This window comes from Narcine bancroftii, chromosome 4 (assembly GCF_036971445.1).
Source record: "Narcine bancroftii isolate sNarBan1 chromosome 4, sNarBan1.hap1, whole genome shotgun sequence".
NCBI classification, from domain to species: domain Eukaryota; kingdom Metazoa; phylum Chordata; class Chondrichthyes; order Torpediniformes; family Narcinidae; genus Narcine; species Narcine bancroftii.
Window position 1 is genome coordinate 50,096,250 of NC_091472.1, and position 114,951 is coordinate 50,211,200.

A 114,951-nucleotide genomic window follows, 5' to 3' on the forward strand; every position below is an offset into this window, starting at 1 on the left:
CTATTGTTGCATTTTCTTCAAGATGTTGTGCTCAAGGAATGTAAGAATGTTTCGATGATTCCAAACTTTAGTTTTCAAAGGACCAGCAAGAAACATGGATTTACATCAGTGAAATAAAAGAACTTTCACCATGAGGGCCACATTGTGTTTTCAAGAGAGATGTTGACAGATATTGGGATTTGAAAAAAACGAGGGATGCTGAGGCAAAAAAAAATCTCATGTGATCTTATTGAATCAGCAAGCAGACAGGAGATGTGTGGTCAACTCCTGCTTCTATTTCTTTTATATTCATATCATCAGCTTCTCACTTTTCTAAGGGCAATTAGTGAGTATAGAGTAATGTACTCTTAAGGAAAACACAAAGATTTGTAGATACCATGGTTAAAGTAAAAACACAATGCTGGAAAAAACTCCACAGGCCAAAGAGTGACCTTTATATTCTTTTTTTTTCCTTTGGCTTGGCTTCGCGGATGAAGATTTATGGAGGGGTAAATGTCCACGTCAGCTGCAGGCTCGTTTGTGGCTGACAAGTCCAATGCGGGACAGGCAGACATGGTTGCAGCGGTTGCAAGGGAAAATTTGTTGGTTGGGGTTGGGTGTTGGGTTTTTCCTCCTTTGTCTTTTGTCAGTGAGGTGGGCTCTGCGGTCTTCTTCAAAGGAGGTTGCTGCTCGCCGAACTGTGAGGCGCCAAGATGCACGGTTTGAGGCAATATCAGCCCACTGGCGGTGGTCAATGTGGCAGGCACCAAGAGATTTCTTTAGGCAAACCTTGTACCTCTTCCTTGGTGCACCTCTGACACGATGGCCAGTGGAGAGCTCACCATGAAAAAACATTTCAGGCTTGATCCCTTCATCAAGGCATTTTAAAATGTTGGCATGCGTCCAAGCAAAAGAGTGAGGGGAGGAGGGTGGTACAAAGGCAGGAGGTGATTGGTGGAGGGGGAGGGAGGGGACAGTTTCAGTTCTGTGTTACACTTCCATACTCACGTGTCTATCCATGGCCTCATACGCTATCCCACCAAGAACACTTGCAAATTGGAGAAACAATACCTGATTTACCATCTGGGCACTCACCAACCAGATGGAATTAACATTGACTTTTCCAGTTTCTCCTAACCTGCTCTCCTCTTTCCCCTCCCTCCTTCCTTTCACCTTTTCAATTCTCCTTGCTCCATTCCCCTCCCTTTATCTATCCATCTTCCTTCCTTGCTTGCTGCTATCCCCCCTTCCCTTCTCCACCTATCACCTCCTGCCTTTGCAACCACCCCTTCCCCTCCTATTCTTTTGTTCGGACGCCTGTCAACATTTTCCCACACCTTGATGAAAGGCTCAAGCCCAAAACATCAGTTATTCATTTTTACTTTTGCTATATAAAAGGCAGTTTGGCCAGTGGCAAGGTAAGACTACTGTAATGTATGGTCCCCAAATCCCATAAATGCATAACAAAAATCAAAGCCTTGATTTCATTAGGTTCTTTTTGCTAATGTTTATACCAGTTTCTCTGGTCTGTAATCAATCCATGAGATTTTTGGGGAAATCTAGTAAAAAATTGCCATCAACAAGATTCATTGCCTTTGCTGTGAATCAAGTTAGTTTCTGGCCTATTCTTTCAAAGTAACCAACTGGAGTTCTCTTGAATGTAATAATTGCCAATTAAAGTAGACAATATCAAGCTGAGTTCTGAAGGCAGTTCCAAGTGGTAAGCAAGAACAAAGCATTAACATTAGCAGTTTTTAACTGCCCCATTATACACTCAATTCAAGATAATTGGCCCAGAACTTCCAAGAAATTTGCCCCAATAGAATGACACATCATCGCCATCTGACATTATTTACACTGCACTAACTTTTTCTGAGCATTATGTGGCCATTAATTATTGTGCTTAACTTGTTTACCATAGCTATTCCCCCTATTCCATCTTTCTCAGCCCCACCATACCTTCCAGTAAACACTGGCACTTTAATTTCCTTTCTTCTCTCTTTCTTTATTCTCAGGTTCTCAAAAAGGCCTGCATTTATTGCTCTGTCTGAATTTACCTTGGTGGGCAGAGGTGGTGACTCAGCTTTTCAAACTGGCTAAAGTGGTTCCAGTGGAGATACCATCCATTACTGTCAGGTGAGGAGTGGCAGAATTTGGACCTTGAAACAATGAAAGAGGAGCAACAATATATGTCCATACAATATATGGCGTGTGGCCAGAGTGAAACCTGAAGGTAAGGTGCCCCATGCTATTACTCATGATAAAAGTCACATGTTTGGGTAGTGCTCATAGCTAAAGAGTTGTAGAGCTCATAATTGGGTCTTTCAGTTAGCACAAAGCTATTGCAGCGCCAAGAACCCAGGTTGAAATCCAGTGCTCACTTTAAGGAGATTGTGCTTTCTCCCTATGTCTGTATGGGTTTTCTTCATGTGCTGCAGTATCCTCCCTCTGTTCAAAAACAAGTGGGATTTTTAGGATAATTGGTGTATTTGTGGCAGGAGGGGCCTGTTACTGAACTGTGTATCTAAATTTAAATTTAACATTCATGCAGAGCCTTTTTTGCCCTTGAACACTAATCCTGGTTGTTCACACCATGACCATATCCTTCGATGTTTTGCCTACTTAAAGGTCTGTTCATTACTGGATTCCACCACATCCTGTTGTTGCATATTCCACATATCATAATGAAAGCTTACCACTCAAATACCCTTTGAAACATATTTCTATCTCCTTAAACTAATGAACTTGTGGGCTGAAATGGCCTGTTACTGTGCTGTATGTCTAAAAAAAGTCATTTTGAAAGTATGATGTCCACAGTGGTTGGTGGTTGAGGAGGTTAAAGTTGAAAAGAAAGGCTTCAAAGATAGCCAAGGAAATTATAAGGTGCTGATCCTGACATCAGTAGTAGGTAATGTGTTCTAAGATATACAAATACTTAGATAGTCAGGTCCTGATTCTGGAGAGTCAAGATAGTTTTGAGTGTGATATGTCATCTTTAGCAAATCTTATAGAGTTTTTCAAGGAAGTTACCAGAAATGTTGATGAGGGAAAGGCTATGGATGTTGTCTACATGGAATTTAGTAAAGCCTTTGACAAGGTCCCATATGGGACATTAGTCAGGAAGGTTTCATCACTCGGTATTCATATTGAGGAGTAAACTGGATTCGACATTGGCTTTATGGGAGAAGCCAGATAGTGATAGTGGATGATTGCCTCTCTAACTGAAGACAAGTGGAGTGCTCAAGGATTAGTGGTGTTGTTGTTTATCATCTATATCAATGATCTAGGTGATAAATCAAATCAACTAGTTGGAGACAACATGAAGTTTGGAGATGTGGTGAACATGAGGAAGGCTTTCAAAGCTTGGAGCTAGATCTGAACCAGATGGAAAAATGGGCAGAATTTAATACAGACAAGTGTGAGGTGTTGCATTTGGAAGGACAAACCAATGTAGGTCATAAATGGTAAATGGAAGGTCACTGAAGAGTGTGGTAGGTCAGATGTATCTGGGAATTCATATTCATAATTTTCAGAAAGCGGTGTCATAGGTCTATAGTGTTGGAAAGAGACCTTTTGGCACATGGCCTTCATGAAATTGGTGTGGCCAAATTTGGAGTCTTGTGTGCAGTTTTGGTCAACTAGCTACAGGAATGATATTAATAAAACTGAAAGTGTGCAGAGAAGATTTACTAGGCTGTTGCTGGAATTTGAGGAACTGAGTGACTGGGAAAGGTTAGGGCTTTATAAGAATGAGGCGAGATTTGAAGGAGGTATACAAAATTATGATGGGTAAATGCAAGTAGGCTTTTTTCCATTGAGGTTAGGTGAGATGCCATAAGACAAAGGAGCAGAAAATAGACTATTCAGCCCATCAAGTGTGTCCTGCCATTTAATCATGAGCTGATACATTTTCCCACTCAGTCCTACTGCCCGGCCTTCTCCCCAAAATCTTTGATATCTTGGCTAATCAAGAACCTATCAATCTCTGCCTTAATCTCTGCCCAATGACCTAGCCTCCTCAACCACCTGTGGCAATAAATTTCACATATTTACCACTCTGTGGTGTGGCTGAAGAAATTCCTCCACTTTTCCGTTCTCAGCCAATGCCCTTCAATCCTGAAGTTCTGCCCTCTTGACCTAGGCTCTCCCACCATGGGAAATAATCTTTCTACATTTACTCTGTCCACCCCTTTCAACATTCAAAATGTTTCAATGAAATCCCCCCTCATTGTCCCCTGTCCCCTCCTTCTGCTAAATTCCAGTGAGATACAAAGCAGAGGACATGGGTTAAGGGTGAAAGGTGAAAAGTTTAAGGAGAACATTAGGGGGAATTTCTTTTCACAGAGTGGTGGGAGTATAGAAAGGGTTTCTAGCTGAAGTAGAAAATGGGGGAATAGATGACAAATAACAATGGTCCCAGCACCAATCCCTGAGGTGCACCACTAGTAACAGATCCCCAGTCTGTGAAGCAATCATCCACCACGACTCTCTGGCTTGTCCTGTCCAGCCATTGTTGAAACCAATTCGTTACTTCACCTTGCATCTGAACCTTCCTGACTAACCTCCCATGTCGGAGCTTGTCAAAGGCCTTACTAAAGACAATATCCACAACCTTTCCTTCATCAACTTTTCTGGTAACCTCCTCAAAAAATGATTGTTCAAACATGACCTAACATGCACAAAGCCATGTTGACTATCCTTAATCAGTTTCTGGCTATCCAAATAATTGGATATCCAATCTCTTAGAACACCTTCCAATAATTTACCTACTACTGACGTCAGACTCACCGGCCTACAATTTCCAGGGTTAATATAGAAGCCTTTTTTAAACAACATAACAATGTGAGCTACCCTCTGGCACCACACACGAGGCTAAGGATATTTTAAATATTTCTGCCAGAGCTTCTGCAATTTCTACACTAGTATCCTTCAAGGTCTGAGGGAATATCTTGACAGGCTCTGGGGCTTTATCCATCCTTATTTGCTTCAAGGAGGCAAATTGTATTGTGTAACAGTACTGATTTACCACAGCTTACAAACAAATAAAGAATAAACTCACTCGGTTCTTTCAGCACACCATGAAATCGACTTTCTTTATTATTCTCTAGACACAATTTTGCATTCTTCAATTTCCCAAACATCACCCACCTGAACTCCTCTGACATCACTGGTTCACTGCCACAAGGGTGATCCTGATGCTCTCACTCTCCTCCTCCTGCATCTGTGATACATCACCTGTATACTAACGGTTAACTTACCCATGCATGCACGTTATTACTCACGCATTTCACATTGCTTACATCATCAGCAAAGACTGCCACCACTCCCGACAAAGGTAAGTACGTAACTGTGACAGCAACCCCACCCCTCCCCACAGCCACTAAGCCATGCATGGAGGAAACTGATTGGAATTGTCCTGCTCTGTAATGATCCAGAGGGCTGACAGTTCGGCCCAAACTCATACGAGATAGTGCAAGCCAGGCAGTACACGGTACAACTGGCAAAGATGCAACTGGTCCTTTGATGCTGTGCCTGGCTCCATACAAAGCCAACCACTCTGATCTTCAAGGTGACAAATTTTGTCCCTTACTAACCTTTTGCTCTTAATATACCTGTAGAAACCCTTAGATTTTCCTTCACATTGTCTGCAAAAGCAACCTCGTGTCATATTTTAGCCTTCCTGATTTTGTTCTTAAAGTTTTTCCTGCATTTTTATACTCCTCAAATACCTAATTTTCTCTATGTTGCCTATACCTGTTATACACCTCTCTCTTTTTCTGAACCAGATCCCCAATATCCCTCGAAAACCAAGGCTAACCTTGCCTGGAATCCTGAGAGGAACATACAAACTCTGTACTCTCAAAATTTCACCTTTGAAGGTCCTCCACCTGACTTGCAAATCCTTGCCCGTAAACAACTTATCCCAATCAATGAATTCTAGATCCTTTCTCATTTCCTCAAAATTGCCCTTTCTCCAATTTAGAATCTCAACCTGAGGCCCAGAACTATCCTTCTCCATAATTAAATTGAAACTAATGGCATTATGATCACTGAACCCAAAATGTTCCCCTACACATATTTCTTTTACCTGTACTGTCTCGTTCCCTAATAGTAGATACAAATATTGCACTCTTTCTAGTTAGTTCCTCTATCTATTGATTTAGAAAACTTTCATGAACAGGTCAATTTGGCCCATGAGTCCATGATGTCCATTAACCTACATCCCAGGCATGTTTTTTAATGGTGGGGAGGAAACCAGAGCCCCCGGAGAAAACCCACACAGACGCAGGGAGACTTACAAACTCCGTACAGACAGCGTGGGATTCGATCCCATTCGCTGGCAGTGTAAAAGCATTGCACCAACTGTGCCACTCATAAATGTAAAAGAATTTGATTGTGGAGTGAGTAAATCTTAATTAATTATATAAAACTGATAAACACTGCACTTAGTGTATTACATGCAGTTTTAGGCAGCTTTGCTGAAAAGGACACATTCACCAGAGAGTGGGTGCATGGAAGATCCTCTAACCTGGTTCCTGAGATGAATGGTTTGCTGTATGAGTTTTCAGCAGACCTCATAAGAATGGGAGATACTTTCATTCCAGCTTACAAAATTCTTAATATGCACTACAGTCTGCAATGCTGTTGTTGACCCTGGATGCGAGGCTGGAACCAGGGGTCAGAATTGGGGAGGAACTTAGAACTGGAATAAGATGTTTCTGCATTTAGAGGCTGGTGAACATTTGGAGTTCTCTACCCAGTTCTACCTCTCTACGTATATCTGTAGGTCTGGGAACAGACAGATTGTCACTTTTCATTGAATTATTGTAAAATTTGGATATGCACCTGTTACTTAATTGTGCACAATAGATGTATTGAACAGTTACCAAAGGGAAATGGAAGTTTGGGAAAAATCAAGAGGTTTTTTTGAGATTAGATGTATACTTAATGAAGAAAACTTATTTTGGATAAAACCATTGATTGGATGTAAATTTGCCACTTCAAATCTCAATATAATCTCCCAAGGAAGTCAGACAGTGGAAATATTTGGATAATGGGTGGAGACTGAATGTCTATGAACATGTGCGTCTTGCAAAATCAAAGAAAGATCAGTTTAACTAAAGCCTAATAAAATGTTTAGACAAAATCGTCTGAATTCCTCTCTCAGTAGATTTAAGCCCATCCCACGAAATTGCCATCATTTTTCAAAGTTCTTCACCTGATTGAAACATGGGAGAACAGCCCAGTGTCAATAGGCAATGTCATCCTGTCTTTCATGTATTTTGAGTTAGCAATATTTTTCTTACACCTATTTGTTATGTAAACTTTATAATTCTTTTTAAGCAAAGCAAGGGCAAAATATTTGAGATTTGTTTGATCCTATGAACCATTTAATGGCAAATTACTCTACTATCAAATCTAGGTCACCAAAGAAGTTATTTGTTAATGGGTGGTCTGCTCTGTTTATTGATTGTTGGTGGGAACTAAGAGTTTCATGTTGGAAACCTTGACCCATGCACATACATCCAGTCCGGCATGGAACACTGGGCCAGATACCCCTTCTGAAAATGAAACCAAATAAAGTGTCTCCTACCTTAGGGAAAATAAACAGCTGGACTTCAGGCACGCAAATCTTCAACTGCTTGTGGGATTTTAGTTTCCGACTAAAAAAAATTGTGAATGCTTCATTTAGCTTTAACCCTATACTTGCAGCAGCTGGTGAAGCTAAGTGAAAAGATTAGGAGTGAATAATAAATATTTTTGGATCACGCTAAATTTCAATAAAATAATTAAATAAGAGTTTAACAGTAAATGACCTAGCAAGAATATACATCTGGTTAATGTATTGTTTCTATTTGACAAAAATAGCTGGAAAGGTCATTCTCTGTCTCTGAAGCCACTGAAAATTCACAATCATTGCCTTGAGTGAAAATTGATACACTATATAGATACTGGAACTCTGAAATAAAACAGAAATTGTTCAAAGCCTTCAGCTGATCAGGCAGCATCTGTACAAAGTGAAACTGATTTAACATTTCAGCTAAAAAGGCCCTTTGTCCAAACTAAGCAAAAGAAAAAAAAACACATTAGGTTTCATTTGGAGAGAGGGTATGAATGCCATGGACAGAACAAAGGAAATATCTCTGACAGGATGAGACCAGGAGTATAATTGAGATAATGGTGTAGATGAAGTCAAATAGTTGATAGCTTCATGACAGAATTTGGAGAGCAAATTCCCTCAACTTTCTTCCCTCAATAAAGGAAGATAATCAGAATCAGAATTTATTGTCATGAGCAAGTCATGACATTTGGTGTTTTGCAGCAGCTCGATAATGCAAACATACATATAATAACCATCTTATGACATCACTATAAATTTAAAAAAATAACAATAGTGAACGAAAAGTAAGGAATCTGATGGCAGTGGGGAAGAAGCTGTCCATGTGCCACTAAGTGCTCGTCTTTAGGTTCCTGTACCTTCATTCTGCTACCATTGGGAAAAGAGAGAGAGGCCTAGGTGGTGGGGGTCTTTGAGGATAGAGGCTACGTTTTGAGACACCGCCTCATGTAGATGTCCTCGATGGAGTGAAGTCTGGTGCCAGTGATGTCACAGGCAGAGTTTATTCTTGTCCTGACAGTTGACACCTCCATACCAGGCAGCGATGCAACCAGCCAGAATGTTCTCCACGGTACACCTGCAGAAGTTTATGAGAATCTTCGATGACATACCGAATCTCCTCCTCAAACACCTTGAAGTATAGCCACTGGTGAGCTTTCTTTGTGATTGCATCAATGTGGAAGCTCCAGGACAGATCCTCAGAGATATTGACACCCAGGTATTTAAAGTTCTTGACCATCTCCACTACTGAGCCCTTGATGAGGACTGGGTCATTTTCCCTTGACTTCCTCATGAAGTCCACAATCACTTCCTTGGATTTGCTGACACTGAGCGCAAGTTTGTTGTAATTACACCATTCAACAAGCTGATCTATCTCCCTTCTGTTTGCTTCCTCATTGCCATTTGTGATTCTGCTGACAACTGTGGTGTCATCAGCAAATTTGTAGATGGCATTAGAAATGTGCCTGGCCACACAGTCGTGAGTGTATAATGAGTAGAGCCGTGGGCTAAGCACGCATCCTTGGGTTGCATTTGTATTGATAATCAGTGAGGAGGAGGCATTGTTTCCCATTCATACTGACTGTAGTCTTCCAATGAGAAATTCAAGAATCCAGTTGCAGAGAGGGGTACAGAAACCTCAAGTTTGTAGCTTCTTGACCAGCACTGAGGGAATAATAGGTATTGAAGGCTGAGCTGTAGTTGATGAAGAGCAGCCGTATGTATGAATTGCTGTTTTCGAGGTGAACCAGAGCTGAATGGAGAGCCAGCAATATTACATCTGCTCTGGAGCGATTGTGACGATAGGCGAATTGCAGTGGGTCCAGATCTTTACTTTGGTTCATATTCATTCTGGCCATGACCAGCCTCTGAAGCATTTCATCACAGTAGAAATTAGTGCTACTGGGCAGTAGTCATCGAGGCAGCTCACACTGCAAAATGAGAGCATCTACAGAGGAGAATAGGAAAGTGACTCGTCTTTATACAACACATTAATGACTGTATTGGTGTTGCCTGCACATATAAATATTGAAAATGCAATTACTTTTGCTGCCAGTTTTCACCCTCCTATCTCTACCTTATAGGCTATTTCTGACATGGCTCTTCCTTTCTCAATCCCTTCATCTCCAGCTCAGTGGATAGGTTAGTAGCAAACATGTACTCTTTCTTTGGCTTGGCTTCGCGGACGAAGATTTATGGAGGGGGTAAAAGTCCACGTCAGCTGCAGGCTCGATTGTGGCTGACAAGTCCGATGCGGGACAGGCAGACACGGTTGCAGCGGTTGCAGGGGAAAATTGGTGGGTTGGGGTTGGGTGTTGGGTTTTTCCTCCTTTGCCTTTTGTTAGTGAGGTGGGCTCTGCGGTCTTCTTCAAAGGAGGTTGCTGCCCATCGAACTGTGAGGCGCCAAGATGCACGGTTTGAGGTGATATCAGCCCACTGGCGGTGGTCAATGTGGCAGGCACCAAGAGATTTCTTTAGGCAGTCCTTGTACCTCTTCTTTGGTGCACCTCTGTCACGTGGCCAGTGGAGAGCTCGCCATATAACACGATCTTGGGAAGGCGATGGTCCTCCATTCTGGAGACGTGACCCACCCAGCGCAGCTCGGTCTTCAGCAGCGTGGACTCGATGCTGTCAGCCTCTGCCATCTCGAGTACTTCGATGTTAGGGATGAAGTCGCTCCAATGAATTTTGAGGATGGATCAGAGACAATGCTGGTGCAAACATGTATTACAAACCCATAGATTCTCATAGCTAAATTGACTATGCTTCCTCCCACACTGCCTTCTGTAAGTACTTCATTCTTTCTCCCTGTTTTTCTTTCTGTTTTTATTTACTCGGATGTGAGACATTCAGCACAGGGTGTCTCTGAAATGTCTTCTTCCTTCCTGAATTGTGGTTTCCCCTCTCATGTGACCTCGACCACATCTCATCTGGCCTCACACATCTGTTGTCACTCGCAATCTCCTGCTTCTCACCTTCAGCTCCACCAGTCCCCACCTTCAACAGATGATCCCTCACCATTTCTGTCACCTACATTGCAACTCCATCATCAAACTGATTCCTCTCCTCTCTTTTCACTCTCCTCGAGGGAGCACATTCCCTTTGAAACTCCCTGATCTGCTCTTTCATCTTCACCAAGTATTCCCAAGTTAAATGGTGATTCACTTGCAATTCTTAAAATCTAATGTACCCTGCATTCTGTGTTCACAAAATAGTCAGTCAAGAAAAGTAGATCGGGTGACCTCTTTGCAGAGCATCTGTGCTCAGTCTGTAGGGGTGACCCTGAGATTTCTGTTGCTTGCCGCTTCATTCCTCTACTTCACCCTGACCTATCTGTCTCTGGCCTTCTAAGGTGTTATAACAAGATCCAATTTAAGCTTTGAGGGACAGCGTCATTTTGAGCATGTTGCAGCCTGTCAGACTCAATAATGAATTCCACAATTTAAGATAAAACACCTTTTCAGTGACATCAGAATTGCCCAAGTTCTGCTCTAGGTCATCCATCTGTAATGATGGCTCAGTTTTTCTCTCTTCATTGGCACTCACTTACCTGCTAGGCATTCACGTTTAAGTTCAAACTTAAAGCTGTCTACTATCTCCATTCAAGAACTGTTAATGCAAACAGGGGACTGAGCTCCATCCCTCATCCAGAAGTCTATGACGGGGTCTTACCGACATCGAGTGGGAGGTTGAGTCAGGCACCAAACCACAAGTCTCTCTATCTCCTTTCTATGTTCTGATTTATCATTGTTTTAAATCCAGCCCATGTCATCTGTTAATCTGAAGATGGAGACAGAGCAGTCTTTGGGCACACTGTCATGGTAACAGAGAGGATCTGCAATTGAGGATGATGATGTCAACAAGTCTCACGAATTGTAGCCTGCATGATAAGAAGTCAGGATCCACTTGTAGTGGGGGGGATGCTGCAGCTGAGGACTTGAAGTTTGAGGATGAGTTTATTTGGCACTATTGTATTAAAAGTGGGGTGTAGTCAATTAATTTTCTATGGCCCTTCATTTTGCAGCTTATATATTTCTTTGACTTACAGAGTATTTTCGTTCTGCAATATTTATGTTTTTATATTCTTGTTCACTCTTTTAAAATTCTCTCAATAACCTATCAATTGTTTGATTACATTGTTACCTTATCTCCATGGCAACCATGGAGACGTTCCCGTAGTCCTATCTGTGTCTCCCACACCCACTCTACAACTTAAAATAGAAATGTTAATTCCGTTTCTCCTTCCATTTGTGCTTGCTGACCTCCTGAGTGCATCCAGCATTTCTGCTAATATTTTATTAACCATAATGCTGGTTTATGAAAAAAATAATGTCGTTCATTTGCTTGTATTGGTGGCCAATTTCAATAATGAATGTATGTAAGAAAATGTTCCAGGTCATCAGCCTTCAGTAGCTTGTCTATTAGTTTATGCTGTTTAAACATCTACATATCCATTCCAGTCAGAAGTTCACCAAGGTCCATCCTCTTCCCACTGAGAGAACTGCAGACTTCACACAATCTCCTTGAATGTCATGCAATAATGTTTTGCTGTAAAGTATTTCCTTATATCAAAACATGGTCTCTTATTGCATAAATGAGATATGTGGTAATACCTAATTTGCATCAGCAAAAATAACAAGAAAAGTCACTCTAAACTAGGAGTAATGTTTAGGTGTTAGGTGCTTATCCTTTAAAATAAATTATTATTTTTAATATCCACTATATATCAGCTCCACATAAAGGATATATTACAGCTACCAATCTTGATGTGGGAGAATGCATTGCATTCTCCTAAGAAAAATTTGGGAGGTGACACGTATCAGAAAATATGAATCTAAATGGGGGAGAAGAGCAAAAGGATTTGGCAGTACAAATACACAAATCACTGAGAGTTCTAGTGGAGGTCAGTAGTATCATAACGAGAGCAAACTAAACTGTGGGGTTTATTTCCAGAGAGTTAGAACTGAGAAGAAGAAAAGATATCATCAATTTGAGTTGAATTTTGGTTCAGCCATTCTTGGCTTGTGGTGTATATCAAACAATTAAAAGATTAGAGGCACCAGACAGAGAATAAAATGGATTTATAGGGTTGGCATTTGAACTACGATCTTGTAATGATGAGAAACAAATAAATAAGCTAGGTTTATTTTAACGTTAATGTAGCAAAGACAAATGGTAGAGTTTGCCATGAAAACTCATGATACAATGAATAACAAGAGAACATGATCATTTTTTTTTCCCCAGAATGAATAGAAATCCAGACTGTTGATAGGTTTTAGCTACTGAGATACCAAATCATGAATTCAGAGACATTTTCTCTACCCTGAGGTGTGAGAGTGGGACTTGTTGCCTTAGGGAGTGATTGACATAAATAGAATAGATGCAGGTTATAAAGTTTTGAAGTTAGAAAGTTATTCTGATGGAGTTGGTAAAAGAAGTTGAGTAGAGGTTAAAGTGGAGAATAAATCCCCTGATGACTTTTATCAAAATTATATTTTTTCTCTGCTGTGCAATGAATTTGTTCCAAGGTTCTATTTTCTTGTGAAATAGAATACCTTATACTCCTATCAAGAGGTCCAGTGGAGCAGAGATAGAACTCACTGAGCTAAGAACACGAACTTGCCACCACTCCTTTCCCATGGCTCTTACCTTCTTTCCCAACCCACTGCCCCTACCTTTCAACTTCAGGAAGGATTGGTTGGATGGAATCTGAAACTCATCCTGAGAGTAGGTCTGGTATAGAGACAACTACATCGGGGCTGCCTCATACACCCGCGATGAGCTTGTCAGCTTCACATCCAACTTCCATCCTGATCTCAAACTCACCTGGTCCATATCTGATAACACTCTCCCCTTCTTGGATCTCTCTGTCTCCATCTCAGGAGATATGCTTTCCATTGATATATACTCCAAACCCTCCAACTATCTGGACTACCTTACCACTCACCCTGCAAGGATTCCATCCCCTTCTCTCAATTTCTCCATCTCCACCACATCTGTTCCTAAGATGAGGTGTTCCAGCCCAGATCTTCTGAAATGTCTGTCTTCTTTCACAAACATGGCTTCCCCTCCACCAACATCAACCCAGCCCTCACATGCTTCTCCTCCATTTCCCACTCATCTGCCCTGGCCCCCTCTGCCCAAAATGCAATAAATGCAAAATCCCCCTCATCCTCACCCACTACCCCACCAGCCTCCACATCCAACACATTATCCGCTGGAATTTCCAGCCCATAATACAGGATCCCACCACCAGACACATTTTACCTTTTCCACCCCTCGGCCTTCTGCAGGGACCACTCCCTCCACAATTCCTTCATGCACTCATCCCTCCCCACCCATCTCACCCCCAGCACCTTCCCCTGTGCCCGCAGGAAGTACAACACTTGCGCCCACATCTCCTCCCTCACTAGGACATCAAACAGGCCTTTCAAATGAAGCAACACTTCACATGTACATCCAGAGGACTTATCTATTACAGCTGATGCACCCTTTGTGGCATTCTCTGCATCAGAGAGGCCAGTCATAGACTGGGAGATCGCTTCGCTCTGCACCTCCACTCCATTTGCAACCACGATGGCCTCCCCGTGGCCAACCATTTAATTTCTGGTTCACACTCCCATGCTCACGTGTCTGTCCATGGCCTTGCGTACTGACTACCTGCAGATTATTTTCCATCTGGACATCCTCCAGCCACATGACATGAACATTGACTTTACTGCTTTCATTAAACCTGCTTGTCTTTGCTTCCCCCTCCCCCTTTCCTGTCCTTCCAGTTCTTTCACCCTCACAGCCCTGCCATCCCCCCTCCCTTTCACTGCTGCTGTCCCCTCCCTCCTTTCTTCACCTATCATCTCCTGCCTTGCCACCGGATGCTCCCTGGCATTTTCTCATACTTTGATGAAGGGCACAAGCCTGAAACATCAGTTATGTATCTTTCCCTTTGCTACATGTTTGACCTGCTGAGCTTCTCCAGCATTGTGTGATTTTACTTCAACCACTGTGTCTGCAGAAATTTGTGATCTACTTCTGGATTTGACAGCACACTAACCTGAAGCAATAATTGATGGCAAGACAATAAAGGTAGATTTTTCAAAGCCTTTCTGGATAATTGTGGTAATGGGAAATGAGTGCAGAGAGCAGAATTTGTTTTACACCCAGAGGCAGAAGAAATTAATGCAGTAGAGTCATGAAGGGAAATCCAGAGAGTGGATCCAAAACAGGAAAAAGCAGCACAATCACGAAAAGTTGACTGCAGCTCTTCACTGACAAGGGAAGATTGTAGCAGATCTTTACTCAGCAATACCCATCTCAACCAGATTATACCATGTCACTTCATTGTCTAACTGCAACCAAAGACCTCTTATTGATTGCTATGTCTCATCATGGCAGCCACCACATATTCTCTCACTGCAATATCACCATCTTCTCTTATGGCCTTTGCATCTTGATTAGTAATTGCCTCTTCTTGTGAAGGATGTGACAGGCTATTAGCCAGCACCTCAGTAGCTGGAGGTGACAGGAATTTACAAGGTGTCTGCACTGAGCTTTAGTGTCTCCCTCTGCATGTACTTGTGCACCTGGGAAGATGCCAGTGGGCAACATTTGTTTGCAGATGTCTCTCTTCAATGGAAGACCCATAAGTTTGGTGCTGACCAAAGTGCATCCGAGTCATGTTAGTTTGTAAATATCTTTCCCCCCCCCCCCCCACCCCCCTCAGGGTTTTGAATGACTAGCTGGACTTTCTAACCCACCCAGTCAAAATCATGGAGGAGCACAAATGACTCCATTGATGATCAGTTTTTGAAGTTACTGAATGTACTGTGCTCAGGCTGATAAATAATTTGCCACAAATTTTATTGTACTAATTAGTTAATTTTTGTCATTTGAATTGGTCACCTATTGAAATTAGGTCCAAGGGTTGGAATTTACGTGCAAGTCAACCTTGCAGGAACTGACTCCCAATGAACCTTGGTTGAAATATTACATGCTCCTCCCAAGGACACGAGTTGTATCTGTTATGTTATTGATAATTGTTACGAGACCTGAAGACCCCAAAACTCAGCAACAATAGATATTCACCAAAACAAATAGTTACTTAAACAAAAGTAGCTTTTAATTATATTTAAGCATGAAAATAGAATCAAACTTTAACATCACTAACTTACTTAACCTAACTTAACCCCTTTCTAATTCTAAGTGCATGTGTATGTAATGTGTGTGTAAGTTCAGAAATGTTCTTTGGTTCACAGTCCAATCTCACTTCTCATTCCTTCAAGTTCACTGGTTGCAGGCAATTCTTATACTGTGCACAGAATTTAACATGTATAAAGTCCACCAGGCTTTGGTGCTCGAAAGGTAAATGGTTACCACTCAGGAAATGGTTACCGCTCTTGTCAGTTTTCAGAGAGAGATTTTTTGTTCCAGGACATTCACAACTGATGTATTTCCATCAGTCACATCAGTGTCTTGCTGATGAAACTTGCCCCGCCAGGGTTCTCCAGATGATAACCTCTTTCTTTCAGGTCACCACAGAGTTCCATTTTGTTTCACTTATTCCAAGTGAAACATTAGACAGCCAGTCATCTCCTCTTGCATGAACCACAAGGGCTTTGTCTAGGCCATCTTCCAATTTGGCTTGCCAGCTTGTCCTGTTCCAGTCCTAGCTACGTCTGCTGGCTGTAACACTGTCAAGTGATCTCTGTGTGTATCTCTCTCTCCTCTCTCTCTCTCTCTTTCTCTCTCTCTCTCTCTCTCTCTCTCTCTCTCTCTCACACACACACACACACACACACACACACACACACACACACTGACAGAAAGCCTTTTTGACTCTCTGCTTGAAAAACCACATGACCCTCTTACAACTGCAAGCTCTCCTTCAGACAATAGCAGCACCAACATGCTCTTTCATCTGTTGCCTTTGGTAAACAACAATCCACTAGTGAAGTCTCATGACCTCTCTTCAAAGCTCTTGCAAAAGCCGTTGAGGCCCCGATATGTATAGCATTAGCAGAGCTCCAGTATTTCAAATAAGATCTGTTTTAAAGTGTTTGTATGTGAACTACACTAATAAACCTTTCCCAACTTACCATCCAAAAACATATCTATTTACTCTGTCACAATATGGGTACTATTTTGCAACAAAGAGCTGCAGAATTTCCAGTTTAACTCTTAAATCATAATATGCACATTCTCTAACTTCTTTTCATTTAGTTGATTAAAAATGCCAAATGGCAGAAACTCCTGGCTCTAATTCCAAAGAAGGACTTCCTGTGCTGAAATAGTTCCACATAAGAAATAACCTGCAGAATTTGATTGGATCCTGTTTCGATAACCTGGATTTGTTGTTATTGGCTGTGTTCATGTTTCCTGCAGTCATTCAGACATTCAGAATTCATGCAGTATGAACCCTGGCACAGGAAGGAGTCAGGCTCATTATTTACTGATTCTGACAATGTCTGTCTTTGAAAAGTTAGTTTGAAAGAGGAATGCAGGATTGGTTGACACTGGCAAAGGCAAATCTCCCTGAGTCCTAATTTTCACAGACAACAATGCTGAGATCAAAAATGTGCTCCATTTGAAAAACCTGAAATGCTGCAATATTCATAAAAGTTTGCACCTAAATCTTTGTTTCAGCATAATGGCCACTTAAAGCTTCACTACAGAATTTAAAATTAGTTCTCTTTTAGAACCGCTGTTTTTTACTAAACTGGTTTTTAGTAAATTATTCACTGGCACAGTAAGTGTTAAATGACAGTAACAAAGTCAAGGAGTTCAAATGGCATAATGAAATATGACAGCTAATTGATCCCATGTCCATAGTTGTTCCTGTTGAGTCAACAAAGGAGTTGAGCTGTGAATTTCACTGGTACTTAGGGGGCTATCCATCTAAGACATCCATTTCCTTGGCAATCCAGAAAGCATTTCCTCACTGAATCTTTGTATCTGATCAAAATTGTTTTATAAAACTTGCTGTTTGAGCTCTCCAAATTCTAGATGGGGAAGAAATATGGATTAAGCTGCTTATTAATGTAACAATATGCTTTTCCATAAATGCATTTGTTCCTACAATACAATATTTTCAAATCATCTAATGTATACAGATCTCTACCGATTACATGAACATCAAGGTTAACTTACCAGGGCTAGTAATCACTGCATATTTTTGTTTTGTTCTATTAGGTGATACTGACATTTTCATTATTAATATGGATCATTTTTGTTTTGCTGATTTACTGTTGCACACAAAGATTTGAGGTCTCAAGTGGCAAAAAAACACTAAATAGTCATAGAACTACAATATTATCCCTCTCTATTCATCATTGCACTTACAACTCCTTACTTGTCAGGAAGGTTCCACAGTGTCTGCAAAGTGGAGCGTGCAGCATTCTGAGAACTTTCTGTAGGAGTTCTCTCAAGAACGTCCTGGCCAGCTGCATCACTTTGTGGCATGATTGCTGCAATCCACAGATCCATAAAAGCAGAAGAGAGGACCACTGGGGTCTCGTTCCTCCCCCCCACCCCCCCACCACATCAAAGTGGTTTACCAGGATCATTGTTTAAATTAAGGAGGACCCCTATCACCCACACTCAGCATCTTCCAACTGCTTCCATTGGCAAAACTATACAAAAGTACCAGACCCAGAACCATGAGGCTGAGGAACAGCTTCTTCCCACAGGCAGTTAGTCTGCTGAAGGACTGCTAAAACAACTCTCCGTAACTCGATTATTTATTAATAATATTTACATCAAATATACACACACGTCTGTAGATATATCTATCTATCTATAGATAGATATATAATCCATTATATCTATCTATAGTGTGTGTGTGTGTGTGTGTGTGTGTGTGTGTGTGTGTGTGTGTGTGTGCGCGCGCTTGTGTGTGCGCGCGCTTGTGTGTGCGCGCGTGTGTGTATGTGTGTGTGTGCACATGTGTGTGTGCGTGTGTGTGTGTGTGTGTGTGTGTGTGTGTGTTTTATGTCATTATGTGTGTTTTCACTATTCTGCACTGTGGACTGGAGAATGCTGTTTTGTTGGGTTGTACTTGTACAAATCAGATGACAAATAATCTTGAACATTCACAATTTAAGGAAGTAAGGACAGAAAATCATTACCATGCTTGTTTTAGTCAGAAAAAAAATGGTGAAACTACACATCTCCATGTGCCTTAATTTTATGGACCAACCTATACTGGTCTTGGATTACAGGCTGGTCCTGAAAGTTAAGGCACACGGGAGCCAAGGCTAGCTGGCTAACTAGATCCAAAACTGGCTTGGATGTGGTTGTGGTGGAAGGATTTTTTTCCCTCTCTGAGTAGCAATCTGGACTAATGAAACTCTGAGAGGAATCAATGCCGGGACATTAACAATTTGGATGTGAATATTGGGGGTATGATTAGTTAGTTTGCTGATGACACAAAACCTGGTGCTGGTGTAGATAATGAGCAAGTATATCTAAGTATATATAAGCAGAGCAGAGTCTTAAAGTAGGCAAAAGAGATTAGGGTCAATGGGCCAAAAGGTTGGCATGGATGCAGAGAGCCAAATGGACTATTTCTGTGCTGTACAATTCCAAATCTTGACCTGAGATGTTGACCATTCTCTTACCTCCATGGAGGCTGCTTGTCCACTGAATTCCTCCAGAAAATTTGCTTTTTTCTTGATTCCAAATCCCTACATCTCAACTTAATGGGTGCATTTTGAGGCAAATAAAATTTAGGCACATTTGTTCAGCAAGCAGAAAAATAATGTTTTAATGAAATATCATACTGCAATTTCTACACAATTTAAACAACTTTATGATGAAAAAAGGCAGTTAGTAGCAGACAAGTGGAAATGGATTGAAGGGACTTTGCCATTGAGATGCCAAAGACCCACAGGAATTTTGACCAGGTCTCTACATGCGTTAACAATGCAGGCAGGATCGGTGCTTGTGTTTATATAATATTATATTATTTTTTACCAGATGGTGAGCAGTATTGAGCTTCAATTCTGATAGATTCAATCAAATCCTTGTTAAAACAATAAAATTGCAGATGTTGGATTCTGGAGCACACACTTAGATATTGGAGTGCCAGGCAGCATCCATGGGTAGAAATACCCATTTTAGGTCGGGAACCTTCATTGGACCTCAAGTAGAAAGAGGTAATCTTAAGTATATCAAGGAAGGAAGGAGATGAAAAAAAATGGGGGTGGGGGAAATGAGAAAGAGCTGTTGAAGGGCTAAGATACAATAGGGTATTATACAGAAGGTTTGAAGGATGGAGAGATGGCAGAGGGAGAGGTTGGTGTGCGAGAGTAATATCAGAATGGAAGTAGGTAATGAAGAGATGGAAATGGTGGAATCAGGTAGAAGATATTGCTTTATCCTGAACTCTTTTGGGTGTATTTTACAACTTTTGGGCCGTTGATCATGAAAATCGCCTTAAAATGTTCCTATCACATTCTGTTTTTTTTTAATATATAATCTGTTTTTGTGATTTCCTGTCATATTTTAAGATAGAAGTGGGGTTACACAAGATTAGGAAAATTAATTTTCATGTCATTGGGTTTAAGGCTGTCCAGGAAGAATATTGTATGTTATTCCTCAAATGTACATGTGTCTTTCCCTGGCAATGGGCCAAGGACAGACATGTCTGTTGGAATGGACTCTCACCACCAGGTTCAGCAATAGCTGCTACCTCACCACCATCAGACTCCTCAATAACAAACTCATTCAGAGACTCATTTAATTATGCTTTTTACATGGAAATACCGCGATATTGCTGTAAGGAAGACTTAGCGTTAAGCCAGCATTCCAGGGCCAAAAGAGGTTGGACGTGTAACACAACAGCATCGGTGTCAGCCCTCAGCCATATAACATGATGATGGTGAGTAACAGTGATCATTGTCATTGGATGGCTCACTAGCATCACCGCTGTCTCTCATTGAGTGCTGGTGATGGGCTGTGGGGAGCCTCTCGCAGTGGCCTGCTGTTGGTCTTCACACTGTTGTGTTGAAAAAGTGTCTGGTTCAAGAGCAACAAGTCTGGACACAAGAATTTACAATCAAAATTAACATTCATTAACACACAACAATTAATAGAAGAGCGTGGAAAATTATAATAAAACACACACATGTAAATTTATAAAAGCATGGGAAAATATGTCCACAATACATGCACAATTTATAAAAGAGCATGGGAAAATCTAATGCAAGTATTGATCTATAGCAGTGGATTTCAAACTTTTTCTTTCCACTCACATACCACTTTAAGTAATCCCTATGCTATAAATGCTCTGTGATTAGCAAAGGATTGCTTAAGGTGGTATGAGTGAGAAATAAAAGGTTGAGAATCACTGCTCTAGACCCAATTGTTCCTGTAATATTTTTCTTGAGAAAAAATGTCATTGGCCCATTTCCTTTGAGGGTTATGAAACAGTGCACATAGCATATCAACTAGGTACAATTAAAACAGTGGTTTTCAAACTTTTTCTTTCCACCCACATACCACCTTAAGGAATCCCTTACTAATCACGACTATCTATCATTGGGGGCTGGTGGCAGGCTGTCAGGGTTGTGGGGGGGAGTAGAGCAATGGGCTTCACACTGTACAAATTGAGGAAAAATCCACAGACCAGCTTGCTCACAGCACCAGCCACACCTAGGGACAGCTGAGAGAGGGGGAGAGGGATCAGTCTGGGGGCTGGTCTTTTATCACAATGCCATTCCCTAACACTAATCTCCTCTCCCTTAAATATCTGAAGGTCTGTCAGTGACTGTCTTGAATACATTCAGTAACTGAGCATTCACACCTTCCTCTGTAGCGTTCCAGATTCAGTACCCTTTGATGCATACTTTTTATCTTATTCATGAATGATCAAGTCTTATTTTGAAAGACCAACAGCCACCCCACATCTGTCCTGTCAAAACCATGAACTGTACACTTATGAATTAAATCATCTCTCATTCTCATTCTCAATAACACATCAGTGCTTCACTCACCTAACGAAGCCATCCTATTTAGTCAAATTTTTCAATCATCAAACTGAAGAACGTCAGAGTTGGGAAGTTTTCCAGTGTCACCATCAAGTACTTCAAGGTCAAATACCTGTATATTATCGAGTTCCCTCTATTTCATCCAGGAATGCTCCGTCTCGGAAATCATCCAGGCTCACCACTGTGAATAATTCAATTTCTCTCAATGGCCATATTTCATTGCCAATTTATAGTGATAATGAAACATTCTGTGATAATGCATTACATTGACCAAATACTGAGATCTACTTCAATTTTGATCCAAGAGCCAGAAATTAGAATCTTTTATTTACGGACCCCAAAGTAAAAGAAAACAGGCATTAGACCAAAGACCATTAAATCCATTCCCTCCATATTAATCTTTTAACATGATAAACTCACAATTCTAATTTTAGTGTACTGGTAAAGCCTTCAAATTTTAACCAGAGTGTGAGGGCAAAATAACGTGAAATTAAAGGAAAAGGTAAAGGTTCCATTATTGTCATGTAGTAATATATTTAGAATGTAACATACATAAAATTCTTAAATTTTTATCTACTGTCAGGCAGACAGAGTCATCACTTTGTCCAGCACCCCTCACAGAAACCAACAGCACCTGGTGTTCCTAGGCAGACTCCCCTCCAAGTAATGACCAGACCTCTGCCTGCTTAGCTTCCAAGATCAGATAATCCAAAGCATATTCAGGCTATTAGGTGTCTTCTGCAGAATATTGTGATTTATTTTATAATCACAGCCATTTTTTTTAGTGTAAGGGGGGGTGTTAGTGAATCTTCTACCTATTTCATCACAACACAAGAAGACATAGGAGGCTACTTTGAGATTTTTCTGTTTTATTGCTGATTCATACTTTGGCAGAGGTTAATCCCTGAGAGTTTGGAGACAAAATAGCTTATTATGAAGCAAAAGATAAAATAAAATTTAAGTCCTGAAGGACTGTAGGGCGAATTAGAATCATCATTAAGGTTTTGCAATTGTTGACAGCTTTCTCCACCATGACACCACCCCCCCCCCACCCCCCCAGCCATAAACTTCAGCCATCTTTATGAAGAAATAGTTTCTTTGACATACCAGTTGTTCCTACAGAACTTCAATCCAGAGAATACAAGTTGATACATTCAATTCAAAGCAATGGGTTTGGCCAGAGTTCAAGGAGAAGTGTCAGGACTATTTTGTTTTGGAAAGAACTGTACTGGAATATAAATACAGGACCAAATATGCATATGGAGTGAGGTTTGGTGCACGGCTACCACTGAAGCAATTTTTGAAGAATAGGCACAATAGCTCTGTTGAACAGTCATGAATCTGAAACTGGTTCTCTCTCTTCCCACTGATGTTGCCTGACTGATTGGATGCTTCCAACTATTACTGCTTCTTTAATAATGCATGAAGTGATCAATTATGCTATCTCAGTGAGCAAAAACTTTGATAGACCATACAAATAAACTCACGTACATCAATTCAACTTTAGTTTAGTTCCTGAACCACTCTTTCAGGGATGTGCTTAACAATTTAAACCCAACTCCATTTAGAGGAACAGTATATATTTAGTAGGCATGCCATTCATGTGTGCACATACTTAACATATGTAACATATGTTACATATGTAACATATGTGGTTTCATTGCATGTTGAATGATTACTGGGTGGGGATGAGAGTATTCCCTACTATCCCTTTCCTGCTTACATCACTTTGCCGTCATAATTACCACCCTCTGACCAGATGACATTGACATTTGACATGACGACCTGTGGCAACTCCAAGCTGCATCAGAGGTGAGAAAAATGAAGGCCCAGAGTTAAACGCATTTCTACATGGACAGATAAATCAAGTAGATGATGCAGGCTGGAATATATATCTTGCACACATGTGGTAATGCTTATGTATATTATGTTTTTCTATGGCTCACAGATGATTGTACAACTCATGGATTGCTTTGTGTTGCTGTGAGTTGATCTTGTGTGTAATTCAGTAGTACCCTTCACCAACATAGTGGTTAAGTGGAATCAAAAGCCTGCTTTCCTTTAAATAACTGCATAATGGCTTGAAATGTTGCTTGATTCCCTTTATTCCATTGACTGAAATGATAATGAAAACCAAACTTACATCCACGCAAGAAAGATTTTGATAAAATTCTTGAATTAATATATAATTAATGACCAGGAACCACAGTGAAAGCATGCATGGCAATGCTGTTGTTAGTGACCTCAGAAGTTCCCTTACACCTTTGAATTTGGCCTGGATCTACTGGGTGGAGTAAAATGACTCCAGGCTCATTGCCCTGAGAACTCTGAAAAATATATTAAAACTGAACAAACACTACAAATTAAATATTATAAAAATGAGAACTACAAGTAACATAACATCTTAACAGAAGCTACCAAAGAATTTATGATAGAAAATATTTCAAATTGTTGAGCACTGATATGACTACTGTGGAGAAACCAATAGGCTTTAATTCACTTGAGAACATAGCATATCCTTATTGTTCGTGTGGCGATACATCACTAGCCTATTGCAGGGGGCAATCTCTGTACCTGCAGGAAGATCACTGGAGGGCAGACCACACCTGGCTGGCTGTCATTCAGCTGACCTGAATGGACCCAACTCCATCCGGCCGTCTTTCAATCAACCGCCCTGGATATTATCCTGAGCCGGCCCCTCCCAAGCAGTCACTTGGGAGACACCAATACAGCTACCACTGTAGCAGAGACTTTTAATTGAATAAAGCCTGTTGGACAGTCTTTCTCGAGTTTTGTGTCTGCTTACTGCTGCAGCAGTCAACACAGTTCGGCAGTCCTGCACTGAGTTGCAGGAGGGTGTGGAACAGCCATCTTTATACAGGGAGGAGGGGCCACAGGTGCAACCGGCCAATAGGCATGCTTCGCCAGATAATTATACATTACAGTGGTTTGCCACACTTTCCTTGTAATCTGCCATTAAATTTTAAATTTTATTGCTTTCTCTAACTCTGGATGATATTGACCAGAACTAATACAGGTTATAATTCAGGGACATGTATTCCCAAGTGCATATGGGGATCAGACCTTAACTCAACTTCCTGCAAGTTGCCAGTTTGGCCAATCTATCCTTCTATTATTTTTCATAAATTATACCAGTGACAATTTGATTTATGCAATCTCATCTTCAACTGTACCATCTTTATGAAATTTGTTCAGGTCCATGAAATTTGTTCTCCCACTTTTTATCCTGTAACCTATTCTCTTTCAAATGCACATAACTCCCTTTGATTTTGCAACCACACACCTCCATCATGAGTGATTTGCCACAGCCCATTAACCATCCAATCCAACCATGGGATGGTCATGATTTAAGGGCATACTTGTTGAAGACTGATATTATTTAATTTCTTCACTTTTGGAATTATTTGGCTATTGGGGAAGGGGTTTAAACTCAGCCACATTCTGTAAAGTTGTTGGGTTTTTTCTCTCTAGCAACAGTGCTGATGTTTCTCACTTTCATAGATTGTTGGGATAGAACAAAACAGACTTGTTGGAAGCACAGTTTTACCTGTAAATTCAGAAATCAGTTCACACCACAGGGGTTCAGGGAAGAACAGAAAATCTAAGACCCGCTGCATCGTGTCTGAGTTTGTATGTTCTGCATCTTCATCTCATTTCCCCCTCTGCTCAGATTGTTTTAAACATCAATCACAGAGTCTGCTTTTTCTTCACAGTATGACAAAAAAGATACTGTACTTTGCTCTATTTTAGTCCATGATGGGTTATCCTATTTATAATTCATTACAACATAGAGGAGTGCCTGTTGTTGCGCTATGAAATCCATGCAGGTCTTAAAACAATCCCATTCTCTCACTTGTTCCCCTGCTGCCTATTTGCTTGTTAACTTGTGCTGCTTCTACAACTACCCATTGACCTACAATAGTCAATTAAGCCACCAGCCAACAGGTTAGACACACTTAATTTTAATTGATCTAGATTCTTCAATGGGTTTCTTCTTAAAGAAGAGTCTAGTAATTGTTTTGAAAAAAGAATGCAAATCACAACATTGCAAGGCTGAAGTGGTTCTTTTTTTTAAATTTTTTTATTTTTCACACCATAAACCATATTGACCAAAAGGGGGAGAAAACAAGGCTGAAGTGGTTCTTGAGAAAGAGTTATGGCTTTTCTTAACTGGAAGCTAGTGCTGCTCATTGAATATAATGAAGGATGAACAGGATTATCCAAACTTATTAGGGCTGCAAGGAATGCAAGGCCAATCAGGAGTAATTAGATCTAAAAGTAGCTCCATCTTGAAGAAACAGATCACCTCCTTGTGACACGGAAGCTCATCAGGGACAGGCACTGCCTCCCAGTGGCAGAAGCCCAGGTACAGTCCTGACCTTGTGTGCTGGGTCTTCATGAAGTCCTTGTGTCCCACTGTCCTAAATTCCTCAAATACAGGCTGACGGGTGGCCATTGTGAATTGCTCTGATTGCACCGGATAACAAAGATTTTACAGATTTTGAGCTGCTGGCCATCAAAATCACCTTAAAATTCACCCATCACCTACCATTTATTAGATTTAAACTTTTTTGTGTGATTTCCTGTCATATTTTAAGTATTACCCACAAAAAATAAGCTGTTTTGGTCAGTCCAAGCATGCCTGGACGTACACTCAGTGCAGGTGGCATGCAAATGTTGTCTTAGGCCTGGGAATATTTGAAAGGCATTTAAAGATGTTGTTGAGAGTTTTCTTGACAACTACAGAGCACCAAACTACAGCCAGCTGATTGACAACATGCTTTGAGCATACAAAATCATGAAGTGCAAGATGTAATTGAAAATTCATTTTTTTGCATTCGAACTTGAACTTATTCCCTGCTGATCTTGGTGCAGTCAGTGATGAACATGGTGAAAGGTTTCACTGGGATATTGCGACCATGGAAGGCATCTGGAATCCATCAATGCTGGCAGACTATTGTTGGACACTGACATGAGTTGCATAAGATTCTGAGTACAAACGAAAATTAGCAGCAAAACATTTTTAGGTTAGTTGAACTAATGCAATGCAATTGAACATGCTAAATTCAATAAAAGTTAATATGCTGAACCACGCCACCCCAATATCAAACTGGCATCCGTAATTGCAGGCTCCAGCAGGATGAGGAGTTCCCGATGGCCGGGAGGCACAAAGAACTCAGGGAGGTACGTGACTACAGAGAATTATTTAAACTTTTGCGAAGATTCCATTAAACAGTTCTATTAGTTCAGCTCACAAACAACTTCTGTTGTGCTTTATTCACAGCACTGGTGACCCCATTGGTCCAAACAACATTTTGGACCTCACTATGGATGCTCAGAATGCCACTGTGCTCAAACGTCCAGTATTTTGGACCTCACAGCCACCGGTTTTGTTTGTGCAGGCTGAAGCCCAGTTCCATCTACACCAAATTAGCGCTGATGCAACAAAGTACGACTACGTCATTGCATTGCTGGACCAAGACACTGCGGAGTGTTTTGTAGATTTCTTACACCAGCCTCCAGCCAATGACAGGTATTAAGCCATCAAAGTCCTGCTTAAACGTATTTTCGGCCTTTCCCGACGCAACAGGACTTCTTCATATGGACGGCTTGGGTGACTGCACTCCTTCCAAACTAATGAATGAGATGCTGGCACTCATGGACAGACACAAGACCCGTCTGCCTTTTGAGCAACCTTTTCTCAAGCAAATACCAGAAGACATCCATTTGCTGCTTGCAGATTAAGACTTTAATGACCCCCATTGTTTAGCAACCCTGGCTGATGAGTTGTGACATGCTAAGCAGCATGGTGGACTTTTGGTTGGGTGCGTAAAGGTGCTTCGGCAAAGGGCACAAACCATGCCCACTTCAGATAGCAGTGCGGTGTCAGACTTGACCAGATGCAGCACAGACAGAGAGCAGCGATGCTGTTATCATTGGAGATGGGGAGCTGCAGCCCACTGCTGCCATCCCCCCTGCACACATCCAAGAAATGTCAAGGCCAGCCATCAGTAGTGGCCACAATGACCGGCCACAAGAACAACCTCCTTTTCCTCAGGGATCAACACTCAGGCTGTCAATTCTTGGTCAACAAAGGAGTGGAGGTGAGCGTGTTTCCCTCCTCTGGCTCAGACACACATTCAAGAAAGAAGGCCCTCCTCCCATGACTGCCAACAACAGCAGCAGCATCCAGACGTACGTGTCACAGTTAATTCTACTCAATTTCAGCTCGCCGCATTTCAGCTGGTCTTTCACCATTGGTGATGTATCACAGCCACTCCTGGAAGCTGATTTTTCTGCGAGCACACTCCCTTCTTAGTAGATCTCAAAAGTTGACACCTAATTAATTCGAAGACTTTCAAGTCCCTCATCTTGCACTCCGCAGCGTAGCACACATCACCATCACTTCTCTCCATTCGCCTATTCCCAGTATTGATTATGCACTTTGGTAGCAGCTCAGCAGAAAGATGAAGAGATGGCCATGTATAGCACTGCCATATCAGGACTGAAAGTGGAGGACATACATTTTGGTTCAACAAGTGCCTCGCTATTTTGTGGCACATCCACCACCCAACCGAGGCCCATTGTACCTGGTGTGTGGTGATGTTAGGTTTTTGACACCATACACGGTTTGACGACAACTAGGCTCGTGGTGGGCAAATTCTTGTGGCACAGTCTGAGCAAGCAAGTCAACACTTGGGCAAGGACATGCATCCAGTGCCAGACCTCAAAAGTTCAGTGCCACACCAAAGCCCCACAACAAGTTTCAGCCCACGCAGCGCAGGCTTGATCACATCCATGTGGATATCATCAGCCAGTTGCCCCCGTCCAAGGGGACTACTCACCTCTTCACAATAGTAGACAGGTTCACGAGATGGCCAGAGATGGTCCCGCTCTCCACCTCAGCTTGTGCGAGAACCCTCATCACCAATTGGATAGCTCATTTTGGATTACCCATGCATATCTCCTCTTGTGGAGGAGCTCAGTTTACGTCCAGGTTATGGTCCACAATTACACAATTGCTGATCACATAACTCCATCGGTCAACGGCCTATCATCCCCAGTCCAATGGCTTAGTGGAACGTTTTCACTGTCTTATGAAAATGGCTCTCATGGCACATGTTAAGGTATACATGCTGCACCAAAGGAAGATCTAGCTATGTCCTCTGCAGAATTGATTTATGGAGCCCCCCCCCCCCAACCATCCCAGGGGATTTCATTCCAGCAGCATGTGGGCAACAGGAATCTCCCACTTCTCTCCACACATGCTTAAGGGAGAAGGTGGGTGCACTGTCACCTATCCCGGCCACCCGCCATGAGTTTACGACTTCATATATTCCGCCTGATCTCGAGGACTGCCTTTATGTATTCCTGTGCAGGGATGCGCACAGGATGCCATTGCAACAGTCATATGAAGGTCCTTTCAAGGTGGTACAGAATGATGGCTCCACGTTTGTTGTAGATGCTGGCAGCAGTAGATCACCTTACGCCGACACATATGGTCCTAGATCAGGTGGTATAGGTGGCATGCCCCCAGCACAGGGGGCATCTGCCGGCCTGTTCTAGCCGTTTAGCGAGATTGCGGTGTCACCTCTGAATTCTGGTCCTGGAAGGGGGGAGTTATGTGGCGAACTGTGCCACTCCATTAACAAACCAGCATCTGAGATTGCAGGCCCCCGTAGGATCAGGAGTTCCCGGTGACTGGGAGGCACAAAGAACTCTGGGAGGCACGTGACTTCAGAGGTCGGGTGATTATGATAGCACCAACTCTAATTATTTACACTCCTGTGAAGATTCCATTAAAAAATTCTGTTGGTTCAGCTCACAGACAACTTCTGCTATGCTTTATTCACTGCACCACTCGCTACAATGCAATGTCTTTCCAACTTCCCACATGATACAGAAAATATGAAATTATTTTTGTGTTCAGCTTGAAGTCGTCTATCATAATCCCCAATTTATTTTTTAGGAAGCAAACCTTTTGAAAAACAAAAATTCTTGTCCAGTGTTGTTTTGTGTGTGGTAGAAATTTGAGGAGAATGTGGATTTCACCCTTTGGACTCTGTTTTCAGGGACTACCAACAAAATCATCCACTCCCTGTCCCTGATTTCTGTGACTTGTTTTATACCCAACCAAAGGCTGGTTCATACTGATTTTTAACCTATCAATACTGTAGTTTACCCATCGGCCCAGTCTGGAGTACAGTATATATTATGAAAGGTTAAAAATGGCCAGAGTCCAAAGGGTTAATATAAGATTAGTGCAAGTGGGCTGGTGATAGTCCGTGTGGATTCAGTAGGTGAGGCATCTGTTTCCATGCTTTTTGACAATTAATCTAAATATCTAACACAGGGATGGAACCTTTGGCAGGAAATGTGGTGAGGTAAAGGCAAAGTAAGGAAATATTGCAGAAAATTGACAAAGTGGTGATTTCGAACATCATCAAGGGGCAATGGGATACAGATTGTGACCCCTCTGGTTCAGCCTCAAACACTTGGCCAGGGCAGTGGTTTCAGTTAATAGATGCAAAATAGAGTTCATGGCCGATGTTCCATTTCTGATCATCCAGGAGCAGAAATCAAGCACACAGTACTACTCCAAGTGCTCATCACTTAATTTAATAAAGCAAATGTAAGGTTGCACCTTGCTCTCCCTAGGAACTTACCCCAACTGCACTACACTTCACTCTAAATGAAGATTCAAGGGTCACCCTGGAAAATGTGCACCATTTCGCATTTTGTCAGAAAACACATCTGCAATAAGTCAGACATCAATAATAAAATTTACTTCTGCCTTCAATGCGCCAACAAAACTTTTGCTTAATCAAGGAAAAGACCAGGTCACCAAACTTGGCACAAAACTTGGAGTCAATTATTCTTGCCCTCCCATATGTTTCTAAAATACAGATTATCTGCAGCTGACACCTCAAGGGACTGGACAGATAGGTGAACCATCTTCTCTTAGGCTGATCCCTAAAATTGTGGCTCTTTTTACACTTAGTCTCTTCCCTTGGTCTTGGATAGTATGGTTGGCATAGTGGATATGTTACAGCACCAGTGATTGGGATTCGAATCTGGCACTGTCCAAAAGAAGTTTGTATGTTCTCCCCATGTCTGTATGGGTTTCCTCTGGGTGTTCCGGTTTCCTCCTATATTGCAAAAAACATATGGGGTTGTAGGTCATTTGGGTGCAATTGGGCTGGAATGGCTTGTCACTGTGCTGTCCGTCCAAATATAAAAATTTAAACATTTAAATTAAAAATTAAATTTAAAGGTCACAACACCAGACTTCTGCAATGGTCAGGAAGAGATTAACAAGTGGACAATGAAAAAGATCCAATGGGGGTTCTCAAGATTGTCACAGACACAAAATGCACTAAATTTGCTATCTTTTGTATGCCCTGTAAAAGCACTTAAAGAGGTGCTAATAGTCCAACCGAAGCAAAAGTGAGTTCCTTCAGCGACATCAATCTCTCTAGTGGTGAACTGGAGCTCAAGGCATCCAAGTCACCTTCCAGCCCCTGGTTCCAAAGCCCTGAAAGCCTTCCTGAAACAAAGTGCAACACCTTCACGGACTCCAAGGAATCTCTGGTCCATCTTTATCCTGTGACACTTTCCCATGTAACTGAAGGATGTGCAATACTTATCCCTTTGTTTTCCACAAGAGAGAGGCCCTAACAGTAGGGTTTTTTTTTCAATATACACAAAAGTTGTGTAATCACCTGCTCAAGTTTAGAAAAAGGCAAATTTACCTTTTATGCTGATGACCAAAAATGAAGATCGTGCGGTGCTTTTATACAGGGTGAATTGTGAGCTGGCTTCCTAAACTGAAGGAGGTGGGGGGAAGTGCAGTCGTGCTACCTCCCACGGTGACATCAAACATATACATCGGGAAGGGAAAGGAGCCCATGCTGAAAATGGTAACTGAAGAGTAGATAAGAGGGCTAGTGGAGATCTGAGCAAGCAGTCTTAGGAATCAGGCAGATCTGCGCAACGTAATCACCATTTTTTGACCATATGGTTTCATTAAAATTCGCGCTCTTGGATCACGGGCTGATGGCATCAGCAAAACATCCTCAGCCCTCCTCTCTGGAACTGCATTCAGTGGCAATCCTTTTACAGAGGAGATGGAACAACTTCACTCCACCTCTGAGTCTACTCCTCTTGGCCGATGGAAGATGGAAAGAGTTCGACAATTCAATCCTCCTTTGGACCTTTTATGGAGGTAAATAAAGTGATGTAAAGAGAGAATATCTGTCTTTACAATTGTTTTTTTTTTACACTCTAAAATGGCCTAGTCTTTCCAAAGTAGTGTCTTCAATCTGAGACATTACCTCTTCCCATTTCTACAGATACAAAGTGATCTGCAAAATTTTTCCAGCTTTTTCTGTTTTTAATCCCTGGTGCATGATTGTTCAAAGTCAAAAAAAAGCATAGATGATGGCGGTGAAAAACTGAGATGTTCTGGGATTACATGGCATTACATAGAAGTGCGGTGCAAATGCTCCACCTCACAAACTCACCCATCTTGTGAGAAACCTTCTGTCCTCTCTATCATGAGCCTGCATGACTGGGTCTTATCAGTCACCTCAGATCCCACCAAGCCAGAGCGGAAGCAAATCTTCCTCAACTCTGAGATCCCATTAAGACATCAAATTACAACAAATGACCAGTTGGGAGAAGTAGCCATGCTGAGTTGCATGGCATCATCCTGCTGTGATTAGTGAGACTTCATTTGGATTACAGTGTCATGGTCTCTACAAGTAGGATACGTTGATTCCTGGAATGAAGGGATTTCCTCAGTGGAGAGATCTGAGTAGAATTGGCCAATACTCAATGGAGTTGAGAGAAATGGAAAATATTTTCATGGAGTCAGAGAAAATTCTTGATGGATGCTGAATTACTGGAGAGTCATGAAACAGTGAGCACGACCCTTGGCCTGCTCCAGATATTTTAAATGAAAAAAAATTATGACAAAATAAAATACAATGGGATAAAATATAAATCATGAAGGATTAAAAAATGTATGTAAACAAAAGAAACTAAAATAATGCTTTAAAGTACCTTTACATTAATGTACTGTTAAACACATGTTAACAAATTAATTAAAAATAATGTAAATTACCTACCATCCTCTCCATTGAAGTGAAGATAACACCTTGTACTGGTGGATCGGGCAGAATGAAATTGGTCCTGTGATGTAGGCCTATGTGAGGAGTCCAACATCAGAGCACAGTCAGTAAAACAGAGGTGATGACCTCTCAGGATATTCAAGAAATCAACATTTGTTTGAGGAGCTCACCTGTCTCAAAGCTGAAGGACATTGGCTTCGAGTTCAGGGGTTAGCCATTTGGGACTGAGTTATAGAGAAATATATGCATGTGTTCATTTAGTTGATGTTTTATTTTTGGATGATATTGCACTCCAAGATCAGAGCCAAAAACTTACTGATCAATTTCATTCAGTTAACCAATTGATCTCCTTTCCAACTCAAAACATAATTAGAATCATTTATTGCACTGAGATTGCAATCAGATGGTCCTGTTCCAAGTTAAGACCTTTTTGGTTGGAATTAGCAAAAGTTTTGAACAAGTCAGGTATCATATTTCTGCAAAACCCAGATTTGTTTTTATTAGGAAATATTGAAGGAACAAGATCTAAATTAAAATTGTCAATATACCAATTAGAGTTTGTTAAAATTTCATTAGAAGTGGCAAGAAAATGTATTGCATTTACTTGGAAATCAGATATCCATTTGACTATGGCACAATGGAATGTATAAATTCAAAGAAAAAAATTAACATATATGCTGTGTTTCTACAAATTTGGTGCCCGTATACACAAACATTAGGTTTAAACTTATAATGTTAGGCTTCCTGTACCTCTGAACCCACGAGAAATCTTCTCTAGAATGTATTAAAAGATTTTCATAAAGTAGGTATGTTGGAATCCTGAAAGTTTCTTTTTTGTTCTTCTACATAACTATATTTTATTCTCATACTGATTATTCTGAGGATGGGGAGATTTGGGGGAGGTGGGTTTTCAGGTGGGGGAGTTATATCCCATCATGTACGTAGTTTTAGATTGTTATTTGCTTGTATTTTATGTTGAATTTGATCTTGTATGTTTGAAAATTTTTAAAATAAAATATTTTTAAAAATTGCCTTCACGTGACATTAAAAACAAACATTCTGCTCCAATATTTATCAAATTCTCATGGCCACAAAAACTGGTCAAGAAGTGATGGTTGCAGCAACCAACACTAATACAGAATTTTACATATAGGAAATCATTAAGTAGCCCTAACCTAAATGAGAACAAAATAGAGCAACATCAAGATTATGCTATAAAGGCAACTTTCAAAGTTCAAATATCAATAGCATTTCACTAAGATTGGCAGTTAGGTTGTTTACCACATGTTCTATAGTGTTCAGCACCATCCATTTTTTCTCCAATAATGAAGCACCCTTGTCACCCCATAATCTGGATAAACACCTCACCTTCCAACTGGGCACTCTCCAACCAAATGGCATTAACATTAACTTCTCAGGTGTCTGTTTAGAAACACCGACCCCCCCCCCCCCAATCTACTCACATCCACTTCTTCTTCATTCCCCTCCTTCTAGTTCTCTCTCTCTCTTCCCTTTCTTCCCCCTTAATCTCGTCTTTAATTAAGATACCTGTCTGATTTTTGTTTAAACCTTGGAGAAAAGCTTGGGCCACAAACATCAGTAATACATCTTTACCTCCTATGGATGCTATGAGACTAGCTGAGTACCTCCAACATTTCTGTATGTGTATTAACTATAATCTCAGCATCTGCAGATGTTTGTGTCTCTCTTTGGACAACATCCAGGCAAAGATAGGAAAACAGTAAGTTCTTCATGCGACATTTGAAGGATTGGAGAGTTGTGGCTTCTGTAATTTTATGTCAAAACCAACTACACTCAACTTAAACATGGCTCCATGATCAGTCAAAAGATTGGTATCTTCAAGCTTTTCTTTGATCCATTATTAATTTTAACTTTAATTTCACTGTGCCTAACCAATAGAATTTATTCTGCTTATTCAAACATTTTCTTTGCCCTGATTCTCACCAAATTGAAATAAACAGCTGCTTGATTTTTCTATAATGAAGTGACAATTATTTCCAAATTTGTATAAATACATATTCAGGCCAATATCTTACTTGTTTCTCAGGCCCCACATCTCAAGCATATGGGTTAGTTCTCCCAACAGAAGAACACATTCATTTGTAGTATGTTAAAATTGAAGCAGAAAACATTGTTGATTCCAATTGTATGCAATTGAGACCATATTCTTACTTTGGTCACCACCAACATTTGCACATCTGTCGCTTACTCGTCTTTCTTATCTTGGCATTATTATCTTGGTAGATGCCACCTGTTACATACCCATCTGTCAATTGTACTGCAGTGAAAAATCTGAACCACTTCTCAGACTAGTCAAGCTTTTACCAAAAGAAATATAATTAGCCTGGCAAGCACCAGCAATTGAAAAGACACAAATGTTTGTATGCTTGACTCATTTTAAAATTTGTATTAACTATTATTTCTCAGACATTCTGGGAAGTTACTGCAGATATTTCTCAAAATTTGCAAAGTATCTTCTCAATTTCTCAAGTGAATGTCTATTGTCAATGGTTTTTAGACATTCAACCAATTTAATGCAAATTGGAGGATATTTCATTTAAATGATGATGTTTATATTCTGCTCCAAAAATATTTGACTAAATTACAGTACATTTGTAAATTTAGCCTTTTCCAACAATAACAGTGTTTAAGAGCAGCAGTAAAATGGATTTTAATTGTGTACTTTAGCCCAGTTTTCAGCCAACAGATACCTGAATTATGATCTCCCTCGTAATCTGAGTAAGAACATTTTGGATTCTACGCTGCGGTAAATCTGTAAAATACTTTCTACAATAAGTCAAGGACTGCCAAAAAGTTAAAACTGAAATAATTTATTTAACCACTAGAGCACCACAAGATTTGTAGGCTTCACAGACATACCATGTGTTAAAATACATAGTAATTAGCCAACAAATATGTATGTTTGACCAAAATGTACGTTTGTAAGATAAAACAAGGAAAAAGCTCCACCCTCCCACCCAAGTGATAAGATCATAAAATGTCCAACATTTACTAAGGATCAAGAATAAGTGTACAATTTAAAAAAAACAATAGATTCAAAGACCAGCATTACAAGAGAGAGCTTTATAATAGTATCAGTGCAATCCTTAGGAAAAGAAACTTCATTCTAATGGGGCAAAAAAAAACAACAGAAAGAAGTACTAAGCAAAATACAGAGATAGGTCTTATTTAAAAAAATGCTTTCAACATTTGGCTGCGTCCAGCGCAGTCAAGTAGAGTTTGATATTCTGGCATCCACGTCTCCCTCTATTAGAGTTAAAAGATGCCATCGTACCCAACCACAATGAATGACACTCAGAGAGTTAAAGGTAGGTTATCCATGACAAAAGTGTTTAAATTGGCATCTCCAATGTCAGAAGCTATTTCCATGCATTTCTTCACAACGCAGATTTTTGAGAATTTCAACTGCAGTTTTAAAAGTGTTAGATGAGAACTAAGTTAAGCCCACTGTCTTCATGAAAAAGGTATTTGGCAAATAATTTTTCATTTGTTTGAAACACATGATACAATTACCTCATAGATGTAAATCCAGCCAAAATGTATCATTGCCGACAATATTACAATAATGAAGCTGTTGCATGTCTTCACACATGCCAAATAAAAGACATATTGCCAACTACAAATTTTTGAAGGCACAGATCCTTAAAAACGATTTACTCTTTATATCTCAATGAACAAAGTAAATCATATGGGAAAAGATCGAAAATGAATAGCATGGTTTTATCATCTAGTATAATGATCATCACAGGTATAAAGATTTTTAAATGCTTTAAGTGAATGCCCTATCCACACCAATGAGTCATAACAAGCAATGAGGAGAATCTGGATATTTATTTTATTTATACAACTACATCAGCATATTTTCCATTGTATATCTTAAGGAAGATGTCAAAGGTCACTGTTATTTCCATGAGTTAACTTGTGAAATTTTAGCACAGAATTTCTTGCATATTTTTCCAGTGATCTCACATTTACTTTGTACTTACGATATAAATGGAAATAGTCATATTTCATAGGATATTCCAATGTATTTTTGAAATTAATATTTAAAATCACAATTAAAATAGCTTTGCTCAATTAAAAACATTGGAATTAATAAAGGCCTATATTTTAATGAAACGGATTTTTTTTAAACAATTTTAGCTATGTCATCCCTGGATCTTGAATATTTCTGCTGTCCTTCTCAGATGTGTGATGCTACCATAGAGATGATACATGCTATTTTGCAGCTATACCTTAACTGTGCCACTATAGTAACCACCAAGGATTTTAGTGGAGCAATATGGAAAGGTACTCCTCCCCTGGTAGTCAGACTGCCCATTTTGCCTGCATTAGTTTTTGATCCCCTCCTTGCTATTTTACTAAAAAAAAGAATGACTTGTCTGCATTAGTCAAAGCCATCATTTGAGTTAGCAAGCCATAGCTAGTCTGCTGGCCATTCTGATGTCTCCAGACTTAAGTAACACCTTGTTGAGGAGTTAATATCCAGAAGTCTTGGTTACTGCTTTTAAGAAAGTCAAGAAATTCATAAATCCTGGTTAAAATAAATGGACCACTTTGTAGTTCTGTATTAAAACTTTGGCCTCCTGATCCGGAAGCAGCATTTTAAGGTGAAGGTGAGATGAAATGTGCAATTTGCTACCTTTCAACTGAAGCCCTGAGGAGATATGCTTCATGCCTTATCCACCAGCAGAACATAACCAAAGGATTCTGCGTGACTCTTTCACCTTCTGAGGCCATGCAATAAGCTCTCTTGGGAAAGCAAACTCATCCCAGTGTTCATAAAGTACATGAACAAACTTTTCAATGATGTTAAGACATAGGGGGTTTCGTGGATCAGTTAATCCAAATGATTTGTTTTTCTCTGTGTGAAAAAAATACTTGGTTTCCACTTAAAATGGGAATAACACCATTTGAAGAACTGGATACCCATATTCTCTTACTCCATGCAACAGCATCTTACAGGATCCTTTTTATCATTAAAAAGGCAAACCATCCAAGCATTATTACTATTGACAAGTTCCAGCCTCAAACAGAACGGGTGCCTGGTTAAAGAAGTATTAGAGCTGCTAGGCTGCCCTTACAGATAAAATGTTTTCACTTTAGTGTAAACAAAAGCATCACTTTCATATTGTTGTTCTATTTCCTTTATTTTTAACAATACTGTACACATTTCAGTTTTGTGTTTGCTAATTGTTCAATCATAAGTAACTGGCAACAATAAAGCATCACATTAATAGATTTAAAAACAGAAATTATAGCAGAGTTGGAGTTGAAATTTTGTATATAGGTTGATCAATTTGGAGAATGGAGAAAAGCTAATGTTAATTAGCACACCTTCTCTTTGATAAGCAGAAGCAAGGGGCATTTCCTTAATTCTGTTAAAGATTAAGTACAGACCCCCCAAAATCATTGAAAACAAGTCCCAAATACTTTGTTCTCTGCATTTGTTCTTGCAAATACATTTACCCTGGATTTGGAGGAATCTGCTCCTGTTGTGCAGTCTTGCTCAACAGGAGTACAGATCGAAGAGATGGTAGAAAAATCACTGCACCTGAGTTAATGCTTAGCCAGTTTTTCAGATCTTAAAAATTGAGGCCATAATATTACGTCCCACAAATTGTGAATGCTGACCTCTGCACTTCTGAGCTGCACTGGTGTAGAAGCATCACATTTTGCACAAAGATCTGTAAACACAATGACAGATTTGCAACAACTGTGGAATTATATTGGCAAAGTAATATATAACAATTATCATTATTATTTCATGAGTCCAATTTCTGTCAGCCCTGATATTGACTTTAATGGTTGGAAAATTGGGTGCATTCTCCATCAATTATTGCTGCAGCTATTTACCTACATAGCATTCTTATTGAGTAAGTCTCTGCACCACTAAATTTTTGAAATCATTATGTATACAGATGTTACAACTAATGCAAACTGGGAAGAAAATGCATTGTCTGAATTGTTTCTTTGAAAATTAACTCCAAGTTTTAGCCTTCTCACCAAATTCAATTCTTTCTCTTGCCAGAAATTCTTTACCATGAAGACACTTCTCCAATAAGTGTTTGGATTTTGTGTTCCACTGGCATTCCTTCTTTCTCCCATCACTCTCATTTTTAGGCCCAAATGCTCTCTGCCAGCATTCCACACCAACATGATTTTTGACCATTCAATTGATTCAAATGTCCTTGTCATTTCCTCCCACACTGACCCAATAGCACATCCTCTTAATGAACATTATCGGCAATACATTTGATTATACTTGTGTCCTAAGAAAGGAGTATATAGGATGGCAACTGCATGACAATACACAAGAGATCAAGTAAGGCACGGGACCTGTACAGCATTTCCACTAAGTGGGACTCCTTTTATTTTCACATATTAACACTTACAATTCTTCCAGTGTTTTATTTAAAAAAAATTAAAGATTCTGTGTCTCATCTATCACACTAAAATGGTAGGTGAAGGATAGAAATAAGGCCTTCAATGTACATTTTTGTTCCTTTTCTTTCTGTTGGTAGTTAAATGAAAAAAAAAAGTTTCCAAATAGTTCAAACTAGTACCGTGTATTGTTCTTTTGTTTAACACTGATGAACCTGGGATTTTCAAGGGGTGTATTCGTTCTTAGCTGCATTTACAAGACTTAACAATCATATTTGAAAGGTGTTCAATTTTGGGATTTTTGCCGATGAAGTAGAGGATCGTCAGCGGCTCCAGGTCTTGAGAAACACAGCAAGGGGAGGCGGAAGCTTCAGGGTTTATGTTGTTGTACAGGCCAAGTATCTGAAATAAAGAAAACATCATTTAGTCTGCCAAGTAATCTTTAGAAAAAAGTCCATAGTCATATGGCCTGTGGTCATTCTGGTAGGGTTTATGCATGACTGAAGAAATAAATGGACACTTGAGAGATGTTTTAAACAAACAGTACTTTACTGGGAGAAAGGTACTGTTGTTTGAACTTCGCTTGATTGAATAGGCAAAAAAAGAATAGTTTTCTGCTTTTTAATTTAATTTTTAAAAAATCACAGAAGAATTTTACATAAAAAAGGGGCATTTGATTTTAAAAGAACATTCATTAATCGATGCAGATGGCAGTGAAAGTATTTCATACAAATCCATGGCAATGTGCAAAATGTTGCCACCACAACAGCTTGCCACTTTTTGGCAAGGGCCCTGATATATCTTGCTATATTTTTTCACAACCAGATTTCATTTTAAAAAGGTTTGCATAAAGTGTTGACTGACTAAAATACTCCATTATTCAGACTGCAATGTGCTCAAACTGACTACCTAATTACTCTAAATATTTGACTGCTACCATTCAAACCACTAATGAGCTGTTATTGGACAGTTTAATTGACCAGGATTCTTGCTTTTTAAGCTTCAAAAAAGTTTCAGGTGGACCAGTGAGGGTGGCATGGTGAACCTTGGGGGTGTTTATTGAGAGTCCACAGAAACCAAGAGTAGCCAAGTAGCAGCAGCAACTCACATCCAAACTATTCACACCCTGCTCCTGTTAAACACTGCTTGCTCAACTTGTAAGCTAAGTCAACAGCTTCCACATTGGGCATCATCAGATTTTCTGCTCTGTGTTCTCACTCAGCTTAGAACCTAGAACAGAAAACACTTCAGCACAGTACAGGCCCCTCAGCCCTCGATGCTGTGCCCACCCATTTATTCCTAAAAATAAGTACTAAACCCTCACTATCCTGTAACCCTCTATTTTCATTCCATCCATGAGCCTGTCTAAGAGTCTCCTGTGCCCCTAATGTTTCAATCTCCACCACTATCCTTGGCAAAGCATTCCAGGCATCCAAACTTACCTCTGATGTCTCCCCTTGTGACAGTATATAGATATGTTTTTGGGAGATAAATTGGGGAAGGTTTGTTAGTGTAGGTCACAAACAAACACTTTAAAATAGATCTTATTTAAAATACTGGAGCTACGCTAATGCTAGACATGTCAACCCCACAGCCTTTGCAAAAGCTTTGGAGAGTGCCCAAAGAGACTTCACTATTGGATTGTTGTTTACAAAAGGCAACAGATGAAAGAACTTGTCGGTGACATAGATTGTCTGAAGTGGAACTTGCTGTTCTAAGAAGGTCATGTGGTTTTGCAAGCAGAGAGAGAGAACGGGCTTTCAGAGAGAGAGAGAGAGAGATCAGTTTTGCAGCGCTACAGTTAGCAGCAACATGTGGGATGGAACAGGACAAGCTGGCAAGCTTGTGGAAAACCCCATTTTGAAGATGGGTTGTGAGTGCTTAGTTCAGCCTGGCCAAAGCCATTGTGGTTTATACCAAGATGAGAGGACTAGCTGTCTAATGTTTCACTTGAAATTAGAGAATCGAAAAGGAACTCTGTGGTGACCAGAAAGAAAGAGGCTATCATCTGGAGTACCCTGAGGGGGCAGGTTTCTTCAGCAAGACACTGAAGTGGCTGATTAAAAATGAATCAGTTGTGGATGTCCATCATATAATAAATCTCTCTCTGAAAACCGACATGAACCTTCCTGAGTGATAACCATTTACCTTTCAAGCACCAAAGCCTGGTGAACTTTATAAATGTTAAATTCTGTGCACAGTATAAGAATTGCCTGCAACCAGTGAACTTGGAGAAATAAGTCGTGAGATTGGACTGTGAATCAAATAACTTTTCTGAACTTGCACACACATTATATACACGTGCGCTTAGAATTAGAAGGGTTAAGTTAGGTTAGTTAAATTAATAATGATAAATTAAAGTGTGATTCTGTGTTCATGTTTAAAGATAATTAAAAGCAACTTTTGTTTCAGTAACCATTTGTCTTGGTGAATATCTATTGCTGCTGGGTTTTGGGGTCTTCTGGGCTCATAATAGCCTAAACTTCCTTCCCTTCACTTTGTACACATGTCCTCTGGTGTTTGCTATTCCTGCCCTGTCCACCCTACCTGTGCCTCTCATAATCTTGTAGATCTCTATCAAGTCTCCTCTCATCCTTCTATGCTCCAAAGAAAAAAGTCTCAACTCTGCTAACCTTGCCTCATAGGAATTATTTTCCAATCCACGTAACATCCTGGTAAATCTCCCTTCACCCTCACCATAGCTTCCTCATCTTTCCTGTAATAAGATGACCAGAACTGAATGGAATACTTTAAGTGTGGTCTCACCAGAAATGTGTAGAGCTGTAATTAATATGACTTCTTTACTCTTGAACTCAGTCCCTCTATTACTGAAATCCAGCATCTTGTAAGCCTTCCTAACTATCTTATCAACCTGTGTGATGACCTTGAGGGATGTATGGATTTGGAACCCAAAGTGCCTCTGTTCATCCATACTCTATTGTAACCAACCATTAACCCTGTAGTCAGCCTTCTTATTTGTTCTTCCAAAATGCATCATTTCACACTTATCCAGATTGAACTTCATCTGCACTTTTGCACCCAACTCTGCATTCTGTCTCTATCCTCTTGTAACCTGCGCCAATCTTCAGCTCCATCCATAACTCCTCCAACCTTTGTATCATGTGCAAACTTACTGACCCATCCTTCCACCTCTTCATCCAGGTCATTTATGAAAAAAAATCACAAAGAGCAGGGATCCCAGAATAGACTCCACTAATCTCCAGACCTCCAGGCAGAATACTTTCCTTCCACTACTACTCTCTGCTTTCTACCTGCAAGCCAATTTTTTTTGTCCACACAGCCAAAGTTCCACTGATCCCATGCCTCATAACTTTCTGAACAAGTCTCTCATGGAGTACCTTGTCAAATGCCTAAAACCCAGGTAGACCACATCTACCGCCCTACCCTCATAAATTTCTTCTGTTACTTCCTCAAAAAACTCAATTAGACTCGTGAGGCACAACCTTCCCTTCACAAGTCCATGCTGACTGTCCTTGAGTAGACTGGACTTCTCCAAATGCTCATAGATCCTATCCCTAATAATCCTCTCCATTAGTTTGCACACCACTTACTTAAGACCCATCAGTCTATAATTCCCAGGATTCTCTCTATTCCTTTCTTTAAAAAAAAGCAAGGGGACTACATTTACTGTTCTCCAATCCTCCAGCACCCTCCTCTGCTGCCAAACAGGACACAAAAATCATAGATATTGCCCCAGCTATCTCTTCCCTCACTTCCCACAGCAACCTGGGGTATATCATGTATGGGCCCAGGGACTTATCAGTCCTGATATTTTTAAAAAGATCCAACGCTTCCTTTCTGTTCTATTCTGATCTCACCCTGATCAAGGTCCTTTTCTCTTGTGAATATTGAAGCAAACTATACATTTAGAACCTCCCCAACCTCCTCCATCTCCAAGCATATGTTGCCTCCCTTATCCTTTAGCAGCCTCACTTTCACTACATTTATTAATGTAGTGTTGTGGATTGTCAAAGCAACTCAGTATTCCTCTTCATTAAGATTTTCTCATTAGAGTCCATAGAACACTACAGCACAGAAAACAGGCCATCCAGCCCTTTTAGTCTAGGCCAAAACATCATTCCACTAGCCCCATTGACCTGCTCCCATTCCATTAACCTTCAGTCATCTCCCATCCATGCATTTATCTTAAAACTTAAGAGTGAGCCTGCATTTATCACATCAGATGACAGCTTGTTCCACATCCCCACCACTCTTTGAGTGAAGAAGTTCCTCCAAGCCTTTCTGCTTTCACCCTAAACCCATATCCTCTTGTATTTATCTTCCCTAATCTAAATGGAAAGAGTCTAATTGCATTTACAGTATTGGAGCCCCAGTCAATATGTGGAAAGTTAAAATCTCCTACTATCACAACTTTCTGTTTCTTACATCGATCAGTCTGCTATCTCTCTGCACATTTGCTCCTCCAATTCTCTCTGACCATTGGGTGGTCTACAAAACACTTCTCCCACTTTCATCCCTCCCCCTCTAGCACATCTGAAACAACAAAACCCTGGAACATTGAGCTGCCAGTCCTACCGCTCCTGTAATAAAGTCTCACTAATAGCAATAATGTCGAGATCCCATGTACAATCCAAGCCCCAAGATTGTCTGCCTTACCGACAGTACTCCTTGCATTGAAATAAATGCACCCAAGAACATTTCTATCATGTACAAATTTTTGATTTCTGTCTATAAATGCAATCCACTTGTGACCTTTATCCTCCTCCACCTCCTTCACTGACGGCTCTCCACTGGCCGCTCCCCCACTGGCCGCTCCCCCACTGGCCGCTCCCCCACTGGCCGCTCCCCCACTGGCCGCTCCCCCACTGGCCGCTCCCCCACTGGCCGCTCCCCCACTGGCCGCTCCCCCACTGGCCGCTCCCCCACTGGCCGCTCCCCCACTGGCCGCTCCCCCACTGGCCGCTCCCCCACTGGCCGCTCCCCCACTGGCCGCTCCCCCACTGGCCGCTCCCCCACTGGCCGCTCCCCCACTGGTAACTCTTCCACTGGCCACTCTCCACTGGCTACTCCATTCCTCTTGAGCTACCCCTCTTTTGATTTGTCCCTGCCAATTATCTCAAATACTCACTCTCTCAAATCAACACTCTGTTTAACCCTTCAGTTGCCTTTCTTACTCTTTTTAAACTGCTTCCCTTCCACTCACCTCTCTGCCAAGACAATCGCTCCTCCTCTCGATGTAATTAAATGTATGCAAAAATAATAGCATTCACAGCCATAGAAAGGCACCCAATTCCGGAAAGTTTATAATCAGGCAAAGATAGCTTGGACCAAATTTTATTCTTTTTTCCACATCATTCACCAACTAATGTGCAGATGTTAGTTGGTAAATATGCTTTAGTATGACTCGACCATCATTTATATATTTCTATTGAGTAGGGCAGCACAGTTAACATAGTCATTAGTGCAACTCTGATACAATTCCAGCAACTGCAACCAGGTGCAAATCCTGAACTGTCTGTACGTTCTCCTTGTGTTTGCTTGGGTTTACTCCAGATGCTCCTGTTTCTTCCCACCATTGAAAAGCGTACTGGGAGTTTGTTAGTCATTTGAGTGGAATTGGGTAACACGAGCTTGTGTGCCAAAAGAGCCTATTACTGTACTGTATGTCTAAATTAAATATATATATATACATTTAAATAATAGTCCAATTTTTGATGTTTTTCAATAAGAAAGTAACACATGCCTGATTTCCAGCACATTAAATAGATCAAACTACATGGTAAACCGGAGGACTCAGAGGAGAGAAATTCACAATCAGGGTTTCAGGTTGAAACACTTCATTGAGACAAACTATCTGATAGGAGCAGTTAAGAATATTGTAAAATATCAGAATATGAGAAATGCTCACTGTAATGGTGTCAATATGAACATGCTTCCCCAGATAGTTCCTACCTGACTGTGTTGAGTATCTGAGCTCCACAAGTATGGACAGGCCCCAGCACAGAAGTTGGCATTGTAGCCTTTGGGTTCATGAATCCACTTCCACCCTAGGTCTCTTCGGAAGTCAATGTACAGTGGGCGTAAACAGCAATTGTCCTGTACATTTCTGTTTAATGAAAAAAAAATGTCTAATTTAAAAGCATAAGAATATATTAATTTTTTCTGACTTATTCTTTAATTTCTATTCTATTCTCATGGAATTTCTGGCGTGCAAGAATAAAGCTGCAGCAGGATGCATTTTGTACTTGGGATATATGGGTGTGATCATGAATGATGGCAATCTGCCAGGAACTGATAACATTGAGTTTCTTATTAAGCCACTTCAGGTGCTCTCAGATAATGAGAATTTTTACATCAAATAAAAACAGTTTTAAAATATATATATTTGCCTATATCTACTTAAACACAATGAAAAATATTCAGTTGCTGTGGGAATTTAAAAAAAAACTATCAACTCAGTGCTCAACTACAATTAAACAAGGGCAAACAAGATTGGGTTTTGTACTAACAGAGAGAGAGTTAACTGACATGGGATGGTACCACTCCTGTGCAAGGTGTTGTCTGGGACCACCTTGATTACTTTTGCACGACCTTATTGAGGACAGCAGCAACCACATTCAGGAGACAACTTCCATCTGCTCAGTCAGAAGTGCGATTGAAGTTCAGATGTTTACCAAATCTAGTGTTAAATGCTGCACTTTGTGTGTTTGGCACACTCACATTCAGAGTTCCCAGATGGATTCAACTACTGATAATAATAATAAAAACACACCATAAGGCTGGAGGAACTTAGCTGGACTTTTCAAGGAAGAAGGGCTCAGGCCTGAAACATCAGCAATATTTCTTTGTCCCTTATAGATCTAAAAAGACTGGCTAAGTTCCTCCAGCATTTTGGAGTGTTTTTACTACCATCATAGCATCTGCAGACTTTCATGGTTCACTCAACCAATGATAACAACTATTGGGAAATTGGATCACATCACATAATGGCTCGATGTGATAAATTCAGTGTTTGAAAAGTGCATGGTGAAGCCTGAGAGTTTTGGCCTGAAGCTACATGGCCTGATTTCTCCTACACCAACCACAGGCCTTGAGTGTAGGAACATGCATTCATAGAACCTGTGAAAGTGACCTAAAGCACTCGTGCCTGAGCAGGTACCGAGCAGACACCAGGAATCTGACACGAGCAGGCTTCCCCTCAGTAGTTCTGGCACTCCTTCAGTACCACTGCACCAGTGACAGTACCTAAACTTTCCCTAGCTCATAATAAACCTTACCTGACCCCACCCCCATCCACCAATTTGCCAACCTAATCAAACTCAACTATCCTCCACATTTGATACTCCTCTGCCATCTATTGTATCCAGTGTTCCCATCATGGTCTCCTCTACATCTGAGAGACTGGATGCAGGCAGGGAGATTGTTTCATTGAGTACCTTCACTCTGTCCGCTGCAACCGCAGGGATCGCCCAGGGGCAAACCATTTCAATTTCCTGCCCCTTTCCCATGCCAATATGTCTGTTAATGGCTTAATGCACTGCCACACTGAAACCACATGAAAAGTGGAGGAACAGCACAACATATTCCAAATGGGCACCCTCCAACTAGATGGTATTAACATCGACTTCTCTGGTTTCCACTAACATCCATCCCCACCACCTTCTCTCCCCTTCCCCATTTGCTACCTAGCTCTCTCTTTTCCTTTCCTTCTGTCTCCTTTCCTCTAGCTCTGCATTCACAGAGCCAGCCCTCCCCAGGTCAATTCTAACCTTTCCTTTCCTGTCCTATTCATATCCAATTATCACCTTTCATCTGTTGGCCTTTGCTTGCCTGCTTTTTGCTCATACCTTGAAGAAGGGCTCAGGCCCAAAACATTAGTTATATATCTTTACCTTCCATGGACACTGCAAGGCAGTGTTGAGGTCCTCCAGCACTTTTGTGTTTATACAACCACAGTGTCTGCAGACTTTCATGTTTTACTTTAACCACCAGCCCAAATGCCTGAGAATTGACCCTATCCCCAACCATCTATTCAACATGCTTCACTGCCAACCACCTCTCCTGACTGCCCATCCCATCCTAAACTACTGATCCTAATTTATGGGCTGACTTTATCGAACGCCTAGATCACCAACACCTACACCAAAGGTTATGGATCTTAACCACAGAAAATGAACCTAGTCCTAGACAACCAAACCCATCTATTACCATCAACTTACCCCTTGATTACTTATCCCTACTCTGGAATCTAACAACCCCAAATGGATGAAATTGAGAGTGAATAAAAAGATTACCAGAAAAATGGGATAATGGAATTTGGCATTTACATGGAGGGGAATTTAATTTACACAAAATGATGAATGCTTCAAAGTGGAGTGTCCTGCACAGGCTTGTCTTAACTGAAGACGTAATAAAGCACTATATTTAAGGGGAAGGGTAGAAAAGCAAGGGCAGCAAGGAGAAAACTTGAGTCTTAGCAACACAATTTTACTATTTTGGGGTTCATTCAGAAATTTCATAATGTCGGGAAAGAAGCTGTCTTTGAATCTGTTGGAGCTATAATCAGGGGTAAACATTAAATCGAACAAGAGTACACAGTTTAGGAAACGTGCGTGAGAACTTTAGAGAATGTGAAATGCCTTACAGTAAATGGCGATCAATAATATTTTTTATACTGCTTTCACAGAGTTTGCCAATGGGGAAATGAAACAAAAGGAGCAGTAAGGTGCAGACTAAAAACAGAATGATGGAGTTCCAGGTGAAAGCCAATGTAGAGGTTTTGGAGAAGGTTAGAGAGGATGAAGGGGTTTCTAATGATTTACAAACAAAATGATTACAAACGAAATGATTTACAAATGAAATGATTACAAACGAAATGATTTACAAATGAAATTATTACAAACATTTGTAATGATTTACAAACGAAACCATTCAATGCTTGAGGCTCATTTTCACAAATGGCATTTGATGTGAGGTCAATTCCAATTTTGAAATCTATTGATAGTTACTTTTTGGCTTAAAGGAGACAGGCGTACAGAATTAAGATTGCATTTTGATGAGTTAAGCGATTGATGGAATAGATTCAAAGACTCAATGTTCCTGTAAAAAAGTGATTTTCAGCTTTTTTAGTGAAGATTCAAGTAATGTTTGAAGAGAAGGGTATGGAATAAAACCACAAAGAATATGATCAGGAGGAAGCCACATAAAAAACCTTTAAAAAAGATTGTATTTACACAGTTGCAGCTCCGCTTGTCCTCCATAACCATAATCTTATATATTCCACAAACTCTGTCAATCCAAAACTTGAAGATATATTCAATGACTGTCTCCACAACCCTCTATTGTAAAGAAATATGATTTCTCTTTGACCTCTTAAATGCCCCAAAGTTCCAGATAACATAACCCCACATCTCTCTTTAAGTGGAAACATCCTCTCAGAATTTGATTTGTTAACCTACCTTGGAATCTTATGTTTCAATAAATAACATTTTATCCAAATTTCAATAAACATCAGCTCAAACTGCTCAATCTTTCCTCATAAGACAATCTCCTAGGGGCCAACCAAGAACATCTCTCTGAATTGTTTCCAATGTAAGTATATCTTGTGATGTCAAGAGATCAAAATTAAAGGCAACACCTCAGGCATGATCTTGTCTTTGCCTTGTGTAGATGCAAAAAACTTCCTGCTTTTATACTTCACCATAAACCCATTTGCCTTTCTTATCACGTTGCACCTACATGTTCGCTCTCTATGGTTCATATGAGGGGACCCAGTTCCTTGTTTCCTAGGATTCTACAATCTCCTTTTATTAAGGTAACATTTCTCCTTTACCACTCTTTATATCAAATTGGTTAACTTTCCATTTTCTTACATAATACTCCATACTGGTCCTACATTTCTTTGTATTCTCCTCACAGTTTGCTTTCCTACTTGTAGCATGGTCAGCAAATATTTCCACATTGCACTTAATCCTTTCATCTAAGTCATTAATATAGATTGTAAATATATAGAGGCTCCAGCATTACTTTAGCTTACAAGCTACACAAAATACCCGTAACTTATTTATTCTGATTCCATTTTCTGCTGATTAGCCAATCCCCTATCCCGGCTGAAATATTACTGCATTGACATGAACCTTAGTAAGTAAGCAGCTGAAATTTGCTCAAGATTAAATTTTTGGAGAAGGCAATAACACCCAGAGCACTGAAGGAACTCAGCGTAAGGTGGAATAGGTATATCGCTGACAGAGCGATGGAGGGAGGTGCTGTTATCTTGATGTAGTATAGTGCTAAAGAAAATATGAATTTGAGATCAAGCAGAACACCAGATTTGGGAAAATGGAAAGATCCATATCTGATTCAGTAGGTGCGGAGGAAGCAGAAGAGTTGCAGGGGCAAGGGGTGAGGGCCATCGCATCAGTGACCAGAAAGCAGTTCATACTTTGCGACTAAGATAATACCTTTAATTTTCCCTATGTTTAGATCATATTCATAAATGCAAAATACACCCCCATACCTTTGTAAAAAAGCTAGCATTGAAACAGAAATTTTAACAACGGAGTTGCTTGAGAAAACAATGTTTCATCATTCTTTTGCTTGTGAAATGGTGAAAATCTTAAAAGGCATTTATGTTTGCAAACACACATGGTACAGAGTGCTGTGTATGGGTCCACATTACCTAAAACAAAATGCGGCATCCAGTGCACGCTTCTTCCGCCGGCTGGACTGCTGAGACTCAAGTCTGTAGGTTGGTAATAGCATGAGGAGGAGATGTGCTGTTTTTCCATTATAGTGTTTACTTTTTAGTTTTCCCTTATCAATGCCAGAATAATCTCCTGGATAGTCATTGGAAATTCCTTTAAAACAAGAGATCGTTAAAAAAGGTTGAAATTAAAGTTGCTAGGTTTGACTTATTTCTAAAATAGCTTAAAAAAATCCTGTTCATAGATACCATTCACTTCTACCATGGGTACAAATGAGAAAATATAGAAATCGGTATTTTTTGAAGCGTCCTGTACTAACCCTGAACATGCCTTTGACATTAAGTGATTTCTGGTTGGTCTCATTAAAGCATAAGGAAATAGATGAAAGTCTCTGGAGATAAGTGGCGGTTGTTCCATTCGCACAGTTCAATGTTCCTCTATACTGATATAATGCAACCTGATCCGACTGTCATCCAGTCAAGATAATTTCTTGGATACATTGAATTCTATCTGCTTGTTTCTTTAAGTAACAAGCAACTACAGAAGAACATATGAAATAGGAGCAGGAGTAGGCCAGCTGGCCTATCAAGCCTGCTCTGCTATTCAATTAGATCATCTCATCTCCCTTAATTCCACAACTATGTAAAAAAATCTATCCAACCTTGTCTTAAATATATTTACTGAGGTAGCCTCCACTGCTTCAATAGGCAGTGAATTCCATAGATTCACCACCCTCTGGGAAAAGCAATTCCTCCTCATCTCTGTTCTAAATCTACTGTACATAAGAAGAGCATCATGGAGGGCAAAGTGAGATCTCAGCTCAATCTGGGCAGGTCAATGAAAAAGGTAAGTGTGTGGCGGCACACTTTCTCATGGCGAGAGAGTGGTGGGGCAGCCTTGAGTAGATGACGCCATCAGGGTTTCTCCCTGCCTCAAGTCTCCTGCCCAGCGTGCACCTGGGGCAGCGATTATGATGTCACCGCGCACGCTGTGACTCAGCTCATGGTGCCTTTAAAGGGGCGTGCACTGAATTTGAATAAAACAGTCATTATCGACTTTCAACGTGGTGGCTGAGTCTTTCTTAAATACACCTCTGCAAGGTGTATTTAATCAATGGAAAGCTTTTATCAATCAACTGAAAGGAACACTGACTATCACATCGACAAATGAGATGGCTTATTGCTATAGGACAATGCTTTCATCAACCCACCCACCAGTAGGTTTACAATGGCCAATGTTATTATCTCAAGGATTGAATCATCTAGCACCTTGGTCTGTATGATTCAAGATACTCTGTAGTTTTAGATTCAGTACTTTGAAATATCTCTTTCAGATCAGTATTTATCTTAGACTGTCTACAACAACTCCTTAGGGGAGTGTGCATTTTCAACCGTTATTATTTGTTGTTTTTTAATTGTAACCAAATAAAATGGATCATGGTTGAAAGGATATATTTCTTATTTGTTCTGATAATGCACAGAAAAAAAAACTATCATATTAATGAAATGAGGAGTCTATTCAAGAGGTTGTTGGTTCTCTCCTATTTAAATTTATTATGCTTTTATATAATTCCTGATTCCCATCCAGTGGGTATGCATACCAGTGAGAGGTGTAGACTCTGCATGTAAATGACAATGAACTAGAAATGAAACTTAAGCTCCTCAGTAATTGATGGTAGCATCCTAGAGGTTCCATTTACACCAGCATTCCAAGACAACAAACCTGACACCCTCTCAGATTAATGACTCTGAGGAACCAGGCAATAAGAGATAGATAAAACTTAAATGTCTACTTTTTTACTGTACCACTAATTTGGTTTTTATGTCTAGGGATTTTTTTTTTAGCAGTTACTCACAAACAGAAGTACCCCAAACTGGCAGGCCATTTTCAACCATCATCCTGTTTCTATCAATTCCTGGTATGTCATGTTGCTGTCTGATGCACCTAACTTCCATGCACTCAAGCAGAGGGAGGCCAGGAAAAGCAGCCCATTGTCCCTGGTACTAGTCTTTCTTTCAAGATAACTCATCACCCCAAATTTAGGATGACCTGAAATGGGTAAAATCCACCATTGATGAGGTAACACAATATGTGCTCAGAATTCTCAAGGGGAGTGCCATAGCAACACCTCAAACATAAGTAAACCAGAGCTCATACATCTATGGGTTTTCAATTCTATTGCTGCCTCAATGATTCTCACTGCTTCAGTTCTCATTTCACAAATTGATTACATGAATGAAAAGCCACAGTTCAAAGGGCTTAGATTTTTTTAAAATTGGATTTTGGTATCACACTGATAACTAAAATAATAAAAATCTAAAGATTCAATGTAACATTACTGTGAAATTCCATAAATATGACCTAATCAAGGTCTGTTAACTTAAGGAATCTCTGGAATGCTTACTGTTTTCAGTAGCAAGATCCATTTTTCCAGCAACTGTAAGGAACTTTACTGAAGTGGTGTGCTAAGTGCAGTTACTTCTGCTCAAAGTCCTGAAATCCAATGGTGGTCCAGCAATGATAGCAGAAGGTCAGGTGAATACAATGGAGATTTAAGAAGGAACAAACAAACATAAGTTTTGAAGCATTGTTCAGCTGTAGTTTGGGTATGAATGCAGTAACGTTTTTAGTGTTTTTATTACTGGTACTGGGTCCTCTTAAACACAAGATCAGTGCAATCTTTATGGATATTACTTGGGTACTGGACCACTTTCTCATGACTGTGAAGTGAAATAATTAATTCATTAGCTTAGCATTAGTGGAATTGTAATGCCACGAAGAGCTAAACAATTAGTATGTATCAAAGAAACAGACATTGTAAGAGGAATGATAACCAATCAGAAAAAATATTTTCATTAGCTTAACTTTTGATCTCACAGTCACCAAACCAAAAACATTTTTAAAATAATTATCCATTTCATTTTTAAGAAGTTATAGCTGCTGACATTGGAAAATGAATGTCCTCTTCCCAAAATGGTTACAAAATCAATATTTGGAGAACTTCATGAAACTTCTAAGCTACACAAATGATATGTTTTAAAAATGCATGTAAATGTCAAGAATATTTTGGTATCAAGAGAATTCCCTCTGTGGTTTCATTCTGCCTGATCAGAATGTGATAAGGAACATTTTGAAGTCATTATTCTTAAATGTTGCTTTTTCTATAAGAAATTCAAAGTATTTTAATGAATGCCCATAAAGGAGGTAGCTCATTTCAGTTACAAGTAGCACCAACGAGAGAACTTTCATGATCTGGGTCTTTTGTTATTGCCCTAATCCTTCATCGTTAGTTAGATTCAAACTGAAAAAAACACACACACACACATCCACATTTGTCTTCCTGTCTCAATCCAAGTACTCTTGAGTAACAATTGTATCAATGTCTCCCTATACTCATCATTGACATTTTTGATCCATGTTAAATTCAAAGTTTTAATTACCATAGAATATGGTTGTGCCATTTGATCTTCTAATTCTGCAATCTTAACTGACTACAGTAGTTCAACAGCAAAATAAATGGCAAAACCTGAGGCAAAACACAATGGCCCAAAGATACGCTATCCAGAGAATCATGAGGTGGCAAGGGCTTTGACAGGCAAAACTGTTTAAAAAAAAACATTTATTTACCTGCAAATTTGGCTTCCAGCTCTTCACTCTTATTTGGTATAATGTAATTATTTGAAGGCACAAATGTGCAACAAGGACAATGTAGACTTATTTTAAACCCAAGGTTTTTTTCTGCAAAAGATGAAATATTGAACTCTTTAATGTACTTCACTGCACACCTTTTAAAGATACTCTAAAAAGTACATCATCTTGGAGAATATTAACATTTAAATTGAAATAAATCACAAAACTTTACCTCGATCGTGTAACCATTCATTTACTGTCTTTGTAACATCAAAGGACAACCATTCCCCTTCAGTTCTCGTTCGCACTACTTTACTGTCAATATACCGATGACTTGGAGATGAAACTTCTTTATGCTTTAGAATCTGAGAACAAAAATGCAGCAAAGATAAATTAAAAACTGGTCTGCCTTCAGCCAACCTCATCTTGCCTTGAAAATCAAATGCCATGATCATAAATATGAATAGAGGAAAGTGAGATTCTCAGCCAATAGTTGAAATGTTGTATAAAGTATAGTTTGAATAAAATATGCAGTAGAATTATGGAGTTATTGTGATCACAGGTTGTGAATATGGGAAGACAACTATGAAGAACTATTTTTGAAAGGACAAATGTAAAAAAGTGATATTTGTGACTTGTTGAAGTATGTTTGAAACTGTGGGAAACATAAGGTGAATATTGGCACCGCAGTTGGCATAGGGGTTAGTGTAACAACTTTACAGCTCCAGCGACTGGGACCAGGGTACAAATCCTGTGCTGTCTGTAAGGAGTTTGTACATTCTCCCCGTGTCTGCATGGGTTTTCCCCAGGAACTCTGGTCTTCTCCCACTGCTCGAAATGTACTGGGGTGTAGGTTTATTGGATATAAATTGGGCAGCACAGACTCGTGGGCTAAAATGGGCTTTTACCGTGAGGATATCTAAATTTAAATTAAAAAAAAAGAACTGGGATGCAGATCAGTCATAAAATTGCTAATTACATGTGTTACTCTGTCTTCCATTCACTTCTACATTTTGTGTTGAAATACAATTTAACCTGAGTAGTTCTGACCTTGATGGATTTATTTATTCCTCTTTGTAAAGTTTCCCACTTTCCTCAGGATGGCTCATTCCTTTTTTACATTTTGGGCTTCGGAGAGAAATGACTCTCTTCATCCTACTTGCTAGATAGTGCTAAAGAGACTGAATAGGACTTCTGTATTCTGCCATCACATTAAAGCATTATACGTCTTTGGCCTAGTATGTTCCTTACCTGTTAACTCAAATTGTTCATTAAATGCTCAAGGGAAACTAGCTCAAGATATCACTTCTCATATACCTCTCCCCTCCATCAAATTAATTTATACCTCCCACTGACTGGGAAAAAACAGTCAACATATTAAAGGACTCATCCCACCCGAACAACACTCTCTCCCCTCTCCCCCCTCCCCCAACCGCCAACCCCCCATCCCCCCTACCCTCCCACGGCTGGGAACAGGATTCACGAATAAGAGATCGTGCAGATTAGTAAATATGCAGACGATACTAAGATAGGTGGAATAGTGGATAATGAAGAAGGTTTTCAAGGATTGCAGAGGGATTTGGGCTGCTTAGAAAAGTGGGCTGAAAAATGGCAGATGGAATTTAATGCTGATAAGTGTGAGGTGCTTCATTTTGGTAAGAAGAATCAGAATAGGACATACGTGGTAAATGGGAGAGCATTGAGGAATACAGAAGAGCAGAAAGATTTAGGAGTGACGGTACATCGTTCCCTGAAGGTAGAAACTCACATGAATAGGGTGGTGAAGAAGGCTTTTAGTATGCTGGCCTTTATCAATCATTGCATGGAATATAGGAGTTGGGAGGTGATGTTGAGATTGTATAAGACGTTGGTGTGGCCTAATTTGGAGTTCTGTGTGCAGTTCTGGTCGCCTAATTAGGAAGGATATAAACAGAGTGGAGAGAGTGCAGAGAAGGTTTACCAGAATGTTACCTGGGTTTAAGCATCTAGAGTATAGGGAGAGATTGGACAGATTGGGTCTTTATTCTTTGGAGCGTAGAAGGTTGAGAGGGGATTTGATAGAAGTATTTAAGATTATGAAAGGGTTAACTCAAGATTCAAGGACAGTTTCTTTATTGCTAATTTCTAAATTTACCTCACAAATGTAAAACTATGTTGTCTTTGCCCTGCACTAACAGATCTCTCTATGTAGCTCTGCACTTGCTCTACTGAATATGAAATAGACTGATTGCAAAACAATCTCTATCATTGCATATTGGTAAATATGACAATGAATTCGAACGGTGCATGCCACAGATTTCAGATTTATTGTCAGAACATACATGACATCACATACAATCCTGAGATTTCTTTTTCCTGTCGGAACAGCAGAATTACCACTAATTGGTAGTGCAAAAAATAAACTGCACACAGCATAAAAATGTAAACCAATAAAATAACTGTAAACACATAACAAATGTAAACAGCTAACTGTACTATACAGAAAGAACAAAGAAAATCAATAAAGTTCACAAGTAAAAGTCCTTAAATGAGTCTCTGATTGACTTTGTCGTTGAGGAGTTGGATGGTGGAGGGGTAGCAGCTGTTCCTGAATAAGGTGGTGTGAGTCTTGTGCCACCTATACCTCTTTCCTGATGGCAGCAGCGAGAACAGCTGGGTGGTGTGGGTCTTTGACAATTGCTGCTGCCCTCCAACGGCAGCATTCTCAATAGTGGGGAGGGTTTTGCCTGTAATGTCCTGGGCTGTGTCCACTTCCTTTTAGAAGGCTTAACACTCAGGGTTATTGGTGTACCCATCCAGACCGCCATTCAGCACACATTTCCACCACACCTCTGTAGAAATTTGCCAGGGTTTCTGGTGTCATACAAAACCTCCACAAACTCCTGAGGAAGTAGAGTCACTGATGTGCTTTCTTCACGAACCTGTAGGTGTGTTGGGTCCAGGAAAGATCCTTCGAGATAGTGACTCCCAAGAACCTAAAGTTGCTCACCCTCTCCACCTCTGATCCCCCAATAATCACTGGATTGTCTACCTCTGGCTTTCCTTTACTGAAGTCAAACAATCTGCTCCTTAGTTTTGGGGACATTGAGTGCGAGGTTGTTGCTGGTGCATCATTCAGCCAAGTTTTTAATCTCCCTCCTGAATGCTGAATCAACACATATAACGCTAATGAGTTTATTGTCATCTATTGTACATTGTTCAATGTCGATGTGCTGCAGCAGAACAGGAATTGTGTAAAAAAATACTGAATTAAAAAGAGACAGTAAATACAAAAGAGTAGATCTAGATAAAAAAACAAATATTCACAGTAAATATATTCTCAGGATCCTCCTACTGTCCATCTCCAAATTGGGTGATGATATGGCCTGGAAAATGAATAAAACCTGATGCTGGAATATGAAACAAAAGTAGTTATGCTGGAAGAACTCAGCTAGTCAAAAACCATCTATGGAAAGAGGTTAACCACACTCTGCTGTTGAACCTCAGTGGTCAAGCAACATCAGGATCAGTGGGAGAAAAAGAATAGTTAATTTTCAGCTAAAACCCTTTATCGAGACACTGGGACAAAGTTTGATCCACAAAGTTTTGTTCAACACAGTACGTTGAGATTCCAGCATTTGCAATCTCCTGTGTGTGTGGGTCAATGGAAAAGGGAACCAGGAATATGGGTCTGACTAGAGCAAAGAAGGAGGCTGCAGACAGACACATCAAAATGGGAATGGGATTGAGCATTAAAGTAGCAAGCAACAGGAAGGTCAAAATCACCCCTGAAGACTGAGCTCGTCACATGTACATTTAAGCTTAATGGAGAATACATATTATATCCCTGCTTTCTTCACTATACTATTTTGAAAACCTGCCAAGATGTTGCAACATCTTTGGAGAGACTCATTGTGAAAATCTTTGGATGTCAATTACAGTGGGGGATTTGCATAAAATTTTCTCTTTGAGTTGCGCATAATAAGAAATGTAATTACGCCTCATTGCAAGATGGTATTTTCACATGAGTAGGATTTTATCAAATTCTGTATATTTCCACTATTTGCATCACGACTTTAAACATATAAATAAGGAATACATTCATAAAACAATATTAACAGTAATATTCTACTAATCTGCCTATTGCTTGGAGTGAAAATGGTTCATACATCATTTGAAGGACTCTGAAAACAGGAGAAAATCCCTCTGTTGGTTACACTTCAAGGCAGAGAGCTCACTCTGGGTTTCTTTTATTTCAGATATCTTTACTGCAGCCTTTCCTTTCATCAATCAGCAAGAGTCCATCTAACACATTTCAAGGATTCAGCTTGCCATCATTAACTCTAACTTGTTTGGTTGATTCTGAACTGGTCAATGATTCTGCTCTCTACTTCCTTGTCTGACAAGGAAAATTTGTATGGTAAGTGCTTTTTGTTTTATGTTTGCACACAATATTTTGAAACATGGACATGGGGTCTTCAAATAATGGTGCAACACTTATTGCTGATTATAGTTTGTAATACAAAATGACACTCTACCTAAAACTACAGGAAAATGAGCAGAACGTCCAAGTTAGGGATTTGAACTTGCAAGGAGGGGAAAATACATCTTGTTGGAATACTTCTCATTTGAATGTGATAAAGAACATTATTAATGATTCAGGAACTTTCTTTGCAAAGTTATTACTAGGTGTCCCTTCTGACGGTAAGAATTTCCCAAGTTAAAAATGGTTTTACAGTATAGTGAAGTTATAGTTAATTATTTCAAAGCTAATTGTCAATTATGTGCATTGAAGTCCTGCAGCCTATTGCAGGAATTAGTGTGAGAATTGCATTTCTTCATGAATTAGAGCAATAAAACTCTATAAAGGCTCTTTGTCTTCTGTTACACGTCAATGGGATATGAACAGAAGCCAGAGGAGAATTGGCAGCAATTTGTCTCAGGGCTTTTCTGGCAAAGTCTGCACCAAGTGGAACATCCACCTCTATGATGCAAGGTAAAAGGGGAAGAGCTGGAGATGAGATAGAGTTACCTTAACAACATGTGTTTTGGCTTTGCCAGTTCCTTCAGTTTCTGGTTCTTAGCCCAGCTGTACCACCCCATCCATAATGCTTTAGCTAGTGTGAATCTCCAGTCCATCCCACTTTAACTGTTGTACCTCTGGCAGCTCCTCGCTTTTAGATTTTGAACAAACAGTGACAAGAAGTTGGTGATGGCAATGTTTTAAATAAACAGTTTCAGATAAAAACATAGAATATTACAGCACTGAAAACAGGTCCTTTGGCCTTTCTAGTCCACGCCGATCCATTATTCTGCCTAGTCACACTGACCTGCACCCAAACCATAGCCCTCTATATCCCTCCCAACCACGTACATGTCTAAATTCTTCTTAAAAGTTAAAATTGAGCCTGCATTTACCATTTCAGCTGGCAGCTCATTCCATACTCCCACCACTCTGTGTGAAGAAGTTCCCTCTCATATTCACTCCTAAACTTTTCCCCTTTCACCCATAACCCATATCTGGTTTGCATCTCACCTAACCTCAGTGAAAAAAAGTCTACTTGCATTTACTCAGTCTATACCCCTCATAATTTAGTTTACTTCTATTAAATCTCTCTTCATTCTTCTATGCTCCAGGGAATAAATCCCTAACCTGTTGAACCTTTCCCTGTAACTCAGTTCATGAAGTCCAGGCAACATCCTAGTAAATCTTCTCTGCACTTACCATATAACCATAACCATATAACCGTTTACAGCATGGAAACAGGCCATGTCGGCCCTTCAAGTCCGTACCGGTTCTGATATCTTTCCTGTAGTTAGGTGACCAAATCTGCACACAATACTCCAACTTTGGCTCACCAATGACTTGGCAAACTTAGAGCAGGAAGTAGTTGGTTGCAGACAGGTAAGCATCTGCAAGTATGAAGTGAAGTTAGTGTTAGGAAAAAGAAAGAGAAAGAAGAGGCAAGAGAATAAGGATGTGAAGAGTCAATGAAAGGGGAATACTGTGTCACTCATGCTGGCTGTGAAAAGGAAAATAAAATCTGCTCAAATGGTGATAAAACAAAGCAAATCACATATCACACAGACCAGTGCTGCAATCTGAATGATTGCGACATATATCAACAACTTAGATAACTGGAAAAACAACCAACTGAAAAACCTCACAAAGATAAGCGTATACAGAGCCATTGTCATACCCACACTCCTGTTCGGCTCCGAATCATGGGTCCTCTACCGGCACCACCTACGGCTCCTAGAACACTTCCACCAGCGTTGTCTCCGCTCCATCCTCAACATCCATTGGAGCGCTTTCATCCCTAACGTCGAAGTACTCGAGATAGCAGAGGTCGACAGCATCGAGTCCACGCTGCTGAAGATCCAGCTGCGCTGGATGGGTCACGTCTCCAGAATGGAGGACCATCGCCTTCCCAAGATCGTGGCTCTCCACTGGCCACCGTGACAGAGGTGCACCAAAGAAAAGGTACAAGGACTGCCTAAAGAAATCTCTTGGTGCCTGCCACATTGACCACCGCCAGTGGGCTGATAACGCCTCAAACCGTGCATCTTGGCGCCTCACAGTTTGGCGGGCAGCAACCTCCTTTGAAGAAGACCGCAGAGCCCACCTCACTGACAAAAGGCAAAGGAGGAAAAACCCAACACCCAACCCCAACCAACCAATTTTCCCCTGCAACTGCTGCAACCATGTCTGCCTGTCCCGCATCGGACTTGTCAGCCACAAACGAGCCTGCAGCTGACGTGGACTTTTTTACCCCCTCCATAAATCTTCGTCCGCGAAGCCAAGCCAAAGAAAGAAAAAAAAAGAAGATATAATGTGGGAGGCATGATCAGTACGTTGGCAGATGATATAAAAAGTTGCGATGTTGTAGATAGTTTGGACAATTGTCTTATGTATGGCATGATAAAGGTCAGTTTAAAAATTGGGCAAAGCGATGGCAGATGGAATTTGGTCCTGACAAATGCAAAGTGATGCATTTTGGATGATCAATTAAGGATTGATGTATGTTATAGATGATACAGGTGATGAGAATGAACTTCGGATACAAGTCCATTGATTCTTGAAAGTGACTGCACAATTAGATAGGGTGGTGAAGGATTCCTATGGGATGTTAGCTTTTATCAGCTGTAGCACAGAACATAAGAGTTAAGACATCACGTTAAAAAGACTGGTTCAGCCAGACCTGCAATGCTGTGTGCAGCTCTCCTTGCCAGTCTATAGGAAGTATGAGATTGTGTTGGTGAGGGTGCAGTGGAAGTTCACCAGGATGTTGCCTTGGATTGGAATGTTTCAGTTAGGAAAAGAGATTGGATGGGGTGGATGTCTCTTCCCTGGAGTGAAGGAGGCTGAGGGGATATGTGATAAGATGTTCACAAAATTATGACGGAATAGATTTGATAAATTGTAATAATCCTTTTCTCTTGGTGGGAGAATATCTAAAACAAGAGACCATAGGTATAAAGAGAGAGACAATTGGTTGAGAGAGTCTCTGAGTCGGGGGGGATTTTGTTACACAGATGATGCTTGGAATTTGTTTGGAATGTACTTCCTAAGCTGTTGGCAGAGGCATGCATTCTCACAACATGGAAGAAGCATCTAAACATGCACCTCAGTTGCCAAGGCAGAGAAAACTCTGGATCAAATGTGGGAAACTGGAAGTTATAGATAAGAACAAAGTGATTGACTTCACAAAAAATTGAAAGCTGACATAGCTGAATTCAATGGCTGTTAAGGAAGGAGGGCACATAAAGTACAATCATGGCTTCATTCACTTGTCGCGTCAAATAAAGTCAACCAGATTCCCACCAATGGGCACAGGACTAACATGTTGGAATTGGGTGTAAAATATTAGCAGTTCTGTAAGTGTCTGTAAATCTGGGATTCCTGTGAAATCAGTGAAGTACCAAAATTTCTTGTTACTCTTCACCAGGGAATGTGCTCACAGAACCTGCCTCAGGTTAGAACAATGGCTATTCATTTGAAGATATTTGAGAACATATAATTCCATTAATGTTTTTTGAAAAAAAAACTTAAAAGTTTTTATTTGGTTAAAATTGTTTAAGATATTATAACTTTATTATTATTAACATTTGAAAGTTAAAATGTTGAATATCATATTCTAAATTATTTCATTTTGTTTCATGGTCTTGGAATGTGTATGAATATCCCTGGGAGAGAAAATTAACCAACTGTCAATATTTTTTCTGCTATTTTGCAGGGGCTTACGTGACATAATTGAATTAGAAAGAAATCCCTGATTGCAATCATGAACTTCCCCAATAGTATTTTTTTCTGGATTTAACACATGAACAAACTGACCGTCCACATCATTCCGCTGTTTCTGGTAATCCATCAACTGTATGGCTAATTTTGTTTAACCATTGGCACGGGAATAAAAAAAAAATAAAAACAAAACAGCAGATGCTGGAAAACAGTAAAATCTCAAAATGCTGGAAACACTCAGCAGGACCATCAGCATCTGCAGAAAGAGAAACTGAGCTAACAGTTCAAGTCCAAGTTCCTTAGTAAGAATCTGGAATGACTTCAAATTGGCGTAAATCTTTACTGAAATTCAGAAAGACCATTTAAGACCCATAAAATGGATGGACAAAGAAAACAAACAGTGAAAGAGTTAATTCAGTACATGAGATCTCTCAATAGAAGAAAAATACGACTTCAATGTAAGCCTGGTTTCTATTTCAGCAAGCATGGGATTTGCTATATATGGGTAAACAGTGTAAGTGCTGGTGTAGCAAGATTTATGTTACTCGTACCTCCCAACACTCGCATCGCTTATCCATATTCTTAATGTTTCACCACCCAGAGTTATCTTCAGTTGCTGAAGAAAAATAGTATTCTATTTAAAGATTTTTCATTTTTATCTTTCACACACACACACACACACACACACACACACACACACACACACACACACACACACACACACACACACACACACACACACACACACACACACACACACACACACACCCCCTCTCTCTCTCTCTCTCTCTCTCTCACTCTGTTCTGATTCTGTACCCTTTTTTTCCTCTCATGACAACGCGGAGAACCATATTGAAGAACACTTAAAGTACAAGTCAAATAATGAAATGTCCAACTAACAACTGATTCGGCATTTCTTTTTGGATATTAGGCAAAACATCTGGTCGGCAGACAGTGTCTGTAACAGCAGTAGTCCAAGAAACCAGGGTTCATTTTCTTATTCAAGAATGGCAAACAGAATTTGTACATGCAGCTGACGACTAAAGCAACAATTTTAAGGGAAGTGTAGCATTATTTTCTTGTTCCAGCTTTTCTTCCAGTCATTTTTCTATTTTCCATTTCCTCTCCCACAGTCTGTTCCAGTTAAGCAAAGTGGGCAAGTCCACACACATGCACATGGTCAAATATTTTTTTTTAAATTGTTTCCCTCTATTTTTAAAATAGCTTTGTTCAGGAAGCTTATGAAAAGGGGAAAGCAAATAGAAGAAATATCTTACAACTTTACAAAATATAGAAGTTCTTGGAAAGAATAAAATAATGGTGTTGGCATTGTGATAGGCTGGAGCTCTCCCGTTTATTTTTCTCATAAATATTGTACTTCCTATTGCTGAAATTGTTCTCTGATCTAGAAAATATTCTGCCTCCAGGGGACAAGGGAGCAATGGACTGAGAATGTACTTGTAAAAACAATTTTTGGTTTATCTCAAACACACAGGTGTTTGGATTGCAAGTCTGGCTTTGGCCCTTATCCTGCTTGCTTTTTGGCCAATGGTCCCACTAGGAACCTTAGATGATCTTCTCCTCACTGGACAGCTTGTTAACCTGTACATTGAAAGGTATATCTCAGAAATAAGCTGCAGGTCAGCTCCACTACCAAACTCACCACCAAGAAGTGCTGCAGGGCACTGATTTACTTCACTTCAACTTGACTCCAGGGTAGAGTATGACCACCCCTGACTGAAAAGCCAAGTGATTTATTTAAAGAGAACCTGGAAGGACTTAATGAGCCAGGGAGCATTCAGTCAACATTTTGGGTCAGGACCCTTTCTCAAGACTGAGGTGAGGAATAGTAAGTGTGAAATGGAGGGGTGGAAGAGGCTGGAGAGAGGCCAAGACGTAATAGGATACTGGAGAGTTGGGAGAGCTGGCCCTCTTGATAAATGGAGAGCAGGAAGTTAAATAAACTTTCTGCCCCTCATGATAATTTAATTTTAAAAGCAATACAGCTTGGTAACAGTCTCTTCCACCCCACGAGACCGTGCCCCCATAAAATCAAGGATAAATAGTAATTTAGTAAATTTGAACATTAAATAAACTAGATGATTGTCCACGCCTGAGCATAAATGACATCACTTGTGGCTATATCAGCAGCTTCTTGAATATGGCGAAAATAGTAACTGCACAAGCTTTTCAGTTTTACACACTGAAGCTTTCATCTTCCAGATTGTGAAGAGGTGCAGCAGTGTCTCGGTCTGTTGGGTGGAACGATGGAAGACTGAAAATGGGAGGAACAGGAAGGTGAAACACCATAAAAACATCTTGAAAAAGATGAGGACATGCTCAGGTTAGAGAACATGGAGTGGATTTCATTCATTTGCAAAAAAAGGGGATGAGAGATTTTATAATGTAATTTCAGTCAAATAGAAAAGACACATATTGTATTGAATCATTGGGTATCGAGCAGAAATTCAGATATCCAGAGACAAAGAAAGAGACCACAAATTATTATCTTAATTCATTATCACTGTGTTTAATATTTTTCCTTTAAATATTCATTTCTGTATTTAAAGGTCACATGTTTTTGCATTTACTAACTGCAAAAATGTTATTATTGGCCTCTGTATCTATTACTTTTGGCATTGTTAGAATATGGGAACAGGAAAGTGCTATTACAGTATTAGAAGGGCTTGATGGTTGGTATTAACACAAAGCCTGTGCCGTGCTTTCCATGAAAGTCAACAGATACTCAGGAACTGCTCCAATGAAAAGACCAGCTCAATAATTAGAAGACAAGAAGGAGTAAAAGAACTCGGTTATGCAGTTGGGAGTACAGGAGGGAGATGGAAAACTTGGCTAAATGGTGTACCAACAATAACCTCGCACTCAATGTCACCAAAACCAAAGGAGCTGATCATTGACTTCAGGAAAGGAAAACCAGAGATATACAATCCATTGATCATTGGGGAATCAGAAGTGGAGAGGGTGAGCAAATTTAAGTTCTTGCAAGTTGCTATCTCGGAGGATATTTCCTGGTCCCAGCACACTAATGGCATCGTGAAGAAGCACATCAGCACCTCTACTTCCTCAGAAGTTTGTGGAGGTTTAGTATGACACCAGAAACCCAGGCAAATTTCTACCAATGTGTGGTGGAAAATGTGGTGCCTCTCTGCATCATGGTCTGATGAGGGGACATCAATAACCCTGAATGTAAAGCCCCCCAAAAGGTAGTAGACACAGCCCAGGACATCACTGACAAACACTCCCCACTGTCAAGAACATTTACAGGGAATGCTGCTTTTGAACAGTAGCAACAATCATCAAGGATCCACAGCATCTCCCAGCACATGCTCCGTTCTCACTGTTACCATCAGGAAATAGGTATAGGTATAGGTGCTGAATTTTGAGCATGGGAAGATTCTAGCTGTAATCTAATTGATGTTTGTAGGGAGAGAGGGGGAACAGACATAGTGGTGGATCCAAGCTCTCAGTGCTTAAGAGGATCATTCATAGTCATCCTGCAGCCATGTAGTGCAGAAATCAAGACTCACACCACCAAGTTCAGGAACAGCTGGTACACCTCCACTACCAGACTCCTCAACAACAAACTCAATCAGGGTCTCATTTAAGGACTCTTACTTTTGCACTTTATTGATTTTCTCCTCTCTCTCTCTGTATTGCACAGTTAGTTTGTTTATATTTCTTTATTTACATGTGATGTTAAGTACAGTTTATTTTTGCTCTACCAATAAGTGGTAATCCTGCCTCGTCTGCAGGAAAAAGAATCACAGGGTTGTAGGTGATGTCATAGATATACTCTGACAAGAAATCTGAAATCTGAAGTGTTGTGGCCTGCAGGGCCAGGGGCTTGAGAGTGGAAGGTGGGATTATTTGAGGAGTTCTTTCTCAACTGGTACAGACACAGTAGGCCACTTGATTTCCTTCTGCATCATGAATGCATTTCAATTTCTGTGATTCTTTGCAAGTACAAAATCAATAACACACACGTCAAGCACCATATGTAGAAAACAACTCAGAGGGTACGTCTTAAAATCACAAAGAACTTAAAGAACCACATTCCTCCCCCATTATACAAAATTGCCTAGTCTAATCGCTTAGTAGTTAAACTGACATGGTGCTGGGAGGGCTATGTGGTCTATCAGTAAGAAGACATACATTAGGCTAGGTCCAGAACTGTTTACAAATAGTTTTGATGTATGTGCTCTTTTTAAATATTACTGCTTGTGCTTCCCCATTTTAAAAAAATGCAACTTATTTACAACTTACTTGTGTTTAGCGGTGGAATTTTGAGCATGGGAAGATTCTAGCTGTAATCTAATTGATGTTTGTAGGGAGAGAGGGGGAACAGACATAGTGGTGGATCCAAGCTCTCAGAGCTTAAGAGGATCATTCATAGTCATCCTGCAGCCATGTAGTGCAGAAATCAAGACCACACACATAACCTAAACAGAACACTATCTGTGCCTGAGTATGTCATTTGTTATAAGATAATATATACCTGCTGGTGAATTATGAAGTATTCCTGTACTTCTTAAGCTCCAGGTTCAGCATTCTACACACTCTTTCTTTCTATGCCTCATGGTGTTGAAATCAACTCATCACACTTTCTCCCTGTCTAACTCATGTTTTTCCAAGGTATCTGATTGTCTGATTGGATCTGTCAATTGTCTTTCATCCCTTAATCTTCATTCCTCTTTCATCCACATACTTTTAAAATCTAATCTTTAAGATATTTACAAACTTGACTTATTTTGTGTTCTCTCCTATGCAGCTTAATCTTCGTGGTTGATTGTTTCTCAGGTTTTATGATAATTTTTTTTAAAAATCCAATTTAGAAATTTGATTTGTTTTAATCTTTTTTTTTCTTTTCTTCTTTTCTTTGGCTTGGCTTCGCAGACAAAGATTTATGGAGGGGGTAAATGTCCACGTCAGCTGCAGGCTCGTTTGTGGCTGACAAGTCCGATGCGGGACAGGCAGACACGGTTGCAGCGGTTGCAGGGGAAAATTGGTTGGTTGGGGTTGGGTGTTGGGTTTTTCCTCCTTTGCCTTTTGTCAGTGAGGTGGGCTCTGCGGTCTTCTTCAAAGGAGGTTGCTGCCCGCCAAACTGTGAGGCGCCAAGATGCACGGTTTGAGGCGATGTCAGCCCACTGGCAGTGGTCAATGTGGCAGGCACCAAGAGATTTCTTTAGGCAGTCCTTGTACCTTTTCTTTGGTGCACCTCTGTCACGGTGGCCAGTGGAGAGCTCGCCATATAACAGGATCTTGGGAAGGCGATGGTCCTCCATTCTGGAGACGTGACCTACCCAGCGCAGCTGGATCTTCAGCAGTGTGGACTCGATGCTGTCGACCTCTGCCATCTCGAGTACTTCGACGTTAGGGATGAAGTCGCTCCAATGAATGTTGAGGATGGAGCGGAGACAACGCTGGTGGAAGCGTTCTAGGAGCCGTAGGTGATGCCGGTAGAGGACCCATGATTCGGAGCCGAACAGGAGTGTGGGTATGACAACGGCTCTGTAAACGCTAATCTTTGTGAGGTTTTTCAGTTGGTTGTTTTTACAGACTCTTTTGTGTAGTCTTCCAAAGGCGCTATTTGCCTTGGCGAGTCTGTTGTCTATCTCATTGTCGATCCTTGCATCCGATGAAATGGTGCTTGAATGGAGCCTCTGAACCTTGGGATTTATCAGCAGCCTTAACAAATATTGGCTATTTTCAATGCACTATTAGCTCTTTCTTCTTTCGAGTACTGATTCTATAGTATCAACCAGCATTCCTCATGTCTGTATCAAGCAAGTGAAAATTGATGAAAGAGACTGATCAAATCTTGAGAACTCACAGCTGAGCCCAGTCATATTCATTCATATGTATTCCCAGCAGGAATCTCTAAGAAATTATGGAAGCTTCACCAAAATTGCCTTAATTCAACTTCAAGTTTATTGTCACATGTACTGAGGTGCAGTGAGAAAGTATGTTATGAGAGCAGTCCATGTAGACAACCCATACAGAGTAAATTAAAATACAGAGTACAGAGCTCTATAGAGATATCAGAGAGTATAAAACAAAAGAAACATTACTGGTGTGAAGTTCATTCAAGGAGCCTGATAATAACAGGAAAGAAACTGTCCTTGAACATGCTGCTACGTGATCTCGTGCTCATGAATCATCTTCCTAGAGGGAGGAGTGCTGAAGAGTGTGAAGCCAGGGTGGGGCGAGTCTTTTAATATGTTGGCTACTTTTCCAGGGCAATGGGAAGTAAAGATAGAGTAGATGGATGGAGCAGGATTTCTGTAATAGTCTGAGCTGCATTCACAACCCTCTGCAGTTTCTTGTGATCTTAGACAGAGCAGTTCCTGTTCAATGCAGTGATGTACCCTGATTGGATAATTTCAACAATGCATCTGAAGTTGTGGGATGCAGGTAACATGCCAAGTGTGCTCATGCTTCTGAGAAAGTAGAGGTGCTGATGTGCTTTCTCAGTCATTGCGCTGATGTGGCTGGACCAGGACGGGTCACTGGAGATGTTTAGTTCTCGGAAATTAAATCTGCCTATTATCTCCACCTCAGCACCATTGATGCAGACAGGAAAGTGAACCCCATCCCTCTCCAGAAGTCTATGACTGGCTCCGTATTTTGCTAATGTTGAGAGAGAGGTTGTTATTTTGACTCCATACCATTAATTCCTCTATCTCCCTTTACAGGGAGTACAGTAGGAAACTGAGAATGTAACACTGTGGAGCCCAAATGCCAAGGGCAATCATGGAGGAGGTGCTGTCACCAATCCTCACTAATTGCGGCCTGCAGGACAGGAAGTCATGGATCTAATTGCAGAGGAGATGCTGAGACTCATCTGATAGAGTTTGGGGATGAAATTAATTGGCATTATTGTGTTGAAGGAAGAGCTGTAGGCAATGAATGACATGGGTGCCTTTGTTGTTCCAGTGTTCCAAGGTTACGTGTAGGGCCATGGAGATGGTGTTTGCCATGGATCTGTTGTGGCAGTCACCAAATTCAAATGAGTTGGGGTTGGTTGTATGTCTGGAGTTAATATAGCCATGACCAGCATCTCAAAGCACTTCCTGGTGGTGGATGGTAGTCAAATGTGGCTGATCTGTCTTTATTTGATTAATATCTGCTTACTCATCTTATGGGAGGATTTTAACCTGTGAACAACTTGGTTAGTTTGATTTAGTAACACTGCAAACAATGAATTGAACTACCAAGCAATCAGAAAGTTATAATGCCATCATTCAGTATTTAAAAATCACTGACTACCAAAATGAATGTTGTTGGCCCATCCTGCATGTTTGCAGATTTGCATGTTTTTAAACATATGGATCAGAGCCCTGGAATATCTCACCAACACCACTATGGAAATTTTTTCACCAGAAGGACTGCATTGTTTTGAAAAGACAGATCACCGCCATCTTCTCAAGGTCTCAAGGAGGCCAATAAATGCTGGTTTACTAAAGCAGTTTAATCGATGTAAAAGGTCAATAAAGTCGAATGAATTAAAAGTGGATGTGGAGGAGCAAGAATGTCAACATTTCAATGAATCCTTCCCATAATCCAGTTCATTGACTTGCTTTATTTTTTGGTCACATTGCTTAAATCTTCTCATCTTATTCCTCCCTTTATGAAGTTTCTCAGGAAATGTTGTTGCATTACATTTGTCACATAACAATTAATGCTGTTTCAAAAGAAGAAGACAATATGTGGAGCAAATTCTTATTCTATGTTTTGGCACACACAGATATTCATGTGTTGGACCATCTGTCTTAAAAATATTTATCTATTTGTAAAAAATGTTTCCATTGCAGGGTCCTAAGATATACATAGATTTCCTGATATATAATATCCAGAAAGAAAATAAATTCCTGTTATTTCTAAGTGAATGATTCCACTGACGGCCAAGTCTGTGGCAGTAGGATGGTTATGGGAAGTGGGTTAGCTATCTGCATTCTCAAATAGGGAGGGGAGAGTCAGGAACATTATACTTTGAAAATTCGTTCTCCCTGTGTCTCCCTTTTGATGTGGTTATGTATTTTTTTTCAACCAAACCACACACTGAGAAATGAAATCTAAGTTCATTTACTGTCATTGCAGTGACAATAAGTACATTTATTCAGACTTATCTCTGCAACCTTCCTACTTATAGAACACCCAATGTGGTCTGGGATCTGAATAATACTCTTCTGCCAAAAAAAAGAATGTCTCCATTTGTTTGATCAATGCTGTGAGCTGAGATTTTTCATAAGCTCTAAATGGTTTTTAAATTGGGAAATATTTAGCTTTAGGAATTAAAGTTTTATATTCTCTTCCTGTTCTCACACATCCACATGTTATTATTGAATGTTACATAATTCAGTTTTACAACGGTTAAATCTCTGGCAAATTCACTTACACACCATAGCCACGTATGAATATTTGTGGCCGCTTGAGAATACAAAAGTTTGCCTTCCGAGAGCACAACAGAGCCAATTTTTTTCCCCCGATATGAATGGCGTTCCTGGCATTTCATTCTTACAACGCATGAGGACTAGGTCTCACAAGAACTGGAATGCAGTTCAGAAAACAAACGTGGAGCTGTTGAGCTGAAACTCGCATCAAGAATGAACCACTTTTTCCCTCATGAAAAGCCATCTAATATTAGCAAAGAATGAAATGCACAGTTAAGAAATTCTTATGGTTGACCTTCATCTAATCTGTTCCGTTAAATTTAAACATGCAAGTGATCAAAACGTTTTAACCTTGCACTTGAGATTCTTCATGGCAACGTTTCCTCAAGGAGAATTTCAAATAATTCTTTTATTTTGAAGTGAGAACATTTTATGAATCTGGTGAAAATTTTTGTTCAGATTTTCATTCTCGGTGTTTGGATTTACAGTCAACTACCAGTTAATTATGCACAGGAACAGGAATATATATGACTACATATTGCAGTTCTCTTACTGGATCTAAGAAATGCATGGGAGTAGGGAGTGGGTGGGGGGATGGGGGAGAGCACACGCTATTACATTAAAATTAAATCCAACTCCTACATCAGGGAGTCAGGCTTATTGGACAAAAAGATAGGGGCACAGCTTAGTTGAAGGATTATCTGTGGTATCTCTTTATTTCAGTGAAATAGATATGGGCAGACGAATGCATATGGTGCAGCATAGGGATACAAATGTACAAAGTAGACTACAGAAATAGTAAATTATTTTAATATATTTTGCTTACTTTCTTAAATAGAAACAGGATCCCAACATGTGTCAAATATCTCCTTTGGCTCAAGATGATCATCTGCATGGGTTTGGCTGGCATTGGGTAGCAATTATTTCATAGAAGCATTATTTTATCTGGACATGAGCAAAAGACGTCATGTTCAATAGCAACATTATTTTTTTAATGGGCTGCATTTAGAGTTGCTTTCAAGGGGCTCTTGAGTTCCTTATCTTCCTTTCCTGAACATATTGGATTTCAACCAGCTATTTGCATCCCCGTCAAAATAGCCAATCTTAATGTGCAACTTTTAGCAAGGTCCCAAAGACATGCAAAATAATTCACTCATATACACAATTTAGACTACAAATGAACTCACACCAATATCTCTTCATCTATATGGCTATAAAGGATTCGCAGAGTAGAGTCAGAGAAATTGTTTTGAACCTTTTTAGACAAAATTGAAACTTGGCTAGAATTTCTCAACTGAGGGGCTTCATATCGACTGTCGAATCAAAAGTAATACATTCCATAGGTTTTGAGTTTGTGATTAAAGTTTCTTTTATTAATGCCTCCTTTTTGACCACATCACAGTAATCCACTGAAAACTTGGACTTTAATTCAAATATTTGGTGCTGACTCTTCAAAATGTTTATGTTCTTGTTTCCCTTAGCTATGGAAAAGAAAACTATATCCCCTGTTATTAGTGCACGTGTCTAAGCCTGGAAATTTATTTCCACAGATGATCATTTGGTGTCACTGAAGAGGAAGCTAAAAACCACAGCAGAAACCTGAAAATTCTAAGATTGGGAACCATATGAGAACTACTGTACCCCATTGAGTTCATGCAATCTAAAAATAGACTTTAGATTAAACCCACTTCCCAGGTCTTGGATCACATCCTTGGAGTTCTCATCCAAGTAGTTTTCAAATGTGGTAAAGATTTTTGCTCCACCCTCACACCCTTTCATACCCATTATTCATTGGAGATTTCTCCTCCACCCCTTAAACCTCTTCATGGAGAAGATTTCATACCCTGTTATTCATTGAGAGATTTCTGATTCACCTCTCACACCCTTTCAGAGACTAGATTTCATACCCTGTTATTCATTGGGAGATTTCTGATTCACCCCTCACACCCTTTCAGAGACTAGATTTCATGCCCCATTATTCATTGGGAGATTTCTGATTCACCCCTCACACCCTTTCAGAGACTAGATTTCATACCCCTTTATTCGTTGAGCATTTTTTTTCTCCTTTCTGCCAAATAAACTAAATTCCTGCTCACAACAACTCCTCTTTCCCTATCTGTGTTGCCAGTCTCTGATTTTGTTTGAGGGTTCTTTGTTCTTTCTGTTTACTGTTTCATTGTCATAGATTATAGCATTTCATGGTATGGAAAATATAAGTTATAATAATGAGCTGCCAACTTGCATATTTCCTAAAAAGGAGGGTGCCACTTATTCCATTGCGTCTATGCCAGGCCTCGGTTCCCCATCAGTCCCGTGCCCCACCTGTAACCTATTATCTCAGCTGATACCCCCATATCTCTCCTACTGGCCACCTGCACAAAGGGTAGCTTACAAGCAGTTATTTAATATTTGAACTTGCACATCTTTGGGAAAAGGGCAGGGGAGGGGGGAACTGGAGCACAAGAAGAAACCCATGTGAGCACAGGAAGAATACACAAGTTGGAGATAAGAAGCAAACCCAGACAGGTCATTGCACCACCCGCAGCAGCGTCACGCCACCCAAACTTATGTTTAGCTGAACCATATCCCCACAAATAAGGCACTCCTGTATGTCATTTAGATCCAGCAGGCAGTTGCTGTACTGTAACTCAATAATACTCAACAGCTGCTGGCCTTGTATATGTAAAATTATCACATAGAATCCAAATAGTAAAAAGGCCATGGCTCCAGATCCTAGTAGGCAAAGTCAATAATGGTTGGAAAGAGGAAGTTCAGTACCTAGAAAGCTATCAGCTTCTCTGTTTATTTAGTATATGAATGATATTTGCTTCCTTCCACATAAGAAACTAATGGTCCAAAGAAGCAGACTTTCATTATGCATTTTAGACAAATGAAATAGATTAGGTCATCCCTTGCCAAATCCAAAGCCAGACAGCGGGTGGATTTGGGGCAGGAGAGAGCGTGGGATCATGGCTTGAATAATGAGACTCAATGTGTTACTGATGAAAAAAGCTTAATAAACTTAACAATTAATGGCTCCATATTATAAAATGCAGAAAGTACGGAAAATAAATGAAGCATATTTTTAAAATCAGACTTTTGATGTCTGGTTTATGTCTTAGAACTTTCTGGATAGCCCTCTCAAAAACAAGACCGTCTAATCTAAAACTATATGGGTGGCAACCCCAGCTTTAGAAACTGGGAAGCTCCACAAAAGGACAGCTGAGGGCATTTGAGAGAGGGGAACAAAAATATTTTAATACTGCAGTACATTCCACAAAGACAGCTGGGACAATGAAAAAAGATCTCGACAAAAAGAAGAATACACAGAATACGAACAATGAAATGGTCTGCAAAGAAGATGGGAATGGGCTTGCTGTGTGATCTGTACTCCTGGCCCTTCTTTAATTCAGGGACAACTGGCAGTCTGAAGAGCTGCGAGTCTGGTCTTGCAATTATTCAGCCAAGTGTCAGAGTGGCGAGACAGGACACACATGCCTCTGTTATATTTCTTCAGTGCTGGAATCAGTTCATGCCAATGTGGTGTGCACATGGAATACCTTTTCCACTATGGGTTGGAATTGTGTGCCAGAACGGACTGTCTGAGCCATTTTATAATCTTGATAAATGGTTGGCAAATCAATGGAAAGGCCTGGAAAACTGAACACAAGTGATGATGTGTTCTTTTGGTGACAATAACTGCCACATTCACTCCAAACACCTTTCTGCCTACTCCCCAATGTGAGCTTTAAAAGTTATTTAAATTTTGAAAGAACAATATGCCAGTGTGAACATCTCTATGATCTCCCAGCAAATGTGACTATAGAAACAGCAAACATAAAAAGAAAGGATTTTTGTCAAGTTAATACTATTTCTTCCAGGATATAGGTGTTGCTGGCAAGCCTAACATTTATTGCCCATCTCTAATTTCCTTTGAGAAAGTGGTGGTGAGCCACATTCTTGAAATGCTACACAGCACTCCTGTTGAGAGGGATTTCCAGGATTTATACCCAGCAATGAAGGACTGCTGATGTATTTCCAAGATAGGATGGTGTATAACTTGGAAGGGAACCTGCAGGCTATGGTGTTCTCATACACCTGAAATCTACAGTAGCAGAGGTCACAGGATTGGGAGGTAGCCAAGTAACATTTTGTTTGCAGTATATAGTGCAGCCTTTGTTGGTGGTGTTAGAGGAGATGAATGTGCAGGTGGGTGGTGATAGGGTCTTGATGGGATCAAGCTGTTGAGCTTCTCAAGTGCTGTAAGAGCTGCCCTCGTCTAGATAAATAGAGCATACTCCATCACATTCCTGTGCTGTACTTTATGGGTGGTGGAAAGAAGGACAGAAGTGTTATTTGATGTAGGATACCCAGTTACCGACCAGCTCTTGCAGCCAAAATATTTATGATCCAACTGAGATGTCAACCAAATGAGACCTCCCACCAAGAATTTAAGCAGGGGAAGTCTCAGCAATAATAATCGAGAATATTTGATTTGACTCCTGATACACGTGTTATTTGCTGTTTATCATCTTTTGCCTAACTAATGCCAGCAGGAATGGTCGCCATCATTTGCTCCAAAGTTGCAAATGGGCCTGAATCATCAGGCAAACATACTCACTTCCGTCATAATAAAAGGAAAGTCATTAATAAAACAGCTGAAGATGTTTGGAACTAGGGCACTAGTTGAAGAAACTCATGCAGTAAAGCCCTGGGACTATAATTTGTTACAATTGTAACCTTTGTGCAAGGTATAATTCCTACTCCTGGAATGGTTTCCCTTTAATGCCCATTGACTACAATTCTCCTCAATGTCTCAATAGGTCAAATGCTGCCTTGATATCAGGATGAATAAATCTCACCTTACCTCTAGAATTAAACTCTTGTGTCCATTATTTGAACAAAAAATGTATAAGATTTGGAAATGAATTGCTCTGGTAAAACCTAAACTGGGTACTGATAAGTAACCATCACTTGACTCCACTGTTGATGGACACTCATTTCCTCCATCATTTCTTCCACCTACTAGACTTCTCTCCACCTTCCACAAAAACTGCTTCCTCAGTGACTCCCTCTTCCACTCTTCTCTTCCCACTAATCTCTTCCTTGGCACTTACCCCTCAACCGGGAAGAGACATATAAGGCAATTGAACAACCTGAAAAGTGGCAAAGCAGCAGGTATGGATGGAATCCCCCCCAGAGGTCTGGAAGGCTGGCGGCAAAACTCTGCATGCCAAACTGCATGCGTTTTTCAAGCTCTGCTGGGACCAAGGAAAGATGCCTCAGGACCTTCGTGATGCCATCATCATCACCCTGTACAAAAACAAAGGCGAGAAATCAGACTGTTCAAACTACAGGGGAATCACGCTGCTCTCCATTGCAGGCAAAATCTTCGCTAGGATTCTCCTAAATAAAATAATACCTAGCGTCGCCGAGAATGTTCTCCCAGAATCACAGTGCGGCTTTCGCGCAAACAGAGGAACTACTGACATGGTCTTTGCCCTCAGACAGCTCCAAGAAAAGCGCAGAGAACAAAACAAAGGACTCTACATCACCCCTGTGACCACAGGAGATGCTACACTTGCGCCCGCAACACCTCCCTCACCACCATTTGGGGCCAATAATTAGTCCTTCCAAGTGAAGCAATACTTCGCTTATGAATCTGCAGGGGTCATCTAAGTATCCAATGCTCCTGTTGTGGTCTCCTCCACATTGGACCGGCTGCTTTCAGACTGGGAGATCATTTCGTTAAGCACCATGGCTCTGCCTGCTGCAATAGTGGCCACCCATTTCAATTTCCTGCTCCATTCCCTTACCGACATGTCTGTCCACTACTCAACTGAGACCATCCACAAACTGGAGGAACAATACCTCATATTCTGATTGGGCACCCTCCAACCGGATGGCATTAACATTGACTTCTCCAGTTTCAGTTAGCTTCCTCCCATCTCCCATCTATCCCTATGTCTCAAGATACTCTCTCTCTCTCTCTCTCTCCCCTTTTCCTTCTATCTCCTTTCCCTTAGCTCTTATCCATATAGTCAACACCCCCACTCCTCTATTTAATTCTCACCTTTCTTCTCTACTGTCCTCCTATCCATATCAAATTAACACCTATTGTCCATTGGTTTGTACACCTCCCTTGTCTTTTATTTCCTTCTCCCAAGCCTTTTAATTCAAACACCTGCTTCCTTTTCACTCACAAATTAAAGAAGGGCTCAGGCCCGAAAAATGTATTACCTCCTGCGGACACTGTGAGACCTGCTGAGCTCCTCCAGCACTTTTGTGTTTTTAATGCTATCACAGCATCCTTAGACTTTTGTGTTTCACTTGATGGACACTGTTAAACGGGAAAGCCTGCAGATGCTGTGATTGTAGTGGAAAATACTAAAATGCTGGAGAAAATCAGCAAGTCGCGCAGCATCCACAGGAAGCAAAGGAATAAAAGTAACATTTCTGGCCTGAGCCCTTCATCAAGGTATGAACAAAAATCAGGCAGATAACTGATTAAAAAGGTGGGAAAAGGAGGGAGGAAAGGGCAGGGGGAGGAGGTAAAGGTAAAGGTTCCATTATTGCCATCTAATCTTCTTTCTTTGGCTTGGCTTCGCGGACGAAGATTTATGGAGGGGGTAAAAAGTCCACGTCAGCTGCAGGCTCGTTTGTGGCTGACAAGTCCGATGCGGGACAGGCAGACACGATTGCAGCGGTTGCAAGGGAAAATTGGTTGGTTGGGGTTGGGTGTTGGGTTTTTCCTCCTTTGCCTTTTGTCAGTGAGGTGGGCTCTGCGGTCTTCTTCAAAGGAGGTTGCTGCCCGCCAAACTGTGAGGCGCCAAGATGCACGGTTTGAGGCGTTATCAGCCCACTGGCGGTGGTCAATGTGGCAGGCACCAAGAGATTTCTTTAGGCAGTCCTTGTACCTTTTCTTTGGTGCACCTCTGTCACGGTGGCCAGTGGAGAGCTCGCCATATAACAGGATCTTGGGAAGGCGATGGTCCTCCATTCTGGAGACGTGACCCATCCAGCGCAGCTGGATCTTCAGCAGCGTGGACTCGATGCTGTCGACCTCTGCCATCTCGAGTACTTCAACGTTAGGGGTGTAAGCGCTCCAATGGATGTTGAGGATGGAGCGGAGACAACGCTGGTGGAAGCGTTCTAGGAGCCGTAGGTGGTGCCGGTAGATGACCCATGATTCGGAGCCGAACAGGAGTGTGGGTATGACAACGGCTCTGTATATGCTTATCTTTGTGAGGTTTTTCAGTTGGTTGTTTTTCCAGACTCTTTTGTGTAGTCTTCCAAAGGCGCTATTTGCCTTGGCGAGTCTGTTGTCTATCTCATTGTCGATCCTTGCATCTGATGAAATGGTGCAGCCGAGATAGGTAAACTGGTTGACCGTTTTGAGTTTTGTGTGCCCGATGGAGATGTGGGGTGGCTGGTAGTCATGGTGGGGAGCTGGCTGATGGAGGACCTCAGTTTTCTTCAGGCTGACTTCCAGGCCAAACATTTTGGCAGTTTCCGCAAAGCAGGACGTCAAGCGCTGAAGAGCTGGCTCTGAATGGGCAACTAAAGCGGCATCATCTGCAAAGAGTAGTTCACGGACAAGTTTCTCTTGTGTCTTGGTGTGAGCTTGCAGGTGCCTCAAATTGAAGAGACTGCCATCCGTGCGGTACCGGATGTAAACAGCGTCTTCATTGTTCTAATACCATCTAATACTACATGTAGAATGTAACATACATGAAATTCTTTAACTTTGCTCCACTGTAAGGCAAATAGAGTCACCACTTTGTCCAGCACCCCACGCAGGCCAACAGGCAAGAGGTCACGGGTAGATATGGGTGGGAGGGCAGGAGAAAAAAAACTGAAAAGTGGGGGAGAGAGGGTAGCTCTCTGAATGGGGAGAGAAGGGGTGGGTGTGGTGAGCTGGAGGAAAGGAAAGGACAATTTGTTGATGCTTGTAAGTACAAGTATTCCTCAATTTATGGAAGTGATGTATTCATGAAAAATGTTGCAAAGCAAAATTTTACGAATCAATAAAACTGGGCAAGAGGCATTATGAGTATTTTAGTAAAATGTATTACTATGGGCAGAGATTGGAATGTTAATGGTGGAGAGTGATAGTGAAACACTGATAGGTGAGTAAAAGAGGTTATAACAAAAATTCCGCAATTGCACACATAAAGAGAAGAATACATGTAGACAATGGAGAGAAATTAGCTAGATTGGTTTTGTCCTGACACACCTGGGATACTTCCCACATCACTGAGTTAATGCCATTGTTTTAAATGAACTGGAAGATCTTGGCTGGGTGTGCCAATATTTTAGCAGTGCATGCCTTTAGTCTTACAGCCTGGATGTTGGAATCATGTGGAATGAATCAAATTGTCAAAGACTGTGAAGACGGAGCTCTCTGGGGGAAGTTGGGGTTATCTATTCAGCATGGATGAGAATGGTTCATTCTTGACTCTACTCACTTGTTGGGCCCACCCATCATTGAGGAAGGCAATATTCTTCGGGAGACCTTTCCTTGTTAACTGTTTAGCTAAACACCACATAAACAACCAGATATGTTAGGATTGCATGTGAATCATTGTCTATTACAGGTTGTCTCTGTCTTTTAGCATAAGTGAATGGTACCCATGAGCGCGAAGCTACACTATTCTTTTTGACCAGAGAACACCTCAACAAATGAACTTTAGAAATGTTTAATACCAGACAATCTGTTGTTGGAAAGGAAGGAAATGACTGTATCTGGGATGCCTGTAGATTTCCTGTAATAACAACAACAAAATGAAATGAAATTTTAAGACTGAAAACATTTTGATCAAGTTTGAGTTAAGATTGTTAACAACTTAAGATGTAGCTCTTACATCTTAAGTTAAAGATAGAATGAGAGAAAGAGAAGGAATTCCAAGCTTTAGGCCCTATCATCTGATGGCATGACCTCAATCATGATGTGATTAAATGTAAGCATTATTAAGAGGCCAAAATTAATCTGGATAATTCAAAGATTTATGGGATAAGGAGGTGAGAGATTTTGTTTGAAGGGAATTCAGAATTTTAGAGTCAAAATAGGTCAGGAAAAAGGGTCGTGACTGGTGAATAAGACTCCATTCAAGTTTGGATTCTTGAATCAAGTTTTGGATGACCATGTTGCTGGAGATATGAATCAGAAAAGATGGCTAGGAATGCACTGGAATAGTCAAATCTACAGGCACCAGCCATTACACAATATAATTGTGAATATTAAGTTGTATTTACTTTTCAGTAAAGTAGAATATTTGCCACTAGAACCTTTTCCATATATCAGCTATAGCATGCCATAAAGAAGAGAGTTTGAAAAAGGAAAACTTCTTCAGGGTAGGCATCATCCACTCATCCCTTCCCACGAATAGCCACCTTGGCACCTTGTCCATGACTGCAGGATGTGCCACATGCACCCACATCTCCCTCACCACCATTTGGGGCCCAAACAGTCTTTCTAAGTGAAGCAACACTTCACTTGTGAATCTGCAGGAGTCATCTACTGCATCCTGTGCTCCCATTGTGGTCTTCCCTACATTGGTGAGATTGGGCGCAGACTGGTAGATCACTTTGCTGAGTACCTTCTCTCTATCTGCATCAAAGACAGGGATCTCCCATTGGCCATCCATTTCAATTCTGCACTCCACTCCCACACTGACATGTCTGCCCATGGCCTAGTGTACTGCCAAACCAGGGACAGCTGTAAATTGGAGGAGCAACACCTAATATTCTGGCTGGGAACTCTCCAACCAATGGGATTAACACTGGCTTCTCTGGTTTCTGTTCTTCATCTCTTCCCTATTCCTCTGTTTCTTCCCCTCTCCACACCCTTTCCTCTCCATTCACAGAGCCATCCCCCTATATCTTTGTTTTCTCTTGTGCTCTCCTTCCCTTATCCACCTATTACCTCTTGCCTGTGCTTCTCCCCCTGCCCCTGCCCCTCTACCATTTTAAGCAGGCACCTGCCAACATTTGTACATACCTTGGGCTCGAGCCCAAAATGTTGGTTATGTGTCTTTATTTTTGCTACGTAAAGTATGCTGTTTGACCTACTGAATTTCTCCAGCATTATGTTTTTACTGCACTATATAAAGAATTAGGAATGTTTTAAAATATATTCCACATAGAAAAATACATCTCCGGTATTTGGAATTTGAGCATGACTTGTAGGAAGACACAGCTGCTCTGATGACACTAAATCTAAGGGAAAGATGTTGACATAGAAACAAAGGAAATAAAAATTGTCAGAAAATAAGTGAAAGGTATTGTGTGATTCTTATGGTTTGAGTCTACTGGAAATATGGTACACAAATCCTTCAGAGTTAGGTTACAATAAATAGCCAATAAACCTTTAGTCACTTTCTAAATGGAAGGCAATGTCTGTATTTTTAGTATGCCCATATGTAAAAACTAAAGATCTTCATAAACAATGAGATGTTAAGACACAATGTGCCCTTTTTAAATTGCAAAGGGAGCATGAACCAGCTTGGAATTCAGAGGAAATCAATTCAGCACCTTTGACATTTAATTCTAGCTCTCTGTGTTACAGGATCATGTCCGGAGTCCGTTGAAAGATCCCATTGGAGCAGGTGGCAATATTTGCAAGGCTTTCAAAGGAAGAATTTTTTTCATGGCTTTTTTTTCTTCAGCTTGTAGATGTTCTAGCCCACATATCCTGAAACTCTGCTAAAGTTATAGCTTCATCTTCAACTCTCAATCCCAGCAATTATGGCTGACAATTATTGTCGCATGACAATCAACCATAATGTGCTTCTTTAGTTCGGTGATATTTAGTGTGATCTCTTGGCACCCATTACGAGTTGCTAAAGGATATACACGGTTTGTTTCTGCCCTTGTTTGTGTTGCCGTTTAACATTGGCAATGTGGAAAATTATATTCTTGCGTAATTCATACCCCTAGTCTGCACAAATCCACTATTAGGAATGCTGCTCATGTAACAAATCTGTTCAGTTTTAGTTCTATCAGAGTTTATAGGTTTCAACGTGGTCTCCTCTCATTAACCTAAACTGATGAGACCAATTATTCCAATCTCCCTTGACATGACAGTGCTGCCAACCCAGGAAATAGTTCAGTGGAACTTGCTGCACTCCTTTTATAGTAAGAAGGTCCTTCCTCAGTTAAGATCAAAACTACGCATACTGCACAAGGTGTGCTCTTGCCAAGGCCAAAAATTGCAGCAAGACATACCTTTACTTATACTCAAATCCTGTCAGCATGGAGACCCATATTCTATTTGTCTCTTTAACCATTTGCTTCGCCCACATCCATACTTTAATAGATTGATGTACTTGCACCTCCCACTTCCCTAATGTATCTCTCTTCAGATAATAAGCTACCTTGCTATTTTTGCCACCAACAAGGATGACCTCATATTTGTTATAATGTATCTGCCATGCATTTATCTACTCACTCAAACCTGTCCAAATGAGACTGGACCGTGCCCATAATTCCTCATAGCTCTCATTCACGCCCAGCCTTGTTTCAGCTGCTAATGGGGAAATCATATTTAATTCTCTCATACAAATCACTTATATAATTTGTGAAGAGAAGTGCTGAAAGCCCTGATCTGTGTAGCATCCCAATAGTCTCTGCTTGCCACTTATAAATATAATGGAGGCATGTGTGTCCTGAATTACTGGACTGACACTTGGCTGAATAATTTATTCCTGCTCTCTATTTCCCATCAGCCAACAAATTTTCTCTCCAAATCAGCACGTTTTCTATCCAAATCAGCATATTACCCTCAATTATGTGCAAAAATGTTGTACTCTGATTTCTTATTTGGGACATTTTCGAAAGCATTCTGAAAGCTCTAATTCACCACATGTACACTATTAGTTACAACCACAAAAACTTCCAGTAAGGTTTTGCTTTTGTGTGTCCATGCTGACTTGACCAAACCTGATCTGGTTTTCCAAAAGCTCTGCTATTAAATCTTTAATGATGGAATCTAATATTTTTTTTACTGTTGGTGACAGGCAACTTTGTTGCCAGGGTACCTTGAATGAATCCAGAGGAGAGCTCTAAGCCAATTTGATTAGATTCCATTAGGTAACAATTGAATTTGTACTCCTGAAAGTGAGGAACATGCAGTGAATGGCTTGAGCTTTGACTATAGTGACATTGTATATAAGAGACTCTCTGTACAATGACTAGTAAATTAATTCTGCACGAATTACATTGCTTATAATTCCTTTCCCTCTATTGCGTGGTAATTCATGCACTTAAAGAATAAATCACAGTATATGTGTGCAAATTAAAAAGAAGTGCAACAATATAACTTAATTTGTTCATAAGATAAATATTTTCAAATCAAAATTATTTAATATTACTTCAACAGTGCATTCTCTAAAATATTGCTGCATTGCTAACAGCACACAGGTAGAAGACTGGATTTCTTGGTTTCATTTCCAGAAACCTGTCAGCCCCAAGCCCAGGTTCAAGATCTATTCAGTCCAAGATCCCTCTGTGATCCTCACCAGTGAGCAAGAACTAACTAGCCAACCACGAGATAGTTTAGATGGTACTACAGCAGAACACAAAGATGCAGGAAGCACTATTACATGAGTTAAAAGGCCACACTGCCTGGACTAACCCAAACAAGATTCAGGGTTTGAAGATGCAGGCGATTTGTAGGAAACAAAGCCTCTGTAGGCACTGTCTTTCTTTTCAAATTAGTTTAGGTCATCTCCAAAGCCGGTATTTATTTCATTACCCTGTCCCTACATTCATTTATATGTGGCAGGTGGAGAGGAAGTCATTCAAGGTGGGGAGTTGATGTGGTGAAATCAACTTCATAGCAGTATTACTTGTTCAATTTTCCACCTTATTTAGTTAGTGACCATGGATGCAAGTGTGACATTTCATTTAATATTTAAGGTACCTTCCATAACCACCAGAAGCCAAAAAGACTTACAAATATGTATATTCTCTAATTTTTCATTAAAAAGTATATTAATTTATATGCTTAAATTCATCATTCTCAATATTTTTCCCTGCACCCCACAGCAACATCCTTCCTTCCCCCATTCTCTAAACCTTCACACTCTTTCTACTTCCCTCTTTCTATGATAAAAAAAAACAGAAGGATTTTGGCTGCAGAGATTTCATAACAACTTTCAACAAAACAAACTGTCTAAGTATTTTCTACTTGGCTCTCATGTGAACTGAATAGACACACTTTTGTGTGGCATTTTTATCTAACAATCCCACTGACAATGAACAATGTTCTTCCAAAGAAAATCAGCTAAAAGGACTCAAAATATTTCAGCCTTTTGGTTGGGAGTCAAGAGCTTAGTTTCCTGTGATACTGGCTGGCTTCAGACATTCCATATCTAAAGAAACAGCAAGACTATCAGCTTTACTGCTTGAGCTTTGGGCAAGCATTACTTAACGCAGAAAACTAAAGCAATGCCAGGCTTACAAAACGCCACTGCCAGCAATTTAAGATAGCTATAGAATATAGCAAGCAAAGCTAATATGAATTAAAACGGTCCAACAAGCACTTTTCTGGATTATATTCCTATTTTGACTACATATGATTCATAAATCAAAATATTCCCCACAGTTAAATTCTGCTGGCTCAGAACTTGCCCGGCAGATATGGGTAGTTTCATTTGACACTGCCAAGTTCTTCTCTTCTCTCTCTCGTGTATTTAAAAGATCCTATGACATTATTTCAATGTAAAGCAGTAGAATATCCATGATGTCACAAACTATTATGCATGTTTACATTTCTGCAATTGATCACCTGTTTTTTCACACATTGATGTTAGCAGTAACTGCACCTCAGATGTATTTCATTGGATAAAAAAAGTATCTTGGGAAGTTCTGGAAAAAAAATTGTGAAAGATGCATTTTAAACATAAGACCAAGTAACCCATCCGGCTGTCGAGCCAGCTCCGCCATTCAATGAGAACATGACTGATCTGATGATAGACTCAACTCCGCCTACCTGCCTTTTCCCCATTTCCCTTAATTCCCCTACTATGTAAAAATCTATCCAGCCTTGATCCTTTCTTTCTTTATACTACCCAGTTAAGTCTGGATCCTTATGACAAAATTTTATTTTTGATCAAATTTCATATCCAAAATTACTTCTAGCATCTTCACTCTGAGAATATTTATTGGTTATCTACCACATGTATTTCCTTATATATAATTCATTATTAATTGAATGTATTGTGGCTTAAAAGTTTTAAATAAAATATTCAAAATTTTTAAAAATTGATTTTATGCGATCATTTTGCAAAGTGTGGAAAAGCAATCCAGCTTCTGGAAGATAACATTCACCATTTGTTAGCAGATGTAAATCATTTTTCAGAATGTTTCTTCAAGCCACATAAAAGACATAATGAAAAGTAAGTAATCCTACAATATCCTGGTTTGGCTGCCAGTGGTATTATTGATATAATGTGACAGCTCACCACTAGGCAGGCGAACCAGCCCCGCTTGTAAGCCACGCGGCGGGGCAGCTGGCCAAAATAGCGTTGTTGGGGGTGTTCCCTTCCTCCCAGCACGGGGCTCAGAAGCTCATGCTGGGGGACATCAGCACCCTCCAGCGAGGTTCTCAGCCAGGTCCGGGCTTGGAGTATAAGTACAGCCCAGCAGCCTGCAATAAACTAGTCTGCTCACTGAGCTCAACCCGTCTGGTTGTGTGTGTTATTGCAGGAGCAGTGTAGCCGCCACTACAATTGGTGACTCCGACTGGTTCAAACGTCTTTGAACCCATCATAGCCGTGAAACTGCCTGAATTCTGGGTTCAGGAGCCGGAGACCTGATTCGGCTACGCGGAGGCTCAGTTTCACCTCCACCAGATTTGTCTGACATGACCAAATTCTACCATGTGGTCGCTGCCCTGGACCAGGCCACCGCCAGATGTGTGCTGCACTTTGTTCAGCACCCACCAGCCGAAGACAAATACAAGACCATCAAGCAAGTGCTTACTGGATCCTTCGGACTATCCAGACACCAGCGTGCCGCTCGGATGCTGCACCTCGACGCCCTGGGGGACAGGTCCCCGATGGAGCTAATGGACGAGATGCTCCCACTCATGGGTGAGCACACCAACTGCCCACTCTTCAAGTGCATTTTCCTCGACCATATGACTGGGGACATCCAGCCGCTGCTGGTCCAGGAGACCTTCACCGATCCGAGGAAGGTCGCCCAGAAGGCCCATAGGGCTGGCACAATTCCCGAAGGGCTCAACGGTCCAGCAGGTCACGAGGCATGGGCACAACCATGCCAAGCCTGCCCCTAGCACTGCGGTAGAGCATCTGGCCCCTGCAGGGGCCCCCAAGAGCATAACCAAGGCCACAGCGACCGCTCCAGGCATCTGCTTCTACCACCAGCGCTGGGGAGCCAAGGCTCAGAAGTGTCATCAGCCCTGTTTTCGCACCTGTTGGAACTGGAGATCATTCGGTGGTCTGAGACCCCGTGGGCCTCGCCGCTCCACCTGGTCCTGAAAGCCTCTGGCGGCTGGCGTCCCTGCAGAGACTATTGACGGCTCAACGAGGTAACAGTTCCTGACCGTTACTCCATCCCTCACATCCAAGACTTTACAGCCAACCTGCAAGGTGCGAGGGTTTTCTCCAAGGTTGACCTGCCGCGTGGAATTCACCAGATTCAGGTGCACCCTGAGGACATACCCAAGATGGCCATCATCAAAAATGGCATTCTCGCGACCGGCCGTCTGCGCGCTGATGCCCGGCCTCGACTTCGACCAGCTCGCCCGGGACAAGAAGTCTGATGAGGAGACGAGGGCCTTCAAGACCGCCAACACGGGCCTGCGGTTCTGAGACCTCCTGACTCCAAGCGGTGAAGGCATCATCCTGTGCGATATCTCCATGGGCATCCCACGACCAGTGGCTCCCCGGCAGTGGCGCAGGCAGGTCTTCCATCACATCCACGACATTTCACATCAGTCTATCAGGTCCAAGGTCCGGATGGTGGCAGAATGGTTCGTATGGCTGGGCCAGAACATGGACCCCTTGCCAGACGTCCAAGGTGCACAGGCACCCAGAGCGCCTGTACAGGAGTTTGAGCACATCTGGGAATGATTCAGCCACATTCATGTGGACATCGTTGGGCCCTTATCCGTTTCCTGGGGCTCAGAAGGACATCAGCGCCCTCCAGCGCAGTTCTCACCCAGGTCCGGGCTTGAAGTATAAGTACAGCCCAGCAGCCTGCAATAAACCAGTCTGCTCACTGAGCTCAACCCGTCTGGTTGTGTGTGTTATTGGAGGAGCAGGTGTAGCTGCCGCTATAATATTTAAATTTTGATACTGCTTCTATTTGCAACATGTCTACCCTGCTTTCCAATGAAAACGACAAGGACCCTGTTGAACTTGTGCCCCTGGAAAGATACAATGATAAAATCAATGTGCCATCGTTTTTCAGATTTACAAGGAAGCAAGTCAGCCCCCAAAGAAGGAATCAGTGTAGATTAATGCAAACATTTTGTGCAAATACATTACATAAAAAGACTATAGGTAGGAACGTAGTAATAGATAAGACTGTAAAATTAATAGCACACGACTTTCACAGCTATTTGTTTGTGACTGAAGATTGGAGAAGGACCATTTAATTACTGCAGAAGCCCAATTGGCAATCAAAAATTATCTGCCTGGATCAAATTTCAATGGTTAATGATAATGGCCAAAAAAATGTTCAAAAGTTGCTCAGTAGACCTACATGGACCTCTTGCAAGGATGTATTAACTACATTTTTCTCAATGACATCAAGAAATTCTGAAGGAAGTCCACTGGCACTGACTAAAGTCAGCCTTGAAGAGAAGGTCAGTAGCGTGTCCATCCTTGGAAGCACTGAAAAGAATGGTGCCGGCCCAGGCAAAGGACTAGACTCTGATCTGTTTGTGCAGGGTTGGAGACCTTAATGGAAGAGGCAAAAAGATGCAGGAGGTTTTACATGTAAGTGAGGCCTAGAAATAATCAAGAGGAAGAAGGACCTGCAGCCAGTGTTGCTGGAATTGCACTTGCACTCTCCAATAAGATCAGATCTATAGTGAAGAATGAACGACTGGCCTGTGCAGAAGCTGAAATATGGCAGCCTTTTGCGGGGCATTGACATCTACGAGCTGGCCCAGGCCCAACAATCTGACCCGGACACAGGGTGTTTCCATACGGCCATCACGGACCTACAAATGTAGGACCTACCCTTGGACGATGGCACCACCACCAATCTGTGTGATGTTTCAACAGGAAGCCCCCAATCAGTGGTCCCAGCTAAGTGGCAGAAAATGGTCTTCGATCTCGTACATGGTTTGTCACACCCCTCCATCCATATGACAGTTTAGATGATTTTGGCCTGGTTCATCTGGCACGGCCTTCCCAAAAAGGTCAAAGAATGGTCAAGAATGTGCACGGATTGCCAGATGGCGAAGGTGCAGACGCACACACGAGCGCCTATCCAACAGTTCAAACCTACTTGACACCGATTCTAACATGTCCACGTGGACAACATGGCCCCCTGCCTGTCTCAATGGGTTATCGCCACATACTCACCATGGTGGACAGATTCACCTGGTGGCTGGAGGCAACCCTGTTCACCCCCTTCCCAACATAGCCGCCGACACTTGCGCGAGGGTTTCTTGTCCACCTGAATCTCTGAGTTGCTTTATAGGGAGCCCCTCGCTGACCCAGGTCAGTTCCTGCCCCCAGCCTCCAGGACCCAGGGAGCACCCTGAAGTACTTAAGGGAGAAGCTAGGGTCCCTGGCATCCCCTCTACACTCAAGACACTGTCAGTCTCCCTTTCATGTTCCCCGCGAATTAATGAATTGTATTTATGTCTTTATACACACGGGCGATCACAGAGCAATTTTTCAGCATCCCTATGAGCGACCCTACAGAGTGCTCTGCAGAATGGGTTCCACTTTTGCCTTGGAAATCAGAGGCAGAGAGGAGCTTCTCACTGTGGACCACCTGAAGCCCACTCACTTGGACATATCCCAGCAGGTCATAGTCCATCAGCCAGCATGCAGAGACAGAGGCAGGCCGTTGAAGCAACAACATATGCAGTCAGCGCAGCAGAACAGAAAGACACCACAGATGCTGGTTCTGGGGGTGGGGGTGTGGGGGGAGTTGTGTGGCGACGCACAGGTGTGCTGGGATGAACTGGCCCCACTTGTCACACATGGTCAATGGGGCAATCGCGGTAAACATGACGACACACATCTATCTCTTCCGGTCCGGACCGGAAGTTGGCTGCGCATTTGTGTCAGAGTGATGCAAGCAGCAGGATGTACGCACAGTCTGACTCTGGGCCGGATAAGCAAGCGCACGAGTTTTAAATATACAGTCCGTTGTGATACCCGAGCCAGCAGCCTGCATCTCCGGTCTGCGTAGTCGCTCTCTCACAACAAACTACAGGCCCAGTTCATCAATTCCAGAACCTTTGGGAAGTTTGAAATCTGGGAAAATCCTGTGATATTTGCTGCTCTTTAATCAAGAAAAAGAAAAGTAATGCTCACTCTCTTGGGCAGAAAACATTTGTGACATCACAGTTTAGAGCTGTGACATGTGGTCTATATGAGATGCTGCTTTTGCAGTGGCAATATTCCACTTTACCCACATAGGTGCATAATGGGAACATCACCCGCAGGAGATGACAGATCTCAGTTACAGATGCCTTATCATTTCCCTCAGGAGGCTTTGAGGGGATAGAACCCTGTAGTCAAAGCCTTTTGCCCCTTCTCCTTCAGCTTTCTTATGCAAGTCATTCTTGCTGCTGGAATTCATAACCACCCATAATGACCAACAAAAACTGAATCAGTTAGTGCTCTCCCAGACAAGTTCTGGTCAGCAGACAGCTCTATTATGCTTTATTCCCAAACTTCCGGAACGCAGTCTGTGTAAAAAGACCAGAAGCAATGAGGGAGGGATTCATTCCCATTCCAAAATTTTACCTCCTGGACCCCTAGTGATTTTTATTGAATGTCTGCAGTCTAAACTGAACTGCAGGTGATCTGCAACAACGGGGACGTGATGACATGCAATGCAGTAGCGCTGACTACAGATCGACAGTCCTGGGCATTAGCACAGGTCCTGAAAGCTTGCTCATCCCCATTACATGAAACAGACACTCATCTCCAACAATAGTCATTAGTCATGCAGCAAAGTTTATTGAAAGGTCTAGATGGCACTGGAGAGAGTATTCTATAACTGTAACCTGGCAGGTTATGCGTCACAGTCAATGTCGACGCAGTGGCATCCCATATCCTGCCTGCATAAATACCATACCTCTGGTATTTAGTCTAATTCATGGTGATATCGGATATCAGGAGTTTTGGTTCTTCCTGTTTGAATGGCCAGTCCAGAAGGTAAGTGTGGTGATACAGCACTGTATGCTGTTACTTGGTTACTGGAACTGTGACTCCACCCTCTGGAATCCCTTAATAAAGGCAGTTAACCCAAGTCCTTCCTTCAGTACAAGTCCTGGGATCAGGCCAGAACAGGAGCATGGTCCAAGTCTTATGGTATTAAAAGCCTGTGATCCTGAAACTCCAGTCTTTTGGTATTAGTGATGGTGTATCAATAAGTGCGACACTTCACAATGGAAAAAAAAGTTAGTTATATTAAAAAACATAAATATCTCCACCAACAATCTGCAAGAGACTGATATGATCTTCCTTTGACTCCCCCCCCCCCCCACCCACCCCCTCGCCCCCAAATATTTGTGTATTTCAAGTGACTGAAGATCCCTTTCTGCATTGCAGGGGCTATTGTTTTCCTGTATTTTCTCTGCACTAAGCACTAATTCGGTGTTGATTTGGTTCCACAGGCAAGTTCCACTGAAGCATTGTAAGTGGATTGATGTCAATTGTGTTCCTACTCCCAGGTGCACCATGAGTAAGTTATTGAGTGAAGTTTACATTGTGTGTTGTGAACATTATTAATTTGAAAGTGCCGTTCACAATTGCTTTTACACTCCACATTAATCATAAAGCAATTAAAATCATGCAACTATATGAAAGATTTTCTCAGCTATAAATATTTTTTTAATGCGGATTAATTACAGGGACATGGGAAGAGGGAATCACACAAGGAAACAATCATTATTTTCTTGAAGCAAGGAGCCATTTAAGGTAAATGTTCCACTGGTAGAATTATGGTAAAACATCACTGACATGACACCCTAACTCTCTCTCTTCACAAATGCTGCCCAACTAGCTGAGCATTTCCATCCAGGCATTCAGCATTAGCAAAATATTGATGTTTAATATCCTATGTTGCTTGTTTGTACAGATTTCTAACTACTCTCCTGGGGAGAGGAAGAGCAGGGAACTTGCTCTAAGTCACTTCAAATTGAATCGAGTCCAAACTCCAAGACTACACAACCATTCACTTTGGCTGTCCTGTGGATTTTCGGTGGTGAAATATATGTGTGGGAAAAGTTCTCTCTTTGATGTGCTCTGGAACCTGCCAAATTAAAAGCTGAAACCATTGATCAGTTACAAAGTTGAGGGGCCTAATAGCCTACTCCTGTGCCTATGCTCTGCTAAGTGTCTAACTTTCATTTTCTAGCACTGTATCCTTGGGCTTGGATGTACTATGCTATGTTACCACTCTGCGACTGTGCTATCTTTCATTTTTTTAAGTATAAAAAGATTGATGGCATTATGCCATCTGGCATTCAAACAATGATTAGATTATATTCTCAGCACCACATCAGGAGGTTTTCCGATCTCCAAAGTAAACATGGCTCTGGTGCACTTACTACTGGCAATATAGAAAGAGAGGACTTAATGCAGACTATAAAGCAGTAACCTTAAAGAAATAAACAAATCCCATCATCACTATTCACAGTCAATTTGCTTTCTATAAAAACAAGATGAACAACCCACGATAAAATACCAAGACATTAGTTTTAAAATTAAAATCCCCTAAGGATTTTTGAGAGCCATTTCAATAAAAGTTGCCAAAATTACTCAGCCCAACATATGAAATATCCTATAACTTAATCTGAGAGATTCTGTAAATAAATGATACAAAAGATTTCCTTCTACAGCATGTCTCTTTCCACAATATAAAACATACATTTACACACACACTTTTATGTGTGTGTGTATGTGTGCATACTCTGGCTCTCCATCCCAAAGGATGATGATGGTTCCTTTCAGTCAGTTTGTGGGATTTGATATGAGGATACCCCACTTCATAGAAAGGAACAAAAGGAACGGCAAATGCATGAATGGATTTAGGTGAGTAGGGGTTGCACAGATCCAGTTCCATTCTCTCAACATCCCCTCCTGGATCCAGAAGCATGATGAGATCCAAGACGGCTGGGGGTAGTTCTGGTGCAGTGAATGGCCAGACCAAGCTTCGATGCAAGGGATGCCGTTTTCATGCTTCATGGCACATATTTGCTAGATGGCCATTGACCCTACAAGAGGGTTCATCATCCCTTTGATAGATCTTGTTTTTCATCCTGCAGGGTGTCTAACCACCCTCCGCCTCAGGCAAGCCACCCAATCATGCGACAGGTAGCACTGGGTTGCATGGTACCAGTAGAGATGAGTGACCTGACACTGTGTGTGTGTGTGTGTGTGTGTGTGTGTGTGTGTGTGTGTGTGTGTGTGTGTGTGTGTGTGTGTGTGTGTGTGTGATGTGTGTGTGTGTGATGTGTGTGTGTGTGTGTGTGTGTGTGTGATTCCCCAAATACAAGCAGAAGCTGGATAGGTAGCATCAGCCCAGATTATCTATTCCAGCCTATTACATGCAGTGAGCACAGAAGCAATGTGTAACAAAATTCTGTTTAGAGCACTGAGCGTAGATTTGCATCGCTCTTTGCTGCTGTCAACCATTGGGGGAAAAACATATCCTTTCCCTGATTCCAAGCTTTAGAATGTGCTGCAGAATTATGTGGAGTCAGCACATAATACATTTAGGAATACTACATTGAGAAACAAAAGTAGAAAATTGGAATAGATGAGGTCACTCACACCCTTAAGTTCATTTTCCTGATCTTGATATCTTTAATGACAAGAATCTATAGTTACTCCTTACAATTTAATTTAACACAGGATCCATAGAACATTTTCACTGGAAAAAAATACTTAATGTCACTTCTGAATAGTTTCAAATTTTAAAATGACACTTCCTTGCTCTAGGATCTCTGAACAGAGGAAATTCTAAAATACCTTGATAAGATTCAGATTTCAGATTTAGATTTCAGATCTATTGCCAGAGAACATAAATGACGTTAGATACAACCCTGAGATTTTTCTTCTGTGGGCGAGGCAGAATTACCACTTATTGGTAGTGCAAAAAAAATTGTACTTAATGTTCACATGTAAACAAATAAAGAAATATAACAAACTAACTGTGCAATACACAGAGGAAAAAAACCCAATAAAGTGTAAGAGTCCTTAAATAAATCCCTGAATGAGTTTGTAGATGAGGTGTCTGATAGTGAAGGGGCAACAGCTGTTCCTGAACCTGGTAGTGCGAGTCTTGTGGCATCTATATCTCTTTCCTGATGGTAGCAGTGAGAACAGAGCATGTGTTAGGTGGTGTGGATCCTTGATCTCACCTCATTCTTCAATGCTCCATGTAGAAGCTGACACCAGAAGTTAACCCATTAAAATATCAGGGTAATCTGGGTTTCATCAAGCTTAATGTATTCATCTGTATTCACACAGTACTCCAGATGAGATATGATCACAGGTCTATAGAAAGAAGCATAAAGACCTCATCCTTGTAGCAGTAAAAGCAAGAATTCCATAGTAAGTCTACACGTATTAAAGGTGAGGCTGGGCAAGTATATGAGGAAAAAAGAATAGTATGTTAAACTGGTGGATTTATCCATAGAAGAATGGGAAGTCAGCATGGGCCAATTGTTTCTGTCCCATATATTCTATTTAATCCTAAATAATTATTAACCTTTACATGTTTTTCTACCCATTTTTGTTACAGGCAGATACACACTTTGCAGTTCACAGCTTCCCACATTAAATTATCTTGGTCTCTTTGCAACTTTATCCCTCCCACTTTGCCACTCAATATCTCATGTTAATGTCATCTAACTAGGACATATAACCTTGCCTATTCATTCATCCAATTCATGGATAAATGAGCAAAACTATGGCCCCTGTATGACTAACACCTCTGGACTTATCCTGCCTGTCATTGTGCAGCTTCTTATTCTTAGTTCCTGCTTCCTATATAATTTCTTTATTGTTATTAAACTCTTATCAAATATACTTTTCCAATAAATGGCACAAATCAGAGGAGCTATGGAATCTGACACTGTCTTTAATGAGTTTGTACATTCTTCCCGGTTTCCACACACCTTCCAAGAAAGTACAAGGTTGATAAGTTAATTGGGCGGCATGGGTTTCATTGTCTTAGATTAGCTTCAACTGTAATGTAAATAAATTAAAAAAAACATATGCATACTTCTGCTGTTGGGCAACAGATTCATCTGCACTATTTGAACCAACAGTTAGGAGAACCATTGCTTCAAGACGTCCTGGTCTTGCAAGAAATCATTCAGTCATGTTGGCACTTTCTATTCATCTCTTGAAATAACATTGAATTACTGTGTATTATTCCACTGAAGAGCTGGAATCAGAAATCTATTCAGAGTCCAGTAATTATATGGTTAGGAAATGGCCCTTCAGCCTACTGTGCTGCACCCAGGCTGCAGCCTTCCATACCATGGGACTTCAAATTATAATCAAAATAATTTTTTTTGGTGAGAGCGCCTGCCCACATCACCACCTCTGGCACTGCATTTGATATTACAATCACCCTCCAGGTGAAAAGAAAAATCTTTGTCAGTTCCCCTCTAAATCTCTGTGTCTTACCTTAAAATCGTGCCTTCTGGTGATAAATGCCCCTACTTAGGGAAGAAAGTTTCCAACTATGTACCCCATTTGTGTTCATAATAATTTTTAAAACCTCAATTAAATCCTCCCTCAAACCATCCAGTATCACCTCACAGTTTTAATGTTTCATCCTGAGCAAGATCCTGTTGAATCTCCTCTGCACTCTCTTCAGTCCAATCATGTCCTTCCTACAGCGAGGTGGCCAGAAGTGTGCACTGTACTCCCAGCTGCGATCGACCTAACCAATGACTCATTTCCATCTGTTTCCCTCTACCTTGCCTCCGTGCACTATCTGCAATAAAAATATTCCACCCTGTGCTCCCTGAAGAAATTAGTGCAGACCCACCCCCCCCCACCCCTGTACAGCTACATTTCAGATACAAGATGTTTCCAAGGTACATTACAACATCTAACCAACATACCAAACCTCAGCACACAATGACTCATACCAATATGCAAATAATTTTAATAACAATCGATAACTGAAGACTTTGAATACTGGTGTATTACCAGAGCTGCTGTTTAAATTATAATTAAATATGAGAAACCTTATTTCTTTGCATGTAATTCTAGGATTTTCAAATATTTTGCAATCACATCAGTACATCCTTTTCCATTAGAAATGTTTTTTTTTCCTTTGACTAGAAAATGGATTATGCTGAGAATATTTATTATAACGAAGCTACTTCTTTATTAAATGCAGCCACAACATGACCTGTGATAAAAAATAAAGTAAAGAAAAATTGATTTTTCATGTTGATAGAGGTAAACATTTATGAGTATCTGGGAACTGAAGGTATAATGTTTATAACTACAGATCCTTCATGCTTAGCTTCAATCTTCCCCAAAATATTTGAGTTTTTGAAATTTTGTTTGGTAAACTTATCAACATTTAGGTGCACCAAACTCAGTTTTTTTTTAAATTTTTTGAATATTAGATTTAATTATTGTTGCAAGTTACAATTGAATCTTAATTCCTGTTTATAATACAACAGAATTCCGAGTATATTTAATTGCCAAATGGTTACCCCAAAATAATAGCAGTTTGTGATATGCTGGAAATGGTGAAAATTCTAGTCTCATAAGTTAGGGCTCAGTAATTGAAAGGAGGTCACGGGAATATTAATTTCACTCACTTGGCACTGAACCATGTTGAGATCCTTTCCACCTTTTCACCTGTGTATGTACATGTACTTTTCTGGAAATTTTAGGATATTCTATTGTAATTTTGCAAAAGATTTATAAGCCAAAAAGAATGATTTTACCACTTATTGACATAGTTTATCTCTAATGAAGAATCCATGAAGATAGTACATACACACTTGATTCACGAATGTCCTTCTGGAAAGGAAATCTGCTCTTTTTATCCTGCCTGCAACTTTTGCAACTTCAAATGCATGACAATATCTTTTGCCCTTTGGAATGGCTTAACAAGAGAAACAGTTAAGAGGCCACCTGGAATGGGCAATAAATGCCAACCTCTCTGCAATGCGCACTCTCTATGAACAAATAAATAATTAAAATAACTTTATCCATAATACTTACTTGGCTCTTACAGACAAAAAACAGAGTGGATACATTAGACCAATGTACAACAATTATTAAACATTTACATCAACACCAATTAAAATGCATGTTAAATGTAATAATATTTTTAAGTTGAAGGCTACCTGATAAAGTTCTATTCGTTGTTCCTCTACTTTTGCCTTTGTATTCTGTAAACGAAACACTCTGAACTCTGCCTTCACCAGATTGGAAACGTTTTTCTCCATTGAAGTGATGTCAAAACGCACACGTCTGAAGTATCGGTTGTATTGTGTGGACAAAATTCCATCTACATGGAAGTTTACAGAGCAATATCAACAAAGATCAGCAAACATTCGTCCAACTGAAGAATATATGCAAATTCATTTCAATCAGTGATACTCATTTTCTTACAAAAACACAGAATTGTAAAGAATCCCCATTCCCAATTTGCATGAAAAAATCAGATTAATTATGTAACTAAATTATTCCAAAGGGTGATATTATATGACAACCCACTTCAAAGGTTAAGATGGCAGCAGGTTTTAAAGTCACGGTTAGCATTGCGATTAGCTCAAAGCTGATACAGTGCCAGCGATGGGACCGGGATTCGAAACCTGCATGTCTGTAAAGAGATGGTACATTTTCCCCGTGTTCACGTAGATATTCCTTTGGGGGGGGGGGGGGTTCCCCAACGTGACATTACAATTTTGAAGATAACTATATGGGATAGTCATAAAAAATCGGAATCAATTTTATTTTTTTTAAATGTAATTTCTTCATAAATTTAGACGTACAGCATGGAAACAGCCGCTTCTGGCCCATGAGCCCATGCCGCCCGAATACCGCATTTAGCCTACAACCTAAGTTCTGAAGGGTGGTAGGAAACCTGCACATTGGAGAAAACCCAAGCAGACATAGGGAGATATATAAATTCCTTTAAGATTCAAGCTAGGGTAGCTGGTGCTGCAATAGCACTGCACTAACTGCCCTGCTGACCAACCGCCCAATGTAGCTGTGATGTTAGCCTAGTTTAGCTGCATCACTGCAGCAGTCAAGGCTCCAAATGTATTCACATTCTACAAGATATCATGCTTTAACATGAGATATTACATTAAAATATTGAAAAATAAATAATATATTTGCAGTGAATTAAAAGGTTCAATTTGATCTCAGAGGTTCGGTCAAATTCTCTGAACAATGCAAACTATCACCATATTACTCATGATAATTCCTGGATTTCCTCAACCAAGCTTCATATTAAACAGCCATGAGAACTGGAGGGACTCAGTGAGTCAGCCAGCATCTATATTGGGTCAGGATCTTTAATCGAGATAAAGGGTCCCAGCCCAAAATGTTGATTGACCATTTCTACGCAGGGTTCCTGCCTTTCTATTAATCCCCTCCAGCTTCTCATCGTTTGCTCAATATTTCACCATCTGTAGTACTTCTGCTTCATCATCTTAAACATATGTCCTCTCTTTTTTCTGACAGTTCATCTTCACAGTACCAAATCTTTGATCTCTTATTATTTAATTTTCTTTCCTTTAAGAAGAGCGATATGTCTTAAATACTTCAACAACAGAATGAGGAAAAGCCATTGTATGATTAGCCTTCTAATGCTGAACCAACTAATCTCTCTCTCTGTAACAGTATTTTTGCACTTCGTCTTATTTGTCGTACAGTGTGTGAAATGTCTAACAGGTCTGATTGCAAAACATTAATTATTTTTAAAATGTATTCCCCAATAATTCTTGCATTGCTAGATGTTCACGATTGCACCAATAATTTCAGAGTGTACGACTTTCACAAGGTAGGCATTGTTAAAGGTAAAGGTTCCATTATTGTCACATAATACTATATTTAGAATGTAACATTCATGAAATTCTTTGATTTTTGTCTATCGTAAGGCAGAGAGAGAGTTGCCACTTTGTCCAGCGCCCCACAGAAACTTACAGCATCCTGTGTTCCAAGGCGGTTCCCCTTCCAAGGACTGATCAGGCCTGAGCCTGCTTAGCTTCTGAGATCAGACAATCTCATATGTATTCAAGTTATTAGGCTTCTGTTAGGGATCAGCCTTATGTTGCTTCCTTTCATGGCTCTGACAATGAAATATATAAAGTCTGGCTTTCAATGTTAAAGTTGCCTGCATTAAATGTTATCTTGGCATTCACATACTTTGCCCATTCACATTTTTTTTAAACTCATACTGTTGTCTCTGGTCTACCTCAATGATTTACTTGATTGCCCTTCTCAATATGGCATTTTATAAAAATGTCAGCAATTTGTATTTGATGCATGTTGGAAATACTCATCCCAGGGATATTCCATTAAATATATCTCCAATAATTCCCAATATCATTTCAGGCTTTAAATTTATTGTCAGAGTACATACATATAACCATATAACCATATAACCACTTACAGCACAGAACAGGCCAGTTCGGCCCTACTAGTCCATGCCGTAGCAAATCCCCACCCTCCTAGTCCCACTGACCAGCACCCGGTCCATACCCCTCCAGTCCTCTCCTCTCGATGTAACTATCCAGTCTATCCTTAAATGTAACCAATGATCCCGCCTCGACCACGTCTGCTGGAAGCTCATTCCACATCCCTACCACCCTCTGCGTAAAGAAATTTCCCCTCATGTTCCCCTTATAATTTTCCCCCTTCAATCTTAAACCATGCCCTCTAGTTTCTTAATTGAAAAAGCCTATCCACGTTTACTCTGTCTGTCCCTTTTAAAATCTTAAACACCTCTATCAAGTCCCCTCTCAATCTTCTACGCTCCAGAGAAAAAAGCCCCAGTCTGCACAACCTTTCCCTGTAACTCAGTCCCTGAAATCCTGTCAACATTCTCGTGAACCTTCTCTGCACTCTCTCTATGATACCACATACAACCCTGAGATTCTTTTATCCTGTGGATGTAGCAGAATTACCACTAATTGGTAGTGCAAAAAATAAATTATTAGCATAAACATGTAAACAAATAAAAGAACTATAAACAGATATTGAATGTAAACAAACTGTGCAAAATAGAGAACAAAAATCAATAAAGTGCACAAGTAAGTGCACAAGATGGCTGCAGTGAGAACACAGCAAGTGCTGGGTCTTTGATGATTACTGCTACCCTCTGACGACAACATTCCCTGTAAATATACTCAATAGTGGGGAGGGTTTTGCCTGTGATATCCTGAGCTGTATCCACTACCTGTTGGAGGACTTTATGCTCGGGGTATTGGTGTTCTCATACCAGACTGTGATACAGCTGGTCATTTTCCACCACACCTCTGTAGAAATTTGCCAGGGCTTCTGGTGACAGACCAAATTTCCGCAAACTCCTGAGGAAGTAGAGGCACTGACATGCTTTCTTCACGATACCATTGGTGTGTTGGGTCCAGGAAATATCATCTGAGATAGCGAATCCTAGGAACCTAAATGTGCTCACCCTCCCCACCTCTGATCCCCCAATGATCACTGGATTGTATTCCTCTGGCTTTCCTTTCCTGAAGTCAACCATCAGCTCCTTCGTTTTGGTGACATTGAATGCAAGGTTGTTGATGGTGCACCATTCAGCCAAGTTCTCAATCTCCATCCTGTAGGCTGACTCATCCCCTTCCTTTATACAACCCTACTGTGGTGTCATCAGCAAATTTGTAGATGGTAATATTGTCATGCCATGCTACACAATCGTAGGTGTAAAGTGAATAGAGTAAGGGGTTAAGAACACAGCCTGGTACTGATGAAGATTGTGGAGGAGAAGTTCTTACTAATCTTTACTGATTGTGGTCTGGAGGTGAGGAAATCCATGATTTCCATGACCTGGGTGTTAACTCCCAGGTCTTGGAGTTTGCTGATCAGTTTTGAAGGAATAATGGTGTTAAATGCTGAATTGTAGTTGATAAAGAACATCCTGATGGTATGCATCTTTGCTGTCCAGGTGCTCCAGGCCAGGAGGTTGACATAACTCCAAAGTTTGTGCACCACCCGCTGGTAACAAAAAAAAACACACACCTCCTCCTCTCCATTTTCCAGAATCCAAGTTCTGACCTAGTCTGTGGATAGTGAAACCATCTGGTTGGATAGCTGTGCCTGATGTGTTCTCTGTTAAGTCAGGTCTCGGTGCAGCAAACAACTGAGATTTCTCTTACTTGCCCTCAGGTCTTCGATTTTATTCTCCATTGATATGATTTTCCAGTAATATGGACTGTAGGGGAGGTCTCAGACCCCTGCGCTTCAGCCTTGTTTGAATCCCGGCCCTCACTCCACATTTCCGGCCTCAGCCTTGGTGGTGGCCTCTCCCTTCAAGGCCTCTGCCTTGCCCCCGTTCTGTTTCTGGAGCAGCTGTTACCCAGGGGATTTGAAGATCATTGATTGTGTCTATCCCCTTATTAATATTAATACATACTCATTTCTATCATTCATCCCATTTTATTTATGAATCCTTGCATTATTTTGACTCTCCATAAAGTTAAATTAAGTGTGAGTTCATGAATCCAAGCCTCTTTACATGACACACTTCTGAAATAGGGCAGAAGGATGTTCTCCCTACTCTGGCCAAACCTCATTCAATGTTACTAAATCAAACTGTCTGGTTATGATCCCATTGCTATTTGTGGGACCTTGTGTACATGTGAGTTGCTGTGATTCCTTCAGTGCTAATAATCTGGAAGTTTAAAAAAAACACCCCAAGCTCTCATTTTGGAAAGAAGACAAAGGGATAAAAATGTGTATTCCGTCATTTACATGAAACATTCATATAGAATGTACTCTGCATTGAACTCCAACACCAAAATGTATTTCTATTGAAGTCAACAAGAACCAGCTGTGATGTTGTGTGTTTAGTGCAGAATAAGACATTTTACAATGAGGAGTTTAATCAGGCATGGCAAAGACCTAGTCATTGCTCTTTACCAGATTAATTTTGGGAAATTATTCCTCAAAATTACTCCTGACATTTGGTTCCATTGCTTCACATAAATTACACTGACCATTGTTTGATCATTATTTGCACATATTTCAATCTTTTTTAACACAGCCATGTTTTAAATTTCCAGTTGCCCTGAACCATCAGTACTTCACAGATACAGTATCTTTATATCATTCTTTTTTTTTCTGAGCTTCCTTTGTAGGTCCTGAGTTTTGTTTCAGTAACTTGGTTAAACTTTTTACTTTAATACATAGTGAATGTATTAATTATGCCTGAATTTTTATTTCTATGTTCACCCCTTTCGACTTAAATTTCCAAGTACAAATTTATTAATTGCAAAGTTATTTTAGTACTGTGGAGAGTTTCCTGTGTCGATGGCCAGATGACATGACCACTACTGTATTCAATGTAACAACTAGAGTAGAAGTGAGCCAGAAACAAAGGCATGTTTCAGATCACTCTTCTTACACAGTGGAACAAATCTAACATCAGATATCTGTACATTATTCTGCATATGCAAATCCTTTAGCAAGTAGGGAGAAGTGTGTTCACAAAAGGTTACTAGTTAAGTGAATTCCAAGGAACATGGATTGATGTGTCATGGAGGGTGGTCATTCCTGGTCCTCTTGAAGTCCACAATCATTTCCTTCGTCTCATCCATGTTGAGAGTCAGATTGTTCCTCTCGCACCATATCTCGAGATTTTTAACTTTTCTGTGGTATGACTCATCGTTGCTGATGAGGCCAACTACTGTTGTGACATCTGCAAACTTGGCCCTGTTTGGAGCTGGATCTGGTGATGCAGTTATGGGTCAGTAGTGTGAACAGGAGTGGGCTGAGCACACAGCAGCCCTGAGGTGCGTCAATGCTCAGCAGGATGGTGCTTCACGTTTTGCTACCAGCCCGGACAGACTGTGTCTTTTTTTTACAAAGTCCAGAATCCAGATACAGAGAGGGGTGTTGAGTCCTAGCGAGGACAGCTTCTCCACCAGCCTCTGGGGAATGAACAGCAGCCTGGCGTATGAAGCGTCGTTCTTCAGGTGGGTCAGGATTAGGTGAAGGGACAAGACTATGTGAAACAGTTTCTTCTATAGGCAAATGGATCCAGTGTCTCTGGGAGAAGTGCTTTGATGTGTTCCATCACTGGACACTCGAAGCATTTCATAATGGTGGAAATATCAAGATTTCAAAAGGAGATGTATCTAACCTGGTAGAATAGGAACATTGTCGGGGAAAAACCAGTAAAATTCTCCCCTCTCTTCCAGATAGTCGCTAAATCTATCCTTCCATTATGTGGAAAAAACTGATCTGTACATTTCAAACCTAGAATATTTTAGCTGAAAGAAATTGAAACCACAATAATACTGTTTACTGCAGCCTCTGAGCAAAGTCCAACACAAGTTGACACAATCCAGCAGCGTACTTTCAAAGTGTGCCCAAGAAATAATGCACAGCAAACACAAAAGAACAAATTGCTGCTGTTTTGTATCAGTTGTAAATTTAGACCAAAGCCATTCGGGGCTGAAGCCAAGAGCACATCTTCACATAAAGAGTATAGGAAATATGGCATTCTGGGTAATTGATTGATTCACATCAGGCAGGATAATTAAGGAATATGGGATTCTAGAAATACCACGTGCTGAAGTTTGAAACAATGGGTGATTTATTAAAAACGATGCACATCAGGAGACCACTCAAAGCTGATCTCTTCAGCTTGATTTTGGTACAGATTTTATACTCTCAACAGACAAAATTACAGAAACTTGATTAACTTAGATTTATTGTTTCAGTTAACAATGGGTCAAAGTTTCTGTCACAACAATGGATGCATGCTCCAATTATAACTTAACAATAAATCCAATATTTTGTTACAGCAAAGGGGGCATGACATAACATAGTTATTGCATTTCTGAAACTTTGGTGTCACCACTGCTGTATTCATGGCTCTACTCTTGGGCCTGTCTTCGGTTCCCTGTTACCATATTAGCACAATCCACATCCTGCTTTACTAGTTGTAGCCCTCACTATTCTTTCCCCTACAACAGGGATTAAGGGAAGTAATGGAATTAAAGCACAGTCCAGCCATGATTTATCTGAATTGAATTGCAGAACAGGTTTGAGGTGCCAAATGTCCTGTTGCTGTTCCAATGTTTTAGTTTGCACAGGGAAAACATGGCTGTCATGAGTCATTGTTTGGACTGATAAAATAAAGCTTCTTGACATTATTGTCTACGCTGTTTGGTAACCTGACAATGTGGCCACCATTGACAGCAATCCTTCAACATGGGCCTTGAATTATTTCCATACAAATCTTGGCAATGACATGCTGCATTATCTTCCACAATCTAGAGACCAGATGCCCTCAAAATAAATTGATGGATGTAAAGAGTGTTAGTGGCCAGCACAACAGTTTATTTGACCCATGTGAAATATGTTTTGGATATAAAGGTCACCATGACAACAACTTTGGCTCATGTATTTTCGTTTCTTTGCACAAAACTACTTTTCGTTCCACTTCATTGAGACTCATATTTAACTGCTTCAGGAGTGAACTTCAATTTTTCTCACAAAAATTTATTTTTATTTTACTTTAATTTTACAATATATCATTAAAAATTGAGTTGGTAATGATACAAGTGTCGTGGTCACTGATGAAGCAACCACACTTGATGCTGACCTCAAAGAAGGTTGAGCAGAAAATTCGGCAAATTACTGTGGGGTGGGCTTTCTCGGTGTTAGTTGTTGAGTATCAATTCAATGAGTTCCCTGCTCTCTGGCATCTGGGCCATCACCAAAATGGATATGAAGTCCATCACATTGAAGACATCTCAGTATTAACAAACCAGGACAGAAAATGCACAACCTTCATTTGGTGCCTTTGGAGGAGTGCTGAATCACTCCCAACAATACTGATATCTCTGCTTTAAACAACCAAGGCTATAGCTGATATCACGGTGAATTGGTTATTTCAACTAGGCAATCCTTGCCCTTAATTAACAGTGCTCAGCAGATGATCACAGGGAGATGAAAATTTCATGACCAGTGAGATGTGTTCAAAAGTAGCATTTCTGTATTTTACTCAGAATATGAAATCTCACAGATTTCTCCAGGGATTTAAACACTGACTCCTGGAAAGTAGAGGTGGAAAACACCAGTTACGGAAATTTACTCCCCATTTCTAGGATTAACCACCAACAGAACTTCAGTGAATATGGTCATTTACATATGCAAAACCAATAATTACCCCTTAAATTCATCCACTATTTCTCTAAATTTTCCTTGCCAAGAAAGTGAGAATGCAAAAGTTACAATGGTTTCCAATCAAATAAGCCACAGAAACAAACCCATGACATAAATGTTATCACCAGAGACACATCTATGTATCTTAAACAAATAACAATGGATATAGGGGAAATGTTAATCTTTCAGTTCTCTCAAATAGAGATGTATGCTTTTCAATAACATGAGATATATTTTATCTATGTTTTGGAATGTAATGACCTGTGATTTATGACCATTGACTGCAATTTCCAGTCTCCAAAAGGCTGATTACATTGCTATTGCAAAGAAGTGATGAGTCCAGCAAAATGGTCCTCAAGCCATACAGTCTAAACCAGGAAAATCCCCACCACTCAGCCAGCTCTCTAAGCTATTAAGATTTCAACGGTATATAAAATTTAAAAAAACATAGACTTTTTTAAAAACAAATTATATAGAACATTTTTTAAAAATGTATAAAAATTAAAAACAAATAAATCTGAACCATAAACAGAAATATGGGAAGAATTCAGCTGATAAAGTGACATCTGAGAATGAGAAATCAGTCATTGTTTTGGGTCAGTGACTCTTCAGAACTCAGAGCTGAAGGCAGGAGAGAGTTATGATGTAAATGACCTTATGGAGATAGGTCAAGATAGATCAGTTGACAAGGAGCATTGAATGACTATTAAATTGATAAAATTAAATAATTTTAAAAGAAATTTTAAATAATTAATAACACTAAACAAACCACAAATAATTTTCCTTAAAAATCTTACCTTCTTATATTTCTTCAATAGAGTCCCACAATCTCCACAGAAATAAATGGATTGTGGATCCTCTGTCAGGTCTAATAAGTCTAATACAGGGTGGAAACAGGTCTTTCGGTCCAACCTGCCTACACGAATCAAAATATCCCATTCACACTAGTCACATCTGCGTGTGATTGCTAGAGAATTTGGAAAGTCCAGCTCAACCACTGGACTCCATAAGATTTGAAGTAGAAGTAGTGAAACATATACATAGAAACCTAGGATGTGAAATGTGGGTAAGTTTGAAATTTATATCATTGATGATACATAAGTGTGAAAGTCCCAGTCATTGTTGGTATTGAAAAGCAGACTTTTAAACAAGTAATTTGATAAGATGTCATATTATGAATAAAGAAGGCTTAGAAAGGATGATAGATTTTTAATTAGTGACCCCCAAAGCTTGCTACGACTAACGATTTACCTCATATCCATATGGAGATTTTGGGGAAAATGATTGTCACATTTAGTTATTGATATTACATAGTATTAACAGGTTGATCAACTGCAAACCATATCAACTTTGGTCTTTATTCATATATTGATTCCATTAATAACTAACATTAGACCCTTTCCCATATGATCAAACCTGGATGCAATCAAATATCTATTGAGGGTTTAAGGAGAAATCTGAAAACTAACCAAGGTTTTGAAATGCAGTAATTTAACATCCAGGGCCAATATTTTGGTCCTCTCTGCCTACCATCAAATTCAAACTGTAGTGCAGAATTGGGACCTTTTTTTGTCTATTCCAGATATAAAAGAAACAGGAAGTTTTAATTACATGTTTATATTGGGTGTGATGCTGAAATATGACTTTATCCCTTTAATAGTTGTGTTTTCTGGCCTTATGGTGGTGTATCATTATTTCTGTGTGATGTATCACATGGCCTTGAACCATGCTGTATTGCATGACTTCAAATGCTGTGATCCAAATGAAGCTACACAATTTAAAGGTATCAGAAATGAGTAGAAAGGTTTGGGCAGTGCTATTAGAGCACCAGTGACCTGGGTTAGAATCTAGCTCTGTATCTAAGGATTTATATGTTCTTCCCATGACCTTTATGGGTTTTCCCAGGGTGCTATGGTTTCCTCCCACCCTCCAAAATGTACAGGTTGGTAGGTTAATTGGGTAGCACGGATTTTAATTGCTGGAATGGTCTTCTGCCATGTTGCATCATTAAATTTAAAATTTAAATTTAAAACATGCAAGTGCCCCTTTAGCAAAATTAAAAATATTTAAACGCCAGTATCCACAACCACAATAAAAATGATCACGAGTTAAAGTTATGGAACTTCCAATCAACAGTTAGATTGGACAATGGAAAGTAAACTTTCAGGCAGGCAAATGAAGACAACTGTTCCTTTTGACTGATTGGGAAATATTTCAGATGCCATAGATGAGACTGGTCACGGGATAAGAAAGTTAAGCTGCCTGGCACTTATTTTGGAAAGTTCACTTGACAATGTCATTTTATACAAACCTTTTTCATAAAATTCTGTAAACTGGAAATGTTCTTCTATGGTCCGCTGAAAAGATTGGGATGATTTTATACTGTTCACTGCTGTTTGGAGAGTAAATATTTTGTATGGAACATTAGAATAAATTCTTTATGATGCTGCTTAGGAACTGTTGGCCTGTTCTGGGCCACAGGAATGATTCCCTTAAAGGCTAGAAACTGCACCCAAGGTGTGGTTGTTCTGGTTTGAATGGGGTGGGTTTTCACTATTAACTTTGGATAGAAAGTTGGAGATGGTGGATGGCCACCAATTCCACATTCCATTCAGATTTTTGCTTTGGGCAACAGGCAAAAGGGAAAGTCCTTTCCACTCAGTTGTCAAAACAAAAATCTACTCCAATGTAATTTCCATTAAGAAAAACATTAGTTATGAATGATTCCATAAAGCTCTGATTCATACCGAATCTCTACAATTAAAGGCAGAGTTTCCCAACACAGCCCATGGGTTCACTTTCTCCTTTCCATATTTTGTGAAAAGCACAATTGGCAAAGCAAACTCCAGGCTATTTCCTGATCAATGAAATTGCCTACATGCCATTAACTGATCTACACTATCAAAATCATTTGTTGGATCTAGTTGTTGTTAAATTGAGGATCCTACCTCAAATTTCAATCTTGTTGCCATCTTGGCAATCAAGAAGAGAAAAGCCAGGTGCAAACAATAAAATGATGACATGCTCTTGTAATTCTGGTTGCTGAGGATGGGTGTCTTGGTGGGATGTGCATCGTTGGGCAGAGGATGGAGTAATTTGTTGGATCAGGCTTCACAATGCTGGGTATTGATACAAAATGTTTCGCAAGGATTTTTTTAGTTTTTAATTTAGAGTTACAGCACAGTAACAGGCATTTCCAGTCCATGAGTCCGGGCCAACAAAATACAACCAATTAACAACCCTAAACATCTTTAGAGCTCTTTAATATTGACATGAATCCCCTTTAAAAAAAAGTTAAATCCTTTCTAAAAATTATTGGGAAATTGTAGTGTCATGAGCTAATCAAACTGTCCATTATTTATATATTTATAGCACTTTAAATGGTTCTTTGATGAGAAAATAATCTATATTTTTGCTTAGAATCCTAAACACACTGTAAATCCTATTGCAGCTTCTGGGTTTTAATCCTCAAATGTTGATATCTTTCCTCATTCTGAATGGAAAATGTTGCTCAAGATCTCATTTGAGGAAAAGATATATACTTGCAAATTGCTTAACAATGTTAATGAAATCACGATTATCAAAATAAAAATAACACTACTTTTTCTCAGCAACAAAAACATTTATTCTTGCTCAAGAGACGCAAGAACTGCAGATGCTCGAATCTTAAGCAAACAAAGAGAAGCTGGAGGGACTCAGCAGGTTATGCAGCATCCAGTCAGCATATCACTCTGCAGATGCTGCCTGATCAGCTGAATCCCTTCAGCTTCTCATGACTTGCTCAGTTGTTCTTTCTGTTAGATTGAAAAAAATAATGCAGAAATTATATTATTTTGGTGCATAGCCTTTCCCCATATATAATGTTCCTAAATTAAAATTTGAAATTGCTGAGAAAATTGTTGAAATGAATACCAGAAAAATAAAAATGTCCAACAAGTATGTATTTAAGTTATTTTAACTGAAGAAAGCCCATGAGTTTCATGAAAAGCAAGGAATATGATTTAAAGACTGTGCTTTTTTAATCCAATTTATGTTACCTACTTCCTTCTTTCCAGTGGTTTGGAGCTGATGGGGAGTTATGAATGGGTAAAAGGAGGGCAAAAGCTCAGGAATACAGCCAATGCCAATGCCAAGAAGTTGAGGCAGGATGAATTCCATGTAAAACATTCATGTAACTCTGCACTAAGCTTCTGGAAATGTCTTTTGGGCCTTGTCAATCATCTGACCAACATCTTCAATGATGTTATTGTATTGGTATTGCACATGATTGATAAGCTATACAAACAGACTTCCAATGAATCCCAGGCTTAATAGAATGGAATTGTTTCAGAGATAGAGCTTTTAATGCTCATAAAGTTGATCATTTCCTCATTTCAAGAACTTGCAATTGCCAAAAAGTAATTACGTGGACTACAATGACAAGTCAAAGTGATCTTGTGATAATCCATTAAATGTTGTGTATTTCATTTGCAGCTATCAGTCTTCCTAAATAAATTAGCTAAAAAGGTGCATCTGCAAATACCTTTGCTAAACATCATGCAAAAAAAAATGCACACATCTAAATAAATTTCAGTAGCTATTGTTCTTCTGAGTATTGCTACTGTCTGAGGCCTGTATTTGTGAGATGTGAAATGCAGCCAATTTATATTCTGGACGACAGGTATTCTGGTTAGCAGGACAGAGATAAGTCCATGCATTGCTGCACCTTCATGGTTTTGGAAGAATGGACTTAAGAATCCCCTTTGTTGCACCATTTGAACATTTCTACTTACATTTACAAAGTACCTGGCTATTCCAATGGACTGCTTTAATTTAAACCACAAAAATACTTCTGCAACTTTTAAAATGTGTTTACCTTCCTGAAAAAAAAAACTTGCTATGCCAGTTTTAATATTCTATTTGAGAAATTTACTATTTGAGAAACATTGAGGACATGTTCTGGAGAATTACATAACACATTACTCACATTTATTGGGATTATTTGGGGGAAATGACTTTATTTAAAGTATTTTGCATGTCCTCTACATTTAATACATTTCAGATTTTGGATTTCCCTTTGTTTTCGGTAATTTGTAAAATATATAAAGATGGAATCATTTCTATTTGTTTTTATTAGCAATAGGAGTAATCAGGAACATGATTTGTCATCATGTTTTCTGCCGAAAGCCACAAGAACAATTCTCGCATTGCACTGCTCTGCAGGCCAACCCTCATTTTCATCACTGGTTTCAACTTTATGAAACTTTGTAAAAGTGGTAAGAAATCTTCAATTTTAAGAATGGGGTTAAAGCTCACTTGTCTCATATTGATTCAGTTCTAATGCTACTCCATGACTAAATGGGTCCAATCTATTTTGCCTACACGGGATTTTGGGAGATTATATTTTTTGAATTTGCAATCCAATATCATTTACATTCAGCATGAATGGTCGGAACGGCTGGGCGCATCCTGTGTTTATATTAAATGAAATTCTGGGCCTGGTCCCAGAATTTCAAGATATCTTGCAAATTCTTCTCCGAAAACGCATAACACTGTGGCATTTAAAGAATCTGCATTACAATTACCCGAATGATTCCCTGACTATGGAGAATAGTGTATGATCATAAAGTTATTGAACTTGTTTGCTATTTCTTTGTTTAGCAAGGACGTTGTACAGCAGATTTTTGGGGTTTAGAGCAGCGTCCGGTGAAGGCTGAATCGTCTCCGTCCTGTGCAAAATACGCCAGTGGTTGAAGAGCTGCCAGGTCCGACTCATGACCAAAAAGAGTTTAAAGAATCCCTCCTGGGCCAAAACATAATGAGGAAAAAAAATGCAATGAAAATTGTTTGGAAAACGGTTCACAGGATGGAATGCCGGCCTGGAATTTCCTGGAACGCGTAGGGGTTGAGTTGCACCAGAATTTTTCCACAGAACTATTTGGTTTGCACTGGTGCAACACCTGTCATGTCGCTATGTGCAAACAGACCCGAGTGTTTTTTCCCCCCTCCTCAGAAACATCTGTCCAATCTCAGTGGCGCCCGTGTGGAGCTCTGCCTCTACGACCAACACGCAGGGTTTTTGTGTATTAAGTTAGAAAGCTTTGGGGTGAGTTAGTCAAAGTTGCAATGTCCAATATACGAAAACTGGTTTTGTTCACCCTTGGTTAGCTGCTTTATGACTTGCGGGTGGAGTCGCTCATGTTGTTACATATTGTGGAGGCACAATCCTTGGAGAGTGGCGTGTCTCGCGAAAGGCCCCGTTGGTAACGTTTGATACCCGGCAACTTGCAATTCCCATCGCGGAGAATTAGCTCGAGGGTCGTCAATTTCACCAAGAGGCCGATTCAGGAGATTCCAGTCACTGGGAAACGCCGTTTCTGGACACATTTAACGCTGATGCAAAATAAAATCCAGTTTTACTAGGAATGCGATTCCGAATCATCTCGTTGTCTCTTTATTTAGGAGGGGGGGGGGAGAGGGGGTAGGGTTCTGTAATAAAATGTTCGGAAGCACAACTGATATAAGCGAATCAAGGCAGCGCGAAGGGTCTATAGAACGTGGCCAATGGCGAGGAGCTTTAAATCAAAAGAAACTTTGAAAAGCTGTGATTCGTCAAGGTCCAGCTGGACGCGACCCAAGCTATTGTGCGCTTTCATTTCAAGGGAGTACAAAGTTCGCTGTTCTTCATGTTGGGAGGTCACCACAGTCTATGTATTCCGAGTTTCATTGCATAACTGTTTATTGTGGGTACTTTGAGGGCTCCTCGCTCGCTTGATCTCCCAGGACGCCACACCATCGATTCGTGAGTTTTACGCAAGATCTTTCGGAAATTGTTAGACGAGTGCTGGATACTTCCCCGCTTCAAATAAAGATGCCCTTGACTATTCGGACACTGCGTTTGTTACTTTATGGCTTCCAATTGGTTGAATCTTGTTCCGACCGATACCTATAACTCACCTTAGCAAACCCACAGACTGGATGGAACAGAGCCGAGGATTCAGCAGAATCCGGTGAGCGGTCAATCGGGCAAGAGCACAAAGTTTCGAACACGGAATTTGGAGCACTGGGGGGGTACTCCTTTTGCAGAAGACGAGTAAATGGAAGGACATGATAAGCACATAGTACCCATTTCAAAGGGAGTTATCAATACTGAAGTTCCGTACCAGAAACACACTGCAAGGCAAGATGCCACTGTGCCAAATTAGGCGGACGAACTAGGAGATGTGTTTTAAGGCGGTCGGTCACCCCATTGCCCTTCACCTCTCTTGAGTTCATTCATTTTCAATTAACCAATAAAATCCTTGTCCACATATTTTATAATACGATACTTTAATTTTCAACAACACCATATCCTCGCTCTATATGTTGGGTTGATTTTTTTTCCCCCCAAACGAGAAAGACCTAAAATAGAATCTTGGATACTTGACCCGAAGTAATTCGATGTAAGTATTGTGAGATTGTAGGAAAAGTGCCGCGAGGGTTAATTATTCGGCAGGACTTCCCGTTGAACAATACCCTCTTTCTACCCAACCTCCAATCGCACTTGTACTAGGCAATAATGAAGAAAATGTATATTTTGCAAGGCAAGTAAAGCAACGACACTGCATCTCACTTCTGAGTTTCCATTTTCTGATTCGGTATTAAAGCGATTGTGTCGTTGATATTAGATTCATGATTTCGCCACACATTGCTGGACATTGCCATTGACCTGAATTAACATAACACGATTCCATCCAATAGAGGAAACCGAGTAGGCTGTATTCAGAGAACTGCTACGATCTTACAGTTTATATTCACAACTACTCTTTTGACCCATTTATTGTGTAATGATTTTGGCACTCCGCCCAAGCTGGAAGCTGACTGTATTCTTGCAACCGCCAAGGATAGGTCTGCATGTGAAACTGTACACTGAGGATTGTTGGGGCCTGATAGTTTTCTCCTTAACTTGGCACAAAGTAACCGAAAGAGCATGGAGCCCCCTCACTCACTCTCCACTTGCGATAGATGTGGTGGTTAAGAACTGTTTGAATCGAAAACATATTTTGCATCAAATGCACTAGTTAATTTGTTGAAATTAATCACCCATTCGCAGTCGTAGGCGATAAGAATAACTTGGGCTTCAACTGACAATGTTTAGAATGCCATACTATATTTGAAGCCTGTTTATAATTAACTCATTATTTTACACCAGTAATAATTTCAACGGACATCTTGGACCCAGTTCCACAAGGTGAACGATTTTGGGACGATTATCAATTCACCTACCATCTATTACTCGGAGAAATAATATAACAATTTAAGACTGTTGGGGCCCTTCATACAGACACTACTGCTAGATTATTTGTTTCTTAATATTAATTGCTAGTTTCATCCAAAATGAATATGGAATTATTAACCCTATGAACCAGAGAAGGCGAGTTTAACTTTTAAAAGCACATTTATTGAACTTATTGTATTTATTTTTTATCCTCTTCAATATCCCGCGTTAAAATGGTGCACCCACGAGTCGATTTCATTGATTCTGTGGTTAATTAAACACGCATTTTGATACCGGCAAAATATGATTCAGCAGTTCAGCACGGAATGAGTTAAATGGTAGTCGGCGATCAAAATATTCAACCCCGTGCTTGACTGTCGTGTTTGTTTACAAAGCACCTGCCTTGGAATTTCTGCATTTCCACTGGAGACAGCAGGTTCTAGATACCGTGCTGAATATTTTAGATAGGATTTCTGCGAGTATTATCCCAAATCAGTTGGTGGTCAGGCGGCTGTGCACGCCGCCCAAAATTTAACTTACCGCTACCAAAATAAACAGGACTAAAATATGTCATTATTATTTTTTTCCAGTCACGTCAGTATGCTCTGTGCAAACTGCAGTTCAAATAGGCGAATGCCTCTCATGCTTTATATATCACAATATCTACATTTTTCAAAAAATATATATATATCTGGCGAGGAACCAGGTTATTTCTTTGGTCGTGTTAATTATCCGTGCAAAAAAAAAAGTTTAAGTAATTCTTAAGGAGGAATGACATCCCTTTTTGCTGCCAGAGGTTAGTCATTAGAACTGTTCAAACTCTCGCTTAAGACTAGGCATTGCCAATCATACCTCCCGAGCCAAACTAATGGGCATTTGAAGTAAGCAGATTTATATCGTCTCAATGTCTGGTACAATACATACATAGGGAGACAAAAAGGGATGCGGTCTCTTTAAGCTACTTTTAAGGCTTACTTTCAGCGGAGCTATATCGATGCGTATCAATCTTGTAAACTTCTTTTGCGTAATACTCCTCTTCGCTCCTCTCCCTTTCACAAGTGGCGGCCCTCTCGTTTGCTTTCTCCTGAAGCAAATCCCTGGTGCTGTTGTAAATCGCGATCACCTCCGTCGAGACCTCTTCTGGCTCCGGGTAATGTTCCGGGGGTTTCGTGAGTTTCAGTTTGCTAAGGATTTGCCCTCGGATGGCCTTGATCCTCTTATCCTTGAACTGGTTGATGTCGAGAGTGTTGCAGGTCGACAAGCAAGCGGCGATCATCGCGAAATCCAGCGTGAGAAACACAGTGAAAATAAAGTGGTGCATTTTCAAAGTTGGGCAGTTGAAAGGGAGGAGGGGAGAGAGCAGAGGGGGGTGGTGGGGGGAAAGAAAAAGCAGCTGCAGATCGTAATCTTCACGCGAAAAATCACCAAATTAGATATTTACAACAAAAAAAAGGCGCAAGGAACTTTCTTGTTGCTTATTCTTGATTTTCAAGCCTTGTGTAGTTCAGACTTGCCAAGCGCTGCCTCCTCGCTGCAGCGCCAGTCCCGGCACCAACACTGCTACTGCGGAAGATAAACACACCTTCACTTCATTGCAGTCCGCACCGTCTTTAAACTTCGCCCAACTTTTCTCTCTCTCTCTCTCTCTCTCTGACCCCTCCAATGAAATGCCAATAAGACACCAGCTTTATTCCACCAGGCTGAGCTCTTGGATCCACGGTGAGATTGAAAACGAGAATCTTGTCAAAAAGCGATTACTTTGACAAATATTACGTTATTTTCAAAAAGGCATATAGATTATTTTTTCTTCTTATTAAGAACATAACTTTATATCCTTTAAAAGTGCAAAGTAGCAAACCGTTATCTTCGTTGCCCCATGCTTAGTAAAATATCCCGGGCTAGGAGTGAGTGGGAGAGAGAGAGAGAGTATGAGAGTGTGTGTGCGTGTGAGGGAGAGTTGCCAGCAGATAACATCAGGCTCGCACACGGGAGGCATTTATAATGTCCTATTTGACCACGTGTTGCCTCCATCCAGTGACGTGGGGTCCGAGGATTCCTCGCCGCTCGTTACCAGGCTGCCCACAGGCAATTCTAGCTGTTCCGCGCTGTCCTAGTGACCGCCCTTTGACTCGCGTTTGAAGAGCTCGGCAACGTTTCGGGCAATTTTAAAAGGGAACGCGACTTCCCCTATCCGTCATCTATTTTTTTTAAGGAGAGCTTTTGCATTTCAATTCCGCCACGCCACAATAGCGATCTTGCCTTATTTGCGAGTGCAAGTAGGATGAAAGATCCACAAAGTATCCGGAAATTTGCAGCACGCTTTGCTTTGCTTGAGCGCTGTTTACCATCTGATATGAGGTGAAGATTTGTGTCACCTGTCTAGTCACTTGACAATATCAATAGAGGTGTTCTGTAAAATGAACCTCTATGTCCCGCATGTACTCTGACAATAAATCTTGGACCATCTCTGTCGCGGCCCCCAACGGACTGAAGTCCATTGATGGGATCGGCACCTTAACACCATGACATGGAAAACCATCGCCACCAAGCACATCACGTTCTGAAACCAAGGTTCGATCAAAAAGGCAGCCTTGCACGTGTAAAAATCGCCGGGCACGGGATTGAAGTGGTTGAGAGCTTCTAGTGAAGGAAAGATTTCAATGAGCGTGGAGTCTTCGGCCCCGTCCACACGAAGCGCCTCCTCTTGTAACCTTTCCAGTCGGAGTCCGCATGCTCTCCAATCCCACTCACAACGCAGCGAATACGCCTTTTGTGTGTGTTGTTTTTTTTTAATTGTCTGTCTTTTTTTACTTCTAAAACAATTCAGTTCAAATTAAATGAAAATTAAAAGATTCTTGGGCTGGGGGGGGGGGGGGGGGCCTTAAACTAAAGGACACAAGGGCTCACTCAGGTGGGCTTCAGATTCCGAACCAGCAAACATGCCTGGCTCCAGTTGCTTTTCTATTTTGGTCATCTGTGTCTCCCTCCGTGACTCAGAAAATCAGAATAGACAGACAAGGAGCCGAACTCTT

General features: G+C 40.5%; 1 protein-coding gene and 1 long non-coding RNA gene across 3 annotated transcripts; one reads left to right on the top strand and one right to left on the bottom strand.

The window, feature by feature from the left end:
• Positions 1 to 37,898: 37,898 nt before the first annotated feature.
• Positions 37,899 to 113,902, bottom strand: tgfb2 (transforming growth factor, beta 2). Of its 2 annotated transcripts, XR_011355697.1 has the most exons (8): positions 112,895 to 113,902; positions 95,661 to 95,824; positions 53,706 to 53,838; positions 53,471 to 53,581; positions 49,819 to 49,996; positions 45,093 to 45,246; positions 39,341 to 39,560; positions 37,899 to 38,461 (listed from the first exon to the last, which is right to left on the bottom strand). XR_011355697.1 is itself a non-coding variant. In XM_069931265.1 (7 exons), exons 1-7 carry the CDS (start codon positions 113,238 to 113,240, stop codon positions 39,402 to 39,404), a joined length of 1,245 nt encoding a protein of 414 aa, XP_069787366.1. In that variant the 5' UTR covers positions 113,241 to 113,902; the 3' UTR covers positions 37,899 to 39,401. The 2 variants fall into 2 exon arrangements, 1 of the variants encoding a protein (XP_069787366.1); XM_069931265.1 differs by having other exon boundaries at positions 37,899 to 39,560.
• LOC138760552 (uncharacterized) lies at positions 52,269 to 73,155 on the top strand. Its single transcript, XR_011355698.1, has 5 exons — positions 52,269 to 52,373; positions 57,712 to 57,872; positions 61,690 to 61,815; positions 63,918 to 64,038; positions 71,656 to 73,155. It is a non-coding gene; the product is annotated as an uncharacterized lncRNA (long non-coding RNA).
• Positions 113,903 to 114,951: the final 1,049 nt, after the last annotated feature.

Coding starts and splice junctions, on each gene's coding strand:
- tgfb2 (XM_069931265.1), bottom strand. CDS start 113,240: ATGCACCACTTTATTTTCACTGTGTTTCTCACGCTGGATTTCGCGATG. Junction 53,839..95,660: donor AACGAATAGAACTTTATCAG/GTAGCCTTCAAC, acceptor TTTTGTTCTCAG/ATTCTAAAGCATAAAGAAGT. Junction 39,561..45,092: donor CAGATACTCAACACAGTCAG/GTAGGAACTATC, acceptor TCTTTATTTCAG/ATACTTGGCCTGTACAACAA.